At 49.2% G+C, this 140,056-nt stretch overlaps 6 protein-coding genes and 1 long non-coding RNA gene across 10 annotated transcripts in view; 4 read left to right on the top strand and 3 right to left on the bottom strand.

Moving 5' to 3' along the window:
• The window catches only part of TTL (tubulin tyrosine ligase), a 23,940-nt gene extending 19,124 nt beyond the window's left edge, over nucleotides 1-4,816 (top strand). Inside the window, exon 7 of the mRNA XM_033100969.1 lies at nucleotides 1,272-4,816. Coding sequence (XP_032956860.1) covers nucleotides 1,272-1,386 — 115 coding nt within the window. The 3' untranslated portion in view covers nucleotides 1,387-4,816. The remainder of the gene's footprint in view (nucleotides 1-1,271) is intronic.
• The window catches only part of LOC117019334 (uncharacterized), a 22,441-nt gene extending 14,400 nt beyond the window's left edge, over nucleotides 1-8,041 (bottom strand). Inside the window, exon 1 of the long non-coding RNA XR_004422477.1 lies at nucleotides 7,906-8,041. This is a non-coding gene — a long non-coding RNA (uncharacterized LOC117019334). The remainder of the gene's footprint in view (nucleotides 1-7,905) is intronic.
• A 375-nt stretch (nucleotides 8,042-8,416) lies between these two features.
• On the top strand, nucleotides 8,417-34,987 carry POLR1B (RNA polymerase I subunit B). Its single transcript, XM_033100971.1, has 15 exons — nucleotides 8,417-8,713; nucleotides 9,668-9,835; nucleotides 10,073-10,219; nucleotides 11,341-11,473; nucleotides 11,989-12,125; nucleotides 12,923-13,146; nucleotides 14,226-14,397; nucleotides 15,784-15,955; nucleotides 16,437-16,718; nucleotides 17,732-17,865; nucleotides 21,321-21,491; nucleotides 21,870-22,026; nucleotides 30,694-30,890; nucleotides 31,281-31,534; nucleotides 32,044-34,987. The coding sequence occupies exons 1-15, from the start codon at nucleotides 8,537-8,539 to the stop codon at nucleotides 32,924-32,926; spliced, it is 3,408 nt and encodes a 1,135-aa protein (XP_032956862.1). The 5' UTR covers nucleotides 8,417-8,536; the 3' UTR covers nucleotides 32,927-34,987.
• A 1,243-nt stretch (nucleotides 34,988-36,230) lies between these two features.
• Nucleotides 36,231-40,827, top strand: CHCHD5 (coiled-coil-helix-coiled-coil-helix domain containing 5). 3 transcript variants are annotated; one of them, XM_033100950.1, is made up of 4 exons: nucleotides 36,231-38,022; nucleotides 38,769-38,909; nucleotides 39,092-39,178; nucleotides 40,677-40,827. In XM_033100950.1, coding segments are annotated over exons 1-4 (366 nt in total). In that variant the 5' UTR covers nucleotides 36,231-38,020; the 3' UTR covers nucleotides 40,813-40,827. The 3 variants fall into 3 exon arrangements, with proteins under 3 accessions (XP_032956841.1, XP_032956844.1, XP_032956843.1); XM_033100953.1 differs by having other exon boundaries at nucleotides 36,290-38,022; nucleotides 39,076-39,178; XM_033100952.1 differs by having other exon boundaries at nucleotides 36,324-38,022; nucleotides 39,076-39,241.
• Nucleotides 40,828-64,644: 23,817 nt separating this feature from the next.
• SLC20A1 (solute carrier family 20 member 1) lies at nucleotides 64,645-107,632 on the top strand. 2 transcript variants are annotated; one of them, XM_033100883.1, is made up of 12 exons: nucleotides 64,645-65,254; nucleotides 65,533-66,175; nucleotides 66,277-66,417; nucleotides 66,603-66,688; nucleotides 70,639-70,735; nucleotides 73,259-73,378; nucleotides 74,078-74,347; nucleotides 74,441-74,996; nucleotides 75,605-75,790; nucleotides 76,290-76,374; nucleotides 103,217-103,404; nucleotides 107,229-107,632. In XM_033100883.1, exons 2-11 carry the CDS (start codon nucleotides 65,800-65,802, stop codon nucleotides 103,376-103,378), a joined length of 2,079 nt encoding a protein of 692 aa, XP_032956774.1. In that variant the 5' UTR covers nucleotides 64,645-65,254; nucleotides 65,533-65,799; the 3' UTR covers nucleotides 103,379-103,404; nucleotides 107,229-107,632. The 2 variants fall into 2 exon arrangements, with proteins under 2 accessions (XP_032956774.1, XP_032956773.1); XM_033100882.1 differs by lacking the exons at nucleotides 103,217-103,404; nucleotides 107,229-107,632 and adding an exon at nucleotides 77,127-77,914 and having other exon boundaries at nucleotides 64,651-65,254.
• A 2,969-nt stretch (nucleotides 107,633-110,601) lies between these two features.
• Nucleotides 110,602-126,531, bottom strand: CKAP2L (cytoskeleton associated protein 2 like). The gene is made up of 9 exons (XM_033100972.1): nucleotides 126,422-126,531; nucleotides 124,985-125,051; nucleotides 123,637-123,688; nucleotides 120,596-121,794; nucleotides 118,264-118,471; nucleotides 115,828-115,983; nucleotides 114,021-114,084; nucleotides 112,575-112,764; nucleotides 110,602-111,566 (listed from the first exon to the last, which is right to left on the bottom strand). Exons 1-9 carry the CDS (start codon nucleotides 126,450-126,452, stop codon nucleotides 111,341-111,343), a joined length of 2,193 nt encoding a protein of 730 aa, XP_032956863.1. The 5' UTR covers nucleotides 126,453-126,531; the 3' UTR covers nucleotides 110,602-111,340.
• A 7,936-nt stretch (nucleotides 126,532-134,467) lies between these two features.
• The window catches only part of IL1A (interleukin 1 alpha), an 8,689-nt gene continuing 3,100 nt past the window's right edge, over nucleotides 134,468-140,056 (bottom strand). The window contains exons 5-7 of the mRNA XM_033100921.1: nucleotides 139,021-139,194; nucleotides 137,616-137,737; nucleotides 134,468-135,429 (exon numbers count right to left, since the gene is read on the bottom strand). Of these exons, the coding sequence (XP_032956812.1) occupies nucleotides 135,232-135,429; nucleotides 137,616-137,737; nucleotides 139,021-139,194 (494 nt within the window). The 3' untranslated portion in view covers nucleotides 134,468-135,231. The remainder of the gene's footprint in view (nucleotides 135,430-137,615; nucleotides 137,738-139,020; nucleotides 139,195-140,056) is intronic.

The raw sequence follows: 140,056 nt of genomic DNA, 5'->3' as shown, positions 1-140,056 counted from the left end.
CGTATTTGACAGTTGTGGCTCCTGGGGACGTGCCGGGTCCAAAGTTTTGTCCCCATCACTGCCTTCCAGGCCTCCTGTCACTGTCCCTTACAAGTGAGAGGCTGAGTGATTTGGCCACACCAAACTGTTGACAGAGGGACTCAATTCGTTGGACAGAGGACAGGGGCTGTGGAATTGGGGGCGGGGGAACAGCTGTCCAGCTGGGAGATGGAGGTCTGCTGGCAGTCAGCACTTCCTGAGATAGAAAATGCAGGCGTGGCTTTTCATGCTTTCCTCCCAGAGGGCCTTACACGACATTGGGACTTAGGAGCACCAGGCTCGGGGCAGTAAAAAGGGACGGGGGCGGGGGAGAAGGTCCCCTTTCTGTGATGGGGAGCAGACTGGACAGCAGGGCAGTAAAGGCCTCTGTTCCTGTAGGTCAGGGTGCCTGCCCCGGGCTCCGGGCCTGGAGTCCAGATGTGTCTTCAGCCAGTCAGGTGGGTGAGCATGTCTGGCCTGAGCATCATCTCAGATGTGGGTTTTCTCTCTGGACCACACGCCTCTGGTTTTCCCCTGCGTTAGTTGGTTCTGAGGTTGCAGGCTTGGGCCTCGTGAGCTGCCCACACAATGGGCAGAAACCTATAGGGAATAGTGGCCAAGGGAGCTGGAGGGCCCCTTGCTGCTCTGAAGACATGGGTGGGAGGTTTTCCTCCTTAGCTTTTCTGCTTTGGTGCTTCCAGGGCCTCTGGATAGAGTCCATACTCCTGGCCATGGCCTGGCTCCTGCCTTGCCTGCAGCCTCCCCTTGCGCTGATCACGTCCCCAGCCCACCTCCCTTCTGTCACCCCTCCCTCCCTCGTTGTCCTTGTGTCTGTCTCCCCTCTTTTCTGCCATCCTCCATTCTTGGCCTGACTTCATTCATTCCCCAGGTCTCAGCTTAGCTGTCACTCCTGGGGCATCACTCCCTTCAACCACACGGAGCGGGAGCTTTCTGTGGGGAGGGCTGCCACTGCATGTGTCCCCTCCCCAGACAGCAGCAGGGCTCTTATCTTGCAATAGCCTCTCCACCGTGCAGCTCACGGCCAAGCAGTGGTCTGTTTATCCGCCTGTTGGGACTTCCAGAAACACGTGTTAAGGGGACACTTCATCACCCGCAGTGTCCCGAGTATCTGGATGGATGGCGGGAGCCAGATGTGAGCTGAGTAAATGTGATTGTGACGTGGGAAAAGCTCTGGTTTTTCCGCGACCGCTTGGGTGAACTTATTCAATGGCATGTTTCCAAACGTGTTTCAGGAAGCTCTACGCAGAACTGTGCCAGGGGATCGTGGACGTGGCCATCTCCAGCATCTTCCCGCCCCCGGATGCCGAGCAGCAGCAGAGCCAGCCGACTGCCTTTGTCAGGCTGTGACCGAGGGCCGAGTGCGGGGTCCTGCTCCAGGGGAAGCCAAGCGAGAAAGAGGCAGCAGGCAAAGACGCAATGGAGGAGAAAGCATGACAGCGGAGGTGACTCCCCAGAGCCGCAGCTCAGGGCCCCCGAGGGGAGAACTAAATGCTCTTCTCAGGGGAAGACACTGGGATTTGGTTGTTTTATGCTCCCATCATTTAAAGAATCGAGCTTCCGTCCTAAGGCAGCCATGGGAGCCATGCTGCTCCTCCCCGGGGACTGTTGGACCTTTGGTGTCCCCACCTGCTGCAGCCTTCGTGCCTTAGCTCTGTGCCCGCCGCCACCTTCTGTCTGCATGGGGATTGGATGCTACCGTGTTGCGGAGTTGCCGGTGTGACCCTGCCCGTCCCCCCATGACACTCTGGACAGGCATGCGCCGGCAGCCCTGGGTTTCTTGGCCTCGTGGGGCAGGGCCTTCTCCTGTCTCCATTCCTGAGCCTTTAGGTCAGTCCCGTCAGGTTGGTGTGGGCCAGGCACCAACACAGCAAACGCTGTTCTCTGCATGTTTTAAAAACCAAGCAGCACGTTGGCCACAGCCCGTTAGCATCAAATTAGCATGAGAGAGAAAACATGATGTCTTGCTTTACTCAGTAGTGGGTGCCTTGGGATATGATGCTTTCAGTCACCTTAGTTGTAATCAGAATCCACAGCATTTTTGCAGAGTTCCCTGTATTCACGATTTTCGTTTTCACTTTTGTGAAAACCTCTCTTGGGGTCAGAAAGTAGAATTCCTGGCCCCGGGGTGGCACCGCCCCAGGACAGGGAGTCCCTGCCACTCACTCTCCGCGCTCGCCACGTATCTCTGCTGAGGTTGGAGGGCGGGTTCTGTTCTAGTGAGCGGCCTCTGTCCCGGAGACAGGCTCTCCCCAGACAGAAAAGTTGGGGTTCCAGAGCTCCACATAGCCTCTCATGGGCCAACAGAAGTGTCCCATTTGGTGTGATTTCCACTCCCCAGCTTGAGTAGTATGCTGCAGACTTTTCAGGAGGCCACGTCACCAGCAGTGGGAAGGACAGGTGCCACTTGTGCTGGCTGAGCTGAGGGAGCGTGCCCTTCCCAGGCAGTGTGGCCGTCAGAGCAGACCCCTAGACCAGGCACCTCCACACTAGAACGTGGTGCATGTGCCCTTCCTGCATACGTGTACTCATTATTCATTCTACTCACACGAAAAGGCAGTCCTGTACTTGGGAAAATGTTTTTAAAAGGAGAAGGAAAAACAACAGCTCCTCAAACATGATGGGAAGTGGGAGCTTACAGTGAAAATGGAATGATAAAAATATAATAGATGCAGCAATCAGTGTAGCATGTGAAAGTGTGACAGCAGGGTGAAGGGGACAAAGGCCCAGCTAGTTGACTCACGTGGAGATTTGCAATTACAAAACCAAGTCCTGGTTTTTACCCAGAGTCTAGATCACAAATTTGCATGCAGAGCGGAGTGGAACAGTCAGTGGTAAAAGTCACTCCTGAAGGCCCAGTGAGCTGCCAGGTTGGCGTTTAGGGACGTGTATGTAGGTCGTGGCCAGTTGCACACCCACTTAGAGAGTGTGGAGTATTGGGTCCTTGGGATGTCTACGTGGGCTGGTAATGGGGAAAGTGTGGAGGTTTTTATAGTGCTGTGACACGTGAAGGCAGGTATGTCATGATCTTTGGGACCTAATCTACAGGGACACTCAGGAGTTCTCCAGCTGCTAAGCGACAGAGCTAAGAGTTCAGAGATGTTAGGAAGTCTATGGGTCTTGATGGATTTTCTAAGCCTGAATCAATAGCATATATGTGAGGGAAGTGAGGCTCCAGTAGGAAGTGATGCTTCATTCATTCCTCACGTGGTTCCAAATAAGTGTTTATTTTATGAGTTTATTTCCGATCGGGGGTGCTTGGCTCAGAACTGTTCCATACTCTTCCGTGTCCTTGCAGTGATGGTCCTGCCCGGCTGCCCAGTCAGTCCTTCTGCATGTGTCCGTGTTCGTGTCGCCAGTTGCTGGGAGGAGGTATTCCTCATTGGAGATGCCCCTCCAGTCTTGGCTCTATCCTTGGCCACTCAGTGGCAGACAGGCCGTAACCTCTCTGTGCCTTCGCTTCTTGTCTCACGGGAGGGATCACTGCCTGACCCAGGACTACCTCACAGGCTTTAGCGAGCACAGGGGAGGTTAGGAAGACTCAAGGACCGTCAGTACCAAGGTGCCCAGTGCTGTGTGCTGGGATCACTTGGGACGCGTCTCGCAGTGCTGGTGTCCACATTGTCCCCCTCCCCCACCTTGACAATTAACTGGAACCTCAGGCATCAGTGTGCATAGAGGTGCCTTGAACCGTAGAATAGAATAGAAGGGAGAACAAACACATTACTATTACCTTGGGAGAATCAAATAAGGCCTAGGGCTTTTGGAAGGACAGGCTTCTCTTTAAGAATGACCAGATGTTGACACAGGTACTTATGCGACTAGAAAGTGCCGTCTAAGCAGCTTCTCTCTTTGCTTCATGTCAAACAGCCTTTGTCTATTTACAGTCTGGGAAGCCTTGGCAACAAGTGTAAACAGACGGGGGCTTATCAATCTGCTAACTACATGTTAAGGTTACTACTTCCTGAGAGAAAAGCCCCTGTCCTCACACTAACTCCTAGGGGATTACGAACTCCACTCTGCCCAGAACATTCAAGTGCCTCAGTGCCTGATGCGGTGGAGCAGGTGCTGGCATACTTACCAGCCGACACGCTATCCCCCTTGCGCCCTGGACAGCTGTCACAGACGTGGGAGACGTGGTTGTGCTGGGACGGTCCGGGATGCACAGAACCACAGCACAGTGAAGCTACAGAGTGTATTTCATGAGCAGTTGTGGTTGTGTCAAGCAGAGTGGACCCAGCCCTCTTGTGGGTGTGGTGGGGACTCCACTAGAGAAGTCAGGCACCAGGGTGGCCCCCACAGCATGTTCTGCTTTAAAGGAATCAGTGGTGCCCTTGGCTCTGATCCTGGACACAAGCTCTGTACCTAGGAAGACATGACTTCTGAAAAACGGCGATCTTATGAATGTTTAAAATGCCTGGGGCATTAAAGTAATAATATTTCAAATGTTTTTGTCCCCTAAGGTCTCATAGTCTTATTGTGGGTGTTGATTGTCCTAGGACTCACTGGTGGGTTGAATCCATGATTCTGTTACCCAGCCACAGGCAGACTTTCTGTAAAGGGCCAGACAGTAAATATTCTAGACTTTGTAAGCCATGTGGGGTCTCTGTTGCAGTTTCTTCTTTGTCTCTTCCCCAACTCTTAGAAAATATACAAAACATCCTTAGCACATAGGCCATACAAAAACAGGCCAGAAGTGGCCGTCACTGGCTGAACCCAGCATGTCATTCAATACATAAGTCAACAGATTGTCCCTCCTAACTGAGACTTCCATAGGAGGTTTTGAAAAGCTTCAACATTCCTAAGAATATGGAAGGCCACACACATGTGTAGGGCTGTGTGTGTGCCCTTAGCTTTCATCTCTAACCAGGTGGATCTGCACAAGCAGGAAGTGAAGACTAAGACAGAGCTGTAAAACACCTTCCTGAGCATGAGGGCATGCCAAACGCGCGTGCGCGCACACACATGGCCCCTTGGCAAATACTGGGAGAATTACTGGCTCCAGGCTTTTAAGGAAATCTGTTCAATCATTAGTTAATCACTAAGCTAACTTAGCAGAGACTTCAGTGGCCACACCCAAGAAAGAATACAAGCTTTAGTTTAGCAAAGTCACTAAAAACACAAAGAGCTACAACAATTAATCCTGGAGAGGGGAGAACATCTGGTTTCCAAAGTTGCCTGATTATATTATTAAAATTTTCCAATTTTCAACACAAATCATGGGACATGCAAAGAAAAAAGAAAGTAAGCCTCACAGAGGAAAGAGGCAGTCAATAGACACGGTGCCTAAGGAAACCCAGGCATTGGACTCATTACACAGACTTTAATTATTTAAAATGTGTTTGAAGAACTAAATGAGACTGAGAACGATGTGTCATCAGAGGGCATATCATCATTAAAGAGATAGAAATTGTATTTTAAATAGAACCAAGTACAATGATGCCGATGAAAAATTCAGTAGAGGTGTTCAAAAGCAAGTTAGAGCTGGCAAAAGAAGCCATCGGTAAATCTGAAGCCAACTGAGATTATCCAGTTTTAGGAACAGAAAGAAAAAAGAATGAGGAAAAATAAACAGTGCTCCAGAGATCTACCTAGAGGCGTGGATGTATACCAGCATATATACATACAGGAGCCCTAGAAGAGAGGGGAGGGGAAGAAACATTGGAAGAAAACTTTCCCACTTTGACGAGAAACATTAAAATGCATGCAAGAAATTCAAACTAGGTAGGATAGACTCAAAGAGATCCACAACAAGACACACCAACCACTAAGAAAATAACTTTAAATATATAGTAAAAAAAAGACAAGGAAACTAAAGTGTTACACTAGAAAATACCTATTTAACAAAAGAGAAGGCAGTAATGAAGGAACGGGGAGCATATAAGGCAAATAGAAAACAAATAGCAAAAATGGCATACATAAACCCTACCTTATCAGTAGTTTCATTAAATGTAAATGGATTAAACACTCCAATCAAAAGACAGATTGGCAAAATGGATTTTAAAAAGCCAAAACAACCATGATCCAACTCTGAAGTGCTATCTGCTGAAGACGCACTTTAGACTAAGAAACAACAAGCAGGTGAAAGTAAAAGGATGGAAAAAGATATACCATGCAAACAGTAACTCAGGGAGAGCTTGAGCGGCCATACTAATAGTAGACAAATAATATTAGACAAAATAATTTTTTTTTTAATTGAAGCTTATTGGGGTGACAATTGTTAGTAAAGTTGCACAAATTTCAGGTGTACCATTCTGTATTACATCATCTATATATCACATTGTGTGTTCACCACTCAGAGTCAGTTCTCTTTCCATCACCATACATGGGATCCCCATTACCCTCATCTGCCATCCTCCTCCCCCTGACAAAATAAGCTTTGAGAAACAAAATTGTGACTACAGGCAAAGGACATTTTTTAATGATAAAAGGATCAATCCATCAAATTAATTCTAAACATATGAACCTAGCAACAAAGCCCCCAGATACATGAAGGAAAAATAGAAGATTTGAAGAGAAAGTTCAATAATATTAGTTGGAGCCTTCAATCCTCCACTTTTAATAATGGATAGAACAAATAGAAGATCAACGGGAAGTAGAAAACACTATAAACCAACTAAATCTAACAAATATCTATAGAGCTTGCCATCCAACAGTAGCAAAATACACATTCTTCTCAAGTACACGTGGAATATTCTGTGAGATAAACCATATGCCAGACCATACTACAAGTCTCAGTGAATTAAAAATGATTGAACTTATGCTACATCTGTCCTCTGACCACATCAAATAAATGAGAAATCATTAACAAATAGATTTGGGAAAATCACAAATATGTGGAAATTGAAACCACAGTCCTAAATAATGAGATCAAAGGGATCTCATTATCCCTAAATAATGAGATCCCTAAATAATGGGATCAAAGAAAGAAATCACAAGGGAAATTAGAATACTTTGAGATAGATGAAAATGAGAACATACCAAAACTTATGCAATGCAGCTAAAGCTGTTCCTAAAGGGAAATTTATGTTAAAATGTCTACATTAAAAAAAGATCTCCAGCTGAAATCTATGTAACTTTACTAACTATTGTCACCACCATAAACTTTAAGAAATCTCAAATCAACACCCTTTAGGTTTCTTCCCCCTTCAGAAACTAGAAAAAGAGTAAACGAAACCCAAAAAAGTAGAAAGAAATAATAAAGATTAGAATGGAAATAAATGAAACAGAGAATAGAAAAAAAGAAGAAATCAACAAGACCAAAAGTTAGTGCTTTGAAAAGATCAATCAAATAGACAAAACTTTAGCTAGACTGAGCAAGGAGGAAAAAAAAGAGAACTTAAATTACTAAAATGAGGAATGAGAGAGGGTATATTACTACAACACAAGTAGGATTACAGGGGAATCCTATGAACAGTTGTATGCCAACAAATTAGATAATCGATATTTACGGGCACATTCCTAGAAAGATACAAAACTGACGAAAGTGACTATAAAGAAGATACAGAAAATCTGAATAGACCTGACAAGAGACTGAATTAATGATCAAAATATCTTCCCAAATGGAAAAGCCCAGCACCAGATAGCTTGAGTGATGAACTCTACGAAGTGTTTGAAGAGTAATTAACACCAATCCAAAAAATGGAAGAGGAGGGAACACGTCCCAAGTGGTTCTGTGAGGCCACTGTTAACTCTGATAGGGAAACCAGACAAAGACATTACAGGAAAAGCAAGCCCACCAATCAGGAATATAGATGAAATCGCCGCGAGGGAGGGATTCCCAAGGGTCAGGAGGCTACTTGGGAGTGGTGGACTGACTCTATCCGAATCGTGGCGATGGCGTCACAGGTGACATACAGGTAAACTTACCAAGGGTTCCATTTTAAGTGTGTGTGTTTACTGTCGATCATCCCGCCATAGCGAACGCGGCTGTTAAAGACACACACACGAAGACGAGTTGAGGCACTCCTTGGTAAATCCCCACTGGAAAGATGGTGGCTCCTAGGACTCAGAGAGGCTACAGGGCTGGGAGGCCCCGTGGCGGCTGCCGGACCCCAGGACAAAGGAAGCCGTCAGCGAGCGCAGACCACCTGACCGTTCCGCGAGGTGCCCTCACGATTCCAGTGGGGTAGAGGGCAGTCAGCCAGCTTGTTTCTAGAAGCCGAGACGCGGCTGGGGTCTGCCCAGGGTGGGCATCAGCAATGATCGGGAAGTGGTCGCGGGGAAAATAGCGGCGCATTGAAGACTGCTCTCCACCAGCCTCTACTGGTGGAAGGAACGAGAGCCAGAGGGCAACGCTGAGTGGGGCGGGAGCGTACCGTCTCGGTACAGTTGTACACCGGCCCCTTCACACCACGGTTTCGCTTCCAAGTCGGCCCTATGTAAAGGACGGGCAGATTTCCGGCGGAAGTAGAAGAGCTACATTTCCCAGGAGGCCGTGGGCACCGTGCTTCCTTCCGGTGCTTCGGAGAGTGGCTGGAGGCAGGCGTGCAGGTGCCGCATGGATCCTGGCAGCCGGTGGCGGGGCCTGCCCCGCGAGCCCAGCCTCAAGCACTTGACGGACCCCTCTTACGGGGTCCCGCCGGAGCAGCAGAAGCCGGCGCTGCAGGAACTGACGCAGGCGCACGTCGAGTCCTTCAACTACGCGGTGCGCGAGGGGCTCGGCCACGCGGTGCAGGTGAGTGCGGCGCCTCAGGAGCCCTCCCAGCTCCGCGCTCGCTGGCGCCGCTCGGGCAGGCGGAGCAAAGGGGCCCTGCGAGGCCGGAGGCGGACGTGGTGGGAGGAGAAAGGGAAGGGGAGACCCAGGAGGCGGGCTACAGGGCCCAGAGAGTTGGCTGAGAGGTCACAGTATAATCCCAAATGGTGGTGCTCCGTGATTATGCCAGGCTCAGCGCGGGGCTTGGGCTCCAGTCGACCAGGGGAAGATGCATTCGTGATTCGTGGATTTATATGGGATTGGGAACCGTAGCATTTTGCAGAGCAGTTTCTGGGTGCTGAGAGAGTGGGGAGGTGGTCCGCCTGGGCTGTGCTTCTCAACCACAGTTGGTTGTCCATGGTTAACATGCTAAGAGAGCTCAGTGGTGCCCTTTCCTCAGTGGAACAGCAAAGCTTCCCCCAGGGAGTGGTACAGAAAAGCAGCAGCTGGGTAAGGGGAAGAACCACGATGGTGACCACCGTCCTCTTTGTATGACTCTGGCCTCAGTATGAGGCCACAGTTGGATGAACTGTACAAATATCAGCATAAAGAATCGCATTAGTGTCTGGTCCTGGATCAGGAGGTGCTTCCATATCCTTGGCAGCAGTCCCATTAGTCTTGCTGTGCTTATAGAGGATGCAAAGTAAGAAGAGAGTAGGCAGGCTCTTTGGTCAGAGAACAGCTTTGTTCTGTGTACATACGTTCCTAGGACCTTCTAGGAATCTGACACGTGGCAGACACTCAAATATTGGAGTTAATGCCTTCTAGTTTTAGGTACGTAGTGAGGGTGTGAGTAGACTGGAAGTAGTTTTCACTGTCATCTAGATGTGTCACATTAGCATTATAGTTTTGTAGAAAATGCATGGGATTTAGAAGGGTCTTAGTGAAAGAGGGCCTTGGCCATGCAAGCAGTTAATAGCGTGAATTGCATTTCAGGCTGTACCTCCATTTGAATTTGCTTTCAAAGAGGAGCGTGTGTCTCTCACTGTCGTGGATGCTGTCATCAGTCCTCCCACAGTCCCCAAGGGAAGCATCTGCAAAGAGCTCAACGTTTATCCAGCAGAATGCCGAGGCCGGAGGAGTACCTACCGGGGAAAGTTGACAGTGAGTGCAAGTGACAGTGTGTGACTCGCATGCTGTACATGTCTGAGAATAAGGCTGGTGCCCAATAAAGTGTAACCAGAATTCTGCTTTCTTGGTACCATCATCCAAGAAATCCCAGCTTTTAAGTCTAAAAGCATAAAATCATTTAATCTGTGGTCTCCTCCCTCTTTTAAAATGCTCATTTGTTCTTGCAGATCCCAATATTTTCTTTTTTCTCAAGTCATTGTTTTCATTTAGGCCGATATCAGCTGGGCAGTGAATGGAGTCTCAAGAGGAGTCATCAAGCAGTTTCTTGGCTATGTTCCCATCATGGTGAAGTCCAAGCTGTGCAATTTGTACGGCCTTCCGCCCAAAGCCCTCATTGAACACCATGAGGAACCAGAGGTGAGCGCATTCCGGGCACTGGGCAGCCAGGTGGCGATGGCGGGGGTCTGAGTGTGGACCCAGTTTTTCTTTCTCTGCTTCATTTCTGCAAAGGCAAAATGGGGCATTAATGTCTTGTCTGATATTGTGTATGGTTCATGATGAGTCTCAAATGAGACAGTGTGAAAAAGTGGCTATGCAGTAGAGGGTATTACGGGGAGAATTGATAGTTTCCCCAGTTTTCTGAATGGTACCCATTTGGAGACATACTTATTTTTTAAGCCATCTTAATCCACAAAACTATTGTCTAAAATGTCTGCTTCGCCAACAGTAAGATTCTTTGAGCATATTAAATGCTTGAGATGCCTTCCCTTTGGCATTTCTTTTAGCTGTGTGAGATGGCTTTGCAGTAACCAAGACATGCAGAGTGCCTTCATGGAGAGCTGTGTTATCAGTGGGAAGAGGGCTGTACTGTCACATCTGGGTTTGACACTCAGCTGCTCCACTTACCAGTCGTGTGGCTTTGGACAGTTCAGTCTCCTGAGCCTGTTTCCTCTGCTGAAAACGGGCACAGTAGCTACCCCACTCGTTGTTGTGAGAATGACATATTATGACAACACAGTGTACTAGCATGGCATGCCTGCTTCATGGTAGGCAATCAGTATAGGAGCTGTTTATTACAGAAATGTGATATTGATTGGAGCGATTAAAAATGTTTTCCTATAGTCTGAATTTCTGGTTTCCAGAGCTTTCATACAGTCAGCAGTTTTTTACCTTGTTTGGGACCATACTCATCTGGAAACGAAATGGTTACCGTTTTTTATTTGTTTTAATGTCATTTGAAAACTGAAGTCATTTTAGGGGACAGAAAGGCAAGTTAAGTCAGGACTGTCTGGTAGAGAAAGTACTTTGATTTCCTTCCATACTTTCCTCCCAGGCCCCTGCACCTTTTTTGTGTGCTTGAGAAGATTTAGTTCACACACTGACAGTTTCCCAGGGACCCATGGCTCTGTCACCTGTATGCCCCTCTCAGCACATTACACCGCATCTGTGGGAGTGACTTTGATGTTTGCAGTTAGTTGGTGTCCCATTTAAGTTAGTGACATATCTTTGTTTAACATGATAAGTCGTCTCTTTGGCAGGAAATGGGAGGCTATTTTATAGTCAATGGCATCGAAAAGGTCGTCAGAATGTTGATCATGCCTCGGAGAAATTTCCCCATTGCTACGGTGAGACCCAAATGGAGATCCAGGGGACCTGGCTATACCCAGTACGGTAAGCTGCAGTGATTCTTGGAACATTCTTATAGAAAAGTCTTAAGCCATTATTTTTTTAAAGGAGATGCGTCTAAAATCATTGACGTTTTTCTCTCATATATATACATTTTTGTTTTTCTATCAAGCTTGTCTGTGTTGAGATTTCATGGTAGGAAACCCACCTTTTGTACTGCTCCATTCCTTTTAAACTGAAAGAACACATGTATTTATGTTACTGTGTCAGAAACTGGAGGCTGGCCTGACTCGGCTAGAGGGGCGTGTGGCCCCAGAACCTGGTCCAGGTTCCATGGCTCGCCCCTCCCCTCGGCTCTCTGGTTGATAGCCACCTGGCCTTTGTTCAAGGGCGATTTTGCACCCCAGGGGACACTTGGCAAGGTTTGGAGGCATTTTTGGTTGCCAGTCTTGGCTAAACAGCAATTTGGCTCTAATTATTTCTAAGGGTAAAAATAATTCAGGAAAAAACAATGATTGAAGCAGCTTTGGGTTCCTGAGCTCCTGGCTTTGTTCCCACAGGAGTGTCAATGCACTGTGTGAGGGAAGAACATTCCGCCGTCAACATGAACCTTCACTACTTGGAAAATGGCACGGTGATGTTGAACTTCATTTACCGGAAAGAGCTGTTTTTTCTTCCTTTGGGATTTGCACTGAAGGTGGGACTTGCTGAATGTATTTCTTTAGTGATGCAGTGGTTTCTTGTGCAGAATGGACAGGTTCTCCTTTGCAGAGTTCATGCTGTGTCAGTTACCTACTGCATAACACATTACCTTGGTGTTTGGTGGTGTAAAACACATCGGTGAGCGTTTCTGTGTCCCAGTTCCTGTGGACAGGAATTTGCGCAGTTCTGGCTGGGGCCTCCAGAGGTCACAAGAGTTGTCGGGGCTGCAGTCATGTAGAAGGCCCGACTGGGCTGCAGGGCCCCCTTCCACGGTGAGAGCGGCTAGTGAGAGCGGGCTGTGGGCAAGAGGCATCAGGTCCCCCCGCTGGGCCTTTCTGTCTTCTCCAGAGTTAGCTGGCCCAACGAGGGGAAGCCCTGGTTCAGGGAGGACATTACAGGCTGAGACTTCCAGGAGGCGAGGCCCACGGTCGTGCTGGTGGTGTCTGCCTTACGAGCGATGCCCTTATTCTGGAGTGTTGGATTTTTTTAATTTTATTGGGGAACATTGGGGAACAGTGTGTTTCTCCAGAGCCCATAAACTCCAAGTCGTTGTCCTTCGATCTAGTTGTGGAGGGCGCAGCTCACTGGCCCATGTGGGAATCGAACCGGCAACCCTGTTGTTCAGAGCTTGTGCTCTGACCAACTGAGCCATCCGGCCGCCCCTAGAACGTTGGATTTAATGATAATGGAGTGCTAATGTTTCTTGGGTATTAAAAAAATAAGAGAGAATTGTTAATGAATTGGATGATTGTCATTATTTGCAATTAAAAGAAAACTTTTCTTGTATTCCAGGCACTTGTTGGCTTTTCCGATTATCAGATTTTTCAGGAGCTCATCAAAGGAAAAGAGGACGACTCTTTCTTTAGGAACTCCGTTTCTCAGATGCTAAGGATTGTGGTGGACGAGGGTTGTGCCACCCAAAAACAGGTTCTTCACTATCTGGGTGAACGCTTCCGAGTGAAACTCAGTCTTCCTGAGTGGTGTCCAAATGAGCAAGCTGCGGAGTTCCTGTTTAAGTGCGTGTGCTTCAGCCTCAGGTTTCCTGGGGTGGGGGTCACTGGTGCTTGGTGTTGATGTAGTGGGGCCTCCTGAGCCATCAGAATCAGGATGGACCTGGAGGTAGAATCCGTCTGGCAAAGCAGGGGCTGCTTCATTTCGGTGGCCATCCTCACCGCCCTCTCGTTTGAGGGTGTATTTTATTTTTTGTACTGTCTAGCTTTTATTTTGAAATAACTTCAAACCTCCAGAATTGCTGCAAAAGTAGTACATTGGACACTTAACGTTCACAAGGTGTAAGCATTTTTACTACATTTGCTTTACTTTTCTGCACTTAGGTAGATGTTTGTCCTTCTGACCATTTGAAAGTTGCAGGCACGTGTCCACTTCGTCCCCCGAGGGAAGGGCTGTCTCGTCACCATGGGGACTGTTGAGGGGGCCCTGCTCTAGACCAGCACCAGCCATGGGCTGTGCTGAGCACTTGCGTGGGTGGTGCAGCTGAGAGGCTGAAATCTTGATGGCATTCCACTTTTAAAATTACACGTGACCCTCAGATAACACAGGTTCAAACTGTGCGGGTCCACTTACATGTGGATTTCTTTTTCAACAAACGTACTCTGTACCCCAGGTTTCACAACCAGCTGTGGATTGAAAACAGCATTTTCGGTCCTCAGTCGGGAGATCTGTGGGTGCAGAGGGCTGACCTGATGCATTGTTCTACGACATTTGTAGAAGAGACTTGGTCACCTGCGGGTTTTGGTATCCATGGGGGTCCTGGAAACAGTCCCCTCCAAAGTTGAATTTTTGGGGAGTCAAAAGTTACAGGTTTCAACTGTGCAGGGGTCGGTGCCCCAACCCCTGTGTTGTTCAAGGGTCAGCTGTAACAGAAATTTAAGCAGCTCATGTGGCTTGTCGCTACCATGTTGGCCAGCACAGCTCCGGACCTGGGGAACATATTCTGTTTTGCTGTTGATACTGCCTGTAAAGTAAAAAGTGATGTTTTGAAAACGAGCAAGGACTTTGAAGTAAACATGAATTGGTTAGTGGGGTGTCCAGTAGTGGCAACTGAATCGTCTTCAGCTTCTTTCTATTTTGACAGCCAGTGCGTCTGTATCCACCTGAAATCCAATACTGAAAAGTTTTACGTGCTCTGTCTCATGACCCGGAAGCTCTTCGCTTTGGCCAAAGGAGAGTGCATAGAGGACAACCCTGACAGTTTGGTGAACCAGGAAGTGCTCACACCCGGGCAGCTCTTCCTCATGTTTCTGAAGGTGGGTGCCCTGCCCTCACCGGCCGTTGACCTGTGCAGCGGGGTGACGGCCCCCACTGGCCATCTTCTGCCGTTTCTCTGGGCAGTTTACTGCAGCTCTTTGCTCTACTTTAGTTTGTTTGTTTACCTAACACTAAGGGACCTACTCTTGCTCATAACAGTGGTGGTTAAGTCTAAGTGGCCTCTACACATGCCTTGCACACGGTTGTGCTCTGCAGAGTAGAGCCCGTGTGTCCACATCCACCCCCTTGCTGCCCTGTCCTTGTACCCCAGTGTCAGTTCTCACAGTGCTTTCGTGGTCCTTCGCAGACATGCAAAGGGTGGTGACTCATTGGTCCCCTGGTGTCCGTGCTCCCGGTTGAGGTCTGGGAGGCGACGCTCTGCCTTCTCGTTCCAGTTCTCATACTGTGATGAGGGTCCGTTTGGTTCTGTGTTGCTCACATCTGTGCTCTGTGTTGGTGACTTTGCTGCTTACGGCCTGCGGGCTCTGTGCTGGAGTGCTGGTGAGGCTCCTCAGTGCACGGAGGCCGAGAACTCTCAACGTCGGCTGACGCTGCTCGGGCACCAGGACAGCTGCTGGCTGTGCGTGCAGTGGTGCTGAGTCCGCAGGGGTCTTTCCACAGAAACACACAGAACAAGCTTGTGTGTCAGTTGATGAGAATGCTGTGACCTCAGACTTGCGGGAACTAACCCTGTGTGTAGCCTCGGAGCTAATTCAGTGTTAACCTCAGCGCTCGGAGCTCACTGTCAGTGACCAAGCTGGCGGTGTGAGTGAAGGTGTATATGAGTGTGACTGTCGGGGGAGGTGACAGCAACACTCCGGTACTACTGTCAGTGACCAGAGCCGCGCGTGGGGTGTGTGTGTAGGGGGTGTGTGTGAGAGAGAGAGAGAGAGACAGCAACGCTGCAGTACTGTCAGTGACCAGAGATGTGGGTATGTGTGAGACTGTGTGTGACAGCAACGTGGGGGAGGGGGTTGTGTGAGAGAGTGTGTGTGTGAGAGAATGACAACACTCCAGTCCTCACTGTCAGTTACTGGAGCCGTGGGAGTGTCTGTAAGTGTGCATGTGACGGTGTGAGTGTGCAGAATGTGGACAGTGTGCGTGACACAAGAACGATTCATAAGTAAGTTGATTTGGTGGCATTTTATATTATGATGATCCCTTAAAATGATTTAATCTTACAAATCTCCTGATTCCTCGTCGAGTCAGTTATTCTTAAATTCTTACTGAACTGTAAAAACTTGTGTCTGTCTGCTCTGTCCATAAAATTAGATTGAAAATTTTCAGCAGCCTAGAATTTCCTTGATAAAAATTGAAATGAGGCGGAAGTTTTCTGTTATTGGTAATTTCAAGTAAACATAACTTAAATTTTTTTCTTATTTCAGGAAAAAATGGAGGCGTGGTTAGTATCTATTAAGATAGCTTTAGACAAGAAGGCTCAGAAGACCAATGTGTCCATAAATACTGAAAACTTGATGAAGATTTTTAATCTGGGAACAGACCTTACAAAACCATTTGAGTATCTTCTTGCTACTGGGAACCTGCGGTCTAAAACAGGTGAAACCGAACAGTGGGCTTCATGTCAGTGCGGGGCTTTTGACTAGGTGCCTGTGTAGCTTAAGTCTAATTCTGATGATCAAGTACATTTCTTATGCCTCTTAAAAAATTAAAGACGGCTCAGATCTCTCAGGGAGGGTCACCTGGACAGGTGGTTGGGAGGGTTCTTGCCCTTCGTCCCTAAGCCTCTGTATCAGAATGGGCTGGAGCACTTTTAAGAGTGGCAGTGAGGGCCCAGAAGCCTGCGTTTTTTAACATGATAAATAATGTGCAGATTGTTTTAGGACTGACAGCTGCCTGTGTGTTCGCCAGCCCCTCTGATGAACCCCTCTGAGCACTTGCTGCTGTGTGATCATCTATGGTGTCCCTACTGTGGAGGTGCTCGTAGAAAAGCTAGGCGACCAGCTAGGCTGAGACGGGTTGTGAAATCTGGAGGCTTTTTAAGTGCAGTCTGTTTTTGAATGACTTTTGTTTTATCAAGGTCTTGGCTTCCTGCAAGACTCTGGACTTTGTGTTGTGGCAGACAAGCTGAACTTCGTCCGCTACCTCTCCCATTTCCGCTGCGTGCACAGAGGGGCCGACTTCGCCAAGATGAGGACCACCACAGTGCGCAGGCTGCTGCCGGAGTCCTGGGGCTTCCTGTGCCCTGTGCACACCCCTGACGGGGAGCCCTGCGGCCTGATGAACCATCTAACGGCCGTATGTGAGGTGGTCACGCAGTTTGTGTACACGGCGTCCATCCCAGCTTTGCTCTGCAACCTCGGTGCGTGGTGCGTGGGGTGTGTGTGTTTGCACGGCAGATGCTGTGAGAATTCCCACAGGGACTGGGTCACTTCTGTGCAGGAGTTGGGCCACTCCTGGGCTTCTCCACAGAAGGTCAGGTGCATGCTTCCCAAATGAGTGGAACAGAAATTCATGTTGTTTCATTCGTTAAAAAACAAAAGGAGGTTGAAGCATTTAAATTACAGCAGCATTTAATGCCAGAAGTGATGTTGGCGTCACTGGACTGTACCTGCTGGTCCGACCGCTGCGTCACTGAGCAGGAAGCAGTTAAAAAGGAGGTTGTCCATTCTGTACCCTGAAGTCCGCAGAGCCAGGGGGCCTGGCAGCTGCTCTCTGCCTTTACTGGCGGACTAGACTGTCTTGCTTGCTGGCCTTCAGGTGTGGTACTGGGTTTGGGTTCACAGTCACTCATCATGTTGCCCTTTCCAGTCTTCCGGTCCTCGGGGTCTCAGTTGTGATCTGGAGATAGGCGTGGTCTGTGGAGGGGTCTCCACGCTGAAACCTGCTCCCAGGACTCAGGTGGTAGGTATTCTCGAGCCAGAGGCCATTGGGTCAAGAGTCACGAAGGCCCTGCCTAAGAGTAATTCTGCCAAGGAGAGCCAGGCCTTTGAGAAGGAGCCCCAGGGAAGGGGATTCCCAACTACTCGAGATTCATGGGCTACGATCACTGTAATTGTAGGTTCTCTCTCTACAGGGACAAGAATTGTCTTTGCCACCAGTGATTAAAATGTCCAAGTGTAGGAAATGCTAGAAAGGAGGGGGGAATACAGAGAGGTGGACAGTGTGTCTGGCTGCAGAAGGAGAGATGGGAAGGACGTGGCACTGCGGAAGGTCTGGGTTGATGGATGACATGGAGGAATGCTGACGCTGAGCGGCCATTCTGCTTCAGGAACAAGATCACTGGGTGTCTGCAGTGACGGTGCAGCCATCCGGACGGACTGTCCAATCTTGGAAAGGCATCCGGATGTGATAACCCGGTCTGTCATTCCCCAGGGGTCACGCCAGTCGATGGAGCTCCACACCAGCCGTACACCGAGTGCTTCCCTGTCCTGCTGGATGGCGTCATGGTGGGCTGGGTAGACAAGGAGCTTGCCCCCGGCGTCGCGGCTTCTCTCCGGCATTTCAAGGTGACCTTGAGTTTGTGGATCTTTGTGCTCCTTGGTCTTGGGTTTCAGTCCTCCTCTAGCTGCTCAGGTAGCCCCGGACCATCTAGGGTGGTCGGGCCTGGTGTTCAGACGCTGATTCTGAACGTACCTTACATTCCCTCTGGTGGCAGTCTTGCTTGTCCTGGGGTCAGTGACAGATATTTGACTTGTACAACTTTTTTGGGTAGTTTCAGTGAGGCCCTAGACTGTTAATCTAACAATTTTAACTTCTTTGTAAATACTGGTGGCACGTAAGGGCCCTTAAAACATGAACTTCATATTTCAAGTAATACAATAGCAAAGACATGCACGGTGTAAGCCATGCCCTGTAGTCTTGGAAATACACTTTCTGATTGTCCAGCAGACGCTCTTCCAAGCCTCCACTCAGCAATCTGGCCTCTAGAAGCCCGGCTCTGCGGTGGCAGGATGGACGGCAGTTCATGCGCTCTTCTGTTGCATTTCGTTTGGGTTTTTTCAGTTTTGAAAAAAACCTAAAAAACTTACTTTGATGTAATTACACTTAAAGAACGGATATTTGGACAACGTAGAGAACTGTACATGCCATTGCCAGACCCACCGTTCTCATTCATGTGCTCTATAGACAAACGTGCTTATATTTCCTTCTGTGCTATTTCAGGGTAGTGTGCAGACATGTCCCCTCTCCCTGAAGTTCCAGTGTGTTTTTCTAATGGGGACTTTTTCTCCCCAGTGACAGTACACTTACCAAAACCAGGGCAGGGTGGGTTGGCAGGGTCCACAGCTGGTTCTGAGATTGCCCCAGCTGTCTCAGTAATGGCCTTCCTGGTCTGGGCCCCAGTCTGGGATCCAGTGTTACCTGTACTTGTGTCTCTAGTCTGCTGGAATCTGGAACGGTTCCTTAGCCTTTCATGTCTTGGCTTCTTTTAGTTGCTATGTAGACTGTCCCTTAGTTTACATTTGTGTGTCGCTTCCTTGTGACATTTAGGATCTCGTTTCAGAGGCACATGATGTTGGCTTGTCACGTGATGGGTGGTGGTGCTATTGATCACGTCAACCCTGTGTTCTTTAGGTTAATCCACTGCAGTGTTACTGTTCTCTCTGATAAGTGATTCCTGGAGCCACACTGGGCAGCTGTGGGGAAGGCCTTTTTCTCCTCAGACCTGACCTTACCCACTGGCTGATGAGTTCTCTGCGGAATTATTACTGTTCCATCGATGGTCTTTGCTGAGTTCATTATGACTGTGATGGTTGCAGATGGTTGCTTTCTAATGCCCTCATTTCTTCTCTTTGTTAGTTGCCACTCTGTAAAGGAGAGCTTTCCTTTCGTTCATTTGTTAACTTCTTTGCATCAGCAGAGATTCATAGATGCTGGGTTTATTTCTTGAGTCTTCTGTTACTGTTTTTATTTTGATGCTTGCATTAGATTGGACCCTCTTCTGGTTCTGTGGGGTTTATTTGGAAACATACGTAACAGAATTTACCATTTTCACCATTTTCAAGTGTATGGTTTGGCAGCATTAAGCACACATTGCTGTGCATCCATGCTCCGAACTTTCCATCATCCCACACTGAAGCACTGTGCCCATGCAGTGGAAGCCCCCCCCGCCCCCAACTCCCAGTCACCTCCTTCTACTTTCTTTCCATGATTTTGACTTTACTAGGCCCTCGTCTAGGTGGAATCAATTATACTGTTTTTCCGTATGCATCTGGCTTATTTCACTTAGCAGAATGTTTTCAAAGTTCATCCATATTGGTACCACATATCAGAATGTCCTTCCTTTTCAGCTGAGTAAATAGTCCACCAACCACCTTGTGTTGATCTGTCATCCATCAATGACACTTGGGTTGTTGCCACCTTTAGGCTGTTGTGAATCACGCTGCTGTGCACATGGGTGTGCAGATTTCTGTTAGAGTCCGTGGTGGTGGTTCTTTGGGGTGTACACCTGGGGGTGTAATTGTAGTCATCTGGTAATTCTGTATTTAATTCTTTGACATCTTTGGGGGGAAATTGTAAGGTCTTTCCCTTAGACAAATTAGGTGTATTATATTAACTCGTTCCCTGATATGTTTGCTCTCTACTAACAGCGATGGATAGTGAGTCTGAAATACCTGGAACGAGTCCCACTTGGTCATGGTGTGTTCTTCTCTTCATTTAAGAAATACTGATACTTTCTTAAATATCAATAATTTATTAAGATTTTTATAATTTCCATTCGTGAGTCTCCATTTTATAACAAGAATGAGAAGTTTCCTTAGTTTTCAGAGCTCTGGGGCAGTTTGGAGGTCGGGCCATCTGGTTGCTGGGCCTCAAGCATTCCTATGAGATCATCCCTCGGGCTTTGAGGGAGGGGGGCGCTTTCCTGACACCTTTACTTCTAGTATGCAAGTTGGTCTTCTTTAAGCTTTCTACCTCTGTTGACATCTGTTGTGGTGGCCTCCATGTTATCCATTTCATCTTGTTTTCTTGGAGGTATGCAAAATAAGCCCATGCGTTTACAATTTTGTTTCAATGTTTTCCTCCCCCTTGTCGTTAGTATATTTGTCGGCCTTCCCTCTCCCTTTTTTTCTCTTGATTGGGTTAAGTATTGGTTTGTTGGGTTTTGTGTTGTGTTTTTTTTTATAGAACCAAGAATTTTGATTTATTAATTTGAACGTCTTTCTGTACTCTGCCTCATTAATTTCAGGTTTTATCTATATTACAATTTCTTTTTTTTTTTTTTTACTGGGGAATACTGAGAAACTGTGTTTTTCCAGGACCCATCAGCTCCAAGTCAAGTCGTTTTCAATCTAGTTGTGGAGGGCGCAGCTCACTGTTCCATGTGGAATTCGAGCCGGCGACATTGGTGTTATGAGCGCTGAGCTCTAACCAACTGAGCCAACCATCCACCCTGATATTACAATTTCTTTTCCTGTGCTTTTTTGAGAGGTTATTTTATTCCTTTTTTAACTTTTGATTTAAGATTTTTTTTTTTGATTTAAGAATTCATTTATATTCATTCTTCACTTTTATTGATAATGTGTTTGTGAATCTCCATAAGATCTGATATATAGATTTTGTTACTTGTTTTGTGTTTTAATTACCAGGTAGAAGGGTCTTTTCATTAAATACATTTTAAAATACAACCAGTAACCCAGTATATTAAGACATCAGAGAGCAGAATGTCATTTAGATGTGTCCATGTACCTTCCTGGTACCTTTTCCACAGTCTCAGTCACTCACAACTGGTTTGCCTGGCAGTGCGGCTGAGCCGCCAAAAAAGCAGGGCTTCTGCCCGCTCTGCATTTGGCGCGAGTGGCATTCTAGGGGGCAATGAGCCTGGCAGAGCACCCTCTTTGTTCCCTGCATAATTAATTTCCTAAGATGCTGCTTTTCATCTCCATCTCTCTGCCTGCCTCCTGGGTGGCGGGGGACAGAACCATCACTGCTCTGCTCTAAACTCGCTTGTTGTTGGAAACAGGTGTTGAGAGAAAAAAGAATTGCTCCCTGGATGGAGGTGGCCCTTGTCCCCATGACAGGAAAACCGAGTTTGTACCCAGGACTGTTCCTTTTCACCACTCCCTGCAGGCTGGTGCGGCCTGTGCAGAACGTGGAGTTGGGCAGAGAGGAGCTGATTGGGACCATGGAGCAGGTACGCTGCTGGGTCATATGTGACATCCGCACATTTCTCGCTGTTGCTTTTGTAAGGTGGGAATATCGTGTAAGAGCGACCGCATCCAAAAGAAAGCCAAAGCTCCCTTCAGTCACTGAGACTGGGGTCCTGGCACTAGCACAGGAGCCGGAGGGTTCCCTGCCCGCCCCACCTGCCCACCCAGGCTCACTCATAGTCCCTGCAAAACGGGGGGTGGGGGGGGGCCTGTGCAACTGCTTAAAGCGCGCTCCTTCCCGTCCCCTTCACACATGGTCCAGGGGGCTTGTGGGATGGCGTATTAAGGCCTACGGTCCCTGCAAACCCCGCTCTGAACCCGGACAGCAGCCTTGACGCCCCCCATCCCCCACTATCCCCCAGATCTTCATGAACATCGCCGTCTTTGAGGATGAAGTCACGGCCGGAGTGACCACGCACCAGGAGCTCTTCCCACACAGCCTGCTGAGTGTGGTGGCCAACTTCATCCCCTTCTCGGATCACAATCAGAGTCCGCGGAACATGTACCAGTGCCAGATGGGTGAGGGGGCATGGGTGGCGGTCACCTACGGGACACAGATGCTTCTCACTGTTTGTCTCGAAAACCACTTCAAACTCAGAAAAGTTGCAAGACTGGTACAAAGAACTCCCGTAAACCCTTTGCCTGATTCTGATAATATTTTGCCCTATTTGTCACAACTGTTTGGCATTTGAAGGTAAATTACTGGCATGGTGCCCGTTACCCCTAAATACTTCAGTGTGTGTTTCCTAACAAGGATAGTCATTTGTCTAACGAAGGACAGTTATTAAAATCAAGAAACTTAACATTGATGCTGTAAATTATTTTATAGTCCTTATTCAACTTTTGATCGGTTGTACCAAAAACAAGGCTTGTGGCAATTTTGTGTGTGGAGCACCTAGTCTGAGATCACACACTGTGTTTAGTTGTTACATCTCTTTAGTCTCCTTTGAACAGACCTTTGGCCTCGCTTTGTTTCTCTGGACATTGACATTGTTGAAGAAAAGTAATTTATTTTGTACAAACCTCAGTGATTTGGTTTGGTTTGAGACCTGTGGTTCCACTTCTGATGACTACAAACACCCGTGTCCCGGTCACGCCAGTGCTGTCATTCCTTCCTGAATGTCCTGTTTTCACGGGGTGTGAGTCCCCTTCGGGGGGGGGGGGCACTTCCCTTAGCGTTTGTTACAGTTGCAGATTGCTGGCTACATATTCTCTGAGTTTTTGTGTCTCTCAAATACCTATTTCCTCTTCACTTGAAGCAACTGGATTTACAATTCTGATTGGACAGGTTTTTTTCTGGTACTTAAAGATGTTAGCTGTCCCTTCTGGGTCTCTCATTTCTAACTGCAAGTCCAGCGGTTATAGGGTGGCTCCCCTGTAGTAACATATTTTCTCTCTGTCCTTAAGATTTTCTCTTTATTCTTTTTTTTTTAATTAAAGTTTATTGGGGTGACAATTGTTAGTAAAGTTACATATATTTCAGGTGTACAATTCTGTATTACATCATCTATAAATCCCATTGTGTGTTCACCACCCAGAGTCAGTTCTCCTTCCATCACCATATATTTGATCCCCTTTACCCTCATCCACCACCCCCCTCCCACCTTACCCTCTGGTAACCACCAAACCATTGTCTATGCGTTTTGTTTCTCATTTGTTTGTCTAGTTCTTTTCTTGTTTTTAGTTTATATACCACACATCAGTGAAATCATATGGTTCTCTGCGTTTTCTGCCTGATTTATTTCGCTTAGCATTATAATCTCAAGATCCATCCATGTTGTCACAAATGGTCCTATTTCATCTTTTCTTACCGCTGAATAGTATGCCACTGTGTATATATACCACAACTTCTTTATCCATTCATCTATCAAAGGACTCTTTGGTTGTTTCCATGTCTTGGCCACCGTAAATAAAGCTGCAATGAACATTGGAGCACACCTGTCTTTATGGATAAATGTTTTGAGATTTTTTGGGTAGATACCCAGGAGAGGGATTGCTGGGTCACATGGTAATTCTATTTGTAATTTTTTGAGGAACCTCCACACTGCCTTCCATAGCGGCTGCACCAGTCTGCATTCCCACCGACAGTGTATGAGGGTTCCTTTTTCTCCACAGCCTCTCCAACACTTGTTACTTTGTCTTGTTAATGATAGCCGTTCTAACTGGGGTGAGGTGATATCTCATTGTGGTTTTTATTTGCTTTTCTCTGATGATGAGTGATGTTGAGCATTTTTTCATATGTCTATTTGCCATTTGTATGTCCTCTTTGGAGAAATGTCTCTTCAGGTTGTCTGCCCATTTTTCAATTGGGTTGTTTGTCTTTTTGTTGTTGAGTTTCATGAGTTCCTTGTATATTTTGGATATTAGCCCCATATCAGAGGCACTGTGTGCAAAAATTTTCTCCCATTCGGTTAGTTGCCTCTTTGTCGATGGTTTCTTTTGCTGTGCAGAAGCTTTTAAGTTTGATATAGTCCCATTCATTTGTTTTAGCTGTTACTTCCTTTGCCTTCAAATTCAAAAAACGCTCTTTGAACCCAAGGTCCATAAGTTTAGTACCTGTGTTTCCTTCTATGCAGTTTATTGTTTCAGGTCTTATGCTTTGATCCATTTTGAATTAATTTTAGTACATGGTGACAGATAGTCCAGTTTCATTCTTTTGCACATGGCTTTCCAATTCTGCCAGCACCATTTATTAAAGAGGCTCTCTTTTCTCCATTTTATGTTTTTGGCTTCTTTGTCAAAAATTATCTGTCCATACATATGTGGTTTTATTTCTGAGTTCTCAGTTCTATTCCATTGGTCTACATGTCTGTTTCTCTGCCAATACCATGCTGTTTTGATTATTGTAGCCCTGTAGTAGAAGCTAAAGTCAGGGAGTGTGATACCTCCAGCATTGTTCTTTTTTCTTAAGATGGCTTTGGCTATTCGGGGTCTTTTGTGGTTCCAAACAAATCTGATGATTTTTTTGTTCTATTTCTTTAAAAAATACCATTGAGATTTTGACGGGGATTGCATTAAATCTGTATATTGCTTTGAGTAATATGGCCATTTTAACTATGTTGATTCTTCCAATCCATGAGCATGGAATATCTTTCCATTTCTTTGTGTCGTCTTCAGTTTCTTTTAAAAATGTCTTGTAGTTTTCAGCATATAGGTCTTTCACATCCTTGGTTAAGTTTATTCCTAGGTATTTTATTCTTTTTGCTGCAATTGCAAAAGGAATTGTTTCTTTTATTTGTTTTTCTGAGATTTCATTGTTAGTATATAGGAATGCAATGGACTTTTGTACGTTGATTTTGTAGCCGGCAATTTTACTGTATTCGTTTATTGTTTCTAATAGCTTTTTGGTGCAGTCTTTAGGGTTTTCTATATACAGCAGCATGTCATCTGCAAAGAGTGACAATTTAACTTCTTCATTCCCAATTTGGATGAGTTTTATTTCTTTTTCTTGCCTGATTGCTCTGGCGAGGACTTGCAACACTATGATGAAAATCAGAGGTGACAGGGGACAGCCCTGTCGTGTTCCTGAACATAGGGCAAAGGGCTTCAGTTTTTCACCGTTAATTATGAGATTAGTAGAGGGTTTGTCATATATGGCCTTTATTATGTTAAGGTATTTTCCTTCTATACCGATTTTATTAAGTGTTTTAATCATAAATGGATGTTGTGTCTTGTCAAATGCTTTTTCTGCATCAATTGATATAATGATATGATTTTTGTCCTTTATTTTGTTTATGTGGTGTATCACATTGATGGATTTGCGTATGTTGAACCATCCTTGTGCCCCTGGGATGAACCCCACTCGGTCGTGATGAATAATCTTTTTAATGCATTGTTGCATTCAATTTGCTAGAAATTTGTTTAGGATTTTTGCATCTGTATTCATCAGAGATATTGGTCTGTAGTTCTCTTTTTTTGTGTTGTCCTTACCAGGTTTTGGTACCGGGTAATGTTGGCCTCATAAAATGAGTTAGGGAGTACTGTCTCTTCTTCAATTTTTTTGGAAGAGTTTGAGCAGGATTGGTATTAGATCCTCTTTGAAGGTTTGGTAGAATTCACTAGTGAAGCTATCTGGTCCCGGATTTTTCCTTTTGGGAAGGTTTTGGATGACTGATTCAATTTCGTTACTGGTGATCGGTCTGTTTAGATTTTCCAGTTCTTCATGGTTCAGCCTAGGAAGGCTATATGTTTCTAAGAACTTGTCTGTTTCTTCTAGGTTATTGAATTTGGTGGCATGTAGTCCTTCACAGTATTCTTGGATGATCCTTTGTATTTCTGTGGCATCCGTGATAACTTCCCCTTTTTCATTTCTCATTTTGTTAGTGTCTTCTCTCTTTTTTATCTTAGTGAGCCTAGCCAAGGGTTTGTCAATTTTGTTAATCTTTTCAAAGAACCAGCTCTTTGTCACATTAGTTTTTTCTGTTGTCTTTTTGTTCACTTATTTCATTTAGTTCTGCTCTGATTTTTATTATTTCCTTTCTTCTGCTGACCTTGGGTTTCATTTGTTCTTTGTCTAGTTCTTTAAGGTGTAACATGAGGTTTTTTATTTCGGATTTTTCTTGTTTCTTGAGATAGGCCTGTAATGATATAAATCTCCCTCTTAAAACTGCTTTCGCTGCATCCCAAAAATTTTGGTAGGATGTATTTTCATTCTCATTTGTTTCTATGTATCTTTTGATCTCTCCTCTAATTTCTTCTTTGACCCAGTCTTTCTTTAAAAGTGTGTTGTTTAATCTCCATGTGTTTGTGGTTTTTCCTGCTTTCTTTTTGCAGTTGATACCCAATTTCAAAGCCTTGTGATCAAAGAATATGCTTGGTATGAGTTCCGTGGTTTTAAATTTGCTGAGGTTAGTTTTCTGTCCCAGTATATGGTCTATCCTTGAGAATGTTCCATGCACACTAGAAAAAAACATATAGTCTGATGTTTTAGAATGAAGTGCTCTATAAATGTCAATTATGTCCATTTCATCTAATGTGTCATTTAGGGCCACTATTTAATTATTTATTTTCTGTTTGGATGATCTGTCCATAGCTGTCAATGACGTATTTAGGACCCCTAGTATAATTATGTTTTGGTCAATTTCTCCCTTTAGTTCTGTTAGTAGTTGCTTGGTATATTTCGGGGCTCCCTGATTGGGGGCATAAATATTAATGACTGTTACGTTTTCTTGTTGTATAGTCCCCTTTACCATTAGAAATGTTCATCTTTGTCTCTTGTTACCAGTTTCATCCTGAAGTCTGTTTCATCTCATACCAGTATAGCTACACCATGATTTTCTCTGGGTACCCTTTGCTTGCAGTGTCAATTTCCACCCTTTTACTTTGAGTCTATGTTTTCCCTTGTAGCTGAGATGTGTCTCTTGGAGACAGCATATGGTTGGGTTTAGTTTTTTGGTCCAGTCTGCTACTCTGTGCCTTTTGATTGGTGACTTCAGTTCATTTACATTTTGGGTTATTGATACGTGAGGATTTCCTATTATTCTGTCTTTAGTTTTCTGGTAAGACAGTGTCTCCATTGTTTCTTTGCCTTTTTGTTGTCTATTATTTCTGTGTGGTGGTATTCTATGATGTTTCCCTTTGTTTCTTCTTTTATTACAGTATATATTTCAGTTCTGGATTTTTTTTTTTGAGTGGTTACCCCTAAGTTTATGTAAAAGAAAGTTTGATATTTAGAGTATTGCATTTTCTTCAGCATGCTTACTTTCTCCATCCCCATATTCCAGTTCAGGCCTTTACTCTCCCTCTTTTTATGTTTTGGTTGCCACAAATTGTCCCTGTTGGTGGTGGTTGAATAGCCTCCTTTAGTATTTCTTGTAGTGCAGGTCGTGTATTAGAAAATTCAGCTTCTGTATGTCTGGAAAGGTCTTTATTCCTCCTTCATACCTAAAGGATATCTTTGCTGGGTATATTATTCTTGGCTAATAATTTCTCTTTCAATAGTTTGAATATTTGGTTCCACTCCCTCCTGGCTTGTAGAGTATCTGCTGAGAAATCTGATGATAATCTAATGGCCTTTCCTTTGTAGGTTACCGTCCTCTTTTCCCTGGCTGCCTTGAGGATTCTTTCTTTGTTATTGGTTTTTGACAGCTTCACAGGCCTTAGAGAAGGCCTGTTGGGGGTTGAGGTAATTAGGTGTTCTATTTGCTTTTTGGATTCGAGGATCCAGTTCTTTCCACAAGTTTGGGAAGTTCTCTTCGACTATTTGTTAGAATATGCTCTCTGTTCCCTTCTCTCTTTTTTCTCCTTCTGGTATGCCCATTATTATTATATTGCTCTTTCTGATGGAGTCAGAAAATTCTTATACAGTTTTTTCATTTCTTTTAAGTCTCAAGTCTCTTTCTTCTTCCAGCCGTGTCATTTCCAGGTTTCTATCTTCGATGTCACTGATTTTTTCCTCCATCTGGTCAACTCTACTACCTAAGCTGGCTATTTCATTCTTCATTTCTTCTATTGAGTTCTTAATCTCCAGAAATTCTTTTTGGTTCTTTTTAAAAATTTCAATCTCTTTAGTAAAATGTTCATGTTGTTCTTTGATTGTGTTTCTGAGTTCATTAAACTGCCTTTCTTTGTTTTCTTGCATCTCGTTGAGTTTTTTCAGAACTGCAATCTTGAATTCTCTGTCATTTAAGTCACATATTTCCGTATCTTTAAGTTCATTTTCTGGAGACTTTTCACTTTCTTTCTGAGCTGTCTTGTTGCCTTGGTTATTCATGGCAATTAATGATTTATTATTTCTCTTCCTAGACATCTACAGGCGTGGGTTCTGCAACAGGTTGATAGGAAAAGGTCTTTCTTTTGTTTTCCAGTACGTGTTGGTAGAATGTTTTATTTTCTCTCCGACTGCAGCCTTTTTTTGCTCTCACACTGTAGTGTTATGTTTTCTCTGCACTATTCCAGATTCTCACACAATGGGGGTATTCCCTGGAAAGTGGGCTTCTCCTCTGTTAACAATTCACCTGGGTCATAGGGCGCCACGTCCGTGTGGGGATGCGGAGAGCTTTTGAAGTTCCAGAGCTCTTCCTGCACCAGATTCAGAGCCCGTGTGCTTCAGCAGTTCTGTTTACTCCTGCAGGGATCCAGCCAGATAGGTGATAGGTGGAGACATGGGCGGGGTTAGTTGTGAGAATTGGCCCAGAGCAATGGTGGCGACCACCATCACAGCCGGTCCTACTGCCACAGCTCCCTCCCCTTTGCCAGAACTAGTTGGGCTGCAGATCTGTGTCTGCAGACCACAGTTCTCAGAACTGCAAATATTCTGTTCTTTTGATCTGACACTACTACTGTTCCGCTTCTAGCACTGGGCAGGTGGGGAAGGGGCGAGCTTTGGGAGGGTAGGGAGGGGACGGCTAGTCTCAGAGCCTAAGCTTCCGTTCTCTGCTCGGCAGTGAGGGCTTAAGTCACCTTTTTCAGCCTTCTTTCCTCAGCCTTTTCTCCAAGGTTTCTGCCATGAGCATTGGGTTCACCCGTGTTATATGCTGTCCCCTCAGCCCTGTGGGCCATAAATGGAGCCCTAGCAGTCCGAGTTCTTCCCTCTCCCACAGCTGTGGTAATTCCGGGGTGCAGCGAGCTCAGAGCACTGAGCTAGGTCTGCGTCCTGCGCCTGCGGTGCTCCGTCTCTGCACTTCTCCCTTTCCTCCTCCCCTGGTCGTGAAATTTGCCCACCTTTAGGTGAATTCAGTGGACCTCTTCATCTTGCCTGCCTGCTGTGCAGGGAGTCCTTTGTAGAGTTATAGTTATTCAATTTGTTGTAAATTGCACGTGAGATTTCCAGAGGCTCATCTCACGCTGCCATTTTGATGACGTCTCTGGGTTTTCTCTTTATTCTTGGTGCATAGCAGATTGACTCTGGTGTTCTTTGTATTTGTCTTGCTTGGGGTTTGCTGGCCACCCTAAATCTGTTTTAAAGAGGGGTTTTTAATAAAATTTGTTGTTTTCTGCCATTTTATTTCTAAAAATAATGTTTCCGTCCCACTCTTTCTCCCTCTCCTTAGATTTCAGTTATGCATCATGTACATTAAACCTTTGATGTCCTGTGCGCCACTCGGTTTCTGTTCTCTTTTTCCCATCTTACTGTTTCTCTTCAGATTGGATCATTTTTATTGATCTGTCACCACGTTTAGTCTTTCGTGTTCTGTTCAAATACTTCATTTTTCAGCCTAGAATTTCTTTTTTTTTTTTATAGTTTTTATTTTCTCTGAGATTCTTATCTTCATTGTGAACATAGTTTCCTTTACATTTTTGAGCAGAGTTATACAAGAGGTGCTTTAAAATCATTGTGTGCTACTTCCAACGTCTGGGTCATCAGGATGTCTCATCGACTGCTTTTTTTCTTGAGTGTGGGTGATAACCTTCTGTAACCTTGTACGTCTAGTAATCCTGGGTCATACCATAGACATTATGAATATATGTTTTAAAGGCTGTGGATTCTGTTGTATTCCTCTGAAGAGGATTGGTTTTTAGATTTAACTGGCAGATAACATAGCTGGACATGGCAGCTGAAGCATGGTCGGGACCACTGGGAAATGTCCCATGTGTGTATCATTCAGATGTCACCAAAGATCTGGGCTCAGTTCATGTACAGAATTTGAGACTCTCCCTTCTGAAACACCCCTTTTCAGTTGCTGTCATTCTCTGAACTCTGTGCCTTGGTTCTTCATAAGACTGATTTCCTGTCTTAAGTTGTAGCCACGGCACTGACTCGGCCATCAGACCAAAAACAATTAAAAACTGATTGAAAATTCATCTGTTAGTGTGAATGCCTCTCCAGGTTCTGTCCAGTGCCCTCAGGGATTGTGTGTGTGTGTGTGTGAGACAGTAATTAGATCAGTTACTATCACCTTTCATCCCTTCTCCCCCCCCCAACCCCCACCCAGTACTATCCTGTATCCTTTATATCCCGTTTCTCTTTTATCACATTTCTCATGTGTCCATAAACTGGTTTAGAAATGTTTGGGATGTGTTCCAAATGTACGCACAGTATCATGCTGATACCTGTGTCCATTTCCATCTCGGCACTGTTTTCTTGGTCTGGTTATGTTGATCTGGGCAGGTCCACTTCATTGTCACACCATAAGCATAACCAAGATGATTTGTCCATCCCGTGACAAATACTGAGTTGTTCCCAATTCTATCTGTCACCGCCATAATCGGGGAGAAACGAGATGCTCAGGAATTTTCCATTTGCAGGCAAGCAGACTATGGGCTTCCCGCTTCTCACCTACCGGGACCGGTCCGACAACAAGCTGTACCGCCTGCAGACCCCACAGAGCCCTTTAGTGAGGCCGTGCATGTATGACCACTATGACATGGACAATTACCCCATTGGGACCAACGCCATTGTTGCCGTTATTTCCTACACCGGCTACGACATGGAAGACGCCATGGTGAGTTTCATTGAGTGAGGTGCACTCACTGAAGGGCCATCCCTGTGTCCACCGCGCCCGGTGTTTGGCGTGAGTGCTGTTAGATGGTTAATTCCCAGCTGGAGTGGAGTGGCAGCCGGGAACAGTCACAAGCATCCAAATACGCACGCACATTCCATGTGTGGTTCCGCAGATGCTGTGAGAATGTGAGGTGCCCTTTGGTGTTGCCCTTTGTGTCGGTGCACGATTAGGGTTTAGGCCATTTGTAAGGGAGTTCACATAAGTGATGGGAAAATGGACAATTTTAATTGCATGCCAGTTGGACTACACTGAGCACGATTCTGACCAATTTTATTTTGAAATTGTCACTTGGCTACATTTCCTTAAATTGATGGTTTTGTGACCTCATAGATTGTGAATAAGGCCTCTTGGGAACGAGGCTTTGCCCATGGCAGCGTCTACAAGTCCGAGTTCATAGATCTGTCTGAAAAAGTCAAGCAAGGGGATGATAGTCTGGTGTTTGGGGTCAAGCCTGGCGACCCGCGGACTGCACAGAAGCTGGACACTGACGGGCTGCCCTTTGTCGGGGCTCGACTGCAGTACGGAGACCCGTATTACAGCTACCTGAACCTGCACACAGGGGAGAGCACGGTGGTGTTCCACAGGTGAGACAGCGCGCCGAGGGCTCTGAGCGGGGCACTGGTCGGTGACACTCTGTCATGACGGAATGGCCATTTTGTAAGTGAGACAAAGGCCTGTGTGTCAGGCCACCTGTGCTTTTCTTCTGGTTGGTGTCATGTTGATGAGAGACCTGGTTCATTTTAAAACTGTAGTTCAAACTTGATCTTCTCTCATGCGTGTTGTTAGCAATGTCTGCTAGCCAAGATGTCAGGTTTGTTGTGCCTCTTAGGAAAATAAAAGTGTTTACAGGTGCCTGTGTCACCTATAAGGTTGGTTTCAGCGGCAAGTCTTTAGAGTAGTTCCCTCATAGCTGTTCAGGGGATCAGAGCTCTGTGGGGACAGAACCAGCCCCATTCGTAGATGCTTCCAGTGGGCCTGCTGTTTGGGCTGGAGAACACTTTGCAAACGTCCTTGTGAAGCCCTGATTGTATCAGTCAAACGTACATGTCTGCAAGTTTGCACAAACAGCTTGACCTTCTGTAACGTTTCCTAGGAGTAAAGAAGACTGCATCGTGGATAACATCAAAGTGTGTGGTAATGACACCGGAAGTGGGAAGTTCAAGTGTGTGTGCATCACAATGAGGGTCCCCCGGAACCCCACCATCGGGGACAAGTTCGCCAGCCGCCATGGGCAGAAGGGCATCCTGAGCAGGCTGTGGCCGGCCGAGGACATGCCCTTCAGCGAGAGTGGCATGGTCCCTGACATTCTCTTCAACCCTCATGGCTTCCCATCACGCATGACCATCGGCATGCTGATCGAGAGCATGGCGGGCAAGTCAGCAGCGCTGCACGGCCTCTGCCATGACGCCACGCCCTTCACCTTCTCGGAGGACAGGTCAGCCCTACAGCACTTTGGGGACATGCTGCGGGCCGCGGGCTACGATTTCCACGGCACCGAGAGACTGTACAGCGGCGTCAGCGGGATGGAGCTGGACGCAGACATCTTCGTCGGTGTGGTGTACTACCAGCGCCTGCGTCACATGGTCTCGGACAAGTTCCAGGTCAGGACCACCGGTGCCCGGGACAGGCTCACTAACCAGCCTGTCGGGGGCAGGAATGTGCAGGGCGGGGTCCGCTTTGGGGAGATGGAGCGGGATGCGCTGCTGGCCCACGGGGCATCCTTCCTCCTCCATGACCGCCTCTTCAACTGCTCCGACCGCTCAGTGGCACACGTGTGCGTGACATGTGGCAGCTTGCTGTCTCCGCTGTTGGAGAAGCCACCGCCGTCGTGGTCGGCCATGCGCAACAGGAAGTACAGCTGCACTGTGTGCCATCGCAGTGACACCATCGACACTGTCTCTGTGCCTTACGTTTTCCGGTACTTTGTGGCAGAACTGGCAGCTATGAACATCAAAGTGAAACTGGATGTCATTTAACTCCACGTGGCCTTCTGGGTCAGGAGAGTTGCCAGAGTACAGAATGTGACTAGCTCAGTGGCAGTGTGACCAGTTACTCTGCACTGTTTTCAAGGTTTCTAGAGCCCACAACCAAGACCTGACAGCCAAGAACTCAAGGTTTCAATGTAGTTAGTCCTGAAGTTGATTTGCGCTGTATTTATCCGCAAACTCACGGGTGTCCCCTTAAAAAATGGTGCAGTGACAGAAGGGTATGCATGGAAGTTGGTATGCCGCTTTCAACAGGTGGTGGCCACCATTTACTATCCATGTAGAGTGGCGCGGTCCAGTACAAACGTCTCACAAGCCACGTGTGCAACTCTTGTTTTCTTATGTCCGCATTAAAGTAAAAGCAAGAGGCAGAAATGTTTTCCAACAGCCTTACTGAAGTGTAATTGTTAGGAAACACTGCAAGTACTTAACTGCACACAGTTCACGGTTGGGTGATAAATACCTCCGAGAGCCTCCTGTGCCCCTTTGGGTTGTGTTGGGGGAGGTATGTGTGTGGTGGGGGGACCCTGACCTTGCCATCTGCCTTTGGGGTGAACAGTGCAGCACTGTCACAGGTGCAATGCTGCAGGCCAGTCTGCAGACACTCGTCCTATATCAGCAGGTCCCTCTGTCCCTGGCACCCACCATTCCACTCTGTTTCTGTGAGTTTGACATTTGTACATGCTCTGTGACTGGCTCGTTTCAGTCAGCAGGATGTCCTCAGCCCACCAGTGGCTGCAGATGGCAGGATCTCCGTTTTAGGCTCAGGAATCCGCTGTGTGTATGTACTAGCACGTTTTTTATCCATTCACCTCTTAATGAACATTTCAGTTGTTTCCGTATCTTAGAAATAATGTTAATGTTCTGTTTTATTTAATGTGGCATAGCCAAAATGTCACATCAACGTGGACTGTTAAAAGTGTGTTGAGGTACTTTACATTCTTCATACAGTCTCAAAAACCCAGTGGGTGGCAGTGCCCTCTGTGTGCGTTCCATTGTCTTGGCCCAGTGATGGGTATTTGGGCTGTCCCGTTCTTGCCTGTTTTACAGCGCTGGCAATACTAGCGTTGTGTATGCTTGTGCAAGTGTAAAGTGCTTTTCGTTAAAACTTTCCTAAGGGGGAGGCTGGTTAGCTCAGTTGGTTAGAGAGCCATGCTCGTAGCACCAGGGTTGCCAGTTCGATCCCCACATGGGCCAGTGTGAGCTGCGCCCTCCACAACTAGATTGAAATAACTACTTGACTTGGAGCTTATGGGTACTGGAAAAACACACTTTAAAAAATAAAGTTCCCTAAGATTGTTCTTTTCTGAGTATGGCTTTAGGTGTCTTCCACTAATAAGGCATATCGGGCTAAACTGAGAGAAATTATCCATTCATGGTACATTCTGGCTTGGCTTCATCAAACTGTTGAAAAAAACGAGAGCCATCTTGACTCTCAGCTGACTCCCCCCACCCCGTCCCCATTATCATCGCAGCTGGTACTGCCCCAGTCTGCCTGCCTCCATCCCACCACTGACATCGTCTGTTCAAGTCCCTCCAGGTTTTTTTAGCAGCAGTAAAAATGGTAAAGTAAAAAATTTTAGCTTTGATTTAAATTACAGATTCACAACTAAGACTGATACTGGGTCAAGTCACAGAGCTGGTCCTGTTTCACCAGTTTCGCATGCACTGTGTGTGTGTGTGGTTCTGTTCACTGTTGTCACGTGCAGATTGATGCGACAAACAAGACAGAACAGCTCCATCCCACAGGCTGCCGTGTGCCCCCGTCTTTAACCTCTGGCAACCACGAGTCTGCCCTCCATTGCTATGGTTTCATTCTTTCAAGAACATTTTGCAAACACAATCAGTTTGTGACCTCTGAGGTTGGTTTTTCCCACTTGCTGTCATTCTCCGGGGTGCATCCCGGTCATTTCGTGTATCGGTCATTTGTTCCTTTTTGCTGCTTGTGTGTCCTCCAGGTGGGTATGACAGTGTTAACCAGCCTCCTGTAGGAGCACGTCCTGGTTGTTCGCCACTGGGGGTGGTCACAAATAAAGCCACTCTGAACATTCATGTAGTTTTTGTGTGAACGCACATTTCCATTTCTCTGGGACAAATGTCCAAGAAACTGCCAGACTTTTCCAAAGTAGCCGTGCCGTGCCGTGTCCCCAGCAGCAGCGGGTGAGTGAATGCTCGTCCACATCCTGGCCCGCACCCAGTGATGCTCCTGTTTCGTTTTCACCACTGATGAGTGTGCAGTGACGTCTCATAGTTTTAACCCACGCCCCTGAGGCCTGACAACATTGCACGTTTCCTGGGCTTGTCTGCACCTGCTCAGTGAAGTGTCTGCTCTTGTCCTTTGCTCATTTCTAAGTGGATTGTCTGTCTCCCTGTACAATTTTGAGACTGCATTTTATACTGTAGACACGAGGTCTTTGTATCTAGAATATAAACGCAAGCATTTTGCAAATCTTTTCTCCTGGTGCATACCTTATCTTTTCATCTTCCAGGTGTTTCGCAAAGCAGAATAATTGATGAAGCCCAGTTTTTGTTTGTTGGTGGATCGTGCTTCTCGTATCATGTCTAAGAACTCTTCACCAGCCCAAAGATTTTTTCATGCTGTTTCCTAAGGGTTTTGTAGTTTAATGCTTTTCACTTAAATCTATAACCCAGTTGTCTATTTTGAGTTTATTTTTGTAGAAGGTGTGAGGTTTAGGTCGAGATTCATCTTTTTGCTGATGTACAGCCAGTCACTCGGGTACCATTATTTGAAGACCGCCCTTCCCCCACGAAATTACTTTTGTACCTTTGTCAAAAGTAAGTTGGCCATTCTTGTGTAGAGCTGGTTTAGTTATTTAGTTATTTTTTATTTCATTTGATCACCTGTCTCAGCTCTACTTTCATCTACATTTTCATTTTTAGTTGTTTCCTTTAAAATTTCTAGTGTGAGAACTTTGCAACACTATACACTTCCCCTTCTCTTGGCCTTTGTGCCATTTTTGTCAATATTTTACATTATCGCTTTTGCTTTAAGCAGTAATTAATTTTTAAAGAGATTTGCAAAATACTTGTTTAATATTTAGCATCACATTTATGTCTTGTCTTCATTTTATGTAACAGATTGCTTCCGTCCTTCCTGTAGTGTTCTTAAGCTTTCTTAGGTTGGACAGGAGCAGCCATCAGGTCTAGTTGTCACCTGTACTTCTGACCAACTGGCTATAGATTGACCCCCTCCTCGGGTTCGATTAATTTGCCAGAGTGGCTCACAGCTCAGAGAAACACTTTACTCACGATATCACTGGTTTATTATAGGACAGAACTCGGGAACAGCAGATGGAAGAGTGCACAGGGCGAGGCCTGGGGGAAGAAGGGCAGGGAACTTGCTTGCCCTCCAGGTGCACCACTGTCCCCACATCGCCATATGTCACCAACCTGGAACTCTCCAAACTCCATCCTTTTGGGGTTTTATGGAGGCCTTATCACATAGACAGGATTGATGAAATCGCTGGCCGTTGGCTGTTGATTCAATCTCCAGCCCCTCTTCCCTCTCCAGAGGCTGGGAGTTCTGGCATCCTTGGATGGGGCCCAAAAGTCACCTCCATAACATAAAGACACCTTTGTTGCTCTGTCACTTAGGAAATTCAAGAAGTTTTGGAGCTCTGTGCCAGGACCAGTGTGGATAAAGACAAAGATCTACATATTTCTAATTACAAATCAGAACATACCTCTGGATACTCCCAACACTTCCGTTCCCTTCCCAGAATGGTCATTCCCTTATTGTCCATCACTAATTTAGTGTGTCTTTCTTACTCGGTTCATTGCCCCTCCCTGAGAATGTTCAGCTCCGTGATGCTTTTACTTTGTGGTGCCACAGCAGCAAACCGAAACTCAGATCACCTTCGTGTCCCCACGAGTGTTCTGCTCCACTAGACCAGAAGCATCGTCTCCCGTCAGCTAGTCCTGGACACTGTTCCTTCCCCCCTTCTCCCACCCAAAGGGCACTCGGAAGGTTTTGCAGGAAGGAGAACTGCAGGAGACTTGGGTGAAAACACTGACTGGGGTGCACGTGCCTCCAAGCCTATGTCACCAAGGCTGACTCAGGTATGTCTCGGGGACAGCTCCTGCACTGGCCCCCAATCTGTGCCTCACGGGAAGGCGTCACTGTCACCCCAATTTCACAGACGAGCACGCCGAGGCTCCAAGCACTTGTCTGAAACGCTACAACTGCACGTGGGTTCGTTTGGCCAGATTTCGGGGGGACCTGGCGTGCTCGCGGCGGCACCGCCGCCCCGCTCGGACCGGAGGACACTCACGCCCCGCCTCCCACTGGGGGTGGCTGGGCCAGCTCCACCCTGGAACTGTCACCACACAGAGCGGAATTGCAGAGCAGCTAGTACAGATGCTCCCGTCCGCCGGCTTCTGGGCTTCCGCCAGGGGGCGCGACTTGGGGTGACGCTCCTTCCGGCCGGCTCTGCGCAGGCGTGCGAACCAGTGCCCCTAAAGGACGGTGGGCAGCGCGGCGTCCAGACAAGCCGCGAGCGACACATGTTGAAGGGCCACAGCAAAGAACAGTTGCGCTCCACTAGCTCCAGTCAGATGGCTGGGAACGTGTGTGGCTGTGGCCCAGCCCCGCAGGGCGACTCGCAGCTCAGTGCCGCGCTTGCCTTGCTGCCGGGGCACCGCCGTATTTCCTATCATTTACTTCCTGTGAAGTCTGGGCGCCGCCAGGGCAAGCCAGGAATAGGATAAGGCCACTGAGCCGGTCGAGGCGGAAGTGGCTAAGAGCGCCGCCACTGCTGGCAGGGACCGGAAGTGGCCAGTAGAGGGCCGCCATTGCGGGCAGAGGCTGGAAGTGGCTCTTCAGGCGCCGCCGTTACACGCTGGGCCGGAAGGAGAGGCAGGGCGCCGCCATTGCCGGCAGGGGCGGAAGCAGAAGCAGGGCGCCGCCATAACGGTTTGGCCCTTAAGGGAGTAGAGCCGCTCGTACGCTGTGCTACCGGAAAAAGAGAAGCAGAGAGGGTTAGGCTTAGCGCCGCCATCACAACCTGACACCGGAAAAGGCGGGGCGCACCTCCCTGACTATTTCTCCCAGGCACCGGCCTCGACATGTGAGTAGCAGGAGCGCCTGCCGCGCACGCCTTTTCTACCCCGGTGACCCGGGATCCTGGAGGAGGGGTCGGCCCCTCTGTTCTTAGAGCTCCGACCATCCGGACTCCGCGCCGTCCCCTCCTCCCCGCCTGCCCAGGCCCTGCCCCTCCTCGTGCGATCCGAGGACTTTGATGTTTCCTCTCACATTCAGATCTCCTGCAGGACCCCAGTCCTTGGAGCTCCACGTTTCGCTCCCAGGTCACTCCACCTTCCCCTTGGGCTCTGTCCCAGACCCCAGACCTCAGCGACAGGCACAGACTCGTCCCAGACCTGTCCCCAAGCTGACCCGGCGCTTCTAGATTGTGCCCCGAGGACCCTGTGACCCCCTAGGGCCTCAAGTGTCACCTCGGTGCCCTGTCCTCAAGTCTCCACTCTCAGACTCTGGTCAGGAGACCCTCCCTGGGACTTCAGACCCCACCGGTTGGACCCTCACATCCACCTGCGGCTCCCGAGTCCTCCCAGAGCTCTGGGTCCTACTTGTAAGGCCGCGCTGGAAGCGACTGGCCTCCCAGACTTCTCTGCCAGGAGTACAGCCCTGCAGTGGAGTGAGCAGACCTGTTTAAGGACCACCACTGCTTCCTCCCCGAAGCCCCCGGCCCACTCCACAGACCCCGCACACCCCCCCCACCCCGGCCCTGTCCCTGGTCAGCCCCCAGACCCCCACACGGGCCCGGGTCACAGCCCCCTTCCCCACCGTGTCCCGCAGGCAGGCGGCCCTGGAGGTCACTGCTCGCTACTGCAGCCGAGAGCTGGACCAGTATGGCCAGTGTGTTGCGGCCAAGCCTGAGTCGTGGCAACGCGACTGTCACCACCTCAAGATGAGTATCGCTCAATGCACGTCCTCCCAGTGAGTGCGGGACAGTGCCGGGGGTCGGGGGGAGGCAGTGCGGGATGGACAGTGGGGGCGGGGGGTAGCAGGGACGCAGTGCAGGGCAGCGCGGGGCGGCCAGGGAGGGCAATGCCGGGCGGGCCGCGCGGCGGAAGCCTGGACGCCGGAGGTGCGCTCCCCGCAGCCCCATCATCCGTCAGATCCGCCAGGCCTGCGCCGAGCCCTTCGAGGCCTTCGAGGAGTGTCTGCGGCAGAACGAGGCGTCCACGGGCAAGTGTGCAGAGCAGGTGCGCCGCTTCCTGCAGTGCGCCGAGCGCGTGCCGCCACCGCGCAGCCCTGCAGCCGTGCAGGTAGAGCCCAGGTCACCCCCAGCCCAGCCCTCCCCGCAGGGACCGGCACACAGTCCTTGCTTTAGCCCTGCCAACCTGCTCAAGTCCCCCATACCTGCCTGGGCAGGGTGGCCAGAGAGAACCTAAGAACCGAGAACTAGTGACAGCACTCCTTTGCGTGAAGCTCAGCAATGGCTTCCTGTCCTCACTGAACAAAACCCCTAGGAGACCCGTCAGCCCACTGTCACCTCGCCTGCCCTCCCCAGGACTATCAGCTGTCCCAGCAGGACTGAGCATGGGGTGACGACGGTCCCACTGTTTTTATTGTATCTAGCACAGAGGCAGCTGCAGTGTACCTAAGCATGGTACAGTTTAAAATAAATGGCCATACTGGCAAAAAGGTTGAGAGCCCTGGTTTGGCTGTTTACAGCACGGTGAGCGCCAAAGGCAAACGTCACATCTTTACCAGCACCAGTGACACCCCTTCTCCTCTTGGACCTCCATTTTCCTCTCACCCCTTCCAGCCAGTTCACCCTCTAACGGTCCCAGAGTGTCCCTGAGAAAGTGTGACCATGTTCTGCTTTACCTGGAAACGCTTCCGCAGGCCAGGTCTCAGCTCCTGCGGCCCCCTCCCCCTCCTGGCCTCCAGCCCCGAGGCCCAGCCCCGGGCTGTGTCTCCTGCGGTTAGACTGCACCTCCTAGCCCTGCTTAGCTGTCATCTCAGCAAACATCTCCGAGGGCCTGTCCCTGCCCAGGCTCCGTGTCCCCGAGCCCCCTCACCATGGCTCACGTCACTGCCCTCCCTGACCCTGCAGTCATATTTTGTGAGGCAGGGACGAGGGAAAGTCTCAGGCCCCCAGACCCACTGACAGGCAGGGTCTCCATTCTTCTCAGGAAACGTTCAGCAACGACCGAATGTTGGCCACACTGGTTTCCTCGTCCTGTTGGTGACGTTTCCTGCAAGGTTTTTGGCCTCTGAGAGTAAAGACCCCACCTTCCCACCTTAGGGCCAGTTGGTCCTTCCCACTCGTCCCCGTCTCATAAGACATGAGGTGCACACACCTGTTCATGTGGCCGACAGTTGAAGTGTCCCTGAGCCCGACACGCCTCTTTCCCTAACTGACTTTCTTCTTGAATGTTGTCAGTTGATGTAGTTCTGTTCGTGTGTTGTCTGTCCCTCCCTAGAGTCAGAGTTGTACCTGCCACGTCTGTCGCTAGTCCCCGGTCCCTGTAGCGGTGGCAGGCACACGGCAGAGCTGCCGTCTCTGCCCCATGACACGTCACTGCGTCCCGTGTTCACGTGGCAGGTGGCTGAGGTTGTCACCTGACACGCGGTCCCTCCAGACCATGCGCTCTGCAGGGACAGCCTATGACATGTCTCCTCAGTCTCCCCATGGGGTCCCAGGGCCGGGCACAGAACGGGGGCTATTACACATTGACATGTTTTTTCCCACAGACACAGCCACTGCCTGCCTCCTGAGGACACTTTGGACCGTAGGAAAATGACGGGCGTGACTGCCACTTGGTGCCCCCAGCCTTGGAGAGTGGCCAGATGTCCTGAGGGCTCTGGACTTGGGACTCACAATAAATAAAGACTCTGTATCCCAGGCTCTGAGTCCTTTAGCCCCTGCGGACCCTGGACAGCCAGCTGGGCAGACACCCGTCCTCTGAGCCCAGCGTCACCGAGTGTGCAAGGGCCTGTCTCTCCCCTTGTTAACTGCCCACAGACAGCTCCTGTCTCCTGCGTGGACGTGGGACAGGCCCTTCCTCCCGCCACACCAGCACCTGCCCAGTTTTCGAGTGTTGTGAGGCCTAGGGGCATAAGTCACACCTCTTTTCCTCCCGAGTTCAGAGCAGTCAAGCAATAGATTGGGCAATTGGGATCCAGTCCCACTGGGGACTCCTGTGAGACTGCACAGGACATCCCTCAGCCCCCATGTGTCACCAAAGGCTGTTTTCGTCGGCACGACCGTCTAGCACTCGCCCTGCCCTGTGGAGTCGAGCAGCCCTTGCGCTGAGCAGGGGGTCAGGTGACAGCACTCAGCTCACAGAAGAGCACGAGTGAATGGGTAGTCACGGCTGCCGCAGCTGCTGCTTGTCCCTCCTCGGGTGATAGCTTCCGTGGGCACATCAGGTGATCACCGGTCCCCCAGCAGGGGCAGGTCTGTGGGAGAGAGTCCCAGCATGCCCAGGGCTGCACCCAGATCCCCCATTCAGGCCATTGCTCGCTGGACTGGTGGTTTGAAACTGAGGCCTGTACCCCGGTTTGGAAAGTGAGCCGGGGTCTCCTGGGGACCATCTTTGAGGCAATGGCAGCTGTCAAGTGTGTGGGAGCGAGGTGGAAGTCCAAGTGGTCAGGGCAGACAGCGCTGGTCATTCCTGGGGTCCCCGAAAGGCTGTGGGATCCTGCTGGCTTCTGTCCCCAACTCGTTTCCTTGGGCTGTGGACTGAGTTCCTTGGTTTCTGTGTGCTTGCAGCCAACCGCACTTTGAGTGGCTTCTGAAGTGCGATAACAGACCGGGGCAAGACCCCCCTTCAGAGCATCCAGTTGGCTGGGCCGGCTCCCTGTGTGTGGTCTCGGGTTTGGGGAGCAGAGTGGAAGCCTCAGGCCTGTACTGCACATTGTGGGTCAAGGCGAGTCCTGAGGCCGAGGGGGGAGGGGCGCCTGTGTTGGTAAAGGGTATGTTTTCAAGAGTTGTTCACATGATACGGATTTTCAGATGGTCACAAATTTGTTCAGAATGTCATGATTATCTTTCTAGGGTCTGTAGAATCTAATGACAATCCCTTTTTTGTTCCTGACGCTGTTTGTTTGTACCCTCTTACTCTTCTTCAGCAGCCTTAACTGACAGGGTTTTATCAAGTTCATGGACCTTTGCACAGAATCTGCTTGGGTCTTGGTGATGCTCTATTTTGTGCATTTGTTTTTAACCTAATTCTCTTCTGTATTGCCTTCTTTCTTTGGGTTTAATTCCTGTTTTTTGCAATTTTGACATGAATGTTTAGCTCACTGATTTTCTACATACTCCTAAATTTTCCAGAATGTGGCTTGGGCTGTTTGCTTTTTTCATTGATTCCCTGATTATTTAGAGGTTGAAAATTATGTTTCTTAATTTCTAAACATGGGGATTTTTTAGTTATCTTGCATAATTGCAATTGGGTTGGAAATACGTTTTATATGATTTCAGTCTTTTGCAGTGTTGAGTCTTGATGTCTGAGCATACAGTCAGTTTTATTGTGCCATTGGGCTCCAGTCATAATCCTTGGTTCCCCAGAACAGACTTAGACACGAGGGTTTGGGAAAGACCCCCAGTCCCCATTAGAGGGCAGCGGGCACTGAGATGGGGACAGAAAGCAGCACGCGAAGGGCACTTTGTCAAGCAGCTGTCACTGTGGGCAACAGCGTGGTTCCCTGGCGACAGTAGAGCCAACCTGCTTCCTGATCAGGGGAGGCTGTTTATACACTAACCCCGTCAGTCATCAGATGTCAGTGTCATGGGAAACAAGAAGCAGAGGGAACGCTCTAAATTGGGAAAGCATGTCTACAAGAAAAATATCGAGAACCTTAACCCAGAAATTCACCGTCTAGAAATTCAGCATAGGAAACTCATTGGTAAAATCAGCAAAGATTGAACTACAACTGTTTCGCACATTGTGGCTTGTAATTGTGGGAAAGGAAGTGGTGTAGTGGAAGTCGATAAATATTGGTGCGCCTATGTAGTGGAATACAATACAGTCATTACAACGAAAAGATGTTAACAGCATATTAATAAGTAATATAAATACGCTTATTATCAGTTTCATTTAGATGTTTTTTAAATGAGAGAACAGCCAAAACATTATTGACAGAGAAAAATGAAGGGATATCTGTCACTGATACTAGGACATGGTGTGGAGTGCCACCCCTAAAATAAGGTGGTGTCAGCATATACCAGAAAACAGAGTGGAAGAATAGCTGTCGGTATGGGTGGGGGGACACCAATTTATACATGCAAATTTAACTTACGATAAAAGGGGCATTTTAAATCAGTGGGAAAGGAACTAACTGTCCAGTAATGGTGTTGGGAAACAAATATTTTTGAAAAACAATGTTCCGGATAGATTAAAGAGCTAAACATAAATTAATATATTGGAAGAAAATGGCAATTGTCTATTTCATTTAAGGCAAGAAAATTTAATACAGACAAAAAATACAACAGAAAAAGATGGGTAAACTTGTTTACTTCAAAATTTTACCTAACAAGCTTACAAGTTTACAAGAAAGAGGACTGACTGGGAGAAAACATATACTGTGCATAAGAGACAAAAGAATAAATCCAGAATATGCAGAGCAATCCTACACATCAAGAAACAAAGGACTCAGTAGAAAAATGGGGTGGTCTAATCCCCCATGGTAATCTCGTTCCCCATTGACAGTATTAACACCCGTGTGCATCATTCACTCTGTTGGAGGGGGACACTGCCCCGTCCCACAGCCGGGGTTGGCTGTGGCACTGCAGCCAATAGAAGGTGAACAGTTGTGACCTGCCACATCCAAGCACGTGTCTTCAGGGTCAGGCATGGCTTGGCTGGGCCGCCTCTGCTGTGTGGCAGCAGCCTGTCCTGGATGGGGATGCCTTTTCAGGCTGGTCCAGGGAAAGTAACTGAGCAGCGCCTTCTGAAGTGACAGAGCTAGGTGCTGTTGTAAGACACTGAGACACTGGGGTCATTTGTTAAAGCAGCGAAACCTCCGTGATACACAGGATGCTCACAAAAGGAAGCAGAAGGATGTCACCCGCCTGCCATCAGAGAAATGTAGATGCCAGTAAGGGTTTTGGCCCTTCAGATTAGCAGAAACTAAAAACGCTGGTGAAGTCTAACATTGGCAGGGGAAGATGGAAATGGGAACCTAACATGCTTGTTCCAAGGGTTAACGGGAGACCCTCTTGGGAAGAAGTTGGTGACACTCTCCTATTTGTCTCTGCTGGGCCCATGGGGAACGGAGAGAGTGCAGGTTCTTAAACGCTGTTGTTAGAGGGTTTTTTGCAACAATGTATGTGTTATACTTCAAAAATTGGTGATAAACTTAGTTTTGGGTAATTTAAGGTTCTCAATGTCCAAGTTGATAAGGGTATTTTTGGCTTTCATTTTTATTCCTAATTATTTTGAATCATGTTCACTTCACATCTTCTTTGAAAATCTTTCTTCTTTTTTATTTACTTTTATGTGTTAGTCTTGGCTTGATTGAATTTTAATGTTCTTCCTTTTGTTGCTGTCACCTAGATATTTGCACCTTTTAAATTTACACCCGTCCTTCGCTTAGTGACTAATTTATTTCTGAAAACCCTGCTGCTAAGTGACAAGCCCATACATGAAAAAATATTTCCATTAATTTTAGTGGGAAAAGTTAAGATACCATTTATCTGAACCCAACACCTGAGCAGTTTTCATAGATACAAAAAATCAACAAAAGGAAACACATCCATGGACGTAATGACAATTTTAATGTAAATAAATATATTAGTAGTTTGTACATAAGGCTCTGTGGGGCAGGTTTGTTATGTAGCCAGGAGAGGAAGGCAGGACTTGACTGGGTGGTGGATGGTGCATCCTCATTTTGCACCATTTTCACTCCTGTTGTCACAGCTCAACGGCTGGAGGAATTAAGTGCGTCCTATGGGACAGCATGGTTTCCTCCAGACAGTATTCCATGCAACTTTTCCCTTTGTTGATTTTGTGTTGTATCTTTTTATTGTCATACACCATAATGGGGACCCGACCTAGTGAATTGCTGGACCTGGGGTGCTGTTGGGGACCCCTGACACTGTCTTCATCTCAGGACACTGGATATGTCCTGTCCTGGCGAGAAGTTATCTGTGGGTCTAGACGTCAGCTCATGTTCTCAGTGCTGGCACCGTGATCCGCATAGGGGACGAAGGCAAATACCTGTCCACAAGTGATGGAGAAAGACGATACATAGGAGAAGAGACCTGAGGTTGTTAAATAACCAGACACTTTCCTGGTCATCACAACTCCTGACCCAGGGCTGCCTGAAGGATTACTCAGGCCTGAAATAGAGCAAGAAGCTGTGTCCAGGAAGAAAAGTTAGATTATTCTTTCAGAGGGAGGTGGGCAGCCCTGGGGCATCTGCCTTGTCTGCTGGAGTCAGGGCTGGTTGAAGGGGCCTACAGGCTGAGGGTCAAGGATTGGGGGTGGGGAGTAAGGGGTCAAGAGTGGGAGGACAGGAAGAGGCTGGAGGTCCCTGTTTAATTTGGGGTGAGAAGGAGCAGGCATCCGGTTTGCAGTGACTGGGAGGAGGTTCTCCCTTAAATGCAAACAGTGCAGGTGGGATCAGCCCCTGCCCCCTCCCCGCAGGGAGGAAGTTGGGTCTTGCGTTGAAAGGCTCACGGAAGTTCCCCTTTCTTTTCAAGGTTTCTGACCCAGTCCGACCTGGATCAGGGCAGTATCAGAAGTGAACACAGATCCCCCCCAGAGCTCGTGTCCCTAAAGGGAGCCCAGCCAGCCTCATTATGTGGTATCTGAATGCAATTCCTGTAAACGTGACGCTTGAGGGTGTTTGTTTGTTTTTTACCTAACCTGGTCTTGCTCTCGGCCCCTCCTTGATCTGAACCAGGGGTGGGAGAGTCACACCCTGGGCGAGACCCAAAGATCCTTGGCCAGGCCACCTGCATGTGGCACGGGCTGGCGAGAGCTTTCACCATGCTGCCCAGAACAGCACACATTTAAAAATTATGAACCATTTATTTCTTGGATTTTTCGTTAAACGTTCTAGGACCGTGGTTGATGGTGGGAAGCTGAAACCTCAGAAAGCGAACCCCAGATAAGGGGGCATGACTGTGTGCCAGTTTGTGCCACTTGGGTAGATAGGATGCTCTCGGGTCTCCCTGGGGACAGCAGCCGCCCGCTGGGTGCTCTGTCCTCGGCGGCCTATCTACTCTGACACGCCCCTTCTCTGAGCCTCCTGACCCCTCCATCCACATGTGCCGTGGCCGCTGTGTTCACGTGTGGGCCGCTGCGTGAGCGTCAGCACCGTGTCCTCCTCAGCACAAATCAGCAGGCTTAACCTCACGTTCTGTGTCACTCGATGCAACGAGGAGAATCCAGTCCCGAGTCTGTCCCCAGCGCCCACTGGCACATTGGCTACATCCCGCAGTTGGTGTACACTTCTGTCCCCCATGGCAGGCCCAGGACCCTCCTGGCGTGTGGCCAGCAGGCCCCAAGCACCAGCATGGTCGGTACAGCTGCCCATGGTCAAGCACAAGGCAGGGCCTGGCGAGTGCACTTGCCAATAAGCGACACGGAGCGACACGGAGCCCTTTTCTAGATAAGACAGCGTAGTGCTTATATGGAGAGAGAGCGTGAGTAGTCAGATGCCAGGTCCCCGAGGTCACTGTGCAGTGTCACACCAAAACACAAGGGGCCGTAAGACAGCAACATGGATGGATGGTGGTGGCTGCAGCTGTGCCCTAAGAGGAACGCAGAACTGTAAGGTGGCCCCCAGCCCCCACCCCTGCTGCTCACGCCCCGTGCAGTCCCCTCCCCTGGGGTGTGGGTGCCACCCTGAGCTGCGGAAGAGCAGACCCACGCCCTCAGAGTGCAGTTACTCACCCTCAATACTCACCCTCGTCACTCACCCTTGTTTTAGCACCGTCTACCTTTTATGCCATCTGAAAAGGCCACGTGGGTAGAGGTGACAGTCAGCAGCCCTTTGAGGCACTAATTTCTGCAGTGGCCTCAGGGGCACCGAGTTGGTCTCAGGCTATTATTACTATGGCTGTAGGAGGCCCTTGCGAGGACTCCAGCTGGCCATTCCTACCATCGCAGACCTCGTTCCTCTGGTTGGTGGGATGGACTCTGGCCCCTGAGCCTCTCCCATCATGAAGCCCAGACTCAGGGATGAGGCTGAGAGAGGCTCCCGTTCCCATAAACTTGGGTGAAACGAGCCACACCACTCCTCTTTCGCTGGGTGTTTATCAGGCCAGATGCTCGAGGCCCTGAGCCTGTTTTGGTCCTCTGTAAATTAAAGACAATTGTGCGGATGTGATAAGGGTAACAGCAAGAGCTTCCCCCACTGCCTGGAATACGGCCCGATAACTGTCAGGACCATCGTCTTCTGAAAAGTGTAAAGAGGACCAGAAATACACGTTACTATTTATCAGTATCTTAGTAACTCGTTGTTGCATTTTGAATTACTCATTTATTTCCAAAATGTGTCCTTTTCTAACAGCACAGAATTTACAGACAGGAACTTGGGACTACGTCATCGGCTGAATGAAGAATCTTACAGGACACATCGGATCGTCTCAGGCCCAGAGGATCAAATGACTTGATCCTTATTTTCAAATAATTGAACTGCAAGATTTATTGTATACTTCTTAACATATAACCTGCATCCGTCGTCTAGCATTTAATTTGCAAACGATTTTTAAACATCCTTGAGACTAGAAAATGTGGGCTGGGAGCAGAGCTGGGAGGCATGTGGACGGCTGGAGTGTTTCTGCAGGACCGTTGCTGAGGACCCTGGAGCCCGCCGCCCCGCAGGGCTGGGCGGGGGTCAGAGGATCTGCGTTTCAGCCAAGCTCCAAGTGAGGCTGCCCACTGAGCACACCTTGACAATTACTGATGTGGATGGAGTACTCCAGCAACGTTTAATTAAAGCCAGAAAAATATTCATACAGTTTGACCCACGAGAAATGGAGCTGAGCAGCCCCAACCCCGACACCTGCTTCAGGGCTCTCCAGCTGAGCCCCAGGGATGGCCACAGCCCCTCCTGGTCACCCGGGGCCAGCCCCCAAGCACTAGGGAGCATGTGTTTCTAGCGCTGTGCCTATAAGAACCCAGGAGAAAGAGACAGCAGACTTTCTGGGGGCAGGAAAGTGGAAAACGAGTGGGGGTGGGCATACTTTTTACTGACTCTGTTCAGCCCTTTGAATTTTTCTTCCCAATTCTTAAAAACAAGACAACAGGCCTGAAATGGAGTAAGTCATGCTAAGCCCCATGCTACCAAACTGAGTTAATTCCTGACTTACGCCCAGGAATGGAATCTCAAACCCTTCAACCAGGAAGTCCTATCAGCACAAAGTACCCTGCCTAATACACCCCTGCTGTCCAGTGAAGAGAAGGGACCTCGCCCTGACCAGCCCACTTTTTTACCTCGAGTGACTTCCTCCACCTGTAAAAGCCTTGTTTCGTCCAGCTCCTTGGAGCTCTGCCGATTCAATAGACTTTTGCTCACACTCTTAAATTTTTTAATATGCCTATTTGCCTTTTAACATTACATATTTTACCTAGCTCACCAAAAAAAGGTACATGCCTACTATTGATTAGGAAAAACAAGTTGCAAGGGAAATGGACATACAAGGAGAAAACCTTAGGAGCACACACGTGGGTCCCCAGTTGGCTGGGTAGAGGTCTGAGACAGCCCTGGAGATACCTCTGTTTACTGAGTGTCCTGCCCCAGGCTAACCCTGGGGGTCCCAGAGGTCCCTCCTGGAAACCAGAAGTTTCTGCCCCTCCTACTGGCTCCCCTAATTTGCAAGTGTCAAGTAAACAGTCACTACCTAAGGGGAAAGAGAGGCCCTCGGCTGCTTCTGGAAGGGGGTCTACATCCAATGACCTAAAGGCTGATGAGGACCAGGTGTCCAAAGGGGCATAGAGGACATATCTAGAGAGAAGGGAGGTGCTGTGAACCGGCTCTGACGAGATTTGTTAGCATCTTGGTGGGGAGGGATCAGAGGAATTAGCAGAGCTGCCTGTGCCCGGGTGGGATGCCAGGACAAGCAGCCCGGAGCTGGGAGAGCCTGGCAGAAGGACCCGGCTGCTAGAGGAATTTCAGAAAGAGGGACGACAGCTGGCCATCATTCTCCGGAACAAAGTGAGGGCCATTGTTGCCGCGGGTAACTGTCGGCCTACTTATTCACCCAATAAATGTTTACTGAGCATATCGGTGTGTCACACCCCATATCAAGAAAATCACTTGGGTTAAATACAGAAGACTTCAGTGACCTGACACTGTCTGACTAGAGATTGGTTAGAGACAGTGATACCACAAGGAGATGCCAAGCCTGCAGGGAAGGTGGCAGGAAGGCAGAAGATGGCATCTCGGCCTTCACCACTGCATGGACCCTCTTCCCCATGCTTTTCCTGCTGCCTCCGACCCTCAGCAGAGGGCAGCTGGGCCCGGCACCACATGGCTAGCCACCTGATTCGGAGGCAGTACAGGTGGGCACAAAGCCCCTCGCTGCCCACTGAAGATTAGGCACAATGCCCAGAGACAGGACACACTAAGAGGCCGTGACAGAGGCTGTTCTGAATCCTCCCTGAGCGGTGTGAGTCCTGCTGGGCAAATGCTGGCCTTGGCAGCTTGCCACACTCGACCTCACTGGGATGAAGGCCATTCCCTTCCTATCCCTTTTTGTCCTCACTGTTTAGAATCCGTCTCTCAGAGGCGTGGGCTCCTGGAAGGAACCTGGAGATTGCTAGGTGAGGAGCTGCTATTTTAATTTCTAGGACTGCAGGGACCCAAAAGTCATGAGGTCCACTTAGGGTGAGACGGAGGGGCCGCCTGGGGCTGCAGTGAACTTTTCCTCCTTAGGATGGGGTCCTACTGAGAAATCCCCAGGAGCCTTTCAGCCTCCACTCCCCAGACAGGCCCTGTGCAAAAGCTCCTGAGTTCAACCGTTTCTCTAATTGTGAGGAAAACGACACACAGCCACATGCTGAGTTGGGACGCTGGTTGCCAGGAAAACTAAGGTCCAGGGACAGGAAGTTGGTGCCTGGGACAGGCGCCCCACTCCATTCTCCCTAGAATCCGATCTCCTTCGCGTCTGTGCCTGGGGGCACAGGGCAAACAGCAAGCTACAGTGGGTGGGGATGACTTGGACTCCAACGGGCCTGCCCACGGCTGCTAACCAGCCCTGGATTGTATCATTTCCTTCCGTGGCCACCGACTCCTTTGGAGAGAGCAGCCTCCCCCAGAACACAGGGCAGTCCTGCTCCTCACCACGACTCAGCCTCCGAGCTGACTTGTGGGCAGCCTGACTCAGCCATGCTTTCCCAGCAAGTACCCCGCTGTGTCGCCCCACTTCCTGTGCCTGCCTCCCTGTGGCTGGAACCTTTATTTACTTGGGTCTTTTCCTCCTTAGGATGGGATCCCACTGAGAAATCCCCAGGAGCCTTTCAGCCTCCACTCCTCTGATCTCCCCAAGAAATAACAAGTAGAAGCACACAATGCTCTTCCCCTCCTGTGTGAAGGTCCCAGAGATGTGATGGTGGCTTTTTTTGAAAATCCCATCTTGCCTCAGGCAGCCTGGAGCTGTCCCTTTCCTTTGCAGGAGGGTCAGCGGCCCAAGTTAGGGGAGGGGGCGCAAGGCTTTAGTCTCAGCCACCCGAGTAGCAGGAACTGGGCTGTGGCTCCATTACCAATCACAGGGACACCTTTGGGACCTGGGGCAAGTGTTTCTGATGGCAGCTGACTCTCAGGTGACTAACCTCATTGTCACGGAGCTCCTGCTTGCAACACCTCCCAAACAGTGTGCACAAAGGTTACTAGGGTCCTGAAAATCCGGTCTCAAGAATGTCACTGGAGAGGAGGAAACAAGGACACTTACCTGCTCATTCAAGGAAAAAGAAACAGAAGCAGAAAAAAAAGAGACACAAATGAGATGGGTTACCGGTGGGGACAGAAGGGGGAAGGCAGAGGGAAGGAGACGACATTCTCTGAAATCTCGTTTTGTTCTGATATGATTTTTAGAACCACTTTAGCGTTTATGTTTCAAAAATAAATAAAAATAAAACTTACAGGGTTAGGGAGAACCCTAAGTTGGAATACACACAGAATTAAGCAAATAAAGAATGCTCTGTGACGTCTGTTTTACTCATTGACAGTAAAAAGTGGCCCCTCACTTTGTGTCTACACTTCATTATGGTTTCACGTAACCTCTGCGACATCTCTGAGCAACACAGACTTTTCTACCCCCCCCCCCCCATTTTAGGAGAGGACGTCGTGCTTAGTGACCTTAAGGAAGGTGGCCGGGACGAGCTGAGATTTTGTATCTAATGAGTATTGGATCTCAGTTCTGAGATCCTGTCACTGCTCGGCTCAGCGCCAGACACACAGTGTGAGCTAGGGACCAGGGTTCCAGGATAAATTCCGATCTCAGGGCTAAACACATAACACCAGGAAGCTGAAACTAAGAACAGGACGAGCCCCAAGTCACTCACAAAGGTGTACAGGCCGCAGAGACTTGAGGGATTCTGAGCACTCCTGTGGGCTGGCTTCCTGCAGGTTATGGGGTCTGAACCAAACCTTGTAGGTGCGATTCAGGCTGATGTGGGAAAGGGCAAAGGAGTTCAAGGCAGCAGAACCCACGGGGAGCAGGTATGGGAAGGAGCCTGACGTGTGGGAGCCAAGGCCACCACCAGGCTTTGCAGGAGATCGGACCACACCGAGGGCACCCGTGTAACTCTCTCGGGAACTCACGAGCTCAAAGTCGGGGTGACTGTGCTGTGTGCACTTGGTGAACCCCCAGCCCTATGCGTTGGCCCACGTTGATACTTGATATTTGCCTGTCCATCCCCAGTCTCAGGATCAAAGATTCCTCGGACAGGCAGACACTTTTCGGGGTCTGCACACAGAAATCATGTCTGTGTGAGGGGGAAACGGAGGGCAATGGCCCCTTTCATTGCTGTCCCTTCATCTCTACTCAGCGGACATTTAGGAAGACAGGCCAGTTCCTGTGCACCGAGCCACAACCGGCACCTCCCGCCCCCCCACCCCTGCATCTCTAATCCCCTTGCCAGCTGCCCCCAGGTGTGAGGACCTCCTCCCTGTCTGTCCCCTCCCCAGCTGGGACAGTGAGAAGAAAGGAGAAGAGAGGAAGGAGGCGGGGCCTGGCCGGACAGCAAAGCAGAAGCATGAAGAAAATCAGAGTACCCCAAGTTTTATCCAGGACCCATGTTCAGATAAAGCTGAGCAATCCTTGAACTGGGACAAAGGCCACACTGGCCCTCAAGGCGCCCCCTTCATGTCACCCCCTTTTGAGAGACAGAAATGGTCCCTCATCTCCTACAGGATAAAGCCACCATCTGGCCCCTTCTCATCTCCTGTCTGTCACTGGCCCGCAGCTCTGGGCTCACACCCAGTGAGGCACCACTTCCCTTTTGCTCCCCAGCCACCTGCAGGACTGGCCACAGGCCACCTCTGTCGGAGCACTGGGACCCTCTACCAAGCGTCCCCTCTGTCAGGTGCTTTTCACATCCTGTCACAGTGTCACAGTCTTTCTTTTCATCCGGGGTTCAGAGTTCTTCAAGTGCAGGACCCAAGTCTTGCTGTTCTTTACCCTGGAACAAGATACAGTTCTTGACCAATTTGGTTTAATATAGGGTGAATGGATGTTTTCCCTTAATGTTTCTTAAACATTTTAGCCACAACTCTCCGTAAGAAATATTTTTCACATATAGTTCAGTTGACACAGACTCTCACACACACATACATCACAGAAACAAATGTGACAAGAAATAATACTGACTATGGTGGAGGCACCCTGAAATTTTCTCTTGCTTTTCCTTTTTCTAAGTGCTTGTTGGGACTGGAAGATGGAAAGCTGGGGTCCTAAAGCACAAAGAGACGCTGTCCTTGCCTCTTTCCAGCCAGATCGAATCAGGATGAAGCTGCACGGAGGGAGGGCCCCCAGCTCCGCTGTCAGCCCAGAGCCCTGACACGCAGCTCCGAGTGACAACAGCTAGGCCTGCCCTGTGTGATCCTCCTGTCCGGCCCCCCATGTCCTTCCTTCCTTCAGCCACCCCACCTCACAAAGCATTCGTCACCTGCCTGCGGCAAGGTAGTGTTGTGCACGAACCTCTCTTATCACACTGGACAGTTATGCAGGTCTTTCTTGCGGGCTGACTGCCTGGCTGAGCTCCTGAAGGGAGCCTGCCCTGGGGAAGCCGGGACACGTTTGCTGTGCAGCTGCACTGGGGTCTGCGGGCGCGCGTGTGTCCCCATTGCCTGGCAGAGGGCTGCAACCGAGAGAGGCAGGCCAGGGAAGCTGCCTTGAAGCCAGGTGGCCAGAGGTGCCCGGGTAAAGAGTGGTGACTGATACAACAGCGAACGTACAAAACTCAGTCATCTCTTCTGTTTGTATAGAAACCTGGCAATCAAGAAATTGAGATCACAAACCTGGGCTGTAGGGTGAACTTGGGCCTTCGGAAGTGGCTCTTACAACTGGAGTTGCTGGGTAACCAATGAGAATGGCAGGTGACAACCAACCCAGGGTCCAAATGTGACCTGCATCTTTCCCTGTGAGGTCACCAACCCTGGGGCCTTCCCTGTGGTTGTGCCACACCCTGAGCACATGTTGAGTGTCACACTGTGCGGAAGGGCCGTTACCCTGTCCTCCAACTCCCATCCTCCAACTCCCATCCGACAGATCAATGTTCCAGGTGGAAAATTTTGCAACTGTCAGAAACAACAGAGATCAGGTAACATGGATCACTACATTACATTGAGGACATAACTCACAGTAGGCAGAACCATCTTTCACAAAGACAATAAACGTTGAGAGCTGCATTTGGTAGAGGGCCCGTCACCTCAGGAAGGAACTGGGAAAGAACATTCCAGAATGTTCAGGAACATTCCAACTGGTTTCTGCTGGTGTTTGGGCCCCACTAACTTTGTGTCTGTCCTTTCAACCTTACTGAGTGCCTTCTAGGAGGAGGGTGTTGTGCTGTCTGCCGGGGGGGCGGAGGGGGAATTTAATTTTTAAAGTGAATTTGAGCAATTCTACAGATTAAAAATAAACTGGAAACTAATAACTATTCCTCTTAAGTGTCTGCCTAGATCTGCTCTGTCACATACCCTCACTGTGACCCATTGCACTCATTGTTTGTCACACACAGAAGAGAACCACTGCTTCCGTTCAAGTGAGCCGGCCCCGTGGGTGGGGGGCAGAGGGGTTGAGCCAACACTGGCTCAGCTGCCCACCACCCCTGTGGCCCTGGCAACGACTGACAGCTTCTGAGCCCCATTTCTTCTCATCTGTGGTGTTAGGATAACTGTGGGACTCCCCAGGCTGCTGCCAGGAGGAAACGAGGGGAGCAGCTGACATTCGTGAGGAAGTGGGCACGTTCTGAGGGGACCACACGAGCCTACTGGCTCCAGGGCACAGAAGGGACGTGGTGGTGATGAGCCAGGTGGGGTGAACTCAGTGGGAAATAAAGCTGGTGGACTGTGACCTGTAGGCAACGGTGGCGGGGGACTTCATGAAAGTGATGATTTTGCAGGTGAGTATGGCCCCTGTAAGGCTGGTTGGCAGTGGGGTGAGGCTGAGGGCTGGGGGTAGCTGAATGGTCAGTGGGTGAGCACTGGACGTAGGAGGCCGGGGACGAGGGCAGGGGCCGCAAGGAGGGTCAGACTGAGGCCCCCCACAGTGTCCTTCTCTCTGTCCCCCTCCGTATAGCAGCCTGTGTATCACCTGATCAGTGCATAAAAGGGCTCAGCAAAAGCCTCAGGTGACGGGTGCTGCCAGCAGGCCTCGCTGGCTTTGCAGGGCCCTGAGTCCGTTCTTCCTTTAGGATGCAAGTGAGAACAGCTGCTGCTGGTTCAACCTCACTGGAAGCTAGAGCCAGGTGGGAGCACCTGACACCAGGCGCAGCACAGCCCAGGGTGAGAAGTGGAAGTGACACCTCTGGGCCCCCTGAGGCCAGCTGCTCCCTCTCCTCCAGGCCAAGGAAATCGGGTCACCCTGCCCCCATACACTGCTGGGCAGCCCCTGGGTGAGCTTCTCCACTCAGTCACTTTGCCGTGGGCTGGGTTTGGTCTACACAGCCCCTCCCATGATGTCACATACCTCCCTTGCTCCCTTTCTACCTCCTGTATTTGCCTAAGCGGCCAATGGCGCCAGACCCAACTGTGGGGCAGAATCTGTCCCACTGAGGTGGCTGCACTGGGGTGTGTGGGGAGCGTAGAGGGGATCTCGCAGAAAGAAGGTGGGCACGATGGGAAAGGTGTGTGCTCCAGAGTGAGGATGACGCCCAGAACCAGGAAAGGTGTGGGGGCGCGTGCTGAAAAGAGACACTCAATTGGGAGGAATTGTAAAGGCTGTGGAGACTCACGCAGTGCGGACAGTGAAGGGTTCAAAGGACAGGAGGCGCGAAACCTCCGAGTGTCTGACGGACATGGCTCTAGTTGTTCACACGGACGTCATGACAAGATGGCTGATCATGGGGTGGGTGACAAGCTGAGAATCTTTGGTTTAAGGGTGTGAGTTTGATGGAAGTTAGAGCTGTGGACCGGGGGTCCCAGCGTGACACAGTGGGGAGGCAGCCAGGGAGGAAGCCTGACGGGCTGGGGAGGGAGGCACGGTGCCAGCCGGGACAACAACCTTAGGAGAGGGCCGGGCAGAGCCAAGGCTGGGGTTTCGCAGGGTGATGGGGAGGACAGGTGGGAGGAAGGCAGGTAATGACATTATCTCAGGCGTGTGGGGCACACAGAAGTGACAGTGGGGGCAAGAGGAAGCTCGTGAGTTTGAAGGCAGAAGGCAAGGAGACAGAGAGAGGGAAGCACTGACTCAGCCGAGGAGACAGGAGAAGAGGAAGGGCCAGACAGAGGAGCACCCGCAGCCCCGGCCCGTGCTGGGCCCCAGGGTCCTGGATCTGCAGCCAGGCTGTCAGCCAGACTTGGCACCTTCGGGGACCCAGAACACCAGCAGTTGTCCTCCCTTTTGCCCTGGGTTCCTGTCTCCTTTGTCCACCAAAGGCCCATCAGAACTGGTAGCTAAGGGTCATCCAAGGGTTGTAAACATTACCGAGCCCTCTGACAGCCCATTTTTTAGATGCCCCTGACATAAGCAGACAGATGGCAGCAAAAGGAATAAGCAGAGGGATGGCCCAGCAAGGACTGGGTTAGTCATCCGAGCCCTGGCAGCCAGCGCGCGGCCAGCCTCTGCTGTGCGCTAACTCCAGACGAAAGGTCTGAGCCACGAAGTCTGTCTCTGCAGGGCCCGGTAACCCACGCTGGCCCCAGGCCCCAGCAGCGTGCCAACAGGCCTGTGGGCAGCCAGGCAGCGACTGTGAGGGTGACCTCACTGGAAAAGCAATCATCGGCCCCAGTGAAGGGGGTGCTGGCAGCTGGGCAGGCAGGACGCTCTGGAGAGTGGTGACTGAGGGAGGAAAGAGGACTTGACGAGCTGGGGGACACAGGCTCGTGCAGGGATGACAAGTACAAAGCTGAGAGCCGAAGGGGAGGCAAAAGCCTTTCCTGCTGAGTGAGAGTGGAGAGAGGCTTAGAGGGAGCTGATTTGGTGAGGAGCTGTGTGTGGGCCCTGAGACCCCGGCCAGGTGTGGCCTGAAGCCGTCAGAACACCCCCAGCCTCGTAACTGGCATTTTCTCTTCTGTGCTGGGTGGGCGGGCATCTACACTGGTGCAGTTTGGAGATACTGTGCAAGATGAAAACCTTCGCCCAGCTGCTTCTCTCACACTAGGACACACACAGACACAGACACACACACACACACAGACACACACACACACACACACACCCCATCATGGGCTGTTGTGCAGATATTAAAAGACAAGAATCAGGCTCTGTGTGCTGAGGCATACAAAGGTTTCTGAGACAAGGACAAGTGAAAAGAATAAGTCACATACCTGTGCATGGCATGATTTTATTTCTGAAACAAGAAAAAATGGTATCTATTATATTCTAGAAAAACATAAATACCTCAGACGTTTGTGTGTGTACATTACAAGAATTTTTTTTAAACAGCAATTTATTGAGGTGTGATTGACATACGAAAAGCTGCACACATTTAAATACAACTTGATGAGCTCACAAGAAGTGTTAGTAGTAGTTGTTTTGGGGGTTAGATTAGAAAGTTGGGGTTCTAAAGAGGGGCACTTTTATCCTAATACTTCTCTGTATAGTGTAGTTTAACACGAGAACATATCATTTAGCCCGAGAGTTTCAGTGACCACATTTGGTGAACGGAATAGTCAGAACACAAGTCTGATCAGTATAGATTCTTATGGGGACAAGGGGACAGAATACAATGAGATCGTCCTGGTATGTGAAGTTCTCTCTCTGTCATCTGGGCCCAACAGCTCCACCCTGTGAGTCACACCGTGGTTTAAATCTGGAGGCCACTGTGGGATGGGGGGAAGGACACCGGGTGGGGTCATTGACTCGTCCAATGCCTGCAGGGAGGGCCCCCGGCACCGACCTCAGGCCTCTCACTTCCCTGCACGAAGGGGTAACGACACTCGCTTTGCCCAATCACAGCGTTGTGAAGGTACCTGGAACCAGGAGGGGGAGAGCCCTATACACAAATTTATGGTTTTTATAAATCACCGTCAGAGGCATTATCCAAGGTCACAGTTACAAAGTTCAATTTCCTGCAGGTGGTGGGTGTGGAATAAATTAAGTGGGTAGTCCTCAAATGAATATATTTTCGGGTAACAGTAAGTTGACCCCAGGAATAAAGTCACTTTTGGAAAATAAAACTAGGAAGGATCTGTACATAGTGGATGAGACCACCAATTACAGAGGCATTTCCCCCTAAAAGACGGTGAATGTAGTTTATAGAAAACCTGGGAACCCCCAAACCCAATTAGTGTCCCAAGGTAGAGGGTCCTTGCTGAATGTCAGTACAATGCTAAGCTCTTTACATATTTCATCCTTGTGACAAGCCTGTTACCTCCACTTTACAGGACTGTGAGGCACAGAGAGGTTTAGTCATTTTCCCAAGGTCACAGCAGGTAAATGGTAGACGCAGTGTTCAGCCTTTAAGTAGTCTTGAGCCTGTGCGCTGAACGACTCCTTAGCTGAAATGGTAGGAGTGCTGGCTCAGGAAAATAAGACTTAATATAGAAAAAGTGGTGGTTTTTCAACATCCGACTGAAAAAGAATGTGTTAATGAAGTTTCTAAACTTACCAGGTAACAAGAATCTTTATTCTTGTAGTTATGCCCCACATAACGATGTTTTGGTCAACCACGTACTGTGTACACCATGGTGGTGCCATCCGATTATAATGGAGCTGGAAATGCCTGTTGCCTAGTGACGTCACGTGTGTCGCAATGCTGGTGTATACAAGCCTGCCGTGCTGCCAGTCGTCTGGAGTAGAGGGCATATGATTTTGTACCATACAGAATACGTGACAGTAAACAATGTACAGGTTGATGTATTTACTGTAATTTTATCATTTTAGCGTGTACTCTTTTGACATATAAAGACAAGTGTGGTGGAAAACAGTATGCCGTCATACAGGAATGCACACCAAAGAGGCAAAAGGAAATTGCAGAACCGCCAAGAAAATGCACCATGAAGGGCTTAGCAGGAGCTCTGCAGGCTCAACAAGCTCCTTAAAAAGTCTGGATACATGGGGGCCGGCCCGGGGGCTCAGATGGTTGGAGCTCTGTGCTCCTAATGCCGAAGGCTGCAGGTTTGATTCCCACATGGGCCAGTGGGCTCTCAACCACAAGGTTGCCGATTTGACTTCCGCAAGGGATGGTGGGCTGCGCCCCCTGCAACTAGCAACGGCAACTGGACCTGCACCTGAGCTGCGCCCTCCACAAAACTACGATTGAAAGGACAACAACCTGACTTGGAAAAAATCCAGAAGTACACACTGTTCCCTAATAAAGTCCTGTTCCCCTTCCCCAGTAAAATCTTTAAAAAAAAAAAAAAAAAAAAGTCTGGACACATGGACCCAACACCGAAAGGTTTCCATCATGGAGAGGGGTGTTCATGGCACTTTACTTGCTTACAAGAAAATCTGTAAAAGAAAAAAACCAAAGCAAGCCACCGGGAGCGTTTCTGCAAAGAGTGACATGTCTATAAGAAGAGCCCCAGGCACGTCCTTCAGGTGTTCCAGAAGGCACCCTGCCATCATAGATGGAAACTCCGTGGGTGTTATTGCCCAAGACCTTTCAGTGGGACAAGGTGTGGTAGTAGAGACAGTGATACTGATGACCTTGACCCTCTGTGGGCCGAGGCGTGTGTGTGTGTGTGTGTGTATTTTAGTTTTTAACAAAAAAGGTTTGAAAAGTAAAAAAAAAAAATTAATAGGAAAAACTTATAGAATGATATAAAGAAAATATTTTTTACATTTTACAGCTGTACAATGTGTTTGTGTTTTAAGCTAAGTGCTATTACAATAGTCAAAAAGTTAAAAAAGTTAAAAAGTGTATAAGGCAAAAAGTTACAGTAAGCTAAGGATGACTTCTTACAGACAGAAAAATGCATTTATAAATGTGGAATAGCCTAAGTGCACAGTCATGTCCCGGCTGTCACATCCAGTCCCCACTCACCCACTGACTCACGCAAAGTGACTGCCAGTCCTGCAGGCTCCATTCACAGTGAGTGGCCTGTCAGGTGTGCCAATTGTTGTCTGTTATACTGTATCTTTCTGTGCCGTGTCTACGTTTAGCTGTGTTTAGATACACAAATACTTGCTGTAAGTCACCCTGTGATGTTCACATGAATACGGAGTCACCTAATGACGGACTTCTCAGAACGTTACAGACTAAGAAGCAATTACGGCCGTTAGGCATAACTGTAATTGCTTCTCCGTGTAATGCACATGTGAACCACAGGGACCTTGTTAAAATGCAGACTCAGCTTCAGCAGGTTTGGGTGGGGCCGGTGACCCCACAAGGCCCGGGGCACAGGACAGAGGGTCCCCCCACTGGAAACAGATTCCCCCATTGAAAAAGAAAGTGGGTTCTACTCAGAACCTCAGTTTCCCATGAGGCAGTCCCCAACAGCTAAAGCCCCGCTTTGGGCCTGCAGACACCTGAATTTCTGGGCCTGCAAAGCTGAGGTGACCAGGTGCTGTTCAATCACCCAAGACAGACAGCTTTTCCCCAGCTTTGCCCACCGAACCCTGACGGGCTCTTCTCCAAGAGCGAGGGGCCCTGAGCTGGCCCGGGTTGGGCGGTCCTGAGATGGGTAGGAGGCTCTGCAGTGTGGGTGGATGGTGGGACGCGTGTCCTGGCACAGTCCCTTGGCTCTGGAAATGTTTGCTGCGAGAGATGACAAATAAAGGAGTCCTGGAAGATGGGCTGTGTGGCGGGCACAGGAGTGGGAGGTCTGGTGGAGGCGAAAGGTTGACTTTGCTCCTTGGGAATGGTGTTTATGGCTGGTCCTCCGTGTGAAATTCTAGGTGAGGAGTCTGTTTTCTGAGGGAATGGTCTGGTCAATCTCACGGACCCACCAAACCACAGCAAGCGCACTGTTTGCTGAGTGAGTGATGGAAGAAGAGCTGGGGGAGTGAAGGAATGCCTGAAGCTGTTTGGGGGGCTGCGTGGATGACTCACATCCTGCTGCCCACTCACTTTCCGAAACCACGCGTCGCCAGGGTGTGGTGGAAGGAGCTGACCCCACTGCCCTTCAGCTGCAGGATCTTCACTGTACAGTTCCTGGGCTTCCAGCAAGTTAGTTGCCTATCTTCCCTGCTTCCTGGTATGAGCCGAGAATTTGGGCCGTCGAGAAAATGGAGTCTCAGTTTAGGTCTCCGGAGAGGTCATTTTAAAGATGTGTTCAAGGACAGGGTTGTTCTGACACTGGCTCAGAGGGAAACATTGGAGCTGCTTCATGTCTGAGAGCTGTGCTTCTGCCCCCGTCTGGGTCCCACGCCACATCATGCCCAAGCGTGTGACCTCAAAACCAAAGAGAAGAGGCCAGGCGGCAAGTGTTCCGGGAGGGGTACATGAAGTCTGGAGTGGATGGACCTGCCCCCGAGTCGGCAGAGGGACAGACCCGTCTGCCTGGCGTAACTGAAATCCAGCTCTTTAAGGCTCTGGGATAGGGCCTGAAACCTCTCCAAGCAGTGAGTGTCCACACTGGAGCTCAGCCGTCTGAGCCTGAGAGTGCCCTCCGCCACACTCTCCCTCTGTCCAGAACTTTCCGTGGAACTTGTGGGCAATGCCATGGAAACTGGGCGCCCAGTCCTGTTTGATGGGGAGTGAGGCAATGTTTGAAGATAGAGGCTGGCCACATCCAGAGCAGGTGGGAAAGGGTGTAGTGACAGTGATGTGTGGTCCTGAGACATTATTTTGAATCTGTTGCTGTGGGAACTGACCACAGGTGGGTGTGAGACAGACTTATTTTCTTGAGAACTCTCAAGAGAAGTTTTTCAGTAACTTAAGTAACGGTCACGCTGCTTGTCAACTTAATTTCTGGAGAGAACACACGCTCTCGCCTCCTGCCTCTTCTTACCCTCGGGAAGCTGGGGACTATTTGGAGTCAGGTCTCCTAGAAATGCCCTTTTCTATTCCAGCAGGGTCTGAGAAGGCTTAAAATACAGGCTGTAAAGCAATCAAGTCAACAAAAATAAGGAGGAAAGAAAAGGAAGTGAACGCATTAATCTGAGTGCAAGCAAGTGAGATTTAACACCTAACGGCATCACACTGGCCTGTGTACTTACTGTTTCCCCCAAAATAAGATCTAGCCGGACAATCAGCTCTAATGCGTCTTTTGGAGCAGAAATTAATATAAGACCCAGTCTTATAACATATAAGTTATATGTTATAACTTATAGTAAAAAAAAGACCGGGTATTATATCATATCATCATATATCATATCATATCATATCATATCATATAAAGACCCGGTCTTATAGTAAAAAAGACTGGGTCTTATATTAATTTTTGCTCCAAAAGATGCATTAGAGCTGATTGTCCAACTAGGTCTTATTTTTGGGGAAACACGGTACTGACAGCCGGGAGAAAGCACTTACACACTTGAACTTTGTTAGGTTCTTCACTGCGGCTTTATTGCCTGTACCTGTTTCTTTGCTTGTAAAATAAGGTGAGAGTGTCATCAGAGGTGCATTGAGAGTGTCCAGTGAGCTATATAATGCCTGCACAGAACCTGAGACAGTGCCCACTGTACACACAGGTATTACTGCCTCATTCACCTGGGGCTGCAGCCAAGAGCAGGGCAGGGGTGGGTGGAGCGGACGTGGCTCTCCCACCTTCTCCTCCCTGTCCATGTCCTGACAGATGGCCTCTGAAATTGCCTTTGACCCTGGTCTGGCCCTCTCCTCCAAGTGGACTATTTCCAGGATATTCGTTTCACGCCCATCCAATGGTGACCTCACACACATTTCCTTGACTGCATGTCTGAGCTCAGGAAGTGCACAAGTGGCATTGTCGCCCGTTTGTCACTCGTGCATCTGGAGGGGCTGGCAGGTCTGCTTCCCCAGCTCTCAGCCACTCAGCTCCATCGCTGAGTCAGGGCAAATGGACACATGTCCAGGAAACTCCAAACCCGGTGCCCAGCTTGTCCAGCAGCACCTACAGGATATCCCGGTCCATTCTCTTTGAGAATGAGGGTGGGAGGGACCCTCAGACTCACGGGCTCAGTGGCAGTGACTCACCAAAAATCCTGTGGGCAGTCAGGTCTGGGCCAGGCCCAGGCCTCTCACCCCTGGTCCAGTGAGCTTGTTCATGTGCCCTGTGCCACCAACCCCCACAAAGGCAGCAGGTCCATTTTTGTGGCCCTTTGATCTCGATCAGGAATGGGAGAAGTTTGAAAGAGCTTGGTCCAGATGGCAGCTCTGACACTGGACACACTTCATTTTAAATGTGAGCCGTGCATAGTAGGCCTTGCTGAATAAAGACAGACAGAGCACTGAGATGGCACCAGCCACGCTGGTCACCTGTAGAAAGGCTTTACATCCACTGATGGAGTCTTTGCAACTGCCCCTGGGACTCAAAACCTTGCCCCTTTGCCATGAGGGCACTGAGGTTTGCCCATGGTCACATGACTAGCGAGTGGTCTATGTGCTTAAGCACTAGAATGAAGGGCCTCCCTAAGATCCTAGAGGGCGTGCCCACACTGTAATTCTAATGGAGAAATGCGCCCTTAGGATCTCTATCATCTTTCCAAAGTCCTGCCCTGTCAGAACTAGCAGCACCAGTGTGTGAACTGGGGGTCCTCACACCTCCTTCTTTCCACTGTCAAGGCACTGTAACCTCTCTCCACAGGGCAGGATGACGGCATCCTGACCAAGGCAAGCCCAGGTCTCCAAGGGCCTCTCCCTGCAGATGAGGTGGCCAGGACCCACCGCCACCCCCCACTTTCCCTTTTAGCCCAGTTGGCAGAGGCCAACTCTGATTGTCCCAGGAGAAAGGATGAGATCATTGTAGAGCTCAGAGATGTGGACAGAATTCAATTGTAACACAAGGGGATTCCCGCCGGGTCTCCCACTCCCAGCAAACAGAACCAAGGGGCCTGAGTGCTCCCTCACCTGGCTGGATGTTCACACGGCTGCCCCACCACCTCACACACAGGCTGTCCAACAAGTGTTTGCCAACTGAAAGAGCTAATAGCACAGATGGACAGAAGGCAAAAAACAGACTGGGAAAAGTTCTTGGCAATTTCTTCACAAATAACTGCTTTAAAAGTCGTTTTAGATGGCAGAACTTGTAGCACCTTTAACAGATCAGTCCTTTTAGTCAACGTTTTCATAACCTTGGAATGAAGGGTGAAGGGAGGGGAACATTTTAAAGGTGCCAGAATTACATCGCAATTGCACTCCAGGGTCAGTGCTCCCGGACATGCACTTTCTTTTCCCTAAGACGACCTTGGGACTTGGAGCTTTGCACATTACTCATGTAACTCCATCACAGGTAGGTCAGTGGGTGCTCAGTGTAAACCTCCACAGGTGACCCAGACATAGCAATGATTTACAGATGTGCAGTCTTTGTTTCTGCTATTCAGCTCTTGGCTGCTACAGATGGCAAAGGGGGATGGGGGCTCCAGAACATTCTAAGCCTGGGCAGTTTTTCTGGTTGGAATTCTTTAATCTCACAACCCTGACAAGAGGCCAGACCTTAATCCCCCATAGCATGATTAGTTGTTTTGATCTTAAGCCCCATAATGAAATGCCCCCAAATGTGCAGAGTAAATTTTATTAATGTGAAAACTAACTACATTACCGACTATGTAGGGACCAGAACTCAATTCATTTTCCAGGATGCAAAGAGAACATGCTTTTCCATCCTCTTCTACATCCTACAACAGGAATATCCACGGAAAGAGCTAAACGGAAGTCAGCATTTACTGAACATTTTTGAGTTCTAGTCGCACTCACACACGGTGACATTGAATTCCCGCTAACAGTTTACAATCGGAGATCTGGGACTCGCTCCAGGTGACGCACTGCAGCGAGTAGGAGCCAGGACTGGACTCCGAAGCGGCGTCTTTCCCCCAGCGCACCGTTGTGGCGCTGAAATCGCAGGCGTCCGCGGGGGTCGGTGACCTGGAGCGTCCTGGGGCCCCCGAACCCTCCCCGGGACGGCCTGGTCCTCGTGACTGCCCACTCTGCGTCCGCCAGGTGCGCGACTGCGGAAGCGAGGCCACCCCGTGAGCCCCTCCCTCCCCCCTCCCCTCCGCCACTGGCGCAGGGCAGCGCCCGTCTGGCCAAGGGCATCGCAGGGGCGACCGCATGTCAGGGCTGGACCTGCAGCCCCGGGCGCCAGCAACCCGCAGCGTCATCGGCCAGGTGTGGCCTCCGGACGCAGCGGGCCCCACGTGCGCTCGAAGTGCGGCTTGGGGCGCGGCCAGTTCCGTAAATCGGAGCCCTCAGGAAGAAACAGGAACGACCGTGGCAGCGGCCTCTACCACCCAGCAGAGGACCCTCGTGGTCAGCAGGCTGCTCAGCCAGACCCGGTGGAGACGCCGGGAGCGGCCGCTAGTCTACCAACCACGCGACCAGTAGCTCTTGGGGACCGGCCAATGAGCGCGGTGGTCAGGCTCGTCCGCTGGGCCCCCCGGGCCGGCGGGCGTGCGTCATCGGGGGCGGGGCTCCAGGCTGGCGCGCGCGCGGTGGGTCACGTGGGCCGCGCGCCGGTTATAAGGAGGGGCGGCGGCGGGTGCCGTCAGAGTGATGGCTGCCGGCGCGCGCTGCGTCTTCCTTCTGCTCCGCTGTTGAGGCGCCGCGCTGCTCCCTGGAGATCCCTGCCCCGCCTGTCCACCGAGTGCTCACCGCCTGGACCTCTCCGTCCCTGCGCGGCCCTCGTCTCCTGTGGTGAGTGGGGCGCCGCGGTGACCGGCGTTTTCTCCCCGGACGCGCGGGCAGGGAAGCGGGAGGCGGGCGGGCGGGGTTCCGGCCTCGTGCTGCACCCCCTCCCGCGGCCTTTTTGGCGGCTCCGGCGCGCGGGCGCGGGCGCGGCTTGTTCCGGTGTCCGCGGAGGGCGCGCTCGCGGGCGGGCAGGTGCGGGCAGGGGTCAGCCACGTGCGGGCCACGCGTCCTGCCGGGGCTGGCAGGCGGGGGGCGCGCGACATCGTGGTCCCGTGTTCCCCCAGGATGAGTCCGCGTCCCCGCGCGACCCTGTCATGGCCTTCCGCGCCGCGCCGCTAGTTCCCCGGAGCCCGAGGTGCCCCGGACCGCAGATGCCCGCGCGCAGCGTATAGCAGTGAGCACCGTGTCTGCCGCAGTTTACGTTTACAGTATTTAATTTTATATAATATATATTATTTATTAGAGCGTCCGTGATACCTCATACTCTCATTCTGTTTACACGCCTGAAAGCCGCGCAGTAGTTCTTGTTAGTTAAGGCGGCTGCTCTGAGGATGGCTTCCACCGCGGCCACGCTGGTGGCCAGCACTGTGGCCACGGCCGCTGGCCCGCTGGCGATCAGCACTGTGGCCACGGCCGCTGGCCCGCTGGTGGACTACCTGTGGATGCTGATCCTGGGCTTCATCATCGCCTTCGTGCTGGCCTTCTCCGTGGGCGCCAATGACGTAGCGAACTCGTTTGGCACGGCCGTGGGCTCGGGGGTGGTGACCCTGAAGCAGGCCTGCATCCTGGCTAGCATCTTTGAGACGGTGGGCTCTGTCTTGCTGGGGGCCAAAGTGAGCGAGACCATCAGGAAGGGCCTGATCGATGTGGAGATGTACAACTCGACCCAGGAGCTGCTGATGGCGGGCTCGGTCAGTGCCATGTTCGGTGAGTTGTCTGCATTGCCCATTCTGTACCTTTCAGGTGACGCCTTCAGAATGAACAGTGGAATTTTGCCGTTTCTTTAATAAAACTTGACTGTGTTTCAGGTTCTGCTGTGTGGCAACTAGCGGCTTCGTTTTTGAAGCTTCCCATTTCTGGAACCCATTGTATTGTTGGTGCGACCATTGGCTTCTCCCTTGTGGCAAAGGGACAGGAGGGTGTCAAGTGGTCTGAACTGATAAAAATTGGTATGTTTAGTTCTAAATGGTTTCTTAATTTTTATTCTTGTCACATTTCACGGCATAATATGCGGGAGAATACTGTGTAAAAGGGAGGGACAGACTAAAGTTCTGAAAACAGAATATTAAAATTTAAAGTAAGTTTTGGTTCCTGATTTTTGTTGACATTTGTTCTTCAATGTGTTCTATTCCAGTGATGTCTTGGTTCATCTCTCCGCTGCTTTCTGGTATCATGTCTGGAGTTTTATTCTTCCTTGTTCGGGCATTCATCCTCCGGAAGGTAATCTTTCTTTCCAAACTGCCTTTATGACCTTTAATGGGTCACACTCAGTGGTATTGAAACCAATAGCATCCTTGTAAATGTAATTGGTGTGTAGGTATGTGACCTTGGAGAGTTAAAAAATTCTGTTTTGTACACCTTTTGTGTGTCATTAAGGTCTCTGAAGGAAGGGAGTTTTCAGTATCCAAGAAGGAGTTCCGGAAGGAAAATTGAATGAGTGGTGTCTGCAGAGGAATAGGGGAGACTGGGTTGGATAATTAGGGAAATTGATTTAGGGTGACTTTGTCTGGCTGTGTGCAGATTATTACTTTAAACCACCAGCACGCAGACTGTTGAATTGTAAGCTTTGGGTTCAGCAAGTCACAAAGTCCCCTGTGGCTTTTTTTCAGCTGCCAGTAGAATGGAGTAGTTTGGGTCCACATAGTAAATTCAATAGTGCTGATTATCGTAACCCGTTTATAAGCTTCTAGATGGGACTACCTCGCACAGTGACTAGATTGATGTTTCAGAATAGGTGAAAAGAACCAGTAAAGACAGTTTTTGTTTTTTTTATTTGGCCCCAAAAAAATCTAGACAGCCATTTCATTTCCTGTCCATTTGAAAATCCCTTTTCAGGGACTGATATAGCATTTCTTTCATTAAGAAGTCTGGTGCTGGCTCCAAAGTGGACAACAAGGGGTGTTGTCATTGGACTGACTTACAGCAAGAATAAATGCATCTTTCTCAGGAAACAAAGTTGTCCTTTTCCTGAGGTGAATGGCTCTTAACTGTCCATTGTAGGTTCTTAAAATGCACCTAAACTGTAGAAATCTGAGTGAAGGGAGATACGCAGCTTGATCCCCAGAGGTTGTTTGGTCTCATTCTGGCTTCTCTAGGGAAAGACTGGCACCTCTTCTCTGTAGGAACTTCCTGGTGAAGTGATTCCTGACCACTGGTTCCCATGCCATGAGTCTGGCACAGTAGATCAGTTTACTACTTCTCAGACTCGAAACATCTGTAGCCTGGTGTAATCTGACTGAATGAGCAGTGCACTGATAGTCCCTGGCTCAGTTTGGTGTTTGTTCAGCAAGCAGGTAGACTGTGCCCACTCTGGCACTCCCCACAGCTGTCGCGTGTGACCCTAGCCAGGCTTGTCAGTGTTCTTACTAGAGCCACACAGCTTGCTCCACACCACACAGCCAGAGAATGGATATGGCTCCTTTGGGGATTCCTGTTAATAGCTGTATACTGGGTCTCTGCTGCTCACCTACTGGAAGCACATGGTTCTGGTTCTGGAGGAGCTTTGTGTGTTGCAGGACAGAACAAACTTGTCTTTCCCGGAGGGGAATGGTGGTGCTCTGAGGTGTAAAGAGGGATTGTGAGGTGTTCAGACCTCTCACTAGGGGAATGCCGGCCAGGGGTTTTTACCCCCCGTTATTGAGAGCTTCTCTTAGGTACGTTAACTTCCTAGCTGTCTTCCTTGTGTGGGTATGAGGATGGGTGTGATCAAGAAGGACTAAAACAGTGTTTGCAACAATATGACTGAGACTTTTCGTTATCTCCACTCACACCCCCACTCCCCGCCCCGGGCACACTCACACATGCACTCTGCCCAGTTTATCAGTAACACGAGTATTCAGGTGACACGTCTGAATATTTCTGTTTAGTTGGGTTTTAAATCTCAAGAAAACATCCTTAGGCGAGTAACCTTTGGGGGTCCTGGCTGTTAAAATCTGCCAACTTAACTTTCCATTTTGGAAGTTAACATTGGAATTGTTTTTTAAAAAGGTTTTATTCTCTGAGTGTCTGTTCCAAGGCTGTTGGATGGTCTCATGGGAAAAAGCCGAGTGGAGGGGAGCTGACTTCCTTAAGGACTGGGACAGTAATCAGTGACCAGAAGTAGGCGAGGGGAAGTTTTTCTCTTGAGTATTTCAAGACCAGTCAAAGAAAACGGGTCTTTCAGCATCTCCTTTCTGGTAGGAATCAAGCTGAATGTATGTAGGACATCTTTTCAAACTCAGGAACCTTTTCCTGTAGACAAAGCTTACTGCAGCGTTGAATACGTAAACATGAACTATTCTGGTTGAAGAGGAGGGGCTAGGAAGACCCTTTCCCATCCCACGTAAAGGGAGGATGAGAGACACTCTTTCTAGGTAAAGTTTGAGGGGGCATTAGATGGGTCGTATGGTGATAACTGCTCATGGTTTTCCTGTTTTCTAGACTCTTGTGGACTTTGACTTTTTAAAACCATAAGCCTGTATGTCATAGTATTTAAACTATCAGTAGTGTCATTCACTCCCTACGCTGTGCCCAGCTAATTTATTACTGGTTACTTCAGTATGTAGTTGGCTATATAGAGAAACAAATAATACGTGGGCTACTTCCTGTCAACTCTGACCAACCAATTACAGTTTGATTTGAAACCAAAATGCCACATAGTACCTGAAAATCTGTTAAGGGACGCCCCCACTTGTGTCCGTAGAACCCTAATGGGTTTTGCTATTGGGGGTGTCTTAGGTTCCTTGGAGAGTTTTCCTAAAACCATAGCTCGTTCTTCCTGTAGGAGAAAAATGTATGTACACCTTAGGTTCGTGACGTTACTGGCTGCCCTCGGGGTGTGGCCCATGTTGTTGAGTTACTCAGGGACACTTAATAGCCCTGGGTTCTGTAGGTTATTGATGTGTTTAGTTTAGCTGTTTCTCTAACATTGTTTTAAACTGGATAGGCTGCTAAGACTCCGCATAGTTGTCAGAGGGCCCGTCTGTGTTGGGTTCGAACGGCACCTTCACTTTCCTCTCGTGTCGTGGGTCTTAAGCCACTGCCTCCCTTTCTCCAGTGTACTTACTGCTTATTCTTGTCAGAGCTTTAGAATCACTTTTGGGTCTTCTCCTCTGTCTCTTCTTCCCCAGGCTTTTCCACTGGACTGGGACCAACATGGCATTAAACATTCGCCTAACATCTTTATAGTTTAGCCTTTTGTGTGTTCAGATCCGTGCTCTCTCATTCTTTAAGTGTTTGACTTCTGTGTTTTCCTGTAGAATTAATACACATTTGTTATAAGTGGAACTCTTGTCCCCAGTCACACTGGCCTCCTTGCTGTTCCTTAAACATTTCAAGTTTTTGCCTCGGGGCCTTTGTACTTGCTGACATCTTTGTCTGGAATGTTCTGCCCCCAGATAGCCGGTGGCTGGCTCCTTCTCCAGCCATGCTGGTTGACTTACATACCCGTTTTTGCTCCCCTGATACTCCCACCTTGCCCCCTTCCATCGCTGTCTCTTCCCCCTTGGTTGTCTTCAGAGCACCCAGCAGCACCTACATTAAACCGCACTGGGATGCGAGTGTTTGTTCTGTGGGGACAGGACGTTCGTCTCATTCAGTCCCGGATTTCAGCGCTCACAGCCTTGTTCTGTTGAGTGAGGAGTGACCTAGTACACAATTGCGTATCCTAGTACTTGGGTAAATTAGTAACGGTATACTTACCAAATGTTAGATAAGCTGGTTGTCACAGGTATGTTCTACTGCATGTTGCATTACTAAGAAATCTTTGCAGATATAAAGTCAGGTAAGAAGTTCTAACATCTCATAGGCAACTTCTTGACATTTCTTACAAGTGTCTAGCCCATCCCCAGGTGTGTGCTCAGGTTTACGTCTGGACAACAGATACCTTAGAACACTGCATGTTGAAACTGATTGCCTACGAGTCACTGATATAGGTAGCCTTGTTAAAAATTGCAAAAAATAAACCCAAAAGAAGAAGCCAGACACAAACCTAACTGCAGGTAGACGTAGGAGATAGTCTTGATGGGCAGACTTCTGGGAGCAAATACAGAAAAAGCCTGGCCGGCCTTGGGAGCTTCTGTGGAGGGAAGTTCCTGGCGCTGGGCTTCCTGAACCTGCCCTTTTACAAGGCTGTCTGATCACGAATTAAGTTTCACAGCTTTTAAGCTATTGGTCTTGATGATATTTTACAGGCAGATCCAGTTCCTAATGGTCTGCGAGCTTTGCCAGTATTCTATGCCTGCACGGTCGGAGTAAACCTGTTTTCCATCATGTATAGTGGAGCACCTTGTAAGTACCTGTCAGAACATTTAGATGTGAATTTGAAGTTGTTTATAAAACTTGCATTAAATGCGCAATTTACCCCTTTTTGCTTTACAGGGCTGAGATCTCCTAGAAGGTGGCTGGCCTGCACTGTTTCAGAAGGCTGCAGGCTAGTGTGTGCTGAGCTAACCTAGGTAGTTTCTCAACCAGAGAGACCTGCTCAGATTCTATATCACTACACACCTTTACCCTTTAGTCTTCCCAGGAGCCACGATAACACGCTCTTCTCCCTCCCCTGTCCTATCTGTGCTGAAAGTGCTGGCATTGATCCTGGCCTCCTGCTGGCTGCCGAGTCCTTACTTGTACCTGTTCCCCAGTAATCAGTCACTTAGGACTGCTTGCTTGGTGCTCTCATTTTTCTCTCCCAAGTGGAGCTACTTTGGTTTCTAAGTACTAAATTTACTCCTGAGTCTGCTTGACGAGAAGAGCCAGGAAATCTGACACCTGCCTTAAGTGCACTTGGAAGGGTTCATGCAATAAGGGGAAGTAATTTGTGAGCATGTGAAGATTGACACATCGGTTGCTTTTATGTTGGGCCTAAAGCAGCCACGGGCTGAATTATGGTACATGTTTAGTTGAGCAACTGAGAAAGGGTGACAACTTGTCACAGGCGTCAGCTCAGGTGCTGTCCGATTCCTTGGGTGTCACGGTCTGGGACCATCAGGTCATGGGCTCTCTCGATTTTGACTGATGCACTGGAAGAAATGCCTAGGACACACATGCACAGAAGGGGAGGGACTGGAGTACCGTGTTTCCCCGAAAATAAGACCTCGCTGGACGATCAGCCCTCATGCGTCTTGTGAAACAAAAATTAATATAAGACCCAGTCTTCTTTTACTATAATATAAGACTAGGTATAATGTAGCATATCCCTGTGATATCATAACATAACATCACATAACGTAAAAGACTGGGTCTTATATTACGTTTTGCTCCAGAAATCAGCAGACAGAGCTGATTGTCCGGCTAGGTCTTATTTTCGGAGAAACACGGTAGTACCTGGAGGCTACGTACCCTTATTGTGTGCTGTGCACTTGTATTTTTAAATATCCTTTTTAGCTTTTCTTAATGCTCATTGTAGCCCACTAAATTGTTTTCATTTCTGACTAATGGATTGTAACTGAAGTAATGTCACTAACCAAAAATGGAGTTAGTTTAGTGTTTTTTAAACTTTATTGGAATAATCAGGAGAGAAAATAGATAACATTTTGAGACTATAGGTCTCCTTAGGGAATACCAGCCTTCTTGCCAAGTAGTACAGGCCAAGAAGAGCTTGCATGCTGCATTTACAGTCTGTCTGAAACTGGGTTCTTGATGCTAAACGAGGAAGTCTCGCGTGAGGCTCTGAGCCCTGGTGTTTTATGTAGTTCAGTGAAATTAGAAACAAATTTCTCAAAAACAAACCATTTTTGCAAAGGGAACTTGGATATTTTTATTCTGACCTTTGTGGACCATTTACAAGAAAAACCAGTGTCATTTCCCTTTTCTGACTGGAACGTGGGCACATTTAAGCTGTGGTAGCGATTGATTAAATTTCATGTGTATTTTTTGTGACTTAACTACATAATCGAACTTTGATAGGATTATGATAATGATACAACTTGCATTTTGAAGGGGCCTCAATTTATGTCTGATTTTTAAATAATCATTTTGGGGGGCAGTAGAATTTCCATTTTATAAGTAATTTAATTCCTATTAAGCAAAACAACCACAAGTAACTAAGCTCTTGGATAAACTACAAATCAAAACACCTTTTAGGCTTAAATAGGATTCTGTGGTGTTTTGCTTCTGCCATTAACATAGGTTAGAAGCTTGGGGCCTCTTGGCATTTAAGTGATAAGCAGATGGTGACTAATAATGATCCTAAGTCCAATGAAAGTAGACAAGTCTCTAAGGGTAAGACTTGTGAATGAAACTACCACTAAACTTTTCCTTTTGTGAAGTAGCCCTTTGAACTATCCTTTTGACAGATAATATCCCTGTTTTCTGTATCTTAGTTTGGTAATGAGTTAAGAGATAATATCATTAGAGGATTTTGCTGGAGGCAGGACAATAGCTGTGATCACTGCACAGAAAATTATATCAGTATGGCAGATGTGACTACCAGGATCTTCCCCCACAATGTGCGCCCCCATCTGGAGGCTGAGAGTGCAAGGTTCCTTTTTCTTTATAACTGGTTGCAAATTGTCAGTATAATAATCCCCACCACCATCCAAGGCAAATAAAAGCTAGTTTGTGAAGGAGCTTGGGAGATGTCAGTCTGGCAGGTGTTTCAAGTGGGCTGGACTGGTGTGGGTTTCAGGTGACTGGATTTTGCTCCCACATCTGTGCAACCATGAGCATAGTAGGTCCTGTGGACCTAAGACTGGCATGGCAGCACTGGAAGGGGGAGGAGCTGGCTTGGGGACCCGAGTCCCCCCAGGAGAGTTTACACAGTGCTGCAGGGGCTGTGGCCCTGGGGTTTTCAAGATGCACCCTTTTATTTCCTAGTGCTGGGCTTTGACAGACTTCCTGTGTGGGGCACCGTCCTCATCTCGGTGGGATGTGCGCTTCTCTGTGCCCTTATCGTCTGGTTCTTTGTATGTCCCAGGATGAAGAGGAAAATCGAACGTAAGTGACCCTGTAGCACAACGTTTTAGCTAGTAACCTGCTTATTTGTTTTTGTTTGGCCACCTGTAAACATTCACTGTTTGCTAGATTGGCAAAGTCAGAAATGTTAAAAGGATAGGGCTCCCTGATGTCCTGGGTCCTTGCCTGTGGCTCGGCTGACGCCTAAATGGGCTTGTAAACACTGGGCACTGGCAGGGCAGGCAGCATATTCCCACCTGGCGTGGGGTTTAGGACCGTGAGCGCGCACACCTATTAGGGAGCTGGCAGTGCGAGTTGTCATCTTTGGTTGCCTTCACTGAGCTATGCTGCTTTGCTTGAACTCAGAATACGGGATTTAGGGGGAATTCATTTTTAAAAAACATGAACTAGATGCAGTCCAAATTTGCAGTCTGCCAGTCCCTGGTGGGCAGGGATCTGAGCATGGTTTCTGTTTGCAAAGAGATGTACAGAACAAGAGGACCCAGCAGAGCCCACAGAGCCTTTGCTGTCTGGCCCGTTACCAAAAGAGATTGCAGCCCTGACGGGGTGTCCTGCCTGACAGTTTCTTCCCAAGACAGACGAGCTGTGGCAGACACAATAGACAGGAAGATTGTCCTGAAGTTTCAGTGTAGTTCGCCTGGGTTCCTGTTTTGAGGGGGGAAGGGGAGATGTGGAACTACTGAGTTTGGTGAAAACCAAATCCAAACCCTTCTTTTCCAGGAGAAATAAAGTGTAGTCCTTCGGAAAGCCCCTTGATGGAAAAAAAGAATAGCTTGAAAGAAGACCACGAAGAAGCCAAGGTGTCTCTTGGGGACGTGGAAACCAGGAGTCCTGCTCCCGAGGTGGGGCCGGCCACCGTGCCCCTGCGGGCTGTGCTGGAGGAGAGGACGGTGTCCTTCAAGCTGGGGGACTTGGAGGAGGTGCCAGAGCGGCCGCGGCTTCCTAGCGTGGACCTGAAGGAGGACAGCAGCCTGGACGGGGCCGGGAATGGTGAGCGGGGCAGGCGGTGCCTGTGTGCTGTGCAGGCGGGCGGTGGGGCCCCGCGGCGCTCGGCGCTGAGTGGTACTGTTTGCTCCTGGACAGGTGTGGCGCGGCTGCCCGGCGGGGACCTTGTGCAGCTCAGCCAGGCCGTCAGCAGCCAGATGAGCTGCGGCCACCAGCAGTACCACACCGTGCACAAAGACTCCGGCCTGTACAAGGAGCTGCTGCACAAGCTGCACCTCGCCAAGGTGGGGGACTGCATGGGGGACTCGGGGGACAAGCCCCTGAGGCGCAACAACAGCTACACGTCCTACACCATGGCCATCTGCGGCATGCCCCTGGACTCGTTCCGCGCCAGGGACGCCGAGCCCAGAGCTGACGAGGTGGAGAAGCTGACGTGGCCGAGCGCCGACGGCAGGAAGCGAGTCCGCATGGACAGCTACACCAGCTACTGCAACGCCGTGTCCGACACCCGCTCGGCCTCTGATGTGGACGTGAGCACCAAGGCCGAGATGGGTCTGGGCGACAGGAAAGGGAGCGGCAGCTCTCTGGAGGAGTGGAGTGACCAGGACAGGCCGCAGGTGTCCCTCCTTTTCCAGTTCCTGCAGATCCTCACGGCCTGCTTCGGCTCGTTCGCCCACGGTGGCAATGACGTCAGGTCGGTGGCTGGAGCTTAGCACTGCTCATTCTGCTTTCACACGCCTCACCTTTGAAGGCCAGAGGCTGTGCTTGTGGCTTGGTGCTCCTGGCAGCATGGCACACTGCATGACGTGGTCACGTGAGGTCCTAACACTTGCTGACAGTGACAGGCAGTCAGGTGTTTCTCTAGCGATTACAAAGAGCGTTTTTAACTGTCCCTGTGGATAGTAGACACAGAGAGCTTTCAGAGGGGCCTTTTGCCTTTTGGCTAGGGCCTGGCTCCTTTTAATAAATTCTGGGATGTAAGATGGAAAATGTGCCATCACTGCCCTGTGGGATCGATCTGCAGGCCGCTGACCGTGGTTACTTCTGTGGTTTGTAGTGTGCGTTGGCTCCCAGACTTGCTTTAGGCTCCCTGGGGGCCACGGGCCACGTGTGTGCATGGCGTCTGCTCTGACCAGTGCTCCTTCCTTTGTCCTCATGCATGTGGGCTGTTCATTTCCTGTGACACAGGCCTGTTGCTAAGTGAGCTTTAAGCTCCACTCGAGACAACAGTAAGTCGCCCGGCAAACGCACTGGCCAGGCTCTGGTCTGCCCGAAAGTCATCCTGGTCTCACTTTCTTGCAGCAACGCCATCGGCCCTCTGGTTGCGCTGTATTTGGTTTATGACACGGGAGATGTGTCTCCAAAGGTCGCCATCCCGATCTGGCTCCTGCTGTACGGTGGCATCGGCATCTGTATTGGCCTGTGGGTCTGGGGCCGGAGAGTCATCCAGACCATGGGCAAGGACCTGACGCCCATCACGCCCTCCAGGTGAGCTGGCCTCGGCCCTCAGGTGCAGCGCTGGGGCCCAGCGACCTGCTCGTAAGTTCTGGTGTTACTGTCATTGCTGCAGACGTTTTGGGTTTTGTTTCCTGTCTGGCCCTGAAATAGATTTTGGTCCAGTGTTCATGAATTCAACCCCAGTGGTCTCGTAACCTTAACTTTTCTGAGGAAAGGTGTGCTAAGAATGAATTGCTAGGTATGCTTGACCTTATTGGTGTTACTTTGGGAGCTAAGAGTGACGTTTACCAAATTCTTCAAAGTAAAAGTGTGAACCTTAGTAATGGGCTTCCAGAAAAACTTAAAACGAGAGGGACAAGAGACATAGCATGGCTTGATGCAAAGTAGATTTCAAGAGTTCTAGCAACTAAAGAGGGCAGTGACGGCTGTCGCTGAGTGGAGCATAGAAGAAGGCCTGAACTTTGAGGTATTGTTAGCTTACCAAAAAAAGAAATTTCATTCTCGACAAGTCACCTTTCTGTGTCCACAGCGGCTTCAGTATCGAACTGGCATCTGCCCTCACTGTGGTAATTGCATCAAATATCGGCCTGCCCATCAGCACGACGCATTGTAAAGTAAGTGATGCCACCTGCTGTGACTTGACTGGTTCTTTTTGATAATATGGGGGGTGGGGTGGAATTGTTTGTTTTTAATATTTCAGTCCTTTTGTGTGAAAAGTTTTATGTGGTGGGTATTGAAGAACTCCCAGTTTAGGACGAGGGACCACAAGAACGTAATTACTCACATCTTACAGTTTCTGTGTCTGTCGCTCATTTAAGCAGATAATATGGATTCTCCCCAAATGATGCAGTCCTTTCACGTGCAGCCAGTAAGTCAGGCCTACTTGACGCTGAGGCCAGTTTGCTCAGAGCCTCTCAGGACTGAAGGCCCAAGAAGCGAGTTGAGTCCTAAGGTCACTTGGTGACCATGTGACGTCTACAGGGGAAGGAAGAATGCTCCCTAGGATGGAGCCTAGAGTCACCTTTTCTTCCAGGACCTCTCGCCAGGTGTTGGCTGTTAGGTCAGACATCAGCTTCCTTCTAGAGTGATCTTTGGAAAACCTGGAACTTAACTTGTTAAAGCGGCTAGTTATTATTAGTGCAGTTCATTCAATTCCTTAGCTGCGGAGGGAAGAAGGAAGTGTCCTTTTCCTGTCATCTACCCCAGTTCACACAGATTTAACGATTGGGTTTTTATGTTGCCTTCATCTCGCCACGAGTAATCTTAACCCACGTCAGAGCAGCTCACGGGCTCTTGTCCTTAAGGTCATGCGTCTCTGCCAGGCCCCACTGCCCTAGTGACCAGCCCCTTGCCCGTTCCCTCCTAGGTGGGCTCTGTCGTGTCCGTTGGCTGGCTCCGGTCCAAAAAGGCTGTTGACTGGCGACTCTTCCGCAACATTTTCATGGCCTGGTTTGTCACGGTCCCCATTTCTGGCATAATCAGCGCTGCTATCATGGCACTCTTCAAGTTTGCCATCCTGCGGGCATGAAGCGGAGGCGGGGACCATGTGGTTGTTTGGGCTGCCCTCTGCAGGGTGTGAGTGTCACAAAGGCCCACAGTCCCCTGCGTTCGGGAGCTGTGGGAGGAAGTGCTTCTTGAGCTGCAGTTGCTTCTGTGCTAAACCTGACTTGTCTCCAATTAGCTATTTCAATAGCCAGGTTCCCACTGGTTCCTATTGGCCGTGACTTCTGCACATCTCCACTTTCTGTACCCAGCTTCAATTCCATTATGTATATGTTGTCTCTGATGATAACTCGTGATCTTTAAACACCATTCAGAGCCATTTGACAGACAGAGTGCTCTGCCTGGCGGTGTCACCAGCTTCTGCCTGCGCACGCACAGGAGTTAATAACTGAAGGGCACCTGAAGCTCCCTGGGCCCTAGAGAGGCGGTCCTGTGTGCCCTGTGTCTGGTCGGCGCTGCTCGTGGGACCTGGGGGTGAGGCTCGGGCACTGACAGCTGACTTGGTGACGTCTTTGCGAGCGTCTTCCTGACTGACTGCTACGGAGAAGCAGAAAGAAGGCCTGTGCAGCCGCATTGGTTTCAATTTTTGGCTGTGGGTGGATGAACGAGGGAGGTGGGGTGTGAACTTTGGGCAAGGTCGGTGGGCAGCCTTCCATGTTCATCCGTCTACCTCTTAACTGAATAAAAAGCTTACAGTTTTTAGAAGATTTGTCCTCATGGTTTTTGTTCGTGGCAGAGCACGTGGGCTGGGACCAGTTAGCTCACGCCACTCTTAGGAGAGGGGGTGTCTTACCGAGCGGGGGTCTCCCTGCTTCGGTTCCCAGGGCCCCGTTCAGACCCAGCATCGCCGCCTGCACGTCGCTCCCTCTATGGGGACTGGCACCTGGCACCTCCCAGGTCCCAGTAGCACAGCCGGTGTCCTGTTGGCACGCACAGACCCACTCACTTGTTCACACCTGTTTGGCTGTGCGAACGGGCTTCTTTAGGGCTCGAGCTGTGCTGAGGGAAAGGGGTGCCCGGGTCGGGGGCTCAGCTCCCCCACCGAAGTCCTCTGTCGGCTTCCTCAGTCTTGGTCATCACCTCTCCTTTTACTCTCTGTCAGAACAGGGATGGGAAGTGTGTTGCTTTGTGAACTGCATGAATGGCTCCTGTCCCGAGAGTGAGTCAGATGCTCTTAGGCCGCCTGACTGGAAGGGGGAAGGGCCCTGTGTGCCTGACCTTGCCCAAGGGCGTAGACCACTGGTCAGGCATCAGGCCCGCGCTGAGCTTTTCATGCTCGCTCAGTCCTCGAGAGCTGCAGGGGGGCTCCCCGCACTTCACAGATGCTGAAACGCCCTGAGAATGCCTGCATCTTCACAGTGTGGTACAGTGGGCACCAGTCTCGGCCTTCGGGGCTGGCTGGGTTGCCTTGTGTCACGTGAGGAAGAAGGGGCATGCTAGAGGGACGCCTGGCGCCACGCCCTGAGCTGAGTGTTGGTGCTGACTTCCTGTTCCGGAGCTGTGGGACCTCACAGCCCAGACCTGTCTGCCTTGGGATTAATCAGAGAACTGTGACCAGGTCGGCACGTTCCCCGGGGCTCAGCACAGGACAGCCGGGAAAATACTGGAACTGAGGATGTGAAGAGCCGCTGGACCTGGGGAAGAGGGCCCTAAGAGTGAGGAAGAGAAGACCAGAGGGAGTATATCCCACACAGCGTGGTGTCTGTCATGGCCAGGGGCACATGCTGGACGGAACCCTGGCCTGCTTTTCCTGAGTACAGATGTGACCTTTTGTAACCAAGTTTTTTAATCAAGGTTGTATGTGTGCACATTAAGGAGTCAGGAGATTCAACAAGGCCTGTGACAAAGGGCCTCCCCCCACTCTCGATCCTGGTATTTCCTGCTGCGTCTGCGTGATGTTTGGTCTTCCATTTTACCATCGCAGGCTCTGACCTCCCGTCTTCAGTGTAATTTTGGTAAGATCAATGTCCCAAGTATATAGAAAGTAGTCCTGAACTGCTGCTGTGCAGTGAGCACACCATGACACTTCTCCCTACAAAGTTTTGTTTTCCCTGCAGTAATTGTCATTTTTCTTTCCTTTTGTTGGTTCTGGTCGCAAACCCATCCCGAAACTCTCCACCGCTTGTCTGATTTCGTCTTAGGACCATCATAAGCGACAGGAATGGTGTGGACAGGTCAGGGAGCCTCACTCACAGCTTCAGCCTGGCCCCAGGCTAGCCGACTTGCACGTCTGCGTCCTAAGTCTTCCTCTTCATCTTGGAGATTTCTTTTACCTCATGGGTTGGATTTCCTGCCTCCTGCAGCCCGACTCTCCGTGGCTCTTGGGTGATCCCCTTGTTTTTGTGGAGAACACCTTCTAGCAGCTTCCTGAGAAAGAATTGGGGAGTTTTTTGAGATCTTGCACATGTGAATGTGTTTTCATTCCATCTTCACGTTTAATTGGTAATTTGAGTATAGAGTCTAGGTCTGAAATAATTCCTCTCCGAGTATTGAAGGCACTGACTTGTTGCTGCTACAAAGCCCCATTCCCTTCCGATGACGTGCGTGTGACCCGCTGTCCTCGCTGGTAGCTTGTTGGGGTATTTACTTCTTAGTGTCAGGAATGCAACTGTGAGCAGTTGGTTTATTTTTCAGTGGACCGAGTACTTCACTCCTTCAAAGCCCAGATAGTCACGTCCTTCAGTTCTAGGAACTTCCTGAATTACTTTGACACTCTCTTTACCTTTTTATTTTCTTTTTCACTTCTTGAGCTTTCTAATTTCCCAGTTTTTTGCTCAACACATTTTTCTTTTCTCTGACCATGTCCTTTAACGAGAGACATTCTCAACTCTATTGTCAAAAGCTGCTATGAAATTTTCTGCTCTTCTTTAATTCCCAAAATATATAAAATAGCATCCTGGTTCATGGATGCCATCGATATTTCTTTGAAAGTGTTAATGCTAATTTTAATTTACTAAGATACTTCCCATTTTTCGCTCTGGTCTCTGTCATGCCAAGGGCTTGGCTTTGCTGCCCCTTTAATCATCCCATTTAAGGGGAGACAGTGCTGGTGGGACGCTCAGCGCCTGGGTGGCACTTGTGGGACTCAGGGGCACTGCTTCCCAACCAGGGCTGTTTGTTGTCCCTGCTCCCAGAATATGAGGCAGATTGAGACTTGGCTGTCACAGCTGGGGGATGCTACTAGCCAGACGTGTTGCTGTAAACAGCCTACAGTACACAGGGGCGACCCCACAGCAAACAATCCGGTCTAAAATGTCAAAAGTGCCGAAGTTGAGACACCGAGTCTGTGGGGAGCCCAGAGAAGAGATGGGTCTAGGCTGACTCAGGGCTCAGTGGGGAGAGGTCACTGTTTATGTCCCTTGTTATGTCCCTTGTTCTCAGCATAGGCAGTTCTTGCTTTATGGCTCCACAGGGCGAGTCCAGTACCACAGTTTGGACAGAACTCCAACAGCATGGTTCAAATTTCAGCTGCCGTGGCGTGTTAACTGGCACTTGCATGAGGTACAAATTAACACCAGCTCTTTGGTCCTCAGGTCATGTTCACACCACACACATCAGCATCAAGCCTGCCCAGTCACAGCTTTGAAAGTCTGTCGCTGATCGCGTGTGTGTAGTTGCTATTTGGTCCAGAGACAGAGCTTTACTGTCGCCTCTTTACCCTCCAGCGGTGGATGGCAGAGTGCTTGTAGCACCGCTGCTGGGTCACTCTCCAGATCTCTTAGGGCTTGGATGAAAGCAGAAACTTGCTTTTTACCACCAAACACAGCTTGCATTGATCCAGCCCTTGGACAGAGAGGTTATTACTACTTTTGCACAGGAATTTTGCACAGGCTCTTGAGGTCAGTTAGAGATTTTGGTTTCTTTAGCTGAGGTTCGGAAGACGTAGAAAGCATCATGGCAGAAAGTGAGAGGGACACATGGTGTGGCAGAAACTCATGACTGCAAATAGTGGTCCAGATTCCAGCCAAGCAGAAGCCCTGGAGAGGCTGAGCTGCCGCTGTCTGGGGGAACTTAGTGAGGAAAGGATGCACATGCCCCAGAGGATGTGGGTGGCCACATGTCACGTGCAGGGACCTCTCGGAGGTGGTTCAAACATTGAAAGAAAGGTACAGCGTGGGAAGCCCACCCCACAGGTTTATCCATTGGGACTGGATAAAGTCTTACTATTTCTTGATTTCCCTATACATTTATAACAGTTTTTAATGTTTTGGCAAAATTTTTCGAGTTCACAGGACAGCCTTGTTTCCTGGAGACTGTCCATCGCCTGGCATGGTCACGTGGGCCCACTGCCATGGCTGCAGGGGGCGGTGTGTGCGTTACATGTTCTCTGCTGCTTCCGGATCTGTGACCCTGCACTGTGGCCTTTGGAATAAACTTGCAGTCTGATGACATACAGAAGGTGACACCTGACTGCAGCGGTGGGCACGGGATAGGGGGGCTTACCAGCTGCTGCTTAGAAAGTTTTCTTACGGAGATTTCAAGGAGAGTCAAAACGAGGGTCCGATGCACGCGTCAGTGTGCCAGGTGCCCGTGTCCTGCTCCCCCGTCAGTGCTCTGCCGTCCTTGCTCCCTCACGGAAGTTCTTACTGCAGTGTTTTAAACCGAACTATCTTGCCTGTAAAAAGACAGTGTTTGGGTTGTAAAGTCACCACAGCGTGCCTGACAGCTGGACTGTCCCTCTCTGGGTTACCCTCCTCCGTCTCCTCTGGAGGGACCTGTTCTCGGATCGGGAGCCTCTCGGCGGCAGCTTGCCTGGCCCGTCTCGGGTCGGCCGCCTGTCCCACTCCGTCCAGCTGCCGGGTCTTGTCTCCTCCCCTGATGACTGTCTATAGCTGTCCCTACTGTAGACATGTCCCTACATGTAGCCATGTTGGGGTTGCAGAGGGAGTTGAAGGTCAGTGTTTCAGTTCGTCTTTACCTGGGAATTCTTGACGAATTAATATTTTAGTAATTTTTTTTTAAAGTGAAAAATGGAATGTTTAAATTGAAAATGTTTTGAACAATTGTGTATAGAAGGTAGAGAATGAAAGCAGCTCACGTGCGTTTCCATTTCCTGGCCCCATTACCCAAAGGGACCTGTCAGTAGCGTGCACACCTTCAGTATTTTGTGCGTGCGTGTGTGCACACGCGTGTGCGCACATGGGTGTGTGCACGGGGGAGCCCGCACACACACACAGCGTCTTTCCTTCTGAGAGATGAGGCGGCTTAGCCCTTGCTGAAGCCCCTGGTGTCTACAAGCTAACTGGGTCAGTGTTGAATCACCACTGAGAACTAAGTGTCACAACTGCACGTGTTTCCTTGCGAGCTGGCTGAACTCTCGGCTGAGCTGGTGCTTTCAGCAGCTCGTTTCCTGGTTGGCAGGAAACAGAAGGGCTTCTTCTCACCTCACATAAGTGACAGCTGCTGAGACCAAAGGTGACAGTTCAGACGTGCTCCTTAACCGCTGGGTCTGGTGTTCCCTATGAAATCCAGTGGTGTGGGGATGCTCGGCTTGTTAAGCCCTCTCCACCGTGTTTGTGCAGCGTGTGGGGTTTGCAAATACCTTTAATCTCCTGCCGAAATCTCGGTAAGGCTACTGAACTCCCGGCCCGAGGTGGGAAAGTTGGCTCTGGCACTGCTCTTGGCCCGTCTTGGCTTCTACGCGAGACACTGATGTTTGAAAGGCTGCACAGTGCTGAGGTGCTTCTGCAGACTGTACTTCTGTGACAGGTGGACGCTTTGGAGACTATTAATCGATTTTAAAATAATGGTGAAAATCAAGCACTGGAGCTGTGACTGGCCGCAGTCCTCGCCTTTCTGATGACCGGGCTCTTGTGCAAAGCCCTTTTGTCATGTTCAGACAGGACGCCGGACTTGTCCGTGGCCTCCGATCAGATGGGGGACAGTGCAGAGTGCCGCTCGTCCAGGGAAGAAGACAGGCACTTTCTGGGGACAGCTGAAATTACAGGATGGCCCCCTTCCAGAGCGCCACTGCCGGAGACCTAGATAGCAGGCTCCACCTCCCACCGAGCTTGTTCTAGAAGCAAGTGAATGTTCCCTAATTGCAGGCTTGGGCTGAAACCCCAGCAGTGTTCCCACTGTGCTAATTGGAAAAATACCATTTTCAGCTCACTGTGTCCTGCTTCACAAGATAATAGCTGGCAGCTGAGTTGCCAGTTTGGTTCCTAAAGTGAAATCGCACTTTGTAGCTTAGCGCTAAGGATGATGGACCTTTGGAAATCCTAGGGAGACCTGTGCTGTGTCCAAGGACCTTAGAGACGAGGCTTCAGCCTGTAAGAAGCAAGTGCCTAAGACTTAATGTCTTTCTCTGGGATCCTCTATTACATTTAACTTCAACTATGAATTTGGGGGATACGGGGTCCTGATGATGTTAGTCAGTACCGCCCATTAGTGGAGCAGTCGTCTAATGGGCCTTGTGTATGCCCGGTGGATTTGGAACTGACGTAATTTTTTTTCTGCTGAGATCTTTGTTCTGGCCGGCCCTGTGTCAGCCTCCATGTGATGGCCTCGCTAGCTTTTCTGGAATGCTGTCAGCTTGCGAGTATAGAGGAGCTGTGACACTTGCTTTTTCTTGGAGTGGTTCTGTCGTGTCCACATAGAATCACTGTTTGGCACAGAGAACATCTATCAATTCAGAGATTCCATTGGAATCAGACATATAAAGGCCATTGGTCACCCCCTGTGGATGGCACGGCAGCATGGTCAGGAGCCCCACCGGTCTGGTTCTGATTCCAGCTCTCCACTTGCTACCTGTGAGTCCTGCACGTTAGTTATTTTACGCCTCAGTTCTCTTGTCTAAAGATTGGTGATAGTAATAGTATTTATGTCACCGGATTTTCAAGGATTATATACCAGGGGTACCAAAAAAATGTACACAAGTGGACGCTTTGGTCAACGTTGCTCAAGCAGTAGTTCGCCGTAATCGGAAGTGTGTGGACACTGATGGTAGCCACTTTGAGCACCTCTTGTAATTGCAGAAGTCAAACGTGACTTGTATTCATCTTTTGTTATCGGTATATACTGTGTATTACAATTTTAATACAGTTTTCCTTTCTTAAAATGTGTATACCTGTTTTTTGGCCCCCTCGGTGTAAGAATCATATAAAGTGTGCAGTGCCTGACACTTCGTAAATCGTGTTTATTAACTGATCTCATCCAGATAAAAGTGCGCACCTTCTCTTGACATGGTAGCGTTCAACTCTACACTGATCCCCTAGGTACCTCCTTTGACTATGGTGACAAGTAGTTGTCCATCATGATACCTTTGTTTCTGAAATCTGAAATGGAGGATTTAATTTTAATGGGTTGCTTTTGAAGAAAAGTATATAAATTAGGGTTGGGTTAAATCGAGTGGCAGAAAATACCAAGAACAGAGAAGAAAGTTTATTTCTCCCCCAAGTGAAAGAAGCCCAGATGCTGTAATAGTGACACTGTGGTTACCTGGGTAGGAAGACGGGCTCCATCTTCAACGTGTGATTGCCGCCTCAAGACCTAAGGACCCAGAAATGTCAGTTGCCATTATTGGTGACATTAAGTGTGATCACTCACAGTCCTGATGCCTTGGTGAGATACAACTATGGCCAGACGGTGGGCAGGGAACCCCACTCAGTATCTGCCTCTGCAGCAGAATCCCGTCAGAAGACAGAAATCATAGGTATTTAACAGCGAATTTAATCAGAGTTGTTGACGAGGTGCAAAGTGTTAACCAGGTAACTGAAGTGGCCACAACAAAAGTCTAAGGTGTGACACTGGTGGCCACAGCAGGCTGGGGAAACAGACAGGTGGTGTTATGAAACTAGGAGCTTGGAGAGAAGCTCTGTGAGGCTGGCAGACCCCTGGGGGAGGGCCACCATTCGGCTGGTGCTGGTGTCCTGGAGGGGTCGCTGAGCCTGGGACCCATACCCTCAGGAGGGCGTGGTGGCAGCTAGTGACTGAGAGCTGACTCAGGGCTACAAATCTGCAAACAAGATGGGTGGCTGCAAAGGAGGGAACTGCCATATCAGAGTGAAGAAATGTGAGGTGACCTTGACGGGCAGGCAGAAAACAGGCTGGCAGGAAGTCAGTGGCCCCGCTGGCTCCTCATAGGGAAGTCACTGGCCAACAGGCGGTCCGTCCCAGGAGTCCCAGCCCAGCGTCCCCACAAGTACAGAGGCTTGGAGCCCACATGGTGCCTGCTGGACTTCACCTGAAAGGCACCTGTGGGACGGGTCCGTGATCTGGGGTGAGACTTTGAGACTGTAAGAATCCCCAGCAGTCTGCCACCGGTGGCCTGTGTCCAGCAGTGGCTCTTGCCTGGCTCAGTTCCTATGAGGCGGCTGTGGAATGACGGGTTTCTGTTCTCAGTCCCCTCTCTGGTGAAGGAGACCATCCCTCGCCCTGCCCCGCCCCCGCCCCAGTGTGGCCCAGCTGGACGTGTGCTTCTGAGGACAGGAGCAGATGCTGGAAGGCGCAGCTGTGCATCTCAGCCCATCAGGGCTACTGAACCCATGACTGACTTGAATTGTGAAGGTTTCAAAAGGAACCAGGAGGGATTGATCAGTGTGTTACACACGTGGGAAAGCAACCTGAATTCACGGAGACGTCGGGTGTCGCAGGGTTTTTGCTCTCCTGAGGGGACCTCACAGGCCAGGTTCTCAGCCTTGGCTGCACATGGCCTCACCTGTGGGCTGGGGCCTGTGTTCCTTCCAGGGCACCGGGGTGTGACTGCCGTGGGTGTGACCTGGGCATTAGCATCTCTTCCTGCTCTTTCGGTGCTTCCGGGAGGCTCCCAGGCTTGAGGACTTGGAAAGCAGCAGCCCACACGGGCCACACGGGGTAAAGGAGTGTCCTCTGTCCTCTTCTGTCGGGCAGGATGAAGGAACTTGTCTTGCTTTCAGATTAACATTTTTTTTTTTAAGGAGGGCACATGTCACAGTGGCCTATGTGGGGATCAAACTGGCAACCTTGGTGTTATCAGCACCACGCTCTAACCAACTGAGCTAACCGGCCACCTCTCAGGATCAGCATTTTTAAAACTGCACAACATGTGGTGTTTGACCACATGGCATATCTGTAAATTGATTTCTCCCCTTCAAAAACAAAAGGTATTCTCAAAATGCCGTGTGACTCAGCAGGTCCGAGTCCAGGCCACGAGGTTGAGAGAGCTTCTTGTGACGTTAGTCACAGACGCATTTGAATGTCGTCTGTAGGAAGGGAAACACGCTTTTCCACCTCGAGGTGGGGTGTCAGCGTGTCCTCAATGCTGTGCTCCACACGCAGTACCCAGGGGCCTTTAAAACCTTTCAGATTTGACATGAAAACATTTAGGCACAGAAAAGGTGGTTTGGAGAGTAAGACAGGCAGTCCCGGGCCTGGCACATAGCAAAGGTTTCCAGGGCCCGATTGTTTTTGCTGCTGCTGATTTCTTTTTATTGTCACTGCACCTGCAAATACCCGTAAGTGGCAGACACCATCGTTGTCAGTCTCTGTGGACATGACCTCACACTGTTTTGTTTAGCGTGTAGTCGGAGATTCCTCTGTGCTCGTATGTGTCTCATTCATGACCACATACAGTTTATCTGTTTTCCTGGTCATCATTTTGGTGCGTCCCCAGTTTTGGCAATTCAGAGCGATGCTATGCCAATGCTCTTACTTGGGCCCCTGTGCGAGATTTCCTCATGAGCCCAGGGCGCGGACAGGGCTGTTGCATTACAGCACATGTCCATCTGCAGGCTGGTCTCCAACACTGACCCGCTGACACTGTTGTCGGCCTGTGTCAGACTCCTGTGCGTCTGCCAGCACGTGGTTGTCAGACTTTAAAATTTGTGCCAAATATGAGGTCTGATGATTAAGTTCACAAATTCATCCTAGAAAAAGTGCTACATACCTTATTGTTGAATATTACTACGTTCACTTTCAAAGTCCTCCCCTTGGGAAGCTATACATTGGTGCCAACACCTAGTCCCCCCTTCAAAGCAATTTTGGAACTCTTTCCAGAATGGCCATCAGAGCTGTCATAGTACTACCCTTGATGTCCTGTACATCATCAAAATGTCTTCCTTTCAATATTTCCTTTATCTTTGGGTAAAAAAAGAAGTCACTGGGGCCAGATCAGGTGAGTAGGGAGAGTGTTCCAATACAGTTATTTGTTTACTGACTAAAAACTCCCTCACAGACAGTGCCCTGTGAGCTGGTGCATTGTCGTGATGCAAGAGCCATGAACTGTTGGCGAAAAGTTCAGGTCGTCTAACTTGTTCAAGCAGCCTTTTCAGCACTTCCAAATAGTTAATTGTTTGTCCAGTTGGTACAAATTCATAATGAATAATCCCTCTGATATCAAAAAAGGTCAGCAACATCGTTGCAGCAAGTTCGCGAACTTAATTGTCAGACCCGGTGCTTCATTTCTTAATCTTCCCAACAATCCTGTGAAGTAGCTGCCTTCTTTCAAGGAGGAAATTGAGTGTCAGGTACTAAGTCGTTTGTGCAGGGTCACAGCAAGTCATTCACAGAGCTGACTCGAGCCCAAGCCCAGATGCCACGGCTCATGGTTAACGTGGAGTCATGGCACTACACTGGAGCTTCTGATGGTAACTGGAAGTGACAAAGGACCAGGACCAGGAAGGAGTAAGAGAGGCTGCAGAATGGTGACTTAGCGGGTCTGGGTCCAGGCCACCAGGTTGAGAGTGCTTCTCATGGCTTGTCTGCCAACCAGCATGCAGAGCTGGACGAGGAAATGACGGCAGTGTAAGAATGGCCACAAGTTCTGTGACCATCTTCCCATGGAGGTGGCGTGTGTGTCCCCATGCTTAAATCTGGGTGGGCTGTCTGTGCTTTAAGCCACGGAATTTGGCAGACGAGACTGCCAGCATCCAGGTTTAGGCCCGACGAGGCTGGCAGCTTCCTACTCTTGTCTTATGTTGGGGCGGGGTGCCCTGTAAACGCTCAGGAGGCCTGTCCCTGCCGCACGTACTAACGCCGGCACTTTGAAACGAGGCTTCCCCATCCTATCTGTTTTCCATGGGGTTCTTTTTGGGGTCTCACTGGATGACTGGGGAGAAGGCTTTTAGGTCCTGTCAGCCGTGGGCAGCCATGCAGCTGCCTGTCCCATTCAGTGCAGGCGCCTGGACACCATGTGGGGCCGCCCTTGCCTCAGAGTCTGCTTGGCTCTCTTTTGTTCCTTTCCCACCTCATTGTTTGGAAAGATTAAGTATCTTCCGTGAATGATTAAAAAGATACTGGGAGAGCCAGAACATGAACGGATTAGAAGTTGGTATGCAGTTAAACCACACAGTGAGAATAGTTTGGTGCTGTTTTCCACATACTTCAAGAACAGACGTGAAGTCCTAGGAGCTGAGCAGGCCCAGGTGACACATGAGAACTCTCTGTGTGACTTGTCTGTGACACATGGTTGGGTGCACTGAGCCCCCCGCTGCTGTCGGGCGGACGAACCCTGTGAGTACTGAGCCCACACCTGGCTCCTTCTTGTCTGTCACAGCTGGAGGTAGAAGCCCCAGGTTTCTGCACACGACTTACCTGCGAGACTGATGTGTCTGTTCCTTCGCTGGGCCTTTGTCCCCACGTCAGTGCACGTGAAGAGCCAGCGAGCTAAGTCCAGGCAGAGGGTTGGCCGGATGGCCCTGGGCTTGGTGCTCTCCTGCCCTGCGTGTCTTAGCAGAGCTCTGCTGACCCCAGGGCCTTTGTGTGGAGCGAGCACCAGCCCTCCTAGATGTAAAATCTGTGAGGGACACAGACACTAGCAGTTGCATCAAAGAAAAGCTAATTCTAAGACATTTGGAAGTGTCTGCTGGGACAGAGAAGCCACGAGCTCCTGGAGCCAGGATTATCTTGCTGGCTGACCACCAAGGGCCGGCACTCACTGCTCCAGTCTCAACTTCTTTATCCCTTTGGGTGCGGGAGCTTCGGAGCACCTGATCCATTCAGCTGAAAAACTCTGACATCTTGGTTTGACAGGGCCCTGGTGAGCCCTCATTCGGGGAGAGAAGGGGGAGGGACAGAAGCGACAGGCTGCGACCGCTGTCACTGCACAGCCCTCCACATGTCTTCCTGTTTTCTAAACCAGCACTGCCATGAAGAAATACAGTGCAAGCCCATGTGTGGCTGCGACTTTCCTGCTAGCCACGTTTTAGAAAGTAAGAAGACACAGGTGAAATTAACTTGAATAATGTGTTTGATCTAACCCCAAAATCAAAACTACGATTCAGCATGTAATACACATAAAAATTCCTGCAGGATTTCATACTTATTTTCGGGCATTAAGTCTTCGATACCTGGCGTGTGTTTTCTAGCTCACCTCGATTCGGACCACCCACACCCTCTTAGGTCTCGATCGTACATGTGGCCAGTGGTCTCCATACTGGACAGTGCAGCCTTTAGCCCCGCAAGGAAGCAAGGGCCATTTCCCCCCTTTTGCGAGTGGAAAAGAGAGGCCGAGGGGTCCTGTACTATCTCCTTAGCTGGTCCCCCCATTGTGCCCACTCACTTCCACTGCCAAGCGCAGTCGGCCTCCTGGGAGCTCCCGGGCAAGTGGGGGACACTGGTCAGGCCTGTGCAGTGACAGCAGGCGGTGCAGGGGTTCAGAGCAGGGAGGGGCCCCGAGGGCTGGAGTTTGGTCACGTTATCTGTCAGTCGTAGGGCAGCCTGGGCTGGGGGTCCTGGGCGGTGTCTCTAATAAGCCACCCAGACAGCAGATGCCTGGGGAGGTCGAGGACCCAGCTGCCAGTCTTCCGGGATCCGTGGGTCATCTGTGTAGCATTTTGGGTGTCGATGGGCTTAGTCCCTCCAGAGGGGCTTCAAATGCCCAGTGGAAAGAGGAGAAGGCACCCACAAATGCAGCGGTGCTGATACTAACGTTATAGGTGATCGGTCACGTATGTCACGTCAGGTGAAGATGGCCTCTGCCCTGGTGGTGCAGCGTCCCCAGCGTCCCTTGGAGGCGGCTGGGTGCACGTTATCCCCTGCTGGGGACCTTCCCTCTGTTCTCAGGTGCAGTGTTAGCCTTCAGGGGGACGGCCCCATGCCAGGGCCCTGCTGTCCCCCTGTGTGTGGTCTGCTGGCCTGTGTCCCCTGGGTAGGGCCATTGGCATTATTTGATGTGATCCATGATTTTATGTGATTTTTCTACTGAAGACTTCACTATAATGCCAGGAACTTCCTATCAACCATGAGCTCCTAGTTATAGACAAAAATGCAAGTAGGACATGGAAGGGCCTGAGTCCCTGGGGAAGAGATTAAGCTGCCGAGGGGGTGAGGGGGGGAGATGGAAAGGCCACGTCAGCCTGGCCCTGCCCCTCACCATGGAGACCTTTCCGATGTCCCGCAAACATCACGAAGACGAAAATACACCTTAGGTGACTAATAACATCAATGGTTGCCTGACCTGTTAGACGTTACTTGTCAAATGTTACTTGTTGATGCATTCGATCTTTGATGTGCTTCTCTGAACTGATACAAAATTTCACAGCTTGACCTTGAGCCTGGATAATGTTTCCTGCCTTAAGAGTTGCCATGAAGATGGAGTTAAGTTTAAGCGAAAGCGCCCAGCAAGCCTGAAGGCCACAGGCACCTTGAGGCTGTCCTTGTGATTAATCACTTTTATTAATTTTCTCTTAATCTGGCTGCCGCTGGTATTCACCTGGGGGTTTCTGAGGACCTTCTCGTCAAAAGCCCCACGGCCTCAAACCAACCCCCTGGTCAGGACACGAATGTGCCTTCAGCCCAGGGCTCGCCTCATTCACATGGAGACCCCGCCTGCAGCGGCCAGGGGCTGGCTGCAGCTGGGACTCGCTCAGCCTCCCTCCCGACCTCCGCCATGGCCTTCCTGCCTCCTGAAGTCACATGTTAACACCAGTCCCTGTGGGAGCCGAGAGCAGGGATGCATAGGGACCGGGTGAGGACTGGGTGCATTGAGGCAAAGGGCCAGGCCCGTGGCCTCTGTCCCCACCGACAGGGAGGTTGGCCAGTGGTCCAGGCCTGACCGCACAGGGCGGAGGCCTCACGGGGAGATGGAATGTGGACTGACCGCAGCCCTCATGGTTCCTACATTGTTGAGTCTGCTTTTCATCATGTCACTTGTCTGTTTCCCATAAGGATGGTTCATGACTTTGAGTGTGTCGAGTCAATCCCAAGTGTAAAGGGAGCTGCTGGATCAAAGGATTTACCTTGCTTTTGATAGATGGTGCCAACTTGCCTTCCCGAAGGGCTTGTGCCAACTTGCACCATCACAGAATGCGTGACATTCCTTTGTCCACAGCCTTGCCAATAGCGTGTGTTACCAACTGGTGGGATTTTGTGAAAATTGGAATCTGGAGTTCTACTTTGCACTTATGAGTGAGTTTGATGATCTTTTTATACATTTAAGAGCCACTTGTGTTCCTTTTTTTGAATTAGTTCCTCATTTTTCTCTTACTGGGTTATTGACATTCTTCTAGAAGCACTTTGCATATCGGGCAGATTTGTGTCTGAGCTGAGCTGCGAGCCTCCCTCCCTGAAGTGTGTCATGTCTTTTGGCTTTGCATGTGCTGTGTTTCCTGATTGCCTTTTTATTCTCATTGCTTTATGATTTTTTTCAAATTTTGAAATAATTTCAGACTTAAAGAAGTTACGAAGAAAGCATGGAGCTCCCTCATGGCCTTCTCCCGGCTGTGATAACACAGCCACGGAAAGCCAGTTAGTGTCACTCAGGGCCGTTGCACAGCCTTTGGGTTTTACCCAGGGCCCCTGCGTTCTCAGCTCTCCCTCTTTGTGTTCCAGGGTCCAATCGGGGACCCCATTTTACATTTAATTATCACATCTTCATTTCTCCCATCAGTGACACTTCCTTAGTCTTTTCTTGTCTTTCATGACCTTCACAGTTTTTAACAGTTGTGCTCAGGTGTTTTATAGGTAGTCCCTCAATGTATGTCCTGTGTTTTCTCATGGTAAGACTGAGGTTATGCATTTTGGGAAGAATAATAGAACTGATGTGCCGTCTAAGCCCGTCACGTGGGCAGGTGGTAGTATCTCTGACCATTTGGTTAAGGTCGTGTCTCCATGTTAAGATACTGTTTCCCCCTCGTGACTAACAAGCATTTAGCTTAACAAGCTTAAGGCTATGTGAATATCCCATTTTCCCTTAAACTTTCGCCCACTGATTTAACCACTCATCTGTGGATCTTGCCTACAGCCAGGACCACCAGCTGGGCCCAGAGCAAATGAAAACACAGGGCCCCTTGTTCAACAATCGAGAATTTCAAGGTAGTGAAGCAGGGCATGAAGCTAAGCACAGGGCTTTTTACCTAACACTGTGGGTTTTCTCTTTTCCTTGTCACTCCCACACGTGTTAATTGGAACTCTCCTGTAAGGAACAGCTATTTGCCCTGTACACTTGTTTTCATCAGTAGGAACTCGTGGGCATTTACTTTACTCTTTGGGTTACACGCCACTACTATTGCTGTTTGGGCTGTGAGCACCCTCACCACCGCCATTCACACAGGGACAAAGGTCTGCACTCAAAACCTTTGCTCACGTGACCCTGGCTCATCCACACACGGGCTTGTTTGTGCTCCAGTTTCCACGCCATCTCGAAATCTGAAGACGTCCTCAGGGTCCCCCTCATTTCCCTGAGGACAGTGCTCTCCTGCTATCTCTGACCTCACCTGCTGTCCCCACGGTGCCATCCGCACTCCCTGCATCCAGATGGTGAGTGCCAGCCTGTTAGGTGTCTACAGAGGGAACTGCTCACACAGGCACGCAGAGCGTGGGGGCTTTCCTGAGGGTCTGGAGCAGACCAGGGCAGACGCAGCCTCGTCGTCCAGCGGCCCCATCTCAGGGGCACAACAGGTCCTTTGCTTGTGTGGCTGCTGTCGCTGTCCCTTCCGTCTCCACCTTCTTCGCAGGAGCAGACTCCTGACTCATGCAAGAGAAGCCAGCCCTGTCTTTAGCTCCCACCTCCCTGGAAGGGGCTTATCTGGGAGGCTACAGCGAGGCCTGTTGGAGAATGAACATTTTTTGCTTTGTCACTGTTGCTATTTGTTCTTCTGGGTTTTCCAGTGCTGTCTGGAAAGTCTGCTTTCTAAGGCTCCCTGTGTGGGAATCAGGGCATGTCCCAGTGTGAGAGCGATGGAGGAAGGAGGGAGAAAGGCAGAGAGAGAAAGAGAGAGAGACAGACATGGGTGAGAAAGGACTGAGGAAGGACAATTTTAAAATGTTTTAATTTTAAAACATTAAAAAAAATTTTTTTGGAAAAGGCAACACCAGAAAAAAATTTCAAACTGTTAAAAAGAATACAGTGAAAAGCAAGCCTCAACCCACTATCAGTGCCACAGTTTGCTTTTCTAAAAAAGCCGTGGTTACCAGGTTCTCAGTGGTTTTTTGGAAGTATTTTATGCACATATAAGCATAAGTTACATGCAGTATGTATATATATGTGTGTTCTCCCCTTTTAACATAAATGGTAGCCTGTTTTACATGAGGCTGTTCTTTTGCCTTTAAAAAATGTAACAATATATCTCTATTGTTGTTACTGGAGCGGGTTGTAAATACCAAATACACACGCATAAACATATATACTTTTTCTCGTGTTTGCACAGAAACAAACCTAAGAGACCTCCTTCCTCAGCTTCAAGGGCACGGAGCTCCCACAAGACTGTCCTGACGTCAGGGTCAGGACGCGGGTGTAGGACAGAGACTGGACCTTGTTCCTGAGGGCTCATGGCTGTGGTTGGTTGTGTTCTCGTCCCCAGTTGCCTCCTGCCTACTCTGTGAGAGCTCTGTACCCATGTGACCCGCGTGCGTCCCCATGGGAGGCATGGACTCCTTCTCCTCACTGGCCAGTGGGCATGAGTGGGAGTGAGGTCACATCAGAGTGTGAACTGCCAGGTGGGCTCTGCTCGGTGTCCTTGTCCTGGGCCACGAGATTGGAGACGGGCTGTGCCTTCAGCCCGGTCTCAGAACCAGAAGATGTGTGGAATAAGGCATAGTTGACCCGTAGCTTATGACTAATGTGGGATAAATCATGCTTGCTGTAAGCCCTAAAATTCCAGGGTTGTTGTCACAGGAGCTGACCTCATGGAAGCTGACGTGTGCAGGCCCAAAGCCACAGGTAGCTCTAAGGGGTTGCTGCCTGTGAATGTGGAACTCTGTGTTTGAGCTGGAAGTTCCGGTTGTTACAGGAATCAAAACGTGCCGCATGTGGCATCCCACACTCGCTAGTGGCACTGCCGATTGTTTTGGCTGTTCAGAATGCCATTTGGCAAGTGCAACAAGAGAACTTATTTACTTCTAGAAATCTAGTTCAAGAAACTCATCAGAGGTGTACAGGGAGCTTCGGGCTCCAGAAATTTGAAAAATTGGAAACAATGTAAATGCTCCATCATAAAGGAACAGTGTACATTTTATGATGGATACTATGTGTCTGTTAAAAATCAAGTAGCCGAATATGTAATAACATGGGGGAGACTGTAGTGTTTTAATACTGAGTGAGATAAACAGAATATAGAACTACATCCATGTGACAATTCTAATTTAAATAACAAATTTGGGATCGTGCTGTTTGTAATTTTGTATCTTTACACTTACATTATGTGAATAAGCATTTCCCCCCAGTGTCAAACATGCAAAATATGTATAAAAAAAAGACTGTGAAGAAATAGGCAAAAATAGTGCTTCTCTCTGGGCAGCACTTTCTTTTCTGCATGTTCTATATTTTCCAGATGTTCCATGGTGAACATGTACTAGTTTTGTAATTGGAAGTAAATAACTGCTCCTTAAAAATGAGAATTACTCGGGTCACCTCCAGGGCTGTGCCTTTGCGCCGTGGCTGCCCAGGGGCCTTAATTGGGGCTGCTTGTCTAAGAATAAGCCTGTGTGTTTAATTAGGTCACTCTCCTGCCAACCTAGAACCTATGCAGGGCTCAGCTTGTGCCGCCCGGACCAAGGGCCGCCCCACAGGGCCCTGAGCTCACAGGTGCTGTGCCTGCCTACATTTAGCTCAGTCTGAGGGTGAGGATGGTGCCAGCACGACCCGAGGGGACCAGCACCCTCATGGCCTCTCTAGCTTCTTTAAAAATGACTTTCGACCCTGCTGCCTCACTGGTGCATTGTTCGTGGTGGGACGGTGAGAGGAAGGACCTCTGGTGAGCGATCGTGGGTCTGCAGCAGCCCCTGCATTTCCTCACCTAGGAAGAGGTGAGGATGAAAATAATCGCTGAATCTCTGTCCTGGGGCAGAGGTGACAGTCCAGTGAGAGATGGAATTGAGTACACAGTCTGCTCTCAATAAACACCAGGTGATTCCACGAAGGGCGAGCACCCCAGGGCGTGGGATGGGACCTAGCCCTCTGTGCACCTGCCAGATCCAGTGTCAGCTTGATTTGTCAAATGTCTTCTTAAAGCTCAGGTCCTGACCCTTTGCTGGGCACGGGCAACACCCAGGGAGCGAAAACGCCTGTGCTGGGACCAGTGCCCGTGAATTTCAGGAGGCAGGCTCCACCTGCCAGGGGACTGTCATTTGCACTGGCCATGGCCCTCCCTGGCTTGAGTCCCCCGCGGGCTCTCATCAGAAGTGAGTGAGTGAACTGCTTCCCAGGGGACTCACACATGCTGAGGTACCACAGTAGTGACGATTTGGGCAGGTCGGGAATGCAGAGTCCCAGACCTTCAGACTCAGAAGCTATATTTTAACCAGGTGCTCCGAGTGACTTAATGGGCGTTAAGTCTGAGAAGCTCTGACTAGGACGCTGCTGCGAGCCTTGGTGGGTCTGGGAGATGTGTCACCAGCGGTGAAAGGTCTCACCTACTGGAATTCAGGTTCCAGGGCGTGTTACGCACCTGAAAGGGGGTTTGGAGGCTGGACGGCTGTGGCCTTTGCGGGGCCTCTTCCTAGGTTTCAGGCCCCATGTGGCATTAGTCTACCTGTGGTGTCACCAGGAGAGTGAACGAATGTGTGACCACCTGGTTGAGGAGCCCAGGGTCACCATGAGGGGAGCGGGCCTGGCTTTGCCGGTTCCCGTCTGCACAACAAGCACAGGCAGGGTCGCTGGTCCCCTCTGTGTCCTAGTTCCCGGCTGGCCTGGGGTTTTTCTATAGTAGGAAAAGGGTGAGCACACTCCAGTCCCTACAAAGGCCCGTTTTTGGTGAAATACAGGTCTCCTGGTGTCTGGCGTCTAAATATCCCCAAAGCCCCAGGTCTGTGATGGAAAATTCTAGTAAGAGCTGGACTTCCTACATCAGCATCTCCTCAGTCAGGCCCAGCGCAGTGACATTGCCCCGCCCTTTACACCTTCCCTGCTGCCCCCGCAGCTGCCGGTGCTCTGGGTTCATTCACTCTTGTCCTTATGACAAGTTGTCACTGTCCTGTTCTGGGATCAGTGATGGAACTTGAGTCCAGTATAGCTTCCCAAGCTCTGTCACACCTTTGCATCCAAACTTAGGCCACCACCTCAGCACTCTGACGTCCAGCCTAGCCGGACGCCTCCTCCGTGTCGCTGCCTGTCCCGAGTCAAATCTGGTCTTCCTCTGCCGCACCCAGCAGTGCTGGCTCCACGCAGACAGCCGGCCTCCGTCCCTCACCTTTCACTGCTCTGTGTGCTAGCGACATGTTTATTTCCTGTACATCCCCAACCCTCGCACCCACTAAGGGCTGGTTTAGGCACCCAGCATCCCTTGCCTGAGTCACTGAACTGGCCTCTGCCTCCTGGCCACCCCCCTCCACCCTGGGCTGCAGAGACCGACCCTCTGCACACGGGAGCAGGTCATTCTCACAACCCTTCACGTGTGACTGTCACCTCCGAGAGGATGTCTGGCAGTCAGCATGGCCCTCCCTGATCTCCTAGCCACATCCTGGAGACGACCTCACTCTCTCCCACTGCCTCTCAGCCTGGCTGACTCTGATTCACCCTTTAAGACTTCCTCCTTCAGGAAGCCTTCCCTGACTCCCTGGGTTCTCAAGTGCTTGTTTGTCTTCTCACTGTTCACTGCAAATGCGAGTGGTCTGTCTCCTTGGACTATGAGGGATGTAAGGACGATAACATGTCCTCATAACTGTAACCCAGCTTCTAGCACAGGCTTGGCATGAGGCGACGCTTACGGAATGCAAGATGTCTGATGAGACTGATTTAAGTGCAGGAGGCGAGATGGAAACACACCATTTCTGAGTCCCTCACAGCCTCCTGCTGCCTGCGACCCTCAGCTCGGCTGGACCCTGACTCAGGGTTGCAGCAGGGAGTCCCCGCCCTCCCCGGGCCAGGCCTGGGGGCAGCTGAGCGGGTGTGGCTGGCCCCACTGCCTCTCCTCCCTGCCCAGACCTGCCTCAGGGCTCCGGCAGCTCCTGCCCTGTGCCCACCCGGAGCGCCTGATGCAGCCCTCACAGGACTGTCCCTGAGCTTCTGGCACCTCCATGCCCTGCCATCCTCAGACTCTTCCCCGGGACCCACGTCTGCCAGGGCTGCACAGTTGCTGAGTAGGAGCCCTGCTTTTCTGTTTGGGGGAAATGAGGCCTCACCCCCTGCGGGGCCGATTTTACCTGAAAGAGGACCCCCAAGGAGCCTTGCATGAAGTCATGTGGGGCAGCCTTTGCCCCAGCAGCCTCCCCCACCGAGCCCTTAGGCTGGGCTCTTGCAGGACGGTCAGGACGGGCTATCGGCTGCATGTCCACCTTACTCCCTTTGCCCTTACCCAGGGGCTGTAAGCTCCCAAGGGCTCCAGCCTGAGCTAAGGGGTCAGACCTCGGTCTCCGCACTGTCACTCCCACCCTCGCACACGCATGTGCACACATGCATGCCTATGCTATATCTGCATTCACACACCACAGGCTCCAGCAACTTCCAATATTTTGAATGAAAGAAAGACAGGTTCTTGGAAATTTCCTAACCTTTTACCCCAAGTCTCTTCCTTTTCCGTCCCCCACCCATGGAGGGGCCGGCCGTTGCCCTGGGTGGGGCAGAACTGGACTTGGCCCTTTGTGTCTGATGGCCCTGACTCAGATCCTTCCAGCAAGTGGAGTCCACCCTCTGGTCTGTGTCCACGCCCAAAGGACGTGCTCTTTGGCAGTGCAGACACATCAGAGGGCAGGGGACCTCTGGGTCACAATCCACTGTCCTTCCCACCCTCAGCACTGGGCACATTGCTGCTGCATGAAATTCCTTCTCCTCTAAAAATAAAAATCCTACATTTCCTTAAAGACCTCATCTAACACTCGCCCGTTAAAAACCGTCTTGGAGCCTGGCTTTGGTCCCCACCTCAGCCCCTGTACCAGCCTCCAGCGGAAGTTTCTTGTGGCATCAGGAGGCTTTCTCCAAGCACAGGGGGATGGAGGCCCCTCCAGCTCTGGGCCGCAGGTCCCACATTGTAGGGCAGCTGCGGGCCAGCTGTGGGCACCTGGAATAATGCCTCTTGCTGAAGGTGGAGGGAGAGTGTGAGGAGCGACAGGGGCCTCCCCGCCATTGGCTGGGCCTGCTCCACTCCACCCTCTGTGGACGGCAGGTGCTGACCTGGGGGCTCACGGGAAGGTGAGCTAGCCTAGGGGTGGGGGCAGGCAGAGGTGGGGGACGGGCAGGGGCCTGGCACCAGTGCAGAGGCTGCCAGCTGTCATCTTCCCCCATCCTATGGAGGTGACAACATTGTCAGTTTGGTTACAAGAGCAGATCTATTTTATACGTTCTGAAACAGACCCAGAGAGGTTAAGCATCCTGCCCAATGTCACACAACCCTGAGACTCCAAGGTACTTCTGAGACCTGTGGGTCCCTTTCTCGCCTGATGTCCCCACTTGCCTGGGGACATGTAGTGAGAGAAAGGTAGGCTCCCCACCGGGAGGGACCTGACTTGCTCTGGAGGTCAGGAGTTGCTCTGAGCTCCAACCGTCCGGGTTAGAGTCCCTGCCCTGTGACCTGAGCCCTGAACGGCCTCCGCTCCTGTCCATGGCCTGTGTTGTCCCTTCTGCTTCCCTTCCGCTCTGGGCAGAGTGTCACTGATGTGAGGGAAGGTCCAGGGCGTCGTGCACACAGCTGGATGCACAGGCCCTTGGTGACCTCGCTGCCCTTGCCACACGTCTCATCTCGGCCTGGGGCTGTCACTCACCGCACTGTCCCCTCCATTTTCAGAGCAGATGAAGGAGCTGGAGAGGCTGTGCTGGCACCTGGCAAAGCTATGCTGTGAGAGGCCTGTGGCCCATGGGGACCAGAGAGGGATGAGGGTGGTGGCCCCTGGGCAGGCTGGCAGCAAGGTCCTGGGCAGGGGCGTCCCAAGTCAAGCTGTTTCAGGCTGGGCTTCTCTTGTGACCTGGACTTTGGGGCCCCTCTCACCCCCTTGAGACCACTCACACTGTGCCTCTAGGCCCTTCCTAAGCCACTCTGCATGGCCTCGGGGTGCCCATTTCTCACACTCCCAGCTCAGGGCTCTGCTAGGTGCCCCCGACCCCCAAGGGCCCAGGGAGGCCTGGCTCCTTCCTGTCCCCCAGGGTCACAGGGATGGGAGCCACTGTGGGCTGCAAGTCGTCAGCTCCACCAAGAGGGAGCCTGGGATAAGAGCCGGTGCCCAGTGAGGGGGACAGGATGGGAGGGGAGGTGTGCCTTCGGTCCTCATCACCTGACTCCCGAACACCCTCCACAGAGCTCTGTCCTTGTCAGGCAGCTCCCTCTGCTGGTCTGCGCTGCAGATGCCAGCAGTGTGCTGTGCAGTGGTGATTGGTGGAACATGGCCCTGTTCCTCAGTCGTCACCATTACTGCTTTCGGAAGCATCTGGCTACCTGGCAGCTCTGATCAGCGTGGGGGGTCAGGCAGACAAGGGGCCTGAGCTGACGTTCCTGGGTGATGATGGCAGGAAGACAGCCCGCTACAGCTGGGACAGGCCCGGCTGCTGCAAGGGGACGCAGGCCACGTGGAGTCCCAGGCCAGCTAGAGCCAGCAGTGAATGATATAAAGTGCTGTGTGCCATGTGACCCTCCCACAGCCCCAGAGTGTCGTGTCCAGCGCAACATGGCCAGTGAGGGTGCGAGAAGGGGCGACTTTGGGTTAAGTTTTAAGAAAGAAACATATAGAGACTTAATGCAGTTAAATCTCAGAAGGCCAGGGGCCTCACAGTCCTGAAAGACTGGAGCCCAGAACAAAGCCGACTGGAGGTTTTTATTGATAAGTATACAAGGGAGTAGCAGTGTTTTTGACACGGTCTGTGGGACTCACTTATCACGTTATAGAAACAACCCAAACCAATTATGTTGCTCTTCAAACAGCCGAAGCAGAAAATCCTTGAGGTGAGGTATGCAACTCTTTAAGGGACATATATCACATGTTGAAATTGTTTCACAGAGCTGAGCAGAGAGAGCTTAATCTTATCACTCAAGACTTTTCTCCCAATTAGGTGAGAGGGGAAAGTCAGAGCCAGCAGCGGCTTTTCCCAGACAGGGGGAAGAGGAGAAAAGGCCCCTTCCCAAATCTTTCTAAGGCAGCTCATCGGGGGTCTCCATGGGGTTCCACCTGGCTTGAGTTGTCTCCCCTCCCCCGTGGGGAATCTTACTTGTCATTGGCTACAAACTCTCTTTTGGAAACTAAATAGAGAGAAATATACAGTCCCAGAGATGCACGGTCTCACAGACTCTTCTTTCCTTAAGGAAAGACATGGGGGTACAATCTGCTAGGCTGTTGTGTGAAAACACCGGGGGGCAAGCTTTATCTTACAGATGAGGAAACTGAGGCTGAGAGGGCAAGAGCATGCTTGTGGTCACTCTGGGAGTCAATGTGGGACAGATGTCTAGACTCTAAAAGCAGGACCTGGTGACAGACAGGCTGCTGGGGGTGGGAGTGGGCTGGGTGTGGGCCTGTGCATGCCCTCTATGGGGACGGCAGAAGGTACCTGATGGTGGCGGCCCCCCAGGCCAGGTAGGTAACTGTAGGAAAGCAGGGGTGGCTCGGCAGAGCACGGTGCTGAACTTCAGGCTTAGAGGACACAGCTCCCCCCTCCCCCATGGTGGGCGAAGCCACAATGTCCCTAGTGACAGGCCCAGGGGACAAGCCCCGGCCCCATCAGGTGGGCACCTGTGGGAGATGCAGGTCCTGGTGGGATGGGCTCCCAATTCTGTGCGCTGCCCTCTGCCAGCATCACCGAGAGGGATCTGTGCCACAGAACCACGGGCAGCCTGCTCCATCGTGATTTCCACCAGACACTTTGCTCCAGCAGCCCACCACTACACCACCTCCCTGGCCACCTGCCTCAACTGCCTGCACTCCCATTCAGCTTGCTGAGTCGGGGACCCCAGGACCCCCAGGTCCCCAGCCCTCCCTGCAGGTAACTGTGGGCAGTGTGAAATACCTGGGGGGTGGGTTATACAGACAGGACATCTCAGCTGGGGCAGTTTCCTCAACCAGCTTCACCCCTGCTTTACCGACTGCCATAGTAGGAAGCATGGTACCCACGAGGAGGAAGGCCATGGTCACTTTACCCTCAGCCCACACACGGGACACCGGAGGGTGACTGCTGCAGCTGGTCTTCCTGTAGCGACCTGGACATGCCCTGGGTTAGGAGCAGGTGGTGGCCAGAGCAGAGACCCCCTGAGCTGACATCTCCCTTCTCCCAGCCGAGTGTGGCTGTGCCCATCTTACGAGATGTGGTGTCTGAGGTTGAGGGCCTCAGCTGCCCAGACACCTGCAGGAAGGCGGACGTGAGAGTCACCTGTGCTTCCTGCCTGGGCCCTGGGCTTCACTCAGTGCTCAGGGCAACCCCGCAGTGGGCCCCTTAGCCTCGTTTACCACCAGGAGGGCCTGAGTGACTCGCTCTGGTGCTGCCAGAGGACTACAGCCAGGTTTTGGACCCAGTGCTGTTGACCTGGGACTTGCTCTGTCCCTGGCACCACACTGCCCCAAGTGGGGGACTCAGCTGTCCCCGTGCAGCCTCATCTACCTGGACTTTCAGCCGAGCAGGGCTGGAGAATTCCTGAGGGCAGAGCTGGGCCTGGAGCTGTCAGATGTCACTGCTGAAGTAGAGAGCAGGCAGGTAGGGAAGCACGCGGGGCCAAGGGGAGCTGGCTCCAGACTCACCTTTACCCAGTTGTGCCGCCTCCATCTGTAGGACCCCCTTCTCTGGGCGCCTGGCTCTGCTTCTGAGGCATCACTGCACTAAGGCTGCAGTGGGAGGCACCTAAGTGAGGACCCCTGGAGGCCTTACTCATGGAGCTTCTCCATCTCCACCTGTCCCCACAGATGGCCCCCCAGGGCAGACGTGGAGCAAAAATGGGCCCATGTGGACCCCGCTTCCTGCCTCCTGTGCCGCTGCCAGAGCTGGCAGCTCGGTTCTCTGCACAGCAGAGCCAGGAGGGGCCACTGGGCTGTGGCCATTGGGGGCTACCGTACGCTGGAATGGAGGTTCCCAGTGGAGGAGGCATTTTGGAGATTTGCAGGAGCTTCTTTGTCTTCAAGTGGAATCACTCCTAAGAATTTACATGGAATGCATATTATTTCAGTATAAATTGCTTTCCTTTCTGTTTCACTGGTGTTACAGGAAACTATATTGATATTTTAAATTATAGAGACAATAATTATATGTTGCCTTATAGCTGCCAAACTGTTTGTTCCCCGCTCTCTTCCCAGGATTTCACAAGGCAGTGCCCTCAGCAAACTGAGGCCTGATGGAGAGATATCGGGAAAGCTTCCTTGAGGAGAAGTCTCAGCAAACTGAGGCCCGATGGAATCATATCGGTCCCTCCCCTTCAATGGATCCCCTGGGGTTGTGCGTGTGTGTGTGTGTGTGTGTGTGTGTGTGTGAAGGCAAAGCACAAGCTGGAGCAAAATGGGGACTTTCGGGAAGACAGCACGTAACTCACAGACCTTGAGATTAACAAACTTTACCTCCTCAATTGTTAACTAATAAAAGTCATGCGTTGGCCCTATTTGGAGCTCAGTCCTTGAGGCTTGAGTCCTTTGGCCCTGCTTGCACTCTTCTCTTGGCTACTGTCTTTCTTAACCCTGTGCCGCCCTTCTTACTTCCCGCAGCTCTTTTCATGCAGGATGAGATATCTGGTGCCCAACGTGGGGCTCAATTCTGGGGCTCATTTGTGGGGCTCGAGAAGGAAGGTCGACTCCGAGTCGGAATTCAAAGAGGTTTCACTGCGTGGCGACCCGGGAGAGGTCGCGACAACTACTGGAAGAAAGTAGGGTAACTCCCGGAGAATTTAACCAAGGTAAAAGGGGAATTTGTCTCTTTCTATGTGCAAGAGAGTGAATGTGTGACTGTGTGATTATAGTTCCACGGCTACAGCTACAGAGCTTGCTTGAGCCCTAATCTGCGGTTCCGTGGTCCAGTCATAAGGCAAAACAGTGACTTAGCACCTGGTAGTGTTAACCAGGCCTGGGGTTTATACGGGTGCACCGTAACCAAGACAGACCTTGAAGTCCTGCGAATGACGTGGCCAGATGGGCATCTGAATCCATTCAGAGTGAAAGTCTTCTTCCTCTCTATCCTTTTCTCTATACATAATCGAAAATGTTAGTAGCCAATATAGGCCTTATATTTGTTTGGTTAAACACCTTCTTAAGGCTGGGGGAGCTCGAGTGTCAGATCAGAAATTAGAGGAGTTTCTCAAAGTAATTGAAACTTATTGTCCTTGGTTCACAAATTTAGGGATGTTAGATTTAAAAACATGGGAAAAATTGGTATAGAACTCTGTGAATTATATCATGAAGGATTTTCTCTCCCAGTAACCATCTGGGCTACATGGCAATCAATCCAGTCAATTTTAGAAACTTTACAAACTGATGAGGAAGATGAAGGAGAAGAAGAAGTACAGGAATCTGAGGAAAGGAAAAGGAGACAGGGTCTCTAGAAACTCCCACCGTAATTCCACCGTTGGAGGACTGTCCCCTCAGCTCCTTTGCTTGATTTGCCATTATGCCTGCTTTTACAGCACATAAGTCAGATCCACCCTTGCAGCTGGCAAAAAACGCGAATTCTTTTCTTTCCGCCGTGCGTGCGCTCACCTCTCCCTCCTTCAGGAGGCTCTCACGCACCTCTGTCCACGGTTGAGAAGGGAATCCACCGGGCTCTTATTGAAGGGGACTTAGACGCATTAGCATTTCCTGTGTCATTCATTCATGAGTGCATTACTCCTGATGCGAATCCAAACAACCCTAACATTGGTCAGGAAATTTTACATGAGACCTTTTTGTTTAAACTCTTAAAGAAGCTCAAACAGGCTGAAACTCAATACGGCCCTACTTCTCCTTACGCCATGGGTCTTATACGGAGTGCAGCTGATGGCAGTCGATTGATTCCCACAGATTGGAACATCCTGGCCAAGACTTGTCTTTCCTCATCCCAGTTTTTTCAATTTAAGACTTGGTGGATTGATGGTGCTAAAACCCGAGCGAGGCATAATCAGTCTCACAATATAGCTATTGTCAAAGGGAGTGGCCATTGGGAAAATACCCAAGATCAATTAGGGATGAATGAACTGGCTGTTGACCAATTATGAAGAATTTGCTTAATGGCCTGGGAAAAAACAGAAACGGAAGGTAAAGCCCCGATGTCATTTCAAAAAATCTTACAAGGTCCTCGAGAACCATACTCTGAATTTGTTGCCAGGTTACAGGATGCCATCAGCAAACAGGTGACCAATTTACAGGCAGCTGAGATAATTTTACAAATCGTGGCATATGATAATGCTAACGATGACTGTAAGAAGGCTATAGGGACCATGAGAGGAAAAACAGATACAACGGGATACATCGTTTGTGTCAGGGAGTAGGAACTGAACAATTTAAAGCTGCCATGCTAGCTCAAGCCATGACTGGATTCAAAATAGGTCAGAATAAATTTCCTGGCACTTGCTATAATTGTGGAAAGCCAGGCCATTCTAGAAAAGAATGCAGAAAGAGAAACAGAAGCAGTTCCCGTTTGCCTAATGCTACTACTGTTACAGGACTTGAAACTACTGTTACAGGACTTAAATCACCTGGATTGTGCCCAAAAAGGAAATCATTTGGCTTCTGAATGCCGATCAGTTTTTCATAAAAATGGGACCCCAATTCAGACCCAGACAACAACCGGGACATATGTGAATCAGGCTGCTTTTCAGAATTATCAGGCAGTACCTCCCCCCGACTCTCAGTTCAGCAATTAAGTCCTGCTACGGAGGGGAGTGCTGCTGTAGATCTCTGTGCAGCACAAAATATTTTATTACTTCCTGGAGAATCTCCTTTATGTGTGCCCACTGAACTTTTTGGACCGATTCCCCCAGGTACTGTTGGACTTCTCCTTGGTTGCTCTAGTTTGACATCCAAAGGAGTTACCGTTCATACTGGTGTTATTGATTCTGATTATGAAGGAGAAATTCAAATTATAATGTCCTCGTCTGTTCCCTGGACCACTCAAATGGGAGAACGGGTTACACAGTTACTCCTGCTCTCATACACTCTCCCAGGAAAAAGGGGGACTCAAAAAAGGTGAACTGGAGGTTTTGGAAGCACAGGACAGGCAGGGATTTTTCTAGCAGAAAAGATATCAGGAATTCGCCCAGTTTGTCAAATTGAGATACAGGGTAAAAGATTTACACGTCTTTTCGACACGTGTTTCCATAACCAGCTCTCAGGAATGGCCAAAGGATTGGAAAGTGCAAGAGCCAAACATTAACATTGTGGATGTGGGCCGAGCCTCAGGCTCGCGTCAAAGTGTCTGCATTCTTCCCTGCCTCCAGCAAGAGGGACAAAAGGGATTTTTTCAGCCCTATATTGCGGACATTCCAGTTAATTTGTGGGGTCGAGATCTGCTTACACAATGGAAAGCAGAAATTTGGATGCCACATGGACAATATAGTCCTCAGAGTCAACAAATTATGAGTCAAATGGATATCAACCAGGAAAAGGTTTAGGAAAATTTAATCACGGAATTACTCAGCCAGTTCAGCTCCCGTCCCAAAGAGGACAAAAGGGAATGGGATATTTGACAGAAACATGAAAACCTTTTTTATAGGGGCCACTGTTGAACAGCTATGGACTCCAGTAGCCCTTAAATAGATAAACAATAAGCCTCTATGGACAGAACAGTGGCCCCTGTCTAAGGAAAAATTAGAGGCGTTAACAGAATTAATACAGACTCAATTAGAACAAAATCATATAGAATCTTCTTCTAGCCCTTGGAATTCTCCTGTATTTGTTATTAAGAAAAAATCAGGAGAATGGCACATTACTCATACCACTGGTATTCCTTACAACCCACAGGGTCAAGCCATTGTTGAACGTGCTAATGCCACCTTAAAAAACAATTACAGGGGGAGAAATAGGGGACCCCCCGCAGATACAATTAGCAAGAGCTACGTTTACTTTAAATTTTTTTAGTTCATCTGGCTCAGATACCAAGGCTCACCTTGGACGCACTGCAGCTGAGAGACATTTCAGTAGTCTCCACAGCCCAAAACCTTTGGAAAATGTGCCCATCTGGTGGAAGGACATTCAAACTAATGAATGGCATCTAGGAACTTTATTGACATGGGGAAGAGGTTTTGCTTGTATTTCTTTTGGTCCTGGAGAACGACCTTTGTGGATTCCTGGTCGGTGTGTTAAACCACACCATGAACGACAGCCCACGGAAGACAAGACATCTATGGCTACACGTCCAAGCCCCTAGAGTGTGGGAAGGCTCCCCAACTGTTCATGTTGTCTTACAACTTCTTCATAAGATTTTACAAAGAACTAAAAGACTTATTGAAATTTTGATTGCAGTAATTATGGGAATTATAGCAATAGCTACTGTGGTTGCAGTCTGTGGAGTAGCAGTACATTAGGCTGTGCAGACAACTCAATTCATACAAGAACGGCGTGAAAATGCAAGTAAGGCTTGGAATCAACAAATTAGAATTGATCAGGAAATTAGTGTTAGATTAGCTGATTTAGAGACAACTGTAGTTTTTCTTGGAAATCAATTAGAAAATCTCCATACCATGATTACTTTAAAATGTGATTGGAGTGTTTCCACTTACTGTGTGATTCTTTTCTCTTACAACCAAACTAGGACCCAGTGGTCGGAGGTACGAGGTCACTCCTGGGGACATGCTCCCAACCTCACTGTAGATGTTCTACAGCTACAACAAGAAGTAGATCAAGTGTCTCATGCCACGCTCCCGCTGCTCTCAAGAGAGGAGACGCTTTCCGTGGCTGCGGAAGAACTATCTCATTTGAATCCACTCATCTGGGTGAAAACCCTAGGTGGAGGATTTGCAGGTTCAATTGCACTTCTGTTAATTATTCTTATTCTGTTTTGTTTAGTCCTCAGGTGTGGACAACAAGCCCTCCGATGGGCCATAAATGAGGAAACTGCCAAGTCTGTGTTTCTCCTACTACAAAAACAAAAAGGGGGAGATGTTGCCTTACAGCTGCCAAACCGTTTGTTCCCCGCGCTCTTCCCAGGATTTCACAAGGGAGGGCCCTCAGCAAACTGAGGCCCCATGGAATCATATCGGTCCCTCCCCTTCAATGGATCCCCTGGGGTTGTGCGTGTGCGTGTGCGTGTGTGTGTGTGTGTGTGTGTGTGTGTGAAGGCAAAGTACACGCTGGAGCACAATGGGGACTTTCGGGAAGACAGCACGTTAACTCACAGACCTTGAGATTAACAAACTTTACCTCCTCAATTGTTAACTAATAAAAGTCAGGCGTTGGCCCTATTTGGAGCTCAGTCCTTGAGGCTTGAGTCCCTTGGCCCCGCTTGCACTCTTCTCTTGCCTACTGTCTTTCTTAATTAACCCTGTGCTGCCCTTCTTGCTTCCCACAGCTCTTGTTGTGCAGGACGCAACAATTATGTTATCCACGAATGTCAATTCAGGAGAGAAAAGGGGAAATTAAAATATTTGTTTCTGAGGTGGGGCCGATGGGATCGAGAATGCAGGCTGTAAACCTGGGCTTCTGCTCAGCCGGTCAGCTGACTGCACTGGCGCCTGGCACCTCCAGCCCCTCTGGCTGACCTGTGTCACGGCCTGTCCCCGCTCTGGGGACGTCACCCCACGAGGGGCTCCTGCCTCCACCTTTGCACCTTGTGCCGCCAGAGCCCCTCTGAACTGGGACGGCTGTCATGAGCAGCTGGCTGGGCTTGGGCTCTCATTTCCCAGCACTGTGTGAAGGTGCCTGTCATGTGGGCATTCCGGGGGCTCAAGGTTCAGGGGTCCCTCTCGTGGGTTCCTTCTAGTGGTTGGTTCCATGCTCAGTGTTCACTGGGCTACTTTCCACTCCAAGCAGAGGAGCTTCGAGTTCTCTGGGGATGAGGGCATTCTGTGGCTGTCCACCCCTGGCAGGCTGTCACTGTGTGAGCTCCAGGAAGGTTCCATGACTAGCTCCTTGTTCCTGATGGGCTGCGGGCAGGAGGGTGGGGACCAGGAGGGCCAACTCCAAGAAGGGGTGGGAGTGGCAGCACAGCTCACTTTGGGAGGTGTCCCCCACCTTTGAGCCCCTTGGAAATGTCACAAATTCCCTGAGCTGCATCATTTCACGTGAAATTTTATTTCTGCACATATTCCTTTTAAAAAATAGTATTCTAAGCACACTTGTGATAACAGTGGTGCCTGGTTGGCACAGGTGACCCCATCCCAGGTCACTAGGATGACAGTAAACATGACAGCCCAGACATCTTAGAATTTGATGCATTAAAATGTATTAAGTCAATCTCGTGATTTGAAACGTGATGGTTTCTTTGCTCTGTGGCATTAAGCCCTGGCCTGTCCTCATTCTGGTGTTCCTGTCACTTGTCTGTTAGTGGTGTCACCTGGCATTATATGGAAGCTTAGAATGAGTGTATCTGCATGTGAAATGACAAAGGACCGTGACATGGCTCACGGGTTGCATTTTCCATGGATAAACAAGGGACAACAGACCGTGCTGTGAGCGCTCAGTGGTTTTTCACGTCACCTCAGGAGTGTCCAGGGCTGGCACCGTTAAGGCCTTCCCTTCTTCCTGAGCTGGCTTTGGGCCTCAAGTCTGCAGGGCAGTCTGTCCAGGCAAGGACCAGGACTCTGGCCTGTGTCCACACACCAGGTTCCTAAGAGGACAGACAGCATTGCATTGGGAAAACCACTCAGACCCGAGTGCCCACGTTTTTTGGAAAGGTGCTGAAATATGTGTGGTAGCCAAATCTGCAAGAATCAACCCTTAGGCTTCCCTCCTGGGGTAGAGAATACAGAAGGGGCCTGGGGACAAAGCCTGAGGGCATGGAGGAAAGGGGCGAGGGGGCAGAGAGCCTTCCTGCTTTCCTTCTGTCTCTTCTCCTTAAACCTCCTCTTCCTCAGGCTCCAAGGGCGTCCCCACCTCCCTGCCAGCTTCAGTCCCCTTAGTCCTTCTCCCCTGAGCCTTCCTCAGATTGTCATTTTGACATTTGTGACTGTGTCCCCACTAGACTGTTGGCTCCACAGGGTCAGGTCATTTGGCTCACCATGGTTCTCGGCCATCTAGTGTCCTGCTTTACTGAGTGATCTGTCACCTGGTTTATTACCCTAGGTGGGCTTGTAGCACTGCAGGGGACAGACAGGGTGGGGCACAGCCCCCTTGCAAGATCAGAGGGAGTGGGGAAAGGCTGTCAAGCTTTGGGCTGGAAATGTCCTGTGGGCCCAGGCAAAGTGGGAGATATCCTGCTGGGGGTTGTCTGATGTAGCTTTTTGAAACCCCAAGGCTGTGGAGGACACTGAAGGTCACACCTCAGCTCCAGGAGTGGGGACATGGCCTCAAAAGGAGGGGCGTGCCTTCCACTTCCTTTCCCCTCCCCCCTGGCTGGCGCGGTGGCCGGTGGCCCCGTGGAAGCATGCGATCTGCGCTGTCTCTTGTGCACTGCGGACGGGGGTGCATCTCTGTCACAGCAGCTGAACCCCGTCCTGAGCAGCCAGCAGAGAACAGGCTTTGGGAGACGGCCCTGGGGTGGTGACCTGGTGGTGCAATGACGAGCAGGCGCCTCCTGCAGTTGAGTGAGGGGACTTTCGGGAGGATGGTCCTAACACAGGGGCGTGCTTCAGCTTCCGCTGGTCTGGAATGTTTCATTTCTCTCCCATTTCCAGATTTTTCATCTCTGGGCATTTGGTGGCGTCACAGGTATGAGTCTAAGAGGAAGGGTTGGTTGTGCGGACGCCTGCCTCTTGGCTGTGGTGACAACGTACTCATTGGGAGTTGGTCGGTTTGCATGGCGGTCGTACCGCCGTCTCAGGACCCTCATCATCATACCTGACCCAGAGCTGGCTGGCTTCCCTCAGCGACAGAGCCTGGTTCCCGGAGACGCTGACGGTCAGCCCGTCAGGGTGAGCTCCTAGATGGATGTCCCGGGGCCTCTGTGGTAGCCATCGGTGCGTCCCCAGACAAACCCCAAATTCTCTAGGTCAAGCTATCATTACTATTTAACAAAGAAGATAAACGAATAAGCAGGAATAAACAAAATTTAATTGTCTTTTTTGGTGAATATTTAAATATGAAGAAAATTAAAACGTCAAGTATGTTGACAAGCGTTTCTATACATATTTACATAACGATTCTGATTGTTCCTTTCCGAGGGCAGCCAGCTGCCCGGAGAGCTGGGACGGCAGCCTGGAGTGTGGAGCTCATGTGGCCTTCTCAGGCCCAGGGTCCAGGGAAGAGCTGAAGTGTGGATGTGGTGTCCTCCCACCCCCGCTACCAGCTTTTATTTGAAGCATTTCTGCAAGGTTAGGTGTGGGTATAAGAAGCTAGATGTCGTCCAAATTTAGGGGTGCATTTCTTTAGAGGAGACCTGGGACAGGAAGGGCGTGAGTCACCCCTCACCACAGGGACATGGTGACGGAAGTCAAAGGTCACACATCCATCATCTGCAATTTCTGAGCAAAGGCAGAGCGGTGCAAACTCATCTGTGAAATGAGGGGACTTGACCAGAGGGTCTGGCGTGGCCCGTCTGCGGAGGTGGATGCAGGAAGGAAAGGCCACGCCCAGTCCCCTGCACGCTTATGGGCAAACCGCATTCAGGGTGAGGTTTCTACTGCCTTGCATAAGTAAGCTGGAGGCCTTCCTATGGGACACCCTTGAGAGGGAGCCCAGTGAGTGACTTCCCAAGTCCCAGGCCGGCTGGAAGAGGATGTGACTTGTCTCACGGAGGCTGAAACGCACTCTTAACAAGAAGTGTCAAAGTTATGATTCAAGGCTCTGGAACCCCAGGGTCACGGGCAGGGCCTCGTTTCTGCGGAACACGAAGCACTCCGTGTCCTCCATTTCCAGGAGCTCATCAAGAGACGCCACCACCATGTCGTGCTCCCGCAGCAGCTCTGGGTAGTGGGACACGGCTCGCTCGATCCTCGCTGAACGCCGGACGGGGGTGACCAGCTTTAGGTCCTGCACTTCAGCCATCCCGCTCACCCTGGAACAGCGAGAGGCGAGTTCAGGACCCTGACTCCTCTGGCACCCCAGTCACCGCATCAGAAAGAGCGACAGACACCACGACATGGACACTTGTCCTGAGGTGGCCGGGCTGTCCATCTGCTCTGGGATGACGTAAGCAGAGGGAGACACTGACTGAAGCGTAGAATGTGGCTTTATGAAGTCAACCACTCGGCAGCTGGTGCTTGTCTATTCCACAGACTTCCAAAAGCGTGGACAGGTTTTGAGGAAAGTGGGCCTAAAACCAGCTGAGGTTGGGCGAATGAACACTAAGGTTCTTTCTAGCCTGACAGTACATTACTCAAAAAACATATTTCAGGCGATGAACCAATCCACTACCTGGGCACCTTCCTTATGAACTCTTAACTCTTCCCAATAAAAAGGGGCTGCGGAGGCCGTTCCCGCCGTGACTGGTCTGCACATGCAGGACCAGCCACTGCATTGGCCTGAGCCAGGCCAGCGGCTGGCCCACCTCGCACCCCACGAGCTGAGTGTGGAGGAGACATGGCACGGCTGACAGGAGCCTGGGGCTGGAGAGGCCCACTGTGCCTCCAGGTAAAGTACACGACAGTGGTCCTTGCTCGGATGTCTCCTATGATGTCACGTTAGTACTGCAGGAAATGACACCGAAAGCCTGACACGGTCCCTTCAATCACTACGGATTCTGCCTTAAACTTATGCTTGTTAAAAAGTGGTCTGTCATCAGGCTGTACCCAACCGCCCTCCGTGTCCTTACACGTGGGCCAGGCCTGCGGGAAAGGAAGGTGGGTGTGCAGAGCAGAACACGTGACAGTGCAGAGGGGGCACGTGGCTGTGGGAGGGAGACGCGTGCAGACCCCGCGCAGAGCTCCTCACCCTCAGCACCTCCCTTCATGCCAGATCGGGGCAGACCAGCAGGTCCCCCGCAGGCAGAGATCAGTACCCTGGCACTCGGACAGGGGCAGAAATGGCTGGGCCTGTGCACACGACGCTGCTCACATCCTCTTACCTGGGGAGGGGGGCCACCTGTAACTTGATACCAGAATGGCCACCCTGTTCTGCCTTGGGTTTCTGGGGTGTTGCTGGGGCCTGCTCCCTCCCTTTTGGAGAAAGACAAGACTTTCCAGGCTCCATCTCGCCGGCCAGCTCCGGTATCGATGTCCTGTGAGTTTCAGCAGCTGAAGACGTAGAGGTCGTTCCTGTGTGTGAGGTCAAGAAGGAAAGCACGACGTAAGTGATTTACCACTCAGCTAACACCAATCAGATGAAGGCGCTGGAACATGTGATCCCACGGCCCAGGGACTAAACAGAGAGAAACTGACCTGAAGGGGGACTTACACCGGGGCAGAGCCCACTGCATGCGCCCAGGCTCGCGGCCTGGCCCCAGCCCGTCTCGGGCCGCTCACACCGGGGGCGGGTCCTTGACACCCTTCAGTCCCTCGGAGCTTCTGCGCCAGTCTCCTTTGCACCCGACATCTCTCAGGGACCAGCTGCTGGCCTTCTACCCTGACACCACACGTGGGCCATTTCCTTGGCCTACGAGGGATAACTCACTTGGCCTGGACCCCTCCTGACCTAGGGACAACCACATGGCTGTTGCCTTGGACAGTGGCTGAGAAAGGTCTTGTGTTAACACAACTTGCATGACAGCCCAAAACAACAACCAACGTGAAAGAAGGAAATTCATCACAGACAGGCAGATACTGCGGCTGGAGGCTAAGAGCCTGAGAGGTCAGCAGGGCCAGCTGCACAGGGTGTGGCTTCCTGCCCACTCTCGTCCCTCTGCAGAATTCTGCCGTCCATTATAAACAAACATCTGAAGTGCAGTGTCACTGCCAGGAAGAGCCACTGAGCAGGTCTGCTCTGGGACCTCATCCCCACAAGTGATGCGTAGCCACTGTCATTCTACATGACTCGACCATGCCCCCAAGTGAAATCTACTCTTAAAGGAAAAAGATGCGTAACCTTCTGAATCCACGACAACAATCCATTTTATCTCCTGAAGGCAGCTTGTTTTCTGTCCGTTATCAGCAACTACAAAGTGCCACTCGCTGTGCCTGCCCCGAGAGGGTGCTCTGGGGGTTCTGACCAACCACAGGAATGGTGGGCCAACAGCAGGGTCCTGCGACCGCTGCTCTCAAAGGGGTGCCGTGAACATGGGTGTGAAAGTGTGGTGGGTTTGTTATGATGAAACATGTGACAAGGGCCCATATTCCTCCCTCTGCTTCCAAAGGGCGCTGGTAATGTCGCACCCATGGCTGGGGGGGCAGGATACTCGTCCAGGCTGCTCAGCGTGGAGCAGCGTATTTACTTGTAACGACAGAAATCTCGCATCCCGGGAACCAAGAGCGACAGGCATTTCTGAGGACTTAATTATTTCCCTTTTTCCTGTGTGACCCCTGGTGACTTTTACTTTATGGCTACAGGGAGTGATTTAAATACAACATGGCAGTACCGTCTGTGGCTCTCTTTGGGTCTTGCAAGATCTTAAGAACAACGTCCCGCAATTCTTGTATTGGCTGGAAGGAAAGAAGAAGAAACACGAACAGTATTAAAAACATTCTTGAGAAAAATGATCTAAGAAACTGTGTGACGGCAGATGAACTTCTTTTTATAATAAAACTGTTTCCTTTGTTAGCTCTTATCTACCTATAAATCACATTTAAAATGTTTCAGATTTATAGTTTCATGGGAAAAATGAAAGAACAAAGAAAATGTTGGTTAAATGCTGGCATGTTCAACTAAATGAAGAGATACGCTGATGGAAAGTTGTCTATAATGAAATTTCTCTAAATCAAGTTAATTTTCTTACTGACTTATATGACCCCATTGAAGACATATTCCCATAGAGACTCTGGTCAAAGATGTGAAGACAGCCACACAGAAAGTGTGGCGTGCATTCTTAGGGTTGTCCCGGTTCCATTTTGGTTTTTATCATAAATGCCACATACCTCATTACAGAAAAACTGAACAATAGGTCAAACTCAGAAATCACCCATAATCCCATCACCAGAATGCAACCTTTAATTAGCATTTTGGGCAATTTTCTCCCAGTCCTCCCTTTCTTTCATCCTTTATTTGGCAATGTAACCTAAAAGTAATTTCTAGAAAAGTAGTAGAGGGCGCCTTCCTTTTGGAAGGTATGTAGGCCAGGCCCTGAGGCAGGACATCGTAAGTGAGCTGTACTTTCTCATGGGAACGCTATACCTGGAGGCTGGTCTTCCAACCTGGATTCCATCAAATTAAGGGACAAACTAACAACAGAGCATAGAAGCAAAGCTAGCCACACACTTTCACAAAATCTAAAATGCTTTAAGCTTAGGGAACTGGGAAGAAATGTACAGAATACACTGCAAAGAGCCTGAATTATATAAAGCATTCATCAAGTATCTTACATTTTTATAGGCTCTAGTTAAAGACGATTTCTGTGTGTGTATCTGTGTGCGCACATGTGTGTCTGTGTCTGTGTATCTGTGTGTCTATGCATGTGTCTGTACTTGCCTGCATATATGTGTCTGTGTGTGTCTGTTTGTATGCGTACGTGTGTGTGTGTATGCTGGCAGTCTGTGTAGGTGTGTGCGAAACAGGTTAAATCCTCATCCTGCATAGCTGGAAGCCCACAAATCATGTCTAAAACCGAAAAATCAAAAAATAGCAATAAAGCACGTTTTCTAAAACTACAGAGTAAACATAAAACCATCCATCTGCTCTGAGGAATGGGAGAGGGGAAGGGGAGGTGAAGGGAGCAAAGGCCTGGCTGAAGGAACCCTATCGGACCATCTGACTGTTTAAACTATGAGCAAGTACAACTCTGATTTTGAAGCACCGTGAAGATATTGCAGAATATACGCCATGGAAAGCGACATTTAAATGAAAAGAGCTATAAAACTATTTGATTCAGTCTATTTAAAAAATTATCTAGAGATACTTTTACTAGGTTTTAGGATTAAGAGTTATTTATGGACATTGATGTGTTGGGTGTAATATATTTTTAGGTTTTTATGGTGAGGTATGACTTTAGAAGTATGGACATTGATGTTACAATTTTTGACACTATTACTTTCTGTGAGTGAGTGTTAAGTGAGACAGTCACTTGACAAGTGATTTTATTAGTTACATGTAACTATGTCCTATGGCATAAAACATTCACAAAGGACACTGTACTGCACATTCTGTGCATAACTTGACGCATCAGAGCTCACATTACGTTACGTAACCACGCACTGCAAACAGGACTCACATGGCAGCATTTTTATACTCACAGTTGCCCCATTTCTTATGGCCTCTTCGTACAGCCCAACGACATCAAAGGTGCCTTTACTTGCCAAGAACTTTGCTTTGCAGATCCAGAACTTAGCAAATTTTTCAGCCTCAGGAATACTGGACAAGATGGTAAATACTTCATTGGAAAGTACACCCTGCAAAAAACACCCAGAGAAAATGATTACCATCTCACCGTTACTCATGTCTGCTACTGTTCTTCAGGGCAGGGATGCAGAAATCAGCTCGATCAGTAATTACGTTTAACTTGAAAAAAATTTCAATTTTACTTGTTTCCATGTAATAAAATATACCCATTTAAACGGTACATTTCAATGAGTTTTGAGTGATCATTAGATTTTAAGAGTTACACGAGACCAAATAGACAGAAAAATGTTGAAGGAAGCAGTGTGTCCTTCATGTTTAAGTGTCCTCCCCCCACCGACCCACCCCAGAGTAATCAATATTCACAAAAGTGTGAGTGCTGAATAGTAACAGAATGCATTTCCACACGACTGATGGAAGCATGAAGGACGGCACAGGTACGGCCAGGGTGATATGTGTGTGTGCTTGTGTGTCGGGGTCTGTGCAGGTGCGTGTGAGAGGTCGTCCCCCAGACTCAGTTATTGCTGCCAGCCCTGTGTGCAGCACCCATGTCCCTCTCATGATTGCTTTACCATTTCTGTGCACACAGGCTCAGAAAGTGCTGTCACATCCAACAGCCAGTACCTACACCTCCGTGTATGTGTCAGTCACAAGTGCCTGGGCCTTTCTGGCCCCTTGGTCAGGACCAACTGTCCCAGAGGTCCCTGTGGGACTATGCCACAGTTGCCCTCCGTGGACTTTTCTGGGCACACACACTTGCTGGTCCCACATCCCACTCCCCTCCGTTTTCCAGGAGCCTCTTCCTAGTAAATTACTTGTGCACAAATTGTCGTCCTAGGGGCTGCTTCCAGGGAACTCACACAAGACACAAAACTACTCTGCATCCCACATTCTTCCTATGGAAATACTTGTTGTGGCTTCTGTTTTTCTGACTTGACTCTAATAAAAAACATTACCTATCAAACCTGAAGGACAAGACCAAAGCTAAATTCAGAGGCAAATTTATAGCACTCTATGTATTTTTAAGAAAATAAGGCTAATATAAATTATCTAAGCTTTCTATTAAAAAAAGCTAGAAAGAAAACATAAAAATAGATGCAGACATTGATGTAAGAGGGAAAAAAAAAAACAACCCAAAGATGGCATTTTAAAAAAATTAAATGAGAAATCTTTAGCAAGTCTGATTTAAATAAAAAGCATGAAATTACTAAAGTTGGCCCAAAATATACAAAACTGAAATAGACCAATGATCATGGAAAAAATTGATAAGATACACAGAACTATCCTCCACAGTCCACATGATTTTATGGGCAAGTTCTTACCAAACCTTCGAAGGGCAAAATAAGTCTCATGTTGGATAAACTATTTTCAGAGTATAGGAAAAAAAGGAAAATACCCAACTTATTTGACAAAGCATCATACTGGTACCAGGAACACAAGAAAAGACAACTGAAGAACAAGCATGAAATTCAGAAATAAAATAATTGCAACTTACAAAATGATACACTTACTTTCTCTATGTGCCCACACTGGATGTACCTGCACCAATACTGTCTGGAGGGATAATTAGCAATAGTGTCACTCCAGGGAGAAGCCTGGATGCATGACTGTGTGTGCATGCACTCACGCATGTGTGCACGCATATGTAGGGCAGGAGAGGGCTAGTCACTTACCTGTATTGTTTGAAATGTTTTTAATAAGAATGTGTTGATGTATTTTCTTTAACACAATGAAAACAAAAGAGAAAAAAAAAGTTTAATTCTACAAATAAAAAACAGTTAATGTTTAACTGATTTTGTGGACATATTGCTTGGACTAGACCCAAACTAAAGGCATCCTTTTTTGTCCATGTCTGACACCAGCAGCCAAGGGGCAGAACTGGGTTTGCTTTGGGCAAGGACCGTCTAGAGCCTACTGGTTATTTCTTGTTAACAGTCTCCTTTAAGACAGCCCAAGATCCGACTCAGATGCCACTTACAGTGTATTAGGACCATCCAACTTTACACAAGCTGCTCTGACTTCGCTCATGTTCAAACGCCAACTGTTTTCTGTGAAACCTGACCCATGAAGAAGGAAGGTGCTTTGGGTCCCTCTGGAGTCAGACTACTTGGCTTAGGTTCCCAACTTGTCTGTGCCTGTTTTATTTGTGAAGCGAGCACAGTAAGTCGCTACGGTTACAGGGGACAAGGGCTGTCATTTAGGGGCATGTCACCACTATTAGCGCTATCATTATGCTTCTATGTTGGGAAGACTAAGTGTCTGCTCAAAGGTCAGCACTATATTCAAGGAAGTGCCTCTGGGTCAAAGCCTTGGAGACCACCGTCCTCACTCACCCCTTCGATGAGCTGCAGACACTCGGTCAGAGTACTGCTGATTTTACTGGACAGTTCACGTTGGGCTTTCTGTTCTTCCTCTTCTTTTTCCATGCTCTTCCAGAATGAAATATTCATTTCCTCTATGATTTTTCTTTTTGTTTTAAGTTCCATAGGAGGCCGTTTATACATTTTCCCCTTGGATTTCTGCCATTCTTCCAGCTGTTTCCTGTTGTGCAGTTAAAGGGGAGGCATGGTGTTAGGTCACCTGGTCAGGCTCCTAGACTGTATGATATGCATACATTGCGCACTATCACTGAACACCTTCAACTGCAAACTCAGAAGGGAATTAAAACAATTCACAGATGAGTAATGGCAGCAGTGGTCCCCCCCACTCCATGACTGGAGGCAGAGGCCACAGAGATCAGCAGGACTAGAGGTGGCCAGTATCAGTCCCCAAATCCATGACCTCAAGATTATTCCTCCCTATTTCCTCTGAGGACTTTCATTTCCCCTGCATGCGACCTGTGACACTTGCTTTGGTCTCTGAGGCCATTAACTGAGAACCTGTTTCTCTCACGCTAAGCTTTCCAGTCGCCACTGACCAGACCCAAGCCTGCCCTGTGCCCGCAGTGACCCCATTCCGGCCAGTTCCTTAGCCCTGTGCTGAATTCATACAACACTCTTCCCTAAACAAGAACAGGAACTGCGGAGCTCTTTTTCCAAGATGGTGACAAGTCCTAATCCTCGCTCTCCCGCACTGTTCGGTCCCACCTGCTTCTGAGCTGCTGGGGGAGGCACCAAGACATGGCCCAAGTGTGGACACAGGCTCGCTGGCTTCTAAACTGCGGCTGCACGCTGACTCACAAATGAACGCTGCAGCCCACATCTCTGCCTGGAGCCCCAGGCTGTAGAATCCACTGCCTGGCTACATCTTCTATTTGATGTCTGGAAGGCATTTCAAGTTCAACACCATCCAAAACCAAGTTCCCAAACAGCCGACCCTGCGTGGGTAAGTGTCCCCACCTAGTTACGCGGGCCTAAAACTAGGCTTGTCTTGAGCACCATCTCCTGGCCGTGCCTGGCACAGCATCATAGACAGCACTGCGCCCATCTCCACTGGCCCACGGCTGTCCGTGTCACTGCCACCTGGTGCCTGACGAGCTGCAGCTGCTCCGAACTCACATCCTTGCTTCCACTCGAGGCCTCATGGGACGTGCCCTGTGCACAGCAGCCAGCGTGACCCGCGTCACTGCCAGGAACCTTCCTGGCTCTCGGAGACCTCAGTTCTCCAGGGTGAATGGCAGCATGTCTTGGGTCCTGCCTGCCCTCCAAGTTTGGTCGCCCTTCCCCTCATCACTACCCTCCACGACTCCGGGTCCTTCGGGCCCTTCACCCTGGCTCACCCCTGCTTCGGTCTGGCATCACCAGTCACTCCTGACGGGAAACGATCTGTCATTACCCTGTCCTGTTTAGTTACTTCCTGTCCTTTCCACTGGAATGCAAGATCTAGGAAGGCAGCCCCTGGCTGTCCAGCGCCTGGCACCGTGGGTGCTGAGGGCACGCGAGGGGAGGTGGAGCGTGGTGTGCCCCTGCACAGATCCCTCTGTGACTGCACGTGATCAGCACCCACATGCCGTCTGCAACCCACCTTGTCACCTGATCTAGGTCCGCCACCCACTGGCTCATGGCTTTCACTCAGTTTTCTTTTTGCTCAGAAGTTTCATCCTTCTCGTCACTGTCATTCCCCAGCCCAGGTGTCACTGCTGACCCTAGTTAAAGAAGTCCCCCGGCCTTCCCTTCTCGGTCACATGGCTCTGAGTTAAGGTGTTATTACCTGTCTCCTCAGGAGGGCGGAGCGTGATGCTGAGGCTTTGTGCAGACCCACTCCTGCCCCACCCCTCCTGCCATCTGACTTTATACTGCCCTTTGCCTTTTTGGGTACCTGTTTCCCATGTCCCCCAGATGCCCAGGGGAAGCACTGGGGTCTCCACGTTGCCACCACCTGGGCCTGTGCAGAGAGCACACGAAGTCCCGGGGCTCAATTCAAGTGTGTGTCAAGGTCAAACCCCAGCATGACCTCCCTTGCTGCACCCAGTAGGGTTACCTACAGACCTGCTTCTTACCCAACTGGCTGGTTCAGGTATGCAGGAGTTAGAGAATAACTTACAACTCGCGGATGCAGCCCCCAGCCCAGTCAAGCCCTAACACCTGACAGATTGGCTTCAGATCCTTTTTCAGGCTTGCGGCTAAAAACGCCCCAGGAGCCATTATTCAAGGCCTGTTTCCCATATTCCCAATGGTCACCTTGCCTAATCATAAACAGCACAACTTTGGAATTAAAGCAAAGTACCTTCGATCCTCTGCTGCAGTCTTTCTCTTAGTACCCGGGCTTGTTTGGGTCCCACCTGGGACTCCCGTTCCATGTACGGTTGTGCCGCCGGCGTGAGTTTTGGGAGCTGGCTTGTGTAGGCCATGGTTCTGCGGGGGAGCCCTTTCCCACTGGGTCCCTGCTTTCTGTGGACAGCTGCTGTGTTTAATCGCACTGGCTGCACACGCTCTTGAGCTTGGGGCGCTGGCAGTGACTGAGGTAAAGCTGCCAGGTGCCAGGTCAGGCCTTTGGCGGATGGCGCTGGACCTGTGTGGCACACATGGTGCCAGGGGCCTGGACGGGGGTTGAGGGGGCTTGCGGTCTTGCCCAACATGTGGATGCCGCAGCAGGCCGGGGCCTGTCCTGGGTCTGCTCTGCTCTGCTCTCTGTTCAGCAGCAGCAGGTGACGGTAACTTCGCCCCACCCGGTCTTTCATATTTACCCCTAGTAACCTTCATATCCCTTGTATCCTTGAACCCTGGTTTCCTTGATGCTTGAGTCCTACTAAGGGTCTGAACACAGTGAGAGGGAACTGCCTTTGGGGCTTTTCCTCCTCTGGAGAGCTGCTGTGACTTCACAGCGGGAATCCTGGCCCGTGTTCCTCCAACAAGCTGTTCATTAGCTCTGTCTTTCAGAACGGCACGATTCATTGAGCTTCTGGCCAAGGCTTTAGGAGCCATACTGCTCTTGGCCTGACGGTTCGACCCGGTCTCTGGCGCACTTCTGGCCCAGAAGCCAGGCTGCAGCTTCCTCTCAGAGTGAGGGAAGGCATGGGGCAAGTTCTCCTTGTTCACGTCCTGTGGACAGCCATGCACGGACTCACCCCCACCACGGGCCTTGTCCACAGATTCCGCACGCGCGGCACTTCCTGCATCTGTCACCTGCGGCTTTGTAGCTTTCAGCTCTTGCATGTTAAGTGACCCCACGGTTTTCCCTGAAAGCTCTCCGGTCGATGACCCAGCTCCGCGCTGCTGCTGACTTCTCCGGGAAGGCTCACCATTTGGGTCGGAAGAAACATGTTCTGAAGTCAGCCTTTGGCCCAGACGCTTCAGTGGTTCCAACTGTGGCTCCTGGGACCCTGGGATATTGGCAGGTCTGGGCTGAAGTCGGATGCTGACAGGTCTCGCAGCTTTGACAGGCAAAGCAGCGTGGTTAGTAACATTCTTTTTGGATCTAACAGCCTAAAAAGACAAAAATATCAAAAAAGTCAATTCATAAAAATAGCTCACTGCTTTTAAAATAAAAAAAAAAAAATAGTTATTTGGCACTTCACTTAAGGAGGCTGAGTCTTGCAAAAACCTCAGTAACGGAAGCTTTTTATGTGAATCCCTATCAGAGCACATCAGGATCTTCTGGTGACAGAGATGCAGCGAACACGGAGAACTGGCTGTGTGGGCAGTGTGCCTCGATGGGACAAGCTGATGTCGCAGGAAGGCCCTCGGGGCCGGGAAGGACACAAAGTGCACGCAGGTCAGGGCCGCCCAGGTCGCCATGTCCTCTGCGCTGCTGCACTGTTTAAAAACAACACCGCCCTCGTCCCAGCCACAGTGTCATTCCAGAACCTGTGGCCCCTCAGTGGCGAGGACAATGGGAGGCTCGACCTCCATAAGCACCTAACCTCTCAGAAGAGTCTGTTGTATTTGTGAAGTCAGGAGGTTTTAGGGTTAGCTTGCCGTTATTAACAAGGAAGTGTTTCCGTCATGTGATTTAGTTTTGGAGAAGGAAGGTGGGACAAGGTTCCAGAGAACTTTGAGAACTAGGGATGAGGGGAGCTGGGGCTGATGTGGAAAAGAGCGGGAGTGTTGGCACTGGCAGTCACTCAGAAACGGGAACCTGGCGGACATCTGTGGGGCATGCGTCCCAGGAGACGCTGGAGTCCTAGAGCCACCTGTGTCACATTTGGAAGCGCTGGCCAGAGTCACCATGTGAACCTGGTGAGTGTGGACGCAGAGCCACCTGGCACCAGGGGCAAGGTGGCGCCCATCCCAGCGTGGCATGGGGTGCAGAACGGACGCTGCCCCACGCAGCTGTAGCTGGGTTCCTCCTTGAACCCAGCAGTCACGTGCACCTCTCATGTCCCTATGATCGCTCACTGCATAAGCGAGGAGTCTGCTAAGAAAGTCCCCAAATATGTGCTGCTCCTTGGTTGTTCCTTTCATACGTTTAAAGTACCTGAGCTGTAACTTGCATCCTGTGAACTTTAAAGCGTACAACCCAGTGGGTTTTGGCACGTTCTTAGGTTGTACAACCATCGCAACCATCTCATTCCAGAGCACTGCCATCACCTCAGAAGGAAACCCCTACTTGTTAGCAGTCACTGCCACGTCCCTCTCCCCACAGCCCCTGGCAACCACCAGTCTACTTTGTTGCTATGGAGCTGCCTATTCTGGACATTTCTGATAAATGGAGTCACAATATGTGGCCTTTGTGTCTGGCTTCTGTCACTGAGCATCATGCTTTGGAGATTCAGCCAAGCAGCGAGTGTCAGTGCTTCATTCCTTTACTTTTTAATTAATGAACTTTAATTTGTAGAGCAATTGTAGGTTCAAAGTCCAATTGAGTGGAAAGCAGTAAGAGTTCCCACAGGCTTATATTCCTACATGGCAGCATCTCCAAGTGGCTGAGACCACAGGCTCTCAGCTCTGTCACCTAATAGCTATGTGGGGACTCATTTCTCGCATCTGTAAAATGGGGCTACTAACAGCAGCTACTTCACAAGGCTGTAAGGACTCAGGAAGTTAATGCAGGTCAGAAAGGTGCAGACACACAGTAGGTACTCAACAAATGTTAGCTAAGAAGAGACCAAAGTGCACTTAAGGGTTTTTTTTGGTTAACAAAACTAAATTTCAGTACATTGTACTTTCAAAAAAACCCCAAAAAACCTATCTCTTACCAAACCAAAATGTCCTTCTATTTATGAGAAGTATCTTTGCATGTGTTCTTTTGGTTGCTAACATCTTTATTATTTTTATTACTAATCACTCAAAATGGATAATTTTTTTAAAAGACTAATTTCTACTTACAGATTTAGAAGGTGGAGGATTTGGGCAATTACTCTTGGCTTTGAGATAAGGCCTACAAGAGACAAAACAAGATTAAGTCTTAGTATAGAAGGGTCAACAGGTTTGGGAAGTATAATGATTAAAATGGAATTTTAAATCATTACAATTTCTGTATATGGTAAAATAGCTCAAAATTATATTCAATACAAAGCGTCCTTATCCTCCCTTCCTCAGAGGCCACACTTGCCTGTGATCCTCTCAGATATCCTACCCATAAGCACAGCATTCTGACAATATTAATGAACTATATATGTCTTTTCTTCACGTTTGCACAGCCTTATTCATTCCAGTACCATTCCTGGAATGCTGCAATGTGCCAGCCAGGCACTGGAGATACAATGCCAAATAAGACAATTAACTGCTTCTTTAAAAAATTCCTTGTTTCAAGTATCTTCAAATTGTGAATTTTTAGGGGGTAAAGTGATATAATTAAAAAAAACAGGGGCACATATGAAATCTAGCTAGTGAGTTGGAGAATGTAAAAAAGGGTAGGAAAGCAAAGAATTCAGAAGGAGTTAATCTCCTTGGATGAAAACCAACTGCCAGACTAGAAGGGACTTTGATCAGGACCTGATGTCTGCTTCTCCCATCTACAGTGTACCCCCGGGGAGGCTGGGACCACCTGTGCTGTTAAGCATCATGTCTCCAGAACCAAGAGTGATACAGTACAAGTACTACATAAATATTTGTTGAATAAATGCACCAGGTTTATTTAATCAAGGAAATAGAGTTGAGTCAAAATCCAAAGTAAGCAGAAAATAAAATACACGGTGAAAGCTAACTTTGTGAAAACTCATTCTGAAAAAAAAGTTTAGTGATCCAAGTGGGCAAAATACATACCAGTGTTAAAAGGGATAAATGACACAGTGAGATGGCAAGATGCTGACAAAAGATAAAAGTCAGTCAGTTGTATCACGTCCACCTCAAGAGTCAGTGCTAAGAGGAGGACCAAAGGGCATCGGGCTGGAGGACTGAACCAGGGCCATTCAAGTCCCTGACCAAACATTCCCTTGATGCGAATTACTGTCCCGGGAAAAAAAACCGGAATGGGAAAAGCTTCCAGCATGCAGGAAATACTGTGCAGCCTCCCCTCTCTCCTTTGGAGACTGTCACAATAAGGTTCAAATCTTTGCCAACGCACTAGACACTGCCCAGAGCTTTTTGTCATGCCTGAAACACCCTTTCTGAGTCACCACAGGGTCCCAAAGTAGTCAGAGCAGATGCAAACAAAGAGCTATGTTTGAAAGGGTTTTAAGCTGCTATTAGCAACCAGAGCAGCACGACCCACGTCCCTGGGAGACAGACTCACTTGCTGTTTGGGCACTTCAGTTTTCCCTTGGCTGCAAGGTATTCCTGGAGCTTTCTCTGCCGCTCCTCTGCAAAACAGGAAGCAAACAAACGACTTCAGTTTAAGATTTAAATCAGCCATTTATATTCCAGAAGGTGACACTTTCTGTAATGATCCTGGCTGTGGACCATGCCTCCAAGTTACTAGCAACACCAACCACATCGCGCACATATATGCCAGGCCATGTACTGAACTCCTCACACTCACAGGATTTACTTCAATCTGTACCCCAGTCCTAAGAGGTATTTTACAGCCTGACATTTAAAGAGGGTAAATGATATGCCTGAAGCTACCCAGCTTCTCTGTGGCAAAGCCAGGATCTGAAACCAGGTATCCAGCCCAGGGCCCTTGCTCACAGGCACTGTTCTCAGCGACAACACAGCTTTGCAGGCAGAAATTCGGTTACAGGCCCATGTGAGCTGGTAAGCCCGCCAGGTCTTGTTCTTTCTGACAGGGATGATGACTTTTGCCCACAAGCCCTTACATGGTTTCCTTTGGGACTAAGGACAAAATAGGCCAGGTTAGGGGTTCATGGCAAACATCCATCTACATGTTGACTCTCTAAGCAAGGCACCTGTGAGGGGATGAGGGTCAGTATTCCTGTCTTGAAGAAGTTTCAATCTAGTAGTGGAGATAAAGTAAACACAATAATGAGACAAAATCTAAGTGCCATAAGAGACGTCAAAGAGAGAATGAAGGGGGAGTTCGGAGGCGGGGACTGAGTGAGGGGACTAGATGGTAGGAAAAGGCTAACATTCAATTAACTAAAACTAACTAAATAAATAAATTGGAAAAAGAAACAGACTAGAGGGGTGCAAATACTCTGCCTCATCTAACCGAGCGCTGTGTTGCCACCGGCTCCGGCACGCCAGGGCGCCAGAGCAGCGCGGCTGAGAGGACGGCGGGGACCCCAGCTCTAGAACGCCTAGCACGTCAGCAAAGCTGCTGCCGCGGAGTCGTAACACGGCGACAGAGGTGCCCATCTTTAAGGGTCGTTATGTGAAGGGCCCAGGACGTGCCAGGTCGACAGACAGGTGTCATCACCGACACCGTCCAAACGCCGGCGCAGCTGGGAGGTCGGGACCCGGGACCCACGCCTTCTGGGCGAAAGCCGGGCCCGCCCCGGCTGCTGTGCTGGCTGGCGGCAGGCAGGAGCCACGCTGGGCCGCGGGGGCGCCTCGCTCCTTCTGGACGCGCGACCCCAGTCAACGAACGAGGGGACAGTGACGTCCCTGCAGCGCTGGTGCAGGACCTGTGCCTGCGGGAACCCCAGTCTTCCCGCCGCCCGGACATCTCCCCGGGGCCGCAAACGCCCGGGAGGGAACATGGAAGCAGGCAGGGCAGACGGCAGCCTCCGCGGAGACAGCCGCCGTAGCCCCGCTGTCCCCGTGCACTCACCGGCTGCGGCGGCGAGCCCTTGCCGCACCATGATTACTTCTCCGCGACAGTTGCTCTCGCAAGGCCGCGCCCGCAGCTGAGGACGCGCGCCGCGCCTGCACTCGCTCTCATTGGCTCCCGGGGGTTTGAAACCCGCCAATAGAAAGCAGGGGAGGGCGGGACAAAAGGAAATAGACGCTTTACAAGCGACTCTGGCCGGGGCCTTTTGATTGGACGAAAGCGGCGTAGGCTCCATTAAAGACGGCGAGCGGCGTGTGGACGCCAGAGCTTCCGGCCGCGCAGGTGCGTCGTCTTGCTTCCGAAGTTCACGAGTCTGGAGTTAAAACCCAAATGTGAAGAATTCGGCGGCATCTCATGGTTATGTATCTCAACTTGTAGAGGGTCTCATGAATCTACTACTGCCGATAGGTCCTTGCTAGTAATTGTGGTAAAATATGCATAAAGTTCACGGCTTTTATCAGTTTATAGGCGCACAGCTCAGCGGCGTTGAGGACGTGCGCACGGTTGTACACGCGCCCCCACCATCCATCTCCTGAATTCTCACCCTCCGACACAGGAGCTGTCCCGGTTAAGCCCTAACGCCCCCTCCCCCGCCAGGCACCCACCATCCTATTTTCTGCCTACGAACCTGATGACTCCAGGCACCTCACATGGATCCTTCTGTCACTGGATTAAGCAGTGTCCTCCAGGTCTATCCATACAGTCTGCGTCAGGATTTCCTGCCTTTTTAAGGCGGAGTAATGCGCCTCTGTGTGGATGGACCCCATTCATATGTCGATGGACACTTGGTGGCATCCAACTTTGGGCTCTTGTGAATCACACTGCTGTGAACAGCGGTGTGCACGGTTCTCTTACAGTCTCTGCTGTCAGTTCTTTTGGATGTACACCCAGAAATGGTATTCTTGCCTCATATGGTGATTCTAGTTTTAATTTTTTTGAGGACCTGCCATAACTGCTTTCAGGGTGCACACTTCCTAACGTACAGTTTTGATTTGCCCTCATCACCTGGGTGCATGTCCAGCTAACGGAGGGCTAATGGGGGCAGGCCCAGCCCTGAGTCCTTAGACTCACCTCATTCCTTTTGTTTAGGTCCTAGAACTTTTTCCTTTGAAATTTGCTGTTTTTGCTTTTACCCAGTTTCACAAAAAGGTCTGGCAAATGCTTTTTACCCCTGTGAAATAAGGCTCCTCTTCCTGGGTGCTGAAGAGGTGGTGGGTAGAGAGGGGCAGCTATGTCAGGGTCCCTGTTTGCCCGGTTCGAGTCACCTGGTGGGTACTCAGCTGGGCAAGAAGCCACTGCAGCAGCTCTACTCTTTGGCCCCAAATAGAGTTGGGCAGGGAACCATGCTGGGGGTTTCTGGATTTATGCATTTCGACATTTACATTAGTATACAAATATGTTTAAAAAAGAACAACTGATAATTATTTTAGTGAACATTTTGGGCTCTTGAGACCATGAGTCTGTGCCTAATGTTTGAATCTAGCTGCTAGGAAGAAAGAGCCTTTTTGGTTAATGATTAAGAATGGGGATTGTGTGCAGTTTGAGAGAAGTGAAGGGAGTTCTGTCTGTATGAAATTGTAGTGATTGAATGGGTTTCGGTTTTAGAATTCACTCTGCCTGGTCTCCCACCCGGTGCTTGAGTTTTGTACGGGTCCCATCGAGGTATGGCATCTTTGCAGGAGTACTGTGGTGTCAGGAGCTGCCTTGCCTGTCCTGTTATTATGAAACTGTCTTTAAAATGAGCTCAAATCACCTTTTGCCCATTGTGTCTTTGGAGTGACACAGGCCAGTTCTGCACCCTTCCCTACACTCTGGGTTTTTGAAGGACCGTTTTGTTGGGATACAAAGTGTGGAAAAACTCTAGCCAGGTTTAACAACTCTCAGCTCACCCAGGAAAGTACCCACTGGGGCTCTCCTTGTAGCCGTACTGGCTTCCCATTGATCCCCAGCTTGAGTCCCACAAGGCCCTTTGCCTACTCGTCAGCTCTCCCCTTGTTCATTGTACTTCAGTCGCACTGCTTTCCCCTCGTTTCCTTCTCACACCCTCCTCTGCCTGGAAATGCAGCCCTTTTTACTGGTGTACTGTTATTACTATGACAGCTTTGTTGAGATACTCACATACCATATAATTCATCCACCTGAAGTGTACAATTTGATTTTGGAACATTTTCATCACTCCTAAAGAAATCCTATACCCATTAGCAGTTACTCCCATTCTTTCCTCTTCCTAGTCTCTGGAAACCACTAATCCACTTCCTGTCTCTATAGGTTTACCTGTTCTGGACATTTCCTATACATGGAGTCATACAACAGGTGGTCTGTGTTGGGCTTCTTGCATGTAGCTTCATGTTTTCAAGGTTCATTCAAGTTGTAGAATATGAGTACTTCATTACATTTTGTGACTGGATAAAATTCCATTGTATGGATTCACCACATTTACCAGTTCATCAGATGATAGACATCTGGGTTGTTTCCACTTTTTGGCTGTTACAAATAAAGCTGCTGTGAACATCAATGTATGAGTTTTTGTGTGGACGTGTGTTTTCAGGATTCTTGGACATACCTTGCCAGTGGAATTACTAGGTCATATACTAACTGTCTGTTTAACCTTTGAGAAACTGCCAGATTGTTTTCCAAAAGCAACTGCACCATTTTACATTCCCACAGGCAGCAGATAAGCGTTCCGATTTGCATCCTAACCGATGCCTGTGATTGTCCATCTATTTTATTATAACCATCGGAGTGGGTGTGAGGTGGCATCTCATTGTGTTTTGATTTGCATCTCCCTGATGACAGCGGAGCTCAGCACCTTTCCATGTGCTGATTGGCTGTGTGTGTATCTTCTTCGGAGAAATGTCTATTCGGGTCCTCCGCCCGTTTTCTAACTGGGTCATTTGTCTTTTTAGTGTTGAGTATCTCTTAGTTAGCTCTTAGTCATCCCTCAGTCTCAGGCAGGGCACCTCTTTCTTAAGGAAGCTCTCCTGAGTTGCACGTTGTAATTGGCTTATTTGTTTAATCTTCCTGCTTGACTGTGAGCTTTGTGAGAGCGGGCCATTATTTCTGTTGTGCCTGGCACGAAGCAGGAACTCAGTAAATATCTGCTGAATGGATGAATAGAGCTGTCTCCCTTTGAAGATTTTTAATATGGTCACCACACTATGCAGCACTTATATCTCCATCTTGTCTACCACTATATCATTAAAGACTTGGCTGAATGCCACGGTCAAAATAAAAATACAGTGTAATATAGAAGCTGGAAAGAAATGAGCATGGCTATGTGGAAGCCACCAAGGATGGGGGCTGGCTGGTCAAGAGACTCTACCAGACGGCGTGCAGAATCTTTCACCTGGAGTCCAGTCCTCAGCTCTGTGGCTTCAGGAGCTTGATGTAATTGGTATCCTGATGTGGATTAGTCTCTCATGGGTGCATTTGCTAAGGGAAAGCAGTAACAGCTACTTTTAAGTGAGTGCTGAGCTCTTTCTGTGTTGTGTCTCCTGTAACACAACAAACCTTTGATGTCGTTATTATTTCCATTTTACAGGTGAGGAAACTGAGATTGAGAGAAAGTTACAGTCCAACGTTATCGCCCAGAGTTATAAAGTAAATGAGACTTCAGTCATACTGATTCCAAAGTGTGTTGTCTTCTTCTCTACAGTATTCTAAATGCACCAGAGACTGAATTAGAAGAGAGAGCCAGGTTTCATTTACATCGGGGCTGGGCTTGCAGAAGACACTGGACACACCCTGTAGCCCATGCATTCTTTTCCTGGAGACACACATGTAGGAAACCAGGTTATAATCCCTGAAATTCCCTTGGTGCATGGATCAGAACAAGAAGAGGTAGCTATCTGATTTAAATGTTTAATGACATTAAGCCAAAATATACCCATTGCCACAGTAGACATACACCTGCCAATGTCACCAAGCAGGTAATCCCAGCAAAAATGGAAATGAGGTCTGTGGCATGACTTGCTCAGGCTGAGACCTTGTGATTGCAGCATTTTATTCTTTGTACTCACAAAACATCTGCTGAATGCTTTTTTTCTAAATTATTACGATACATTCATATCAAGAATGCCTGCCATGGCGGTCGGTTGACTCAGCGGTTAGAGCGCAGTACTCATAACACCAAGGTCACCAGTTCGAGTCCCACATAGACCAGTGGAAAGCAACGGCTTGAGCTTGGAGCTGAGCTGCCAGTGGGTGGCTGGTTCGCTCAGTGGTTAGAGCACAGTGCTCATAACACCAAGGTCACCGGTTTGATTCCCACATGGGCCAGTGAGCTGCGCCTTCCACAACTAGATTGAAAGCAACAACTTGACTTGGTGCTGATGGGTCCTGGGGGGGGGGGGAAAGAATGCCTGCCTATAATCTCTAGAAGTCTTTCCTTAAAAAAAAAAAAAAAAAAAAAGTTAGAGCATCTCTCTTCACACTAGGAACGTCAGACGTCTGTGATCTATGAAGTAGAGAGTAGGAACTGTGTGGAAGGAAGTCAGCTGTGCTCCTTGGTGGGGTGGGAGGGGAGTGTGCCTCTTGCTACTGTGCTAGGGGCAAACGTTGGCTTTTGGAGTGCTGACAGCCCAGGGACAATTCAGTCATATTTTCCTTGTTCCTATCCCATTCTTAGTCGGGTGGAGTATGGAGACCTTTGGAAGAGCAAATGCAGTGGCAGGAACTTACTTGCTGAGGCCCTCAACTTCTGTGAGTTTAAGTGAGCGTCTGAAGTGCGGCGCTACCCCTACTGTTTAGAGGCCTGTTTCCAAGTGGGGCCATTGGTGCCCCTGCAGCTATAAGAGGCGTCTGCTGAATTGATGGGACTTGTGTGTTGTCAGCTCTTCTAACTGGGAATGGACTTGCCCAGTGAGGAGCCATTGTTAGCCCTATGGTCAAACCATCTTTGACACTGGGAGCACTTTCATTCAGTGACTCTCAGCCAGGGGTAGACATGACAATTACCTTCGAAGCTTTCAACAGATAAGGTGCGCAAGGCCCCGCCCCAGACTGACTGAGTCACAGTCCCTGGAAGTGAGGACTGCGCATAAACTTCTGGAAAGCTCTAATGTTAGAGAACCCGACACTCCAGAGACCCGAGCTTACTCCATTAGGGCTCCGCCTATGCTTATTGATAAGTTTGCAGAAGACCCTTTATTTTCTGTCAATCACTGATGGAAAATAGGTAAGATACAAGCTTCTGAGAAAGGGGGGCCAAGTGTTCTTGGCAGTCAGTGAGAGTGCAGCATGGGAAAAAGAATGGGGGAAGCAAACAATGTATCCACAGAAAGAAAGACTCTGACAGGGCAGTTTCAGATAAGCCGACACCTTAGGGCCGGGGTTGAGAGGGTACTAATAGGAAAGGCCACTCTGGGTACACAGAGGAAGAAACGGAATAGGGATACTTTTTTCCCTTGCAAATGGAAAAAAAAAAACAACAAAAACTTTTTTATTGTTTTACATTCATTAAATGATTTACATTCATTAAATTTTACCCATTTTATGTATAGTTCAAGGTGATGCACAGAGTGAATGCAACCCATCAAAATTCCAATGGCATTTTTCACAGACATAGAACAAACAATCCTAAAATTTGTATGGAACCACAAAAGACCCCAAATAGCCAAAGAAATCGTAAGAAAAAAGAACAAAGCTGGAGTCATCGTACTTCCTGATTTCAGTCTGTATTATAAAACTATGTGGGATATTGAAGTGATGTCTGCACTCTCATGTTTACAGCAGCGTTATTTACAACAGTCAAGCTGTGGAAACAACCTAAGCGTTCATTAGTGGATGAACAGATAAAGAAAATATGAGGTAGGGGTGTTGTGTGTGTGTGTAGAATATACATATATATATGTGTGTGTGTGTGTATATATATATATATATATATGGAATATTAGTCATGAGAAAGAAGGAAATCCTAATGTTTGTGACAACATGGGTCAACCTTGAGGGCATTATGCTAAGTGAAATAAGTCAGAGGAAAATAAATACTGCATGGTATCACTTATGTGTAGATTCTTAATAAGAAGTCAAACTAAAAAAATTCATGTAAATTGGCATTTTGTTGTGCAATTATACATTCATTTAAAAATTCAGAAAAACCATTATAATCACTCAATCACTCAAAGGTAAGGATTGTTAACATTTTGATAGTGTTTGTATTAGGTTGGTGCAAAAGTAATTGTGGTTTTTGCAATTATTTTTAACATTTTAAACCGCGATTACTTTTGCACCAACCTAATACCTTTCTATAGTCATTTAAATATAAATTGTAGGTATTTTAAATGAAAACAAGATCACACCGTAAAAATGTTTGTAACCTATTCTTTATATTCTACAATGTACTGTGAACAAAATAAAAATATACTCACCAAATTATAGGTGTGACAAAGGAAAATCCAGTGTGTGTGTGTGTGTGTGTGTGTGTGTATACACATCAGTATGTGTATACAAGGATACAAGGAGCAACAAGGATACGTTTACAGTTTGAACTTAGGTAGAGAACCTATAGGTCTTAATTGCTTACAAGCAATAGATGAATCAGCAGTGTCACTTGCTTTCAAAATGCTCATGTCATTTTCTAACGAAAGCGTGGTGTCTAAAATAGAAAGGACAAGATCCCACTCAGGCTGTGCTGGTCTCAGTTCTATACATAATTCTGCCCAGCACATTTCATATTGACAAGCTATCATTGGTCAAGACTCAAGAGGACAATTTGACAAAGTATGTAGTCCTAAAACTACCACACAGCCAAGGAGTAGGTAGACACACAAGCATATTACATCACCACAATAGTTGCTATCCCAACTATTTCTGTCCCTCCAGAAAATTGGAGTAGTTTTAAGTGTCAAGAGGGTGACTTAGTGGGAAGAGGGCTAGGGAAATGTCCTTTGGCTTTTTCTTCTTTACCTTGGACTTAAAGGCAGACATTTGGTTTTGCTCTCATCAACTTGGAAACTGATGTCATCATGAAAGAAATGGAGTCCAAGAAGCTCAGTGCTGAGACTGTTGACCTCCATCATGGTGACCTTAATGTCCAGGTAGGGGAGATGGCGATTGTGTGGACAACCAACAGTGGTCGTGGGCTTCTCTTCTTTCTCTAAATTTTACAATTTTACTTTCTATGCAAGTGCTGTCTTCCAATCTGCATCTAGTTCTAACTTGTCCTGAGTTCCAGATACATTATCACCTGCCCATTCTACATCCTCACTGGGTGTCCTGTTCTGCCAGTCACTCAGATTACATGGCTGAAAGGGCACTCACTGTACTTCGTCCTGGAACTGAAATCTCCGTATTTCTACCAGAAATACTGATCGACACCACCACTCACACACTGTCCCGTACCAGGAACCTGGGTCATCTAGGATTACTCCTTACCCATTACTTCCCACATCTAATTCCACGTTCCCTTGATTTTAACTTTTTCCGATTCAACATATCTTGTAGATATGCTTTCCAGTGGGTCGATTAGTTACTAATGTGGCTCTTACATGTGAGTTTGTGTGGATGTGTGAACACACGTGCTATACACATATAATGAGCTTTAAATGAGCCGAAGAATATTATTCTTAGTGCCATTTATGCAACTGGCAAGCTAACAAAAGGAGAGAAAAGCCATAAAATCTTGGTTTGGTTTTGTAGAGTAGCATGAATTACAGTTACATGTGTGTGAACTTTTTTCATTTGTCCTGATGACTATGCAGTGAAACAAGTAATTATGTGTCAGATTTACTTTTGTTAATTTAATTATGATTGATAATGTATCAGTCCTCATTGTTGATAATAATGTAATACTATGTTTTGATTGCAACTTTTAGGACCTGGGAGGAACATTGCTTACATTCCAGAGAAGAAAGCTTAGGTAACGGTTGTCCTTGGTCACCAAAGTTAACTTCATACCAATTTAGCTAGTAGGACTTGATAGCAGGTGCAACTGAATGACACAAGAATACCAAAGCAAGTTTAAAGACAGAAGAGTGACAGAATTTGGCCAGTTATCAGCTCAACAAACAGAATCATTAATATGAATTTATTGTCATAATTACAAGGATCCCAGGTACCAGAAAACAAAGCTTCATGGCAATGGAAAAAGCACAACTTTGACCAAAGTGCCTTAGTGTGAATACATCAAACTCAGCCTGGAAAACACTGTTGAAGAGGATACCTGGTCACACTCAGAGATTGCAAGAAATTGCCATAAATATAATAATATAATTACCTTAAATATATATGTATATATAAATAATAACATTTCATGCTTTGCCTTCTTGAGGCTCAGCTTCAAGAAACATTTTACTAAAGTGATCTCACTGATTGTCATAAAATACTGATGAGGCAGAAAGGGCACAAATATCATGGCCTCCATTTTGAGGAAGATCAAACTGGGGTCCCAGAAACTTAACGGTGCTTGATTAAGGGTCCATCATTAAAAGCAGAAGGAAAGCCGCTGGATCTGGCTTCTCAATCCAGTTGCTATTGTGGGGACTGGTTAGTTCTCTGAAGCCTTAGTTAACCCATTGTGATGTGGGTTAGGCCGTTTGATAGTTGTAGCCCTGGTCCTCCCAAGATGGTTATGAAGGATAATTAAAATGATTGGTACTTTGCAAAGTACAGGGTGTTCCTTAAATAACAAGCAACCTTATAAGTTAGTGTTGGTTCATTGGACCTTGCTCCCTCTTTACAAAGAGAATAAACATTCTTTTAGAATTACAAAGACTCAGTACATGCTCAGCAAGTGACTAAATGAAGGATTTGACTCCTTCGTGTACATGGTACATACGACTGTCAGCACTTCACAAGTAAGCAGACTTAAGTCAAGGCTGTTTTCCGATTATCTCAAAGTCAGTGATGGACGGTTGCCCCCTTGCCATGTGCACCGGGCGTTCTTGCTTTGTGGCAATAAATAACATTGGGTGGGTGACCGACTTGAAGTAGTTTTTAGTGCCATGACTTTCCCAGAAGAAGAGGAGGTTGGTCTCATCTCTGATGACTTTGGGTGTCTCAGGCATCTCCTAGGAAAAGGAGAATAGAGATGTTAGAGAACAAGAGATGCTAGAAAAGGAACTGAAGCTTGATCCCTTGGCTTTTGGCCTTTGTGAGAAACATAACCCTTGAGAGCTATGACTGTAGTATGATACAGGTTCTTCATTCACGTGTCCATTCAACAAGCACTTATTACATGCCTATTAGATGCATGGCTCCATCTATTCATAATAGTTGGTGTCCTTAGTTAACTGGACAGAAATCCAAATTAGTCATGAAGAGTGCCAGTGACACTGGTGTCCCCCTGTATCCTGGCAGACAGGGTGGAAACTGATCTTGTCCTGCCCCCAACACAGGCATAAGGCATAGGGCATTTCCCATCAATCTGAGCACTAACGTGTCTAAGACCGCTAAACATTTTGACCTCTAAGTATGCGAATCATACTTTTGGAAAAACAATTTGTAACTTAGAGATGCTTATGTCCCTATTGAAGTCAACAATTGAAGATTAAAACAACACACACACACACACACACACACACACACACACAACTTCCTGGTATATTAGCAATTGAATCCTTTCAATACAATTGTTGACAATTGTGATCTCTTTAACAGCTACTCTTCTTGTGGTTACAAATCGAATCTAACAATGCTTTCATGGAAAACTAAAATTCAGATTCCAACTTGAGATGCTTTTTCTCTATTCTTTTTAATCTAAAGCAACTAGATGTCCTTTTAAGGTTTCCTTAGGGTTTTCAATGTCAACAAGGATTTTATTTCCCAAAGCTATTCCTCTCCTAATTTTTCCATCTCGTGGAGTTTCTCCTGTATTTCCCTTAGTTTTTTTGTCTCCAACATATAACCAGATTTTGTCTAATTCTTTCCACCTCCCATCCCAGCACTGCCCACCCCAAGACTATTACTATGGCCTCCTACTTGGACCCTCTGCTTTCTCTGTTGCCTTCCTTCTGATCTGTTCTCTGTTTTAGAAATTAGAAGTGAAGCCAGGACACTTCCCTGTGTAGACCCTTTAATGGCTTTTCATTGTGCCTCAGATGAAATCCAAAAGCAAGTCTCCACCAACACTAGCCTCTGCTTATCTTCTCTCCCCATCATGGTGCCCAGCTCCTGGAGTGTCCTTCTGATGTTTGAAGCTGGCCTCTCAGCCCCTAAAGGTCTAGGGCCTGGGAGCACTCAGACCCCTCTTCTGTTTAACATGTCCCCCACTCACCCCTCCCATCAGCAGCTCTCACCTTGCCCCTCTCTCTAAAGAGCACCCTCCCAGTTTTGTCCACCTTAGCACCCTGTTAATTTGCTGACAGCACCTTGCACTTTGTACTGGTTGTTTGGCTTGTCTATCGCCTGTGTCCCCCAGAAGAGTAAGTTCTATAAGGCTGGGGGTTTTGGCACACCACTGTCTACATAGCTGCTGGCACTATGCTTGACAAATAGAAAGCTGTCAATAAGTGACACTTGCTGAGACTTCCTGGATGAAGCTACTGCCCTACTCAGCGGACACCTTTTGTGTCACTTGACCGAGGTAAAGAAACACGTGCCATATAAACGCTAGTGGGGGTGGGGATTAGTTGTACATTTGCTGAATAAGTCAGCTGCCTATTGGGAGATACCACAGTACTGTAGTGAGCGTGTGTGTGTCAGCATGTTTGCAGGGGAAAGTAGTGGCGATGGGGCTGGGATGAGGGACAATGCTGGCAGCAAGGAAGACGGGACAGGCACTGGAGCAGACGCCAGTGTTTGAGTCTTGGCTCCAGCTTTTTGCTTTGTGCCCATTGGCACGTGATTAACCCACTCTGATCTCAGTTGTCTTGTTTGAGTTTCTTGGAGGCAGCTCATTGTCTTAATGCCTACTGTCATGGTGGTCAGATAGTAGACGTCAGTAAGGATCGAAGGTGGATGCAATTAATGGATACCCTGGGTGGAGGTGCATAGGGTCAGGCAGGGGGAGGAAAAGAAGGAAGAGGCAATTTACCTCTTACTTGCTCTTGCCACCTCCGTTTTACTCCCTCACAGATCCTGCTTACACTTGCCCCTGGGCATGGGTGAGAAGTAGGGTGGGGGGCAGGTGGGCAGGTGGGGACTGTGGTAGGACGAGAAGAGGACTGTGCACCTTGATAGGGGTGTCTGTCTGTTGGGGTCATTTGCAGATGTATGGGGTGTAATAAAGGTATGTTGGAGTCCGAGGACAACTGACCTTTAGCAATACGGGTTCGTCTTCATTTTGGGCACTCAAAAACAGTCGCGTTTTTGAGATTCTTAGAGTCACAGGAAATTTAGACTCGTCATTTGATGTATAAGCACCCATGTCAAATTTCACTGGTGAAGAGAAAAGCCAAAAAGAAAGTAAATTCATTGTATTTGTGTAAAATCAAGCGTTTATATAGATGCTCTGTGTGTGTGTGTGTGTGTGGTCCCTGACTGGTGTAAGTACCAGGAATGCAATTTGGTGCATCTTTGTGTCCTTCACAACATCTGCCACATTTACTAGGCAGGTGAATACTTGGTTAATGTCTGTAGAATTTTCTGTGTTGAATGAATGCTTCGGGCTGAGTATTTGTGGAGTCACTTGTAATTACCACAGTGAGATAAGACCCTGCAATTAGTGAGGTCATGAGTTCGCAATGGCCCGAGTGGACGGGTTTAGAGAAGCTGGTACACTCATGTTGCTAGTGATAGTGGCAAGTAGCTCAGCTTCTGTAGAGAACAATGCTTAATAAGGGCTGTAAATTATTTTATGCCTAGGGACCCAGGCATTCCACTTTGGGGCTAGGCTCTACAGAAATAATCTGATAGGGAAAAATTATGTGTAGAGATATTTGCAACAGAGTTACTTAGAGCAAACCCAAGGGACCAGCACAGCAATACAGTGGAATATTCTTGTTCCATTAAAAATGGCAAATTATATAAAACTGTGTGAAAGGATTTTAGGTCAGAAATAGAACACAAGGATTCGGAGCTGCCACAGAGCGTGAGGCACGTTAGCTGAAGGAGGTCCACACAGAGAGAGCCCCGCTGTTTACTGTGGATGGGCCCTGTGGGGGTCGGAAAATAATGTTGTATGTGATGACTTGTCCTGAAGCTAAACTGTGTATACCACGGGAACTGGATCCGTTTGACAAAACCTCTCAGACACTACATTTCATCTTTCAGGACATACTTGCAACTTATTGGTTGTTCTATGTCATAGTTATGGTATATAATTGTGATAACGATTCTTTTTAGTTTGGTGTTATTTGTAAGTTTGATTGGTAGGCTTTTTAATAGACAGTAATGGCTCCTCCTTGGCTCTGGGTAAATTGGGGTGAGTCATTTAACGTTTCTGAGGAGGAAAAGAATATCTGGGAAAACCAAAGGAGAAACCACCTCAGAAAGCTTCGCACTGCATGCAGTGCTCTCAGAGCCCGACACCTCTGTGGGCCTCCAGATTAGGCTGATGCCCCTGCCCTGGCCTGGGGTTTTTACTGGGGTGATGTGTGTCCTCCTGCTCTAGAAGAATTGTGCAAGGCCAGGAGTCTAGAGAGGTTGATTCTTTGAAAGCGGAAAGCTTGAAAGAAAGAGAGAAGTAAGAGTAGGAGGGGATGACTGGGCTGTCCGTTTACCTGCTTGGTCCATGTCATGCAATGCGGCTGCCATGAGATATGGACCCGACGTGTCTCGAATGATAGTTTGATGGAGGGTGTCATTCAGGATGCAGTACTGTTTGACAACCCTTTGGAAGCTGTACTTCATGTTGCTCTGGGAGCTGTGAGCTGCCAATCTGGGCTGGATGATTTCTGCAACCATTAGCACAAGCTCAGATTAATGTCTGGGGGCTGATGCTGGTGACATGTGCTGTAGGCAGCACGGGGGTAGCTGTGGAAGGAACATTAGGAATGGGCCACGCAGGTGAGGGAACAGGTGAAGTCACCCAGAAGCAGGAGAGCCAGCTCCAGGGTCATTCCCGTAGGAACATTCTCTTTAGACCTGGACGCCGAAAGAGATTATTTGTGCAACTTTGTCATTTTGGTTGTTTGGAGGACTCTAAGTAACTGGGGAGACTGCTGCTGACCCTACCTACGTTGAAAGGAAAGCGCTCTGAGACAAGAAGCGAACATGTGGGGAACTGTGTGTGTCCCTGAGGGAGCAGGTCTCTGTGCCCACCGCCCCTCTGAATGCTGGAGGCACCCACAGCCTCACGCATCCCCCAGCTCTGCATCACTGCTTCTAGGAGGCCATTGTAAGAAACGATGTGGTGGTAGAAATGAAGGTTCATCGGTTTGGATGGTCTCTGTCACATGGCTTATGGTACTGAAAACTGGCACTCTAATGACCCCAATATGCTGCTAAGTGAGTAAAGCTAGACACAGATTGGGTACATATGAGCCTAACAGTGCTACACATGCGGGAAAGACTGAGGAGTGGGCCATCGTGTGGGCACTGCTAAGCTCTTGGTGGCAGTGGTTGTTGTGAAGATAATGCGGCCATTAGTAAACTGGTGGTGCTGGTACCATTAACACGTGGTAGCAACAATGGTAGTCATGCAACAATGATAGCTGCCGTTTACTGGGTACTTGCTACATGCCAGGCATTATTTTAGTCCAGGAGCTTGCGGGAATTCACACATTTAATCTTCACAACAGGTAGGGGGCTCTGATC

Source organism: Rhinolophus ferrumequinum (assembly GCF_004115265.2).
Source record: "Rhinolophus ferrumequinum isolate MPI-CBG mRhiFer1 chromosome 13 unlocalized genomic scaffold, mRhiFer1_v1.p Super_scaffold_3, whole genome shotgun sequence".
In the NCBI taxonomy this organism is placed as follows: Eukaryota; Metazoa; Chordata; class Mammalia; order Chiroptera; family Rhinolophidae; genus Rhinolophus; species Rhinolophus ferrumequinum.
This window is presented reverse-complemented; position numbering and strand designations above follow the sequence as displayed.

Excerpts from the sequence above, each read along its gene's own strand:
- CHCHD5 (XM_033100950.1), top strand. Across the intron at positions 38,910-39,091 it reads GCTCAATGCACGTCCTCCCA|ATCCGCCAGGCCTGCGCCGA; the intron begins GTGAGTGCGGGA and ends ATCATCCGTCAG. Across the intron at positions 39,179-40,676 it reads CGGGCAAGTGTGCAGAGCAG|ACACAGCCACTGCCTGCCTC; the intron begins GTGCGCCGCTTC and ends TTTTTCCCACAG.
- CKAP2L (XM_033100972.1), bottom strand. The coding sequence starts at position 126,452 with ATGGTGCGGCAAGGGCTCGCCGCCGCAGCCG. Across the intron at positions 123,689-124,984 it reads CTGAAGTGCCCAAACAGCAA|GCCTTATCTCAAAGCCAAGA; the intron begins GTGAGTCTGTCT and ends TGTCTCTTGTAG. Across the intron at positions 112,765-114,020 it reads CCCAAAGAGAGCCACAGACG|GAACGACCTCTACGTCTTCA; the intron begins GTACTGCCATGT and ends CCTCACACACAG.
- SLC20A1 (XM_033100883.1), top strand. The coding sequence starts at position 65,800 with ATGGCTTCCACCGCGGCCACGCTGGTGGCCAGCACTGTGGCCACGGCC. Across the intron at positions 66,418-66,602 it reads GTCTGAACTGATAAAAATTG|TGATGTCTTGGTTCATCTCT; the intron begins GTATGTTTAGTT and ends GTTCTATTCCAG. Across the intron at positions 76,375-103,216 it reads TCAGCACGACGCATTGTAAA|CTCTTTTCATGCAGGATGAG; the intron begins GTAAGTGATGCC and ends TACTTCCCGCAG.
- POLR1B (XM_033100971.1), top strand. The coding sequence starts at position 8,537 with ATGGATCCTGGCAGCCGGTGGCGGGGCCTGCCCCGCGAGCCCAGCCTC. Across the intron at positions 16,719-17,731 it reads AGCTTTGCTCTGCAACCTCG|GGGTCACGCCAGTCGATGGA; the intron begins GTGCGTGGTGCG and ends GTCATTCCCCAG. Across the intron at positions 31,535-32,043 it reads AGCACGGTGGTGTTCCACAG|GAGTAAAGAAGACTGCATCG; the intron begins GTGAGACAGCGC and ends AACGTTTCCTAG.